Genomic DNA, 132,721 nt, shown 5'->3' on the forward strand with positions numbered 1-132,721 from the left:
GCTCTTATTCCTAATTGCCATAATGAAGAATTAATATCATAACTGAATATTTGTGAGAGTGATTATATGATGTTAACGTTTCATGATTGTACCAAAGGAAATGATAATGGTAGGGGAGCTTGATGTCTGCTACCTGCTGCAACATGAGAAGCTGCAAGCACAATAACCTGTATTAGTATGGAGGTCACACTTTTGGTGATACACAGCTAATTAGCCTAGAGCCCAGTATGGGTACAGTTCCAATTATTAGTTGAAGTACCCTTTTCAGTGCGCAAGAGTCATTCTCTTGGCTGCTGTGTGAGTGTTGGGGGCAATGACAGGCCGGCCAGTAGTGGACCATCAGCTGAGAGGTGATGGATGGTTCTCAAATGCTGGGATGAACAGGAGCAGCTCAAATCTGTCTCTGGCTATGGCTCAGTTTAAGACACAGAGACGTACACTGTCTACAACACACAGACACACACAACTACAAAAATACACATCCGCATATTTTCATCTGCTGTTACCTTTGCGGTTTTTGAAGAGCCTTTTTCCACTTTTCTCAGTAAATGTGTATGCATTTCTTTCTACAAGACGCTAGAGAATTACCAGCAAAATGACAGCATACATTTGAGCCTGAAATGAGTTGTTTTTAGAACGGTGAATGTGACAAGTTGCATGTTTTTTTATTTAGGTGGATAGATAGAGATATGGTATAATAAAACACTAAGGAAAGATTAGAGTTTTGCTTAAATAATTATCAATAAGTTAAAACAAGTCATAAAATCTTGTGCTTCAAGTAAGTGTTTTCAATAGTAAACCAACCACGATTTCTCCCTAACTAACACTCACACACACACTCACACACACACACCTAATTTGAACCTGAAACCTACAAGTATAATATGTAGTCACATTTTTGGTTGCCGTTTGTAAAGACAGCATTTCAATTGTGCCCCTCGTCTCCGGCTCAACGAGCAAGCGAGAGAGAGAGAGAGAGAACGAATAAGAGAGAGGAAACAAGTGAATGAAAAGAGTGAATCAGAAAAATAAAAACATTATGTTCTGATTGTTTCGCAATGTGGCACAAATTAACACATCCCCACCTCTTCACACACCTGCAGGAAGCTGCCATATTTTAAAGGAAATCAGGCAAAGGCACACTTAATTCTGCTGTGGCCTGTCTGCTCTCTCTGTGTCTGGAAATGGTTGCATATTATACCTTTAAAACCAATTCTGAACCCTCAAACAGGCCTTTGAAGAAGGGACGACCAGCCAAAAGGTTCTCTCTTTGAATGTATACAACTCAAATTGGTCTTTGCAAAGATAGATTTTCAAGTACACAAGCACAGGCACACACTCACACACACAAGAACAGAAAGGAAGCTGGCACACGTGTTGATAAGCACACTCAAGCCGCCCATCCTAACAAGACACAAACCTCTGAGATTTACAAGCCAAAGGTTTGTTTTGTCCTCTTTTATCTTCTTTCTCTTCGTAGGTCAGCTCATTCATCTTGAGGCCTGCTGAGACGTCAGAGCAGGGCATGGCTCAATCGATCAGGAAGTCTAACTGCCCTTTTTGTGTGTTTTCTCATGCATGTGTGTACATACAAGAGGTCGGACTGGGGCATTTTATTAGCGGCCTGCAGGGAACGGTAGCTGTGGCCTTTGCCTCTCGCATCTCTTTCTCACCTCTCACGTCTCTTTGTGCATATCTATTCTTCTTCTATCCTCTCGTTTTCTCCTGCATTTTTCTACCTGTCTCATCCTCCTTTCCAATCCCTTCATCGCCCTTTCAGTGCTCTTCACTCTTTTACCGACTTCCACACCTAATCTACCTCATCTCCCTTTCTTCCAATGCTCCAGCTCTCTTACCAAAAGTTGACAGCTTTATGGCTTTACAGTATCTACCGTCCATTTCCGTTTCATTTTCCACTGTGACACCTAATTATCCAGTTGTCATAAGAGGAGGCCTGTTTGTATGGGAAGAGGTGCAGCATGGCAGGGTTATTTCACCGATAACTGGCACCGGTTGTGGGAGATGCAACGAGAAGGCCCGTGCAGTGTGAGGGATTGGCGGATTGAGGCAGGAGAGAGGTGAAGTAAGAATGACTGACGGATTAAGGTAGGGGCGCGGTAAAGATGGAGGCAGGGTGACTTGAAGGAGCTGAAACAGGATTGGATGATTTATGAGAAGGAACAAAGAAGTTCAGGATCCACAATGTCACAGTCAAGTTCTCAGGTGAGATTCTCGCCGTTTCTTGAGCACAAGCTAATAAAAACATACCATCATTACCGTGTTCCTGCACATCGTAACCCCCCCCCCCCCCCCCTCCCCGCTATTGGTAAAAGATCACTTGTTTTTCACTCAGAGCGACATTTGCTGTGCAGTGTGTGAGCGTGCGTGCACATGTATATTTGCATGCATATGAGAACACAGCCACCTGGTAGCAGCTGCTTCCCACCACTTCTCATTGATAAAGGATGAATGACAGTAATTAGGCAAGCGGAGGTAGCTAATAGCTGGTGTGGGCAAAGAACATACTGTACATGAATTGGATTCTCCATCCGAAAGTGATTGAGGACATTCGACTTGAAGTGTCAGCTACATAAATACACTAATTAAATAGTCAGTTTTACTTTCTCCCTCATGTTGGTTTGATGGTTCGGTAGTAATGATGCATTCCGGTTCACTTAGTATGAAGCACCGCTATAGCTGAGGAAAAACTAAAATAGTAAGCAACATGTAAATAATAAGATATGGCTGCTGATAACTTATTTTCTTTTTAAACTGTCAATTGTTTTTTCCCCGGTTATTCAATTTATCATTAAAAGCAGTTTTAAGTTGAAATAACACATTTTGACCATTGCATGTCAAAAATTGTATTTAAATGAACGGTTCTTTTAGAAGAAATGTGTGGGTGTCTGTGTCTGTGAGCACTTACTCCTTTAGAACGACGGACAATTATAGTGCACTACCGGAATTCAACCATGGACGTTGGATCACACGAGTCTGAGTTTGAGCTGTCCAGAGCAGAAGAAGATGTCCAAGCTCCTTGAGCTCAGTAAAGCCCCACAGAGTGGATGGTCTAACAGTCGGGTCTGCTTTAAAACCCTGAAGAAAGTCTACTGTAAAAGGCTTTGAACATGAAAACACATCATACACCCCATCAAGTCGTCCACAGGGAGTCTCTGTGTGTCCGCGTGTGCTAATTGCCTGCTGTATGGCTATGAGTCATATAATTCCCATAACTGTTGAAGTCAAACACGAACGACATGTTCACTCAGCCTAGAATGACAAGGGACATTAGCACATGACCAATCAAGGCCGAACAAAAATAAAACGTGATTCCAAGAGATCAAACTGAGCTAATGACACACTTTCTTTTATGTCAAATCTTCCAAAGAAATACAAAGTTGATTCAGGGTAAAGAGAGAAAAAAAGATGATTGTTCGTGTAGGAAATTAAATAAATGAAAATGGAAATTGATAGAAATAGATTTTGACAAGATCACAAATGTATATGTGTGACATATGTGTGTGAAAAGCATCTGAGTAAAGGAGTTGAGAACTAGGTGAGATGCTCCTCCTTTCACAGTTTCACATGCCACACACGTATCCTTATAGAGTGATGTCTGATCACATCGGAAAGCAAAAGTGTTATTATACTGTACGGAGGGGAAGGGTGTGGTTATCATTTAAATATAGCGATAACTGTGACATTCACACAGTTCACACAACCACACTGTCAAGGCAGCCCTCGCATTCGTTTGGGATCTTTTGTAAAAAGTGAGAAATATCTCAAAACTGAATTTACCCGCATTTAACTTACAGCAGGTAAAAGGGATGCCGATTGTCCGCTATTGTAGGCTTTAGCAATCCTCCATTCCTTTTATATTGACAATCTTACTCCTGAAAACAATTACTTAATTGACTCTTTATTTATTAATGATTTCTGTAAGAGAAAAAAAATGTGATGATTGGATCTTGCTTCATGAATTCCACGCATATATGAGCTTTTACATCCATTAGAATTTAATTGCAATGTTAATGTTTATGAACAGGAAAATGTTTCCTTATCAAATCATCCTGCCTATTGTTGATGAGTCCACAAAGTCAAACTTGTGTGCGCTGCAAATGGTGTGTTTGAAAGATTGATAATAATAGCAGAGGCATTAGTGGTGTTGTTTATGGCGTCTACACTCATATTCATGTTTGCAAACGTAAGACTGTCAATGATCATGGGAACATATGACAAATCTGCGCACGTGTGCACGCACATTCTTATTTCTTTCTTTTTAACTTGTACACACTAAAATCCTGATTCCTGCTACTCCTTTCTTCCCCTCCCCTTCTTTCCTCCCCCATCGCTGTGGGAGGTAATGAATATGGATGGAGATGAATAGGCCATGCTCCACAAACTTACACACACACACACTACACTACTACACATTTTGTTTTTGTGAATGTGCCTCTGCTTCTTAATATCCATTTCCATATTGGCATCATGTGTGCGCATGAATTTGCCCTGATGTGACTATTCAATATGTTGGGTGTATCCTTGGCACATTGATTTTAGTATTGTACACATTTTGCTCTTAACCTATTTCCCCCGTCTATTCCTTTGTGTTCACTGCCCGAGATTTCAGATCAGATTTCACAAGTCATTAATTTTCTGAAAAACAATCAATACATTTTGTGTAAAAGTGAAGCTATTTTGTGACAACAATAGATGGTAAGCGTATATCTGTGGTAAGATCAAAGGCTTGTGTTTCATTAACAGACATTCTGGTGCCTCCATTTGTGGCTACTGCTCAAATCCAGGTAACTGAGAAAAAGAAACCCTAAAATGTCAGACTGTCAGTCTGCAGTATCTGTCGCTTTGACTTCAGGGGTGAAATATGACTCTATTGTCTTTTTGAATCATTATTTTTGTAGGCAGAATGTGTACAACTATATGTAAGCACCTGCCTTCCTGTCTTACTACAACTCCTCAATATGTATTATTGTTTTTTTTATTCATGATAATAGGAGATGATGAATGAATCTCAGAGGAAAGTTAAGCAAAAGGAACCAATGAAGAAGGCGATTAAGCCAGTGAAGAAGAGGTTATGTCTTTGTCCAGTTTGTGTGTTATTTGGTAATACATCTAACAAACAAGTTTACAGATTTCAATGAATTATCATGGAAATTCAATGAATTGTCATTGCCAAGAAACAAACTACTAGCTGTATATCTAAAAATATTTTTAAATGATGTTATAACATCACAACACAGGGCCTACAATCAAAGATAAAGAAACTGGCACCTGTGTATCTATGTGATGATGCAGATCCAGATACATATTAAAACATTTCTTGAAATAACGAATTTAGATGATTGTGCTTTCTGCTTCAGAAAGGGGCCAGGTGATGAGGCGGTAGACAGCTCTGACCCATCAAATCAGTCTGAGTGTTAGTGAAATCAGTGTGGGTCTGTCCCACTGTGCAAATTATACCAGCCCAATAACCCACCCTGTGAATATTTTACAATAACTGGAACAGCAAGGGAGAGAGAGAGACAGAAAAAAATAGAAATTGTTTTTTATCACAGAGCCTGTAAATTAGTGATTCTGTAGACAGCTTGTTAGTTTCACCGCCTCTCCTTCTTTCTTTTTGGAGCAATTAAACCAGACAATTGCTCCCCTGGAATTGCCTGTCTGAAAGAGGCTTGATGCCAGCTACTCAGGAGCCAATATCCCCCTCTTGCTTTTAACTGCCGCAGGCTAGCTGGGCTTCTCAAATGTGATAACATGAGTGGCCAAACAATAGAGCCAAGTTTCTGCCAATCACAGTCACAGTCAATCAAATACAATTGGCTCTCGACTAAGATGGCTGCAATAAGCACAAAGCAGTTATAAACTTTTAGGAGAACATGATTTTGACATCTGTTATTGTTGGGGAGAGACAGGAGCTTTCAGTGTTGAGCACAAAGGCGGCAACATGAGCGAAACTCAAGCCATTATCGAAAAAACTGCTACTCCAGCTCTCAGTGTGCTGTACTGTATACATTTTCCTTGACACACAGCATGTATATCAGATGAAGGAAATAACAATTCAAAAGATCATGTCATAAAGTTTAACCTGAATTCTGCTGACTCTCTTGGGCAGAAGCATTTCCACAGCTTTTGCTTCTTCTGCTCAACCTTCTGTTTATTCACTACTTGTTAGTGTGACTGAGACTGGGAAATGAAAAAAGTTGTTAAAAAAAATTGACAGGAAACCACAACAGCTGTCAGATGGATTCAGCAGTATAAACAAAATGCAGCATTGTTTTCGAATAGGAAGGGAGGAGAAAAAAAATATTTTGTTTCTTAGTACCTGACTGGGGTTAGGGATGAGACACGAAGCAGAAGCTGTGACAGAACTGGGGTGATTGAAGGCTTGGGAAATAACGTTTCCCGGGAAGTCTTCAAAGATTCCACAAACAACTGTTTTTGATTGAACATTAAACACGGTATGGAAAGGACTTTACACTCTGTTGCCAGGTTTGCCAGGTTTGATGTAGCAGGGTTCTCTTGAAAATAGTGATGTCACATATCTCAAGGATAAAATTCTATTGATAGTCGTCAGCCTAATAATCTCCCCACAAAGTCAACTCAGAAGCTGCTCTGGAGCTTTTGGTCTTCCATTTGCAGTTGGAGCAGATTTACAAAGAATTTACATTTAATGACAACTTTGGCGGCATGAGCTGCCAGTGTGAACTGCAGAACGGATAGGCACATTTTAGTGTACATTTATGGCTAATATGGCACACGGTAGCAGAAAATATCCACTGTTTACCACCTACCTACCTATGGACATAGACTTATTATGAGTGGACATTTTGTTGATACGTTTTTGATACATGGTGTCGTACAAGGGAGCTCTTTGTTTCAAGGAATTGGCCAAAACGTTATTGAGGAAAGCCTAGAACAGTTATCGGGTTGGCTTTCTGTCCAGCTGAGCCAATGTCCACCAGGGGGCACTTCTTTGCTATTGTCTCCATCGGAATTTAATGATTTCTAAACCCTGAACCATCACCGACTTAATTGACGTCACTTGATAAATTATTTAAATCAAAACAATGCAAAGTATAAATAGGAATCTTACAATTGTGGGTTTGGCAGTTTTTTAAACTTTTTTACAACCAAGGTAATTAAGGGACCAACTGCTGTATTTTAACGTTTTTCCAGGCCATTTACTCATTTTCGTCAGCGTCATTAAGCAAAATGAAAAAAAAATAGTTTATGAATAAACCAGCTGTGTCATATAAACTAGCATATGTGCTTTTAGGAACCATTTCAAATCCTTGTTAATTGAGCGTTTCTTTGTAAATGTAGGCATACTAATGTACCTAATATACAGTATATGCTAGACTAAACACACGTGTGCAACTCCTCCTCGTTTACCTTTTCTTTAAACGCTTGCCAGGCTTCCATGATAACCTCCTGTTTTCGGGTCACAACACTATGAATTGTCAGTAATTCCCTAGAAATTAAGATTTACAAAAAGTGTGCATAAAGGGCCGTGGAGATTACAATGGGCTTCTGTCTTTTTTAATCCAACAGTACGTGAAATTGTCCACACCCTGCCAAGCCTTTGGTTTGATTTTATATAGGTTTTGTACAGTTATGATAACTCTGTCGCACATGGAGTGAGCTTGGCGTCCATCGCCTTAGCCATGGATGGATAATCGAGCACGTCTACCCGGTCTACCTAATCTTATAACATATAGTCAAAGGGATGAGTCATTCATGTTAATAACAGAGCCCAAAGAGTCCCGTTAAAACATTCACTTTGAAGATATCACAAGAAAGAAAACATCATCACATTTTAATTGAGCGTTTATCCCTTCACTTTATACATGGCATAAGAGGAAATGTATTGTGCCCATGGGCCCATTATTTCATATTCCAACTATCACCCTATTGCTTTCTAGTAATGTCATCTCATTGTTTGACCATTACAAGTTCAAACAAGGCTGAAAATGTATGAAACAATTGAGCATCCCAAGTGATTTTGCTGGTTAGAATTAAAGAGAACAAACAAAGACTTTAAATGTGTTCAGGGGCTTTTATAATCTATCGCAAAGCAAAGATCGAAAGGAATATGCACAGCTGTTATTCTCCACTTCAAACTCTACCATCAACCTTTTCAGCACTCCCAACTCCGCCAAGAGGCGTTTGTACATCCAAACATATTCCACGATGCAAGTGTGTATGTGTTTTTAAATGTGTACATGTTGCAGATTCATTTTGCAACTTTTTGTGAGACCTCCATCAGGCGTGACCAAACCGAGTGACATAATCTCTTGGAGCTACGGGAGGCGGAGAGATTTACCAGGGCTCCCAGCGGGTCGAGCAGGTGACCGACAGATGGAGCCGGGCTGGCCGGCCTGCTGACCAGCTGCTTCTCCACTGCAGGGAGGCCGCTCTCTCCCTCTGCTGGGCCACTAAACCTCGTGATCCCACACTGGTGCCACAGTCACCTGCTCATAACGACGTAGCGCTTCCTTGCAGAGAAATGTCTTCGCTGCATAGGGAGGAGGGAAAGAAATAAGGGCGTGTCAAGGCTGGGTAGCAGAAGGTTGGCGGATCAATCTCAGCTGGGAGTTGGTGATGTGATTTGCGACAGCGTGATATTCCCTGACATGATTTTCCCGCCACCAGCCTCTTGCTGGGACTACACTAAGCTCCCACAGTTTCAATGCCACATCTTGATCTCTTGTGCACCACCTTTGCTGCATGTCCTCCTCCCTGCTCATTTCTTTATCACTTCTTTTCTTCATTCCTTTCACTCCGGTATTTCTGTATCTCAACACACAGCTAATTCACTTTATTCCACTCCTCCGTTTGTACTCTTGAAAATCACCCAACAGAGTTCGCCATCTGTCATAAATGTTTTTCAGAAAACTCCAGCAGAGTTGGATTTGCTTTTTGCTAATAAGGTTGTGAATCAAGTCTTTCTTGTTTTATCTGTGCAATAGCAGCACTAGTTTGTTCCTTTTACTAAAACCACAGGTTCAAATTGATATTTATTCCACAGGGATTGAGCCTTAACTAATAAAAGCAGCAGTGGTAGAATAAGATATATAGTAAGGAAAAAGAGAAATGAAACAAGTGATAGAGTCAGTACGTGATCTATATATTGGCAGAAAAGTCTTTTGGCTCTTACTACGCACTTTGGCAGCTGCACTCAGAGTTTAGGGGGAATGTTAATCTTCCTGGGTCATGACGGACAAATATGTGTCGTGACAAATCGATGCAACTTAGCAGGAGTGTTGCCAAAAAAACATGAAATGCTTGCAAAACAAATGTAGCCAAAACAAATCACATTTAGTGGCAGATCCATGTGTGCTCTGAAATCGTACGGCCACCAGAGATGCTGACACTAGCAAACAACTTTTCCCAAGGATACAACTCACTGAAACACAACTTCCCCACTTCAGCTCTTCCATGAGTACAATTTAAATGCTGCTCATTTTCCCCTCAACTGCTTCGCTGTATAATTGCAGTGAATTATTACTTTCAAATGCCCTCACTGATTATTTCAGGAAGATCACAAAGTCATCTTTGCTGCTTCTCTCATAAAGCAACTGACTCAATTTGACAGAAACTTCACTGATTCTGCAAAGTATTTGATTGACTTCATACTTTTGAAAGTTATTAACTGTAATTAATCATTGCTTCTTGTGTGGCCTGTCAAGCTTTAGATCTATTAACATGCTAAACGGTGACTATGGGGCTGCACCAATTCTTGCTTTGGAGAGTGTCTTTTTTTTAAACCTCTCCAAAGACAAAAAACACAAGAACAACTGTTGACCATCTGACAACCGGATCCCACCAGCCGCGACCAGTAACCCTCTCCCTTTACGCCTGCATCCTGCCGGTTGTTACGCTATTGGATTGACTAAATCTGTCCACAAACAGGCAGACATGTAAGCACCTGGCAAAGTATTCAAACCCGTTTTTGTGGTAGTTCCTGCTACAGGATGTGCCTCAAGGCCCACATTCTGCCATGATGACACACACTCAGACTCTTAAGGGGAAACAACACGCTGTCGCGGCTGATGATGATTATGGCTAAAATTGACCAGCTCAATGTAACAGTGTGACAACCGTGCAAGATGCAATCATTCAACTTTACAGGTGAGCAGTTAAGATAAAACAGGCCAAATTCAAAGATGGTGTGGTCCATGGAAGCGCAGCAGAAGTACGAGGGTAGGAAGTGAGAAGGGGACATTGCCCCCCCCCCCCACCAGTTTACGATTTGGCAACGCGGCTGGTGTTATCAAATCACAAGAAGAGGTCTCTGGTTTAGAAAACCATGACTTATGAGTGGTACATTATAATACCATTATAATTGTAAACTGCAGAGAACTGGAACGTTGGACAGGTGCAGCAACAGCAGAGGGTTACAACTTGTTAGCCATATGCAGATGTAGCTAAAAGCGAGGTTGAATGCAACTAGAAGGCCCACATTGAATGACCAGCCTTGTTTAACCAACTGTGAATAGCAAGCCATCAGCACCGGCCTGAAGAATGACAGATGAATGTACTAATTTAGAATAACGATGCGCATGCGCATCTACGCACACAAAGACAGCCGAGAACACCCATAGGCTCAGTCCAATGCCAGGCCCTCATTAGCTTTTACGTAACTGTCTGTGTCTCTCCTCATGCCAAATGTCTCAGGGACCGCTTCAGGGGGCGGGGGGACTAACAAGCTGTGTGTCAGCTGGGAATAATTTAGGGCAACATAAACAAAATGTCTTTTAGTTTTGATGTAAAAGATTGCCTTGTCTCCAAGGGAATGTTGGGTCTTTCCAAAAAAATCTAAATAAATTCCAGACACAAAATATTTAATTATTTATTCGGGGATGGGTTGTAGATGGTTCTCTGCTTATCTTTTCATGTTGTGGCGAAATGACAGAGGGGATGCATGGTCCACAGATCTCTGAGCTGTCCTCATTAGAGCCTTTAATATCTCAGAAATATAAAGCCCAGAACCACAAGGTCTCGCTGAGAAAATATAAGATTTTTGATCCGTCAGCTGCCATGAGTCACATTTAAGTCATGAAATGTATGAGGGATGTTTGTTTTATTTTGTTTATACCATTACCAGAGCAGTTGCATCAAATTTGCCAGGATTTCATTTGGGTTTTTGTATAATGAATCATATAAATGGCCATGACATTGTCTCTCTTAATAGAGGTAATACTCATCACAGAGAGTCTAATGTCTCTTGAGAGAATATAACCCTCTGAATGAACTGACTTAGCCAGACTGACTGCATCTATAATTCACCTGGTGCAAACGGCTTCTCAAGGGCAAGTCTGGAGCCTTACCTTCAACACCAAAAGCAGAACTCTTACAACTCAATTTATGGAGTTCACATAAGCACTGGACGATTCACCTTCAAGGTACAGAGAGTTTGAATGAAGGGCTGCTCAACCATGGCAGCATGCAGCTCCACCCATAAAGAACTCCATTTTAATTCATAACATAGGCGAACACAAATGCACTTCTATTAAATTGAAAATGACATCGGGGAAAAAAACAAAATCACACTTTGCCACAAGCCAAGAGTTAGATTGTAAGTAAGTTCTCAGAAGGATAATGTAATTTAAATCTCTTAAAGGATTGGCCGTGGATGAGGGTAAAACATAAAAGTAAAAATAATAAAAAAGGCATCAAGTTTTTCAGCAGGAATGTAATGTTGTACTCAGTTCAAAGGAAAAGGTCATGTGGCATCCTGCAGTATTAATGTACCACCATTTATGATTGGTTTTCAATCATTCATTAAAATGTACCATGCTTCAAGGCACAAAGCTATGATTAAGAAACATTTCTTCCCTCTTCAGTCTGGTCACCAGTCTTTTTTTCCTGCTTTAGGCTCACTCGTCCATTCTGTTTCATTATTTACTTTCTAATTAAAGCACCTGAAGTTGTGCCCTGCCTCTGTCTACATATAAACTGTGTGGTGACTGACAACAGATACATTAAACACTCTGCTAAAAGCCAATCTCTGTAAATGCTGTTTACATGGTGTCTACTAGACTGTCTGAAAGTGTCTCACCTCTGCTTCTCCCATTAAGGTGGTTCAATGCCCAGAATACAACTAGCTGCCACACCTTTCAAAGCATTTGATCTTTTCATTAGCATGAGAACAATGTATTTTTGCCATAAATAAACCAAGTCATGTCAGCCACACATTGCTGTGAATCAAACGGCTGACACACATACACTGACACAGAAATGGATGCATCACCAGGGAACTTGATGATAGAAAAGCAAAATTAAATGAACAAAAAATAGACCTACATACTCAAGATCCTTCTGCACAGAGAGATTCGGATGGAATGGGTGTTATCGGCGGTTAGCAGCTTCATCATCTATTCACATGGTTGATCACCGATACAAATTCAAGACAACAACGCTATAATTCATTTTTAGATGAATCAATGTCCCTGGCAAGATGGGTTGAAAGGACACACTAGTCAATAATAACTGACTGACAGTTACACTACTCCTCCTGATCTGTATTCACACTCATGGTTTCCATCTTCTTTACTCATCTAATCTCTTCTGTCAGTCTAACTTTGTTTTAGGTGTTATTAAATGTCAATCACTCTAGCCTATTCAACACTTGCATCACTCGCTCGCATACGATGCCTTTTTTGAGCAACATGGCACCGGCAAGTGTTAAGAGTTGGCATTGACTTGGCCAATGTTAGCTAGCTTCACGGATGAGGTAACGTTCCCGACAAGCTAGCCTAGCTAATGTCAGCTAGATACATGTCCAAAATTGAGACCGTTATGATCTGGTCCAATAAGCAAGCTGGCGCTGTTGTCATCATCGAGATCATCTAATTTAACATGTTAGACGTAGTCACTTGCTTAGAATAGATGAGGAAGGTATCCATGGTGGTAGTTGTAAAGAGGGCACTCTTATAATTTCTAATAACTTCAAATAACGCTTAAGTTAACCAGCTAGCTTGTTAGCTTGTGTTACACACAGCACTAACATTATAAACAATGTTAATATGTTATCTAGATCAGCGGTCCCCAACCTTTTTTGAGCCACGGACCGGTTTCGTGTCAGACAATATTTTCACGGACCGGCCTTCACAGTGTGGGCGACAAATATGACGTAATAAATATGATGTAATAAAATCAGCGTTGAGATGCTCCGCCCGTCACTGTCATGCCGTTGTTGAATCAGAAAAAAATGACACTCTCATCGTAGCGGTTTGCGGACACCCCGAGCTCTGTGGGTCAGTGGTTAGTAGGTCCGTCTTTCAATCAGGGGGTTGGTGGTTCAATCCCTGCCCTAGTCGATGTGTCCTTGAGCAAGACACTTAACCCTGAATTGTTCCCTGTAGCTGTTCTACAGTGTATGAATGTAACATGATTGTAAGTTGCTTTGGATAAAAGCGTCAGCTAAATGACATGTAATGTAATGTAATACAACTACAGGTTAGCCGGAAGTAGCGCTGGAAGCGGCAGTCATCCAGACGCAGTTCCTGGAGAAGACGGTGAAATTCACCGAGCTGTGTGCGGCGACGGGTGATGTTATGAACCCAAATACGAGGGCGTCTGATGTTCCGACGTTTGTGGTATTTCCAGAACAAGTATAGAGTAGAAACAGAGGTTATTTGTTTCAAGGTGGATGGCGGAAGTTATAACTGTTTACGGAGATAAACCACGCCCCCTTTTCGCTTCTAACGCGCATTAACTTTGCATGGGATCCACTCGCGCGTTTGGTGTGAGCGCAGCACGCGAACGAACACAACTTGTCCGTCGACTAAACTCACGCGAGATGCACAGACGGATGTATCCGGTCCTTTTTCAAAATAAAACATTTTTACGACTTTGATAAAAACTTCTTTTTTTTTCATTCACTCTTTCTGTGCGACCAGGTACCAACCGACCCGCGGACCGGTACCGCTGATTGAGATTGATGATTCTGCTGCTGCCCCCAGAGCCAAGATAAGACCCAGAGTCATATAGTAATTAACTAGTACAGAAAAGTATACTTGCATGTACTTAAGTACAACTTCAGTGTGTGCCATTTTAGTACAAAAAAGTAAACTTAGTATATTAAGTACAAAAATAGTGTATTTCAGTTTAGCACATGTATTTAAAATATACTTTCTAATACACTTTGAGTGTAATAACCAATAGTTTTATATACTTAGTACACTTAAATTTAGTGTACTTAAGTGTACTTTTTTTCACCTGGGGTACTAATACTGCGATAGTTTGCTGATAGTGTGTCAATGGTTTAACATACTAACATAATAATCCCTACTTACCACTCATGTAGGCTGAAGATGACAGTGACAGCAGCCAAGATGACACAGAAAGTGAAGGCCAAGATTTTGACTTTTTCACCAGGCCGAAGTCCGACACATTAGACTTCTTCCTCCGTTTTCACCCCCAGCAGAAGGCAGATAGACTGTGGTGCAGAGAGCTTTTCTTTGCAAAGATGGGACAAACATTAAATGGCTATCATACAGTAAAGACAAAGAAGCCCTCTTCTGTTCCATTTGTCTGGCTTTTGCTAATCCCAGAGAAAGCAGCTCTTTCATCACTGGCATGTCCAACCTCACACACGTACACCAGAGAGTTGAAGAGCATGAAAAGAGCCACCTACAGAGGTGCCCTGAGGCATATTTCCTCAGATCCTCAAGAAGCACGATCCAGGACCTTCTCATGGGACCTCAGATGTCGCTTCATAGAGAGCAAGTCCGCAGGAGGTGACAAGTGTTGGAGCGCATTATAGATGTGACGAAGCAAAAGAGGTTTGAGCTACAGAGGCAAGAGTGGAGAGGCAGCATACACACTTAATGACAACACCATTGATCACGGTAACCTTTTGGAAATGATAGTTTTACTGGGAAAGTAAAGCTCACTCTCTGACTATAATGCACCTGGGCCGGCAGAGTTAGTTTAGGTTCCTTTACTTAACTTATTGTTTTGTAATGCACCTTCAACACCCACACACAATCACACACCCAGCATGCAACACTACTGATACCACTGATGTTCACACCCCATCGTATATGTTCTGTTCTGTTCATGTCTACAATATAGTTAATACTAATTCTACCCTCCAATTCCAGTTTCTTTATTGTGTGGTCTTTATCTGCTGACATTCATTCCTTAAGGGTCTGTAGTTATAGTATAACCATCTGATACTAGCTCAGAGTTAAGCATATTCATATACCTACCTTGGAGTGTTACAATAGCCAGTATCATTTTATTCCATGTGTCCATCCATGTAAATTGGTGTATCCAAATGTTCTTAAAAAAAATATGATGCAATTTCTTTGTAATCATCCAAAATAATGTTAAGTGTATGGGTATTTTTCCAAGTAGGCCACTGACTGGTCGATACGTGTGATGCATTGCGTGGGCAACGCACCGTTTATTGAGTGGGCTGGTCTGACAGTAACTCCCGGGCCACTGTTTTCCCCCAGTCCGCCACTGGTAGGTGGCATGGCATCACTTGTCATCAGACATGAGGCTCTGAAGCCTGTGTTTTCTGTTCTAAATGTTTCTTTTAATCAGTGCCTTTGAAAATGTGTATAGATTATAATACTAGGTTTTCTGTTCATAATGAGATTAACGGTATGACATCCGCAGTATTGTTTGTACACATGGTTTATCAGCAGGGTAATAGAAGGAGCCACAGACCAATAATGGATTAATTAAATGTATTCAATGCGTGGCACATGAATGAATTGTGCATATCGTAGTTCAAATCTCTGCAGCTGCATATTCTCTAGGGATATGCAGAGAGCCCAGTATTTATATTTGTAATCATATTTCTTAAGGCAGCAACATTATTTGTATTTGTAGTCAAACAAAAGGAATAAATTCAGTTCTTGTTTTGATTACAAACTATATTCATTGATCCAGCTATCTCTTCAGGGCATGGAGTTTAACATTGGGCAGAGCGCCAGCCCTCTGGAGAGGAGAGCTGATCAGTCCAACTGTAGGAGCACAACACTGCAGCTTTGTTTGTATGACAACCCAGGGCACATAAAGAGAGCCAGCAATGTGACATATGCATAGAGCCAATTAAACAGGGATGAGTTCTATTTAAATGTACTGTAACAAGACTTAGAGTCTACGCTCATGACCAGTCAAGGGATCACCAAAGTGTTTACTTTTTCATCCTTTGTATGAAGGTCTGTACCAAACTGGTGGACTGACCAACCAACCAAACGACTGACTTCGCCATATCTAGATTTGTGTTATTGACAAATTTACTGCTGAAAGAATGAACAGTCATCGGTTGTTTGGGGGAACTTAATTGCTGATAACTTTCTGTTTGCTGATTCTGATTCTGTTTTACAAGTTATCAGCAAACAGACGGAGAAAGTAATTTCCTGTTGAATTCTCTGATGTTTTCAGTTACTTCTGCCGTCTTAGAAAAAGGCAATTGCTGCATTGTCACATAACCTTACTAATGAACTCATAAAATACCACAGGGACTTGGTACCCTGCAGGAAATGATGCAGGGTGTGACGCTGCGAGGTGAAAAGGTCAAACGCTGTCCAAGACTCTCGCTAATGATGTCGCTAACTGCCTAAATATAGGCGGCTGGACAAAGTGATGACGCAGACCAAAGGGAAAAAACAACAACATCTCACACCTTCCTCTACCCTTCAACTCAATCCAATGTCATATTCTCTGAGATTGACCTTGACCTACTTACTCCCACCCATAATTATTAGTGATACACTTCAAATTAAAGCCTAATAAGGAACTTCATATATCTGAGAAATACACACAAAATCACACTCCTTATTTGCACACGGTACAGCAGTTTGTGGATAATGATGATGTGGGATCTAATAACAGATTTCTGCTTCTGTAAAATCAGATACTTATTAGCATGCATGTGCCTGTCCAATCAACTCCTGATTAATGTGCCAATCAATTTAACTTAATGATTAGTGTTACAGGATAATGTTGCACAACATTGTTAAACCTCATTCAAACAAAGGGAGATAGAGTAGATAGAGTAGTCAGACAAGTGCACGACAAACTGTCAGTGAAATGGGAGGAACATTTAATGAGCAGAAATGATCAAAGGAGGCCAGACGTGAGGTCAGAGGTAAGGGGTGCACAACATTACACACATCACGCGAGAAATGCATCAATGGAATAAGTGAAAGGATTCAAAAAGGCGTCTTTAAGGTTACAGATATCATAAAGCATGTACACTTTAGTAAGATTAGACCATGGTACTCCAAACTGAATTGTTAAGTCCAAGTGACATTTAATTTCTCTTCACTTTGTGTCAGAAATACAAAGTATATGATATAGAGCTAATGTTTCAAAAGAATGAATTGTAAAGAATACAAGACGTGTACCCCCTTTTTATCTTCATCTAGCAGTGCTCATGTACCAGAAGCAATTAGAGGCATCTGCCACTTTTAAACATTTTGGAAGACAATCATGCTGATATGTTTGTATTTCACTTGAAAGTCAAAAGCTGCTTAGCCTAGCTTGCCAGTTTCAATTTCCACTCTGTTATTTTTGGTTATAACAATTTTGACCAAGTAAGTACACAAAAAAACCAAGATGTACTTTAAAGAATACAGATTTCTTTTTAATAATGAGTTTTCATTTCAGTTTGATCATAATTTGTCAACAGACTAGACCAGGCCTACATATTTGTAACCTACAGTGTCTGTGTAAATTTAATTTCCTTATTTATTAATCTTGGTGTAAATCCTAATTACATGTATAAACACCAATCTTCATGAATAATAACCAATGTTAAGCTCCCTGGATCACAATGGGCTTTCATCATCGCTCTGAACTCAAACCCTCCTCGCCAAATCGTATGGGCATATTGGTTAATTCAATCTGATGCTCCAAATTGCTGCAGAAAAGCATGCGTTTCAGAGCAATTTACAAACGGGTTCAGAAGGCTGGCATAATGAAGGGAACATGGAAAAGTTTCAACTTATTTTCAGCCACACAGTGAAAACAATAACCTCTCTGGCTAGCTTCTTAATTAAAAATCTGGCCTGAGGGAGCAGTTTTTTCGATGTGGTCTGGTAAACTAACTTGCTTACAAGTTTACAAATTAAGGTACCATGTGGCTGCCATTGTTAATATTTAAATACTTTTCTGTACACTCTCCCTGGCCAGACTACCCACAGTGCACTGTTACGTGTTGCATTGAATATCTAAATAATACCGCTTCAACTCAGGACCCCAGTTTAACACTGTTTCATGCCAGGGATTCTGAGATAAAACTATTTAAAACTGGTGTGCTGTCAATTTGTGGAATAACCTGGCTTTTTGCACCTTTAGACCAACACGTGGTGATGAAACTGAACTGACACACTTTCTCGGATGGATCCAGTGAGGTGGAAAAGATGAGTATACAGACTGACATGGAGACAGCTACAGTCACTAACAACTACACAATAATAACTGTATTTCTGTGACTTTACAAAAGCCTTAACCTTCCTGGAGCTGATTCGATCTGACTCACAGAATAATTGAAAACATGCTTTGTTTTTGATGTACAATGTGCTGTGACTTTCTGTTTACTTTCCAATAAAACTCTGATTCAGAAAGGTCCAATCATCCAAATACTGTAGCAGTGGAGGGTAACAAGCTGTAAGGGATAATCAGTGCTGATTCACAGCAGCTCACCTCCCCATTTGCACAATATTTCCACTTTTTCTTCATCTTTGTAATGTCTTTTATGTGCTTGTGGGGAATTGAGAGATTTTTGTGTCTCACAGGGAAAAATATTTATTGTATTTTAGAAAAGAAAATGTTTGAAAGAAAAGAAAAAAGTCACTTGGTGGTTATTAGCTTATGTTCAAGAATTCCTGAACCAAATCACATGAATGGAGGCCTGGATTGGATTTGATGATAAAAGACCCAGTTTGCATTCTCTTGCGTGCTCATAGGCATGTAACAAAGAGAAAGAAAAGTGTCTTCCTGACCTATATCTCTATCTGAATACTATAAACATACGCCGCTTGTAGAACTTTTGAATTATATCCGCTGCAACGCTATTGAAACACCTTACTGTAAAAATTAGATCATACACATGTATGGAAATGTCGGTATAAGATTGGCCAATTTGCTCTGCCTGAAAACCCTGATGTTTTGTTCTTCCGTGCATCCATTATCCTGATACCATTTCCTCCTTCTACACACCCCTCTGACCTCCTCCCATTCTTCTTCTTGGCTTGGACTCTGATCTGTGGCGTGAAAAGCTCCGACACCCTGGTGTTCGACAGGAAGAGTGTCCCAGGGTGTTGGGACTGAATGTCTTGCCAACACACACTGTGAAGCGGGCGCCTGTGGAGGTCTGTATGGACCCTCAGATGTGGAGAACAGAGAGACAGACCCTCCATTAACAACGGCCCTCTGGATCCAGAGACTTCCTCAGAGAGACTCTGCCAGTAATGGCCACCTGCCCGATTTACACACACACACACACACACACACACACACACACACACACACACACACATGAATGCACGCACATAAAGAATCATGCAAGCTGCGTACACACACAAACAACCATGCCTCACTCGTTTTCAATTTCTCAATTGATGTCCCTCATATGCCCACACACAGGGCCCTGGTCCAGTCATGACACCAGTGTAAGTGATACACGGCACCATTGAAAAGCTTGCTACAGCTAAGGCCCTGCATTTATGTCATTGTGTGGTGCTCATAGAACAGATGTGCACCCTTACAATGCACCAGCATGCTAAATCAAGAAATCGTAAACACACACACACACACACACACACACACACACACACACACACACACACACACACACTTCACTGCCGATAAATCTAATAGTGGAAACTATGAAAACTCACTGGATTGAAACTCCTTTGATTGAAAGCCTCGACTTGACGGAAAATCATCTTCGTTTTAATCTGATGACGAAAAGAAAACATCCATCTTTGATGAGAAGATTCTTGTAATCAGCCTTTGCCAGACCAACGGTTCATAAACAGACCCTGCAAGTCGACAAACCTCACACCACCGCCGTCAACCCAAGAAGGTATAAGTGCCTCTATTTTAGAGCCCTTGCTTTATATTCACCAATGAACAGTAATTCTCATTCCGTGCAAAATGTCAAGTTGTTTGTATGTTTCAGAGCCTTGAAATCATCTGTTAATACATGGCCCGCTCTGGGGGGACAGGGGGTGTTGGGGGGCACTATTGCTGATCAGTTATTATACGATACGTTGCTGAATAGGTGGCAGGAATTATACACCAAATCTTGTTCTCTCTTTATATCCATCTCTGTCACCCTCTTTCTTGTGTGTGTGTGTGTGTGCGTGCGTGTGTGTGTGTGTGTGTGTGTGCGTGCATCCGTCCGTGTGTGTGTGCGCATTAGAGTTTTGTGTCATCGATTTTGTGTGTGTTCAGCGTGCGTCGGGTCTGTTGCGTTTACCAAAAGCATGGACTGAGAAGATTGATAGGGGTGATCGTTTCAGAAACATGTAATTCATCAGCACTTGACAAATCCATATCTGACACAAACACCATCCCCAGCAGCAACACCTTCCTTGTGTTTCACTCTTGATGAAATCTATGATGTGATATGTGTGTTTGTGTGTATCCATGTGTGGAGCAGAGAGGGGGCCTCCATTTGAAAGTAGAGGGGGATTGACAGTGCAGGATTGGACAATATTTATCTACAACAGAGCCGAGGAAAATAGGTTTGTCCCTGATGACATTTTCATCGATTGAAACATGTACTGCCCCCTTTCCCACCGAAAATGACTAATCTCACGACGGAGGTAGCGGTTTTGTTCTTGGGAGGTCAAGGTGCCATGTCAACACAACATGTTGGGCTCTAGATGAATTCTCTGTTTTATCCCGACATGGATTTTTCAATCTTGCCCCCAACTGAACTGAAAAAAAAGAGGGGGGAAATGAATATAGGAAACAAATCTCTTCAAATACCACCTGTTTGCTGGTCAACAAGACGTGAATGAAAAGCAAAAAGGGACGGTATTGATGCACCATCAAGTAGTTTTAAATGTCATAATGATAAGAAATGTATTAGAAAAAGTAGGCACTAAGAGCTGAGCCTCTGTATCTCTCTAATCAAATAATAGCATTTCATACATATTAAAAGTCACCTTAAACAGACTTATTCTCTCCTAACCTTAAATGTGTTTCATGGAAGTGCTTTGATTAAAACACAGGGTCATTACCAACGGAGGAACACCTTTATTTCTTGGATGTGGACATATTCTCCTGCATTGCCACAAAGGTTCACAAATATACAGATTTGGGCTCAATGTGTATTGGTCGACATCGTCCTGGTGTCGTTGAACAGTGTGCATGGAGTCATTATCATCTTGGAATACGGGGAACCTCATGAAGGAACAGTGTTCACATCACAGGGTGCATCTGGTCACATAAAATGCCATCGTAGTGCTTTGTTATGTGACCCAGCAGAGCTATGAATGGACCTAATGGCTGCAAGAACCCAGCAGCCTGTTACCATTCAGATTCTCTATGTTTAGCAGATGGCATTGTGGGTCGGAGCATCAATTGGATTTCTACAAACAATAAACTCATTCTAATGCGGTAAAATGAGACTCAGTAGACCAAAGGGGTCTACGGTTTGTGAATACATTAGGTTATTCATCTTTGTGTATTGGCTTATGAATAGTGTTTGGATAGCACACTGACCCGAGGTGGCCAGACTTGACTGACACCCAAATTACCTGTTTAGAGCCTCAAAGTCCCCAAATTGTTATAGATGGCAACACATTCTCACAGGTTTTGCACGTGCCACAAACAGCGGTTTCCTGGTTGACTCCCACCCGCTCTCCATCATGTGCTCTTACTGTACATTTGAGTTACTTGAAAGCCTGTTGCGTCACATACAGGCGCTAAAGGGGACCCACAGGCGCCGATCTCCGATGTACACATTTTTGGACACAGTTAAAATAAATGTTTACCATCCATTTCTTTGGTCATTTGATTCAAATGTTATGTCAAATGTGTGTGTGCACTTTGTCTTGTGACTGCTGTTCCTCACCGATTATACGAGACGCTCCTCAATAGACAAACAACACTCTTGCAGTCATGTGATTATTGACAATAGAAAAAGTTGTCGAAGTAGTTTGTCACCTAAATGTAGATAACTCTTAAAATGTATAGCTTCTTTTTCTTGACCCATAAATATTTTTCAGCATCAACGCTGAACTGCAACTCACGGAAAACAAATCTCAGTCACACTTAGTCCATTGTTTCAACCTCATTTTCTCATGAGCGCTCCCTCAGACACATCTGCTTGTTCATCGGCCCCCAGAGGGCCATGTTCAACAGTTACACTCCCTCTGGTGAGTTCAGGGTCAATTCCAACCGGATGCGGTCAGGGATCGTTGAGCATGGAGCATTCGTGCTGATAAGCAGTATGTGAGCTATGGCTCCAGGAAGTTTTGGGTGAAAATCAGTAAACTTTTCCAAATCCTTGTGAGTACTGATGAGAAAAGCCTTGACAGTTACCGTGTCAAGGTACTTCTCACAGAGTCGCATGTTTTTCCAGTAGATATGCTGATTTTGTGTGCTGTAATCATTCCAATATTCTGTTCCTCTGAAATGAATTTCCACTGTATTCAAATCGCTCTTTGCCAGAGACCAAATGTTTCTCCCTCAGCAGTATCGGGGGATAGTGACTCATTGAGTCATGTCATTAGGTGGGTTTGGAGGAGTTATTCAAATAAACACAGTTCCTGGATGTAAAATGGAGGCAGAGAGTTCAGTGTTGTTTTTTGTGGGGATACCAGGGGATTTTCAGCGCTGCGCAGGGCCCATCTGTTGTAGATCGAAGCAGAACCTCTGACCCACAGCCCAGCTGTGCTGTCACAATATTGTTTTAAAAAAAGGCACAGCAGCCATATGCACCTTATTGCAAGCAGCTCACGAGGTATTCGGTGTAATGCCAACAGTAAATATACATTAATGCTCAAGTTCAAACCAGCTGGAGTTTATAATTTACTTGTTATTGATCAGCTCAGTTCCCCAATGATCACAGCAGTGTGTTGGCTCCTGTTCATTGTCATTTCATGGGATGTATGATAGCGCCTTTAGCACAGTCACCTTTGATTGCATTTCAGCTGTATTCACTCAGTCAATATGATCATTAACAACAATATTAATAACTCTACACATTTACATATTTCAACGTGCAGTTGATCAAGATATGGAATAAATTATGTTGAAAATTGAATTAATTGTGTTGCTTTTCGTGAGATGGTCATACTTTTGCAACCTCGATCATTCATGTAAATCTGGTGTCAAAAAGGTTTTAAATATCAAAAATTAAAAAACTGTATCCATATCATGTAATATTGTAATAAACTCACAAACTCGCATATTTATATGCACATCAATCCCCAAAAGAAAAGTAAAACTGGAAAATGCTCCAAGCTTTTAAACTCCATGACTGCAGTTTGTGACACAAGACTTGCTGTTACTTACTTTTTTGTACTGTACATATTTTGTGAAATTCAAGTTACAGAGAGGCAGATCTGTGTGTAAATAGACAGCTTGCAACTCACTGAATCTCCAACAAATGTCTTCATGTATAAAAGAATATACAGAACATCTCTTTGAAGCACTATGTTCCATGCTTGGCTATACTGTCCACTACACCTTTTACTTTTCCACGTTCTCACTGCACTAATGCATGTGTCCCTCTACATCCCTGTCATCATTTCATTGTCTCTCTCAGCCCATTTCCCTTCTGTATGTGTGTACTTTTAGAAATAAACTGCCCTCTTAACACTCCTGTATTTTTTCTTTTTCAAACGTTTTTATTATTCAACTGTGTCTGTAATTGAGTAATCAGTGATGGACACTGGCATGCTGTTGGAAATGAGAAAATACAGAAACTGTTTGTCAGACTTATGCTTGGCCTCGGGGTTTTTCTTCTTTTATTCTTCCTTTTTACTCTGAGCCTGTGGCCATACTGTATTGACAGGCTAGCGGTGGCGAGGCCTGGCTGAAAGGCTATCAGGGCTTTTAATCGCGCCCTCGTTTAGACAGCTTGAAAAGAGGAGCTTGGCCTCTGTGGTTATTGCTGGCACGTTAGAGGGAGGGAATATAGATTTTATCCTCCCCACCTCCCACCTCTTTTATTCGCTTTCTGGTCTATTTATCTCTGTCCGTCGCTCGCGTTCTCTCTTTCCCCCTGTCCTTGCAATAATGACAGCAATTCATATTGAATTTCTCTATTCTCTGAAGGTGATGAAGACGAGGCATCTGAGGGCAGGATGCAAAAGTTATGAGGCGGCAGTTCATGAAGAACAAAGCCGCACCGGGTAAAATAGAGGTGGCGCTGGGGTCTGCGGGAGAAAGGAAAAAGGGGAGAAAAGACATAAACTGTGGAATAGGATTGATTCATTTCTTGTGATTGATTCTGAAAGACAAGGTAGAACGAGGGGGGGTATTGGGGGGAAATGGAAAAATGGTGCATTCTGACTGTGAAGGGGAGAGAGAAGTTGAAGGAATGGCGGGGTCAGGAAATCCTGAGGGAGACAAGGGATGAGAGCACATGGAGGAAAAGAATGGGATGAGCTCCACTGCGCTGGGCTTCATACCCCAGAGACCTGCTGTGTGTGTGTTCTGTCAGAGAATCTCTATCCCATTGAGTTGATTTGCGCAGTCTCAATTGTATTTATTTTTTACAATATTTGACTTTGTGTACATTAAGGAACATTAAAGTTTCCTGATAACGAAGTGAAACAAATGAACACATCAGTTCGATTTCAGCAAAGAGGACCGTATAAGACCTGGGAGACGACGTTAGATAAAGATAAAACTGTCACAGGACAAAATTGAGAAGGAATGGGGGAAGTAAAGAGAGCTAGCGTGCTTCACTCTGAGGCTCATCAATAACTCAGACATGATGGGAAATCGTTTCCTCTCCCCCTGCTCTTAGATTTGTTTGGCAAAAGCTTCATATCTGGTCAAATCCCAAACCCCACCATATTTAACTTTTGCCCTGAGTATTCCTTCCTCATTTCTGATAGTGAGACTCCACTTACTTACCTTTTTCCTTATTGATGCCCATGTTTAAAATATTGGGATGTGGGTACAACAGCACAGAAGGTTGAATTAAATGGGGTTAATTATTCTTATAAAAAAAGTTATCAAACTTGCAAAAGGCTCTTTTTCATCAGAATATTTATGACTTGTATTTCATGCAATTTTTGTTGTTTGGATTAGATTATTTGTTTTTTATTCTAAAACCCTTCACATTAATTATGCTGGCTCAGGGAATCTGTTGCCATGTTTTACCCACAATGCAACAGAAAAGATAGCTGTTGAAATATTGACTTACAAGAGATTAAAATAACATCACCAACAACATTTAAATATCAAACAATGACAAAACACTGCAAGTGAAGATGCCACAACTCATCAGCCGATATGTTAAGTCATCCATTTTTTACATTACTCAAGATGTTTGCGCAAAGATTTTTTTTGTATGTTTGATATGTCAGACATTTCAGTATGTTACATCATACGTTTGGTTCTGCTGGAGTTTGGAGAGTGTATTCAAATATCATGTTGAAACCACAGTAAACAATCAATTAAATCAAATATTTGGTGTATGTTGTAGTCATCACTAATACTATTTTTATTCTTTTGAAAAGACTTTAAATGGGAGTTGGACTTGCAAAACAATTTCTCCAAATAGGCAATATCCATTTGCACTGAACTGAAAAGAATGTGATTACAGTTCAAGGTTACCGAGCAACAGCCAATCACAGGGAACACTCATAAGTGGAAGTGAGCAGGACCAATAATGTTGGAGTGGATGTTGGTACTCAGCTGTGCTTCAAAGTAACTTGTCAGTGGGTAATTAGGTCAGCTTGTTACATCAAACCACACAAACACTCTCATGGTCCCACAGCCCGCTGCATGAACACAAATTAAGGCAACAGCCTTGAAAAGCAGAACAGTACATGAGGAGAAGACACCAACTATTTAAAAACTCAAGAGCGCAAGTGATAACAGAGACTGTTGTGTCACTGGTTTGATCTCTGCAAACACAAGACAAAGCTCAGTGTTCAAATCATCCATCCATCCATCCATTTTCAATACCGCTTATCCTCATTAGGGTCGCGGGGGCGCTGGAGCCTATCCCAGCTGACATAGGGCGAAGGCAGGGGACACCCTCAACAGGCCGCCAGTCCATCGAGGGGTGTTCAAATCAATTTATTATAAACGGATTGTTTCCCATTCTTAAATACTTACATACACAGCTATACTAAATACAAAAAATACTAAACACACAGCTGCGACCGCATTACAAAAGTATGACTGCGCCAAATAGTCACCTTTTGTCTCAAAACGTCCAATTTTACTTGTTGGGCGAAGTGTGGATAAGTGGTCGGAAGATATTGACAGGATGGATAATTAAGATTTAAAAAAGAACGGAGACACGCTGAAAATAACGAGAGAGAAATTGACGAGCTGGTAAAGTAATGGCACAAAGCCGCCAGGGCAGTTAAACAGAGCATTTTCAAACCTAATCATCCGCCTGGACGAGGACAGTCAGAAGTATGATAAGCTGCTCACTAAAACACAAAGATGCCGCTAAAGAAACAAAGAGAGCCGATACGGAGATTCATATTGAGCAGCCAGGGAACTCAGGGAAGTTGTCTAATCCCCCATCCAACGGCCAATGGTAACATAACCATGTAACTTTAGCTGGCTTGCATGGTTTTATTTTCATATCACGCTCACTTTTCTCCAGTGTAGCCTGGTTACTAAGCAAATAACTGACATGGCTGACAGGTGCCTGCAGCTAGGAGTAAGTGAGCATTTGCAGAGAGCAGATACATATGTGGTCATGATGTCGCCTAAAGGCAACATGATGATTTTTTTAGCTTTCTCCTACTCGAGAGCCCATAGGGGTGATTCAAATTCACCTGTCCAGAGTCAAACACCCCCTGTGATTGAACTCTACTTCAACAATTGTCAAATTAATGACAATATCCGGGCTGCACGGTGGTGTAGTGGCTAGCACTGTCGCCTCACAGCAAGAGGGCCGCGGATTCAATTCCCGGTCGCAGCGGTCCTTCTGTGTGGAGTTTGCATGTTCTCCCCGTGGCAGCGTGGGTTCTCTCCGGGCTCTCCGGCTTCCTCCCACAGTCCAAAGACATGCTGCAGGTTAATTGATCTCTAAATTGCCCATAGGTGTGAATGTGAGAGTGAATGGTTGTATGTCCCTACATGTGCCCTCGATGGACTGGCGGCCTGTCCAGGGTGTCCCCTGCCTTCGCCCTATGTCAGCTGGGATAGGCTCCAGCGCCCCCGCGACCCTAATGAGGATAAGCGGTATTGAAAATGGATGGATGGATGGATGACAATATCCAGGTAAATGTTATTAATCACCCCAATTTCTGAGCATGCTTTCCACTGTGTCTGTGTGTCGTTCTGCTAAATGTCATTGAAGAAGGGAGAAGGATTGGTAGCGACACCGGTGCAGCACTCAGGAGTTTCCAAATTCTTCTTATTCTTTCAGGGTGCAATGGCTGCTCCCCGAGATAAACATTTTTGGAACGCTGCAGGACGCACAGCATGTCATGTGACGAGAAATAACCAAACACAGCCAGTAAATATATTTACATTCTTCCTTAAATATCAGTCTAAGTTAAATACATAGAGCTTTAAGATCCATCCCATAGACTGTTTTACTTGCTCCACACTTCTTTTTTTTTTTCAAGGACGTCACAACATCCGGCTGAAAGGTCAGCCAAAGTGACAAAGACAACTTGAGAAGTAAAGCAACTGTGAGGATTTACAGTGCAGGAAATACATTTTATTTTATTTAGATTTTGTTTAGTTTAGTCAGTGAGGTTGACTGCTAAATTACCGCAACATCTTCATCCTCGTCGTCGCAACGTGCAGGTTTTGTGGCTTAGTCACAGCCGGCAGAGCGTCATCTCAAGCACTTTGGATAAAAGGATCAAAATGTTGCTGCTGGCTTTCTGCATGTGAACAGCACATTAGATTATAGCCCACAACATACTGTAACGGTGTACAAGGACAGAACACATCAATCAATATAGGTAGGTACTGTGGAACTAAAATAAAAAAGTTACAAAAATACCAGTATAAGCTATTTGTTAGATCCCAAATTGGTACCCGCTATATTGCATGAAATATGTATTGCTAAATGATGTACTGGTTGAACCCTTACAAATGATTACACTGATAATGCAAACTGTAATCTAAAGCGCTACGGAATTTATTTTTGGTTATCAATAATAATATTGCATTTTTTCATTGCTTCGTTGTTTATCTTATGAAACCTTGCCAGGTATATGTAGTAACTGTTTTATTAAAGATATATAAGCCACTTGAGGCTGTGATTTTACAGCTTAGAGATGTTGTCAAACACTTGTGCCTATCCCCTTGTTGTTGTAAAATCACTGTAAATAACTGAAGAGGCATATTGCTTAAATATTCAAATAATGCAATTTATATTTTTTCTACATGTGGATATTTGTCTAAATGTGGTAAAATGACCAATCTAGGTAATTATTATATATTTATTCATAAGAAATATAATATGTGGAAAAGGAAATAATAATAAAAAACAAGGAGAAAAGAGACAACGAACTGCATAAAAGAGAGGCAGAGAATTGAAGAAGAAAGATGGAGGATTTCCATCAGCCAGGTCAACCCCAGGGGGCTGCAGGGCTACTGTGACAACCACACAAACACACACAAGCAACCTTCCACCAGACTTCAAACCCAACCTTCCTCTCCTTACTGTTTTCTTCCGACCAACTGCCTTTAAATGGGGGGGGGGTCTTCTCTATAAAACAAAACAATAAGGCTCTGGTTCTCTCTGCTCTTCCTTAAGGCATTCGGAAAGATAGTACAAACTACAGTCAGGGCACTTAGAGATGAATACATATACACACACACATACATGTATGCATGTGTGCATTTTAGTATATATGTATGTGTGGAAGGCATACTGCTAATATAATAACATAATGCTACAACAGTGCAACGCAGATGATGACTGTATGCACACACACACACACATACAGTACATACTAGGCACAAGCATGTATGTGCGTGCATGTCTGTGTGTATGAAAATGTTTGACAGCAAGCCTGTACATACAAGTGCTTAATATAGTTATATACTGTATGTATGTGCAAGTGAAATACTGAATTTTGGCCATGACAGCTGCTCATACAATATTTTCAGAGAGGGCCATAACTCTCGCCGTTGCCTCCTGCCTTGATGAGACTCATAACTACAATATGAATTTACAGTAGCTCAAGTTTTTCCCCTTGTAGTCACGGCTGCACAGTCACCTCCATTCACCCTCTCTCATTCAGTGTAAGCCATTATAGTGACTTTCACTAAGCGCTTTAGGATAATTAATTCATGGCACAGCACTGTGTCATCCTAAAGTCCACTTTGAGCAATTACAGTGTGTGGTCAACTTGTTATTCTTGTCAGGAGGCGGTGCTTAAATTCCCTTAATTCTTTCAGAAAAGTGGGTTTGCAGGGACATTCAGATAGTGTCAGACAGGCTGTCAGCAGGACCTCCACAGGCCCGTGGGCGTTTAAGGTCAAAGGGCAGCCCACTATGCCAAAACATGTCCACAAACACATAAGATCCATTTAAAAATAATATCACATGGAGCCACAGAAGACATCACAAGACATTCATCAGAGTTTCTCTCTGTTTTTAGTTTTTTTTGGTGTATGGTGTAGAAAAACACAACCTCATCACAACAGGCCAGTGCTGCTCAATGCTTAACAAGAAACACATCCATGTCTCTCAACTGCATTACATATTCAAGATTTAAAAAACATAATAAACAATTGTGTCACACAAACCAACAAATAGTAACTAGGCAGTTACTTCAGGGACTTACCTCAAGCAGCTCATTCTCTTCTGTTTATATATCCTCAAAATCTGGAGCGACAGGTCGAGCTGTCAGGCCCTTCACGTTCATGCCACACCCACACAGGTGTTTTCACTTTGCCTGATTAGACCTCTTTAACAGTCAATATATAGGCTACAAACTGCAGGTTCTGTAATTGTGGATTGCAATGTCCTGCTCAGCACCCATGACACCCCGTTGGTAGATGCAGTCACGGCTGTCAGTTGGAGGAACGTTGAATAAACTCCCTGTGAAATGTTGTCAAATTATCCTGGCACTCTTTTTTTGTCCTATGTGGTCAAAATCCAGACTTCCAGTATGCTGAAACTAATTCAATTTGCCTGCAGAGGGCTACTCAGTTCTGCTGTATATTACAGGAGCTGTAGCGGTTGGAACATGCTGTGCACACAATGTGAGTAGCAGTATTTACATTGCAGAGGTAATGAACAAATCCAGGTCACCCTTACCTTCAGGCGGCATCATTTTTACAACGACTGCGATAATGAATTGTGTCTTATCATCATCATCATCATCATCCTTATCATCATCATCATCATCATCACCATCATATTCAGTGATACAGTTGATTATTATATGATGGTGAATGTCTGTGAGTTGCATATGTTGTTACACTATCATCAGAATTGCCATTGTCCCTACATCACCATCATCTCGCTCTCCTCTTATTCTTCTGTTCAGAATTACAGTCGAGTGGCTTTTGCACTGTTTGTTCTGCAGAGTGGCGGGAGAGAGGAGTGCTGTCCACAGACTTTGTGAGTTTGTGGTAATTAAAGCTGGATAGAGCCCTATCAAGTAAAGCTGCTTATGTTTAATACAGTCAGCCATGCGGACAGGGGCCAGCGGCACACGGCCCGGCACGGCAGGGGGACGGCACGGCGCACAGCCCGTGCGCATAATCCCACCCAATTGCATCATCTTGAGAGCATGAGAGAGAGTGAGGGAGGGGGGGAGGGGGGGCTGTTACGCTTGGGCATTTAGCAAAGTTAAAGAGCATTTCATTGTGTGTGTGTGTGTGTGTGTGTGTGTGTGTGTGTGTGTGTGTGTGTGTGTGTGTGTGTGTGTGTGTGTGTGTGTGTGTGTGTGTGTGTGTGTGTGTGTGTGTGTGTGTGTGTGTGTGTGTGTGTGTGTGTGACAGAGAGAGAGAGAGAGGCAGAAGGTGGACAGGGCAGTTGAGAGGGGATGGAGAGAGTTGCAGAGAGTGAGAGGGATTTAGTTTGTGGCAGATAGACTTCACTGACTAACTCCATTGTGCTGGGCCTCTCTGGTGTGGGGATCAGAGACGGAGAGTGTCCTCTCCGCTTAAATCTGCTGGCATCTCCAGCCGAGCAGTCACTCACTCAGTCACAGTGTAACACGACCGTGCAGTGAAATAATGCTTCGAAAGCCTCACGCTCAGACAAAGACATGAAATACGACCCGACAAGCAGGACTACATGAGCACTTTACACAGCTACACAACTGTACTATTTCAAGTTTTTCAATGAAATGTAATGAATCTAATGGCATGGTGGGGATTGTGTTTGTCTTGGGAGGGCCTGTCTCTAATGCTTTGGTAATGTCACTTATAATGCTTTGCAGTTGCAAGTAGACACAAATAAAAAACTATCCACACACATGCATATCCATGAAATCTTTACTGCTATAAAAAAGAAAAAAATCAACAAAAAGTACTGCAAAAAACAGAAGCATCATAAATAAAACCATTAGTGGTAGCAATGTTGAACCATATGAACAAAGTACCAATTTCAACATTATGGCTGCTTCATTGCTTCCATTTCATACACACACACACACACACACACACACACATATATATATATATATATATATATATATATATATATATATATATATATATCTTGAAGTTGAAGAAGCTTCATTTCTCCATCCCCCCTTTATTTGTTGAACATTCACCTTTTCAGGTAAATAGGATGCAAATTCAGTGCACACTCGGCATGAATCAAAGTAATCTGATATGTGTCAAGGAAAAGGTTTGAATGTATTATTCAGTGTTTCTCTGCTCCTGTTTGTGCTTGTTTGCCTGATGGTAATAACAGACTGTAAGTTAAACTTTACCCACTCTTTTTTCCTCACCTTCATCATGCTACATCTTATGCCTACCTCTAATTTTTTGGAGAGTATGTAAAGCCAATCAGTCATTACTCATCAGCAAAGTGAAACGTTGTATAGGTAAAAAAGAAAGTGGTTGATTGTTTGGTTTGAATTTCTCCGTGGAAAATGAATTGGTAAAGGAATATTAATCAACAGGTGAAGAGCGCAACCCCTGACCATTAGTGTAATCAGGCAGCATTGTAGTTATAACCTTTCCAAACCTATAGTGAACATACTGATTAACACATTGTTTGGGCCTCAGTGTGCAGAGGTACAACATATAATGAATACATGACTTTTGATTTGACCTAATTAACAAAAAAAAGGAATATGCAGCCTGGATAAAGGTGTGGAATGATGTTTTAGATTAACAATTGACAGCTAATAATTGAATTTTTCATCTGCTCCTCCATTTTGGTGCTATAATTGTGGCATGGCCGAGCCTTCATTACTCAGTGTGCATTTACATAACTGATTTCTGAGAAGTGGAGAGGGAGTTGTCCGGCTCATATTCCTAAATGGGAGGCGTACAGTGCTGTAATTTCACAGCTGTAATGTGGCATCAAATTAGCCTTTCAGATCAATGCCTAATCTAACCTCGGCCCAGAAAAAGATCTGAGCGATCCATTCTCGAAGAAGGCTGCCAAATCCCCCAGCATCCTTAGTGGTGGTGCCGTGACAACACTTTAGCTGTAAGCTCCTCTTCTGATTTAAGACAACCTGAAATATAACACTAATTCCCTTGATGAAAGAAGTGTTCTTTCTATAAATGTGACACATGTAACACACGCTGAGGAAAGGGTAGGAGAGAAGGGGAGCAAGTGGGGGATGAAGACGTGGATTTGCTTTCGGCCTAATGCACACATTTGCTGAAGTGGCTTCCATCAGTGTCTTTTTAGCTGACCTCATCTCACTCTGTGAACAAAAACGAGGTTTCAGTATGATATTCCTTCCCACTTTTCTCATGATGTTTGATCTCTAAGCTCAGAGGAGGGTATTAGACTTCACAAAGGAGAGCCGTTGATACCCCAGGGATCAATACGCCCCGGCTGGTCAATTCATTAGCCGCACAGTGATTAATTAAGTTGTCCTAACGGTCGGAAGCAGAAAACATTAAAAGGGGTCGAGAAGAGAGGAAAAGAGTCGGCTTGCGTGTTGAGGAGTCCTGAAATGTGAAGCTCGGTGGTGATGTGGGACTTTGAGCTTTTCATCTGCTTCCCCCCTGTCTGCTCTGTCCTTGGAGCCGGGGCTGTTCATCAGAGGATGAGAAGGAAGCTGGATACCACAGTGTGTAATAGGGAGAGATGCTAATCCTGACAGGTTAGTCATTAAGAAGCCCTTACAGATGAGGAAGAGACAGTGCTGGAGGGGAGGGGGGGGGGGGGCAGACGAAGGACGAGGGAAAGAGCAGAGTCTATGAGAGAAGGTAGTAGCCTTGTTATTAATCCTGGTCAGACACAATGTGAAACACAGCAACCTTTGACCCCAACAGCTTGTTTTTTTCCCAGTCACCAATTTTTCTTTCATGTTTGAAACACATTTTTAAATGCCTCTGACTGGACTATATTGACCTCTGACGACCTCAGCCAATAGTTGGCTTTACACACTCTAATTGACCATATGGACAGAATGGTGAGCGCACAGGGCAGAGGAACAGAGGTTACTTAGGATACGTGTCATCATTTGTATCTCTACCTACCTACACCTCTCTCTGCTTTCACACCTCACATTCTTGTTGTTTCGGGTAAAACTGAATTTCATATGGGCTAAGCTGTCAATCAAACTCTGATGTGTCTACAACTGGACCAAATGAACTCAGCTAAAGGTGTGAGCTGGAATGGCAGCTACTTAACACACATGCTCATTTTATGGTGACCCCAAAAGGTGCGACTCTCAATGCTAAAACATTACCATAAAGCTGAAGGGATTCAAATTATAGTCCCTTTGAAGCCTTGTAACATAAATTGGGTGAAATTACAGCTAGCGCAGGTGGCTGTCGCAGAGGCGGATGCCTACATAATTACAGTGTGCTGTCTTCCTTGGCAGGAAAAGAAGGCTCTGATGAATCTACCCTGATTACCAGTATTTAGTAGCATCATGCTGATTGCACATACAGTACATGTGACAGGTAGCTGTTATTCCTTTCAGTTCTTTCTCTTAGGGTATGCGTCTTTGTCTCTGTCTGAGCTCTAGTTTCATCTATTTGAGACACCTCTCCGTAGTATGTGTCTCTCAACGTGTATTTAAAGTATCTCGTCCTCCTGCAGCACTCCACGCCGGTGTGACGATCAAGCTGCCAAAGGTGAGAGTCAAAGCACCGCATTTCCAACCATGAATGTTCAATTAAGTCTGTTTTTTATGCGATCTGTTTGTAGCAACAATAGGCCCGGGTGTCAAGGTACATGAGATTATATTACCAATCAACCAACAACTGACACTGGCAGGCAATACGCTGTAATCCAAATGAGTCATCTACACAAGTCCACCCACAGAAAGCTAATTACTGGCCTCCTTTCTGCGTTTTCTTTTCTTTTTTACTTTAGCTGTCAACATAGAACATTTTTCTGGAAGGTGACAAATAAGCAAATGTAGCAAAAATAAATTCAATTACACTGATGCATTGCAAGATTATTGTTCCACACAAGAGATATTACCTCCATTTGGCCTTGAAAACTTGTTAGATGAGCATAATTATATATTTTCATGCTGACAAGTGATGCATTACAGTCTGCATTTTGTGACAGTTGGTATCCAAGGATTGGGTAATGATATCAACCAGAGATAGGATGAGGGGTAGAAGAAAAAAACAAAAACATAATCCACCAGTGGGATATGGAAGCGTGTGGAATCCGGTATTCCATTGAGGCCCAGGGGTCCCATTTTAGATAATCAGTATTTCACAAATAGGACTAGTTTTTTGCTTCCGTGAAAATAACCCTTCAGATGATGGCTTCACAATGAGACAGGATGGAGCTCTCTGTGCTGGGAGAATGCTTTAAATAATAAAAGCACATGGGGCTTCATGAATAGAGTATTATGGGGCGGTGAATGGAAGTTTTTTTTCCCCCTCTCTTCCTTTTGCCTTTGCTTCCCATGCCGACTCCAAAAAACACTCTGCTGCTGTCCGGCTTTTCCCTCAAGAAATGCAAAGAGACAGATGGAAGGAGGGAGGCAGAGAGAGTGAGAGCGCGAGAGAGAGATAGAGAGAGATATTGTCTAGATATTAATGCCCAAACAGTTGCATAAATAGTATTTTTATGCTTTGGCAACATTATTCTTGACACTTTCATGCCAATAAACCCTCTTTGAATTTGAGAGAGGGAGAGGGAGGGGGGGGGGAGAGAGAGAGAAAGAGAGAGAGAGAGTTGTGTACACAATATTATATATAGAGCATACAAAACTCATAAAAACGTATATTCTAAATTGTGAGACCCATTACATTATTTGCGGAGTAATTTTTGCATTGATACAAAAATGTGTCACAAAGTGAGGAATCAGGATAAACATTGCACCTAAAGTGTGTTTTTCAATCTAAAACCCCAATGTATTTACGTTTAAATGTACATTTGAATTTGAATTGTGTTAGAAAGTGTATCTTCTTGTTTAGTTAACATGCTGTTTGTAGCTAATTAAAACCACTATATGGAAAACTCAATAATACTATTAAAAACAACAACAAACTTTAATACTGGTACGTGTAAATGCACAAGGACACGTGCTTTCATCTAGCAAACATGTTAGATGAAAGATAATGAATGAAATCTATGTTTCTATTAATATGTATTTGTATGATTAAATCTAAGATCCAGAACTCAAAATCAATTGGGCTGTAGGCATCAGTAATCTTAAAATGCCATCTTGGCAGCGTGGACGGGGGAAATCTGTGCTTTGGCAAAACAATCACGTGAGCCTGCCCTGACACTTATTTCACAAGTCAATAATGCCAATCACAACACAGCCTTACACTTCTTATGACAACACAGTTCATTTAAAGCTTCTCTATTGTCCGGATATGGCGGGCTAATGATCAATGTAATTACATTTTTCGGCTTTTAATTCCTGTATCGGTTGACAAAGTCTGAATATAAACTTTCTTAATGTCAAAATAATAGGTCATGGCTTCCCCTCTTCTTTCTAACCACAGCTGACTGTGACATCTTGCATGCACATAAAGGGGCACTTTCATGTCTTCTATCATGCATGTGAGTGTGTGTGAAGCTGGACCAGTGCTCTGACAGGTGGACGGTGTGTTCAGGGCCCCCTCCCCGCAGCCTCCGGTCCTCTCCAGCAACCAGCAGTGGAATCCACAGTGTCACGTCTCCTTTCCCCCAATTCACGCATCACCACCTGGCGCTCTGACAGCGGCTGCTGCCCGTCGTGGCCCCCTTGTCAAACCCTGTTGCCTTACCCCATGACACCTTCCCCCATATCGCCGCTCAAAATGCCAAAACCACCGGCGCTGAATGTTTGATTTCTATTTATTCATGTGGTGTTTCTGCTCCTCCACCTCCCACACTCACTCTTGAATAACTTTCAAGATATACTGTATATCTAAAACACATAGCAGGCTGCCTGTGTATGCGAGCTGTCAGGAGGCTGTCATGTTAGCCAGCTCTGCTCGGCATACACACCCTCTTATGAATTCATCAGCTTGAAGATGAGAAATCTCTGTAAATGTGTGAGTGTGTGTGTGTGTGTCTCTGTCTGTACACATGTTGCCTTTGATTCTAAATTTGTATGTAGTTGGCACAGCTTTGATGACATGTAACACTGAAACATATTAATATGAGCAATGCTGAGAAATAAATTGTACAAGTTTGTAGGATTTTTAGTTGACTATTCTACAGGGCACTGGCATATAAATATGTGCATGTTATATGACGTTCAACATTTAGAAAGTTGCCAGTTTTGTGGAGTTCTCCTCTAATCAGCCTTCAGTCTGGAGTGATTTAACATTGGAGCCCATCTCTGCCTGTCCTTAATCAAGCTCTCATCATGTTTCCTGCGCTGCATGAATGATTCACTGTCAGTCGGAGCCGAGCACGTGGACGGCCTCTTAAGGACTTGTTTTCTGTCTAGAAGTTCTGTAACATCTTCGAGCCATTTCAGATAAAACAAAATTATTCTGGGGGGCTGGAAGGATGAAGGTGAAGGATATCATAATGTCATAGAAGACGTTTCTCTGATAGACCTCTGCCACCGTGGTGCGCTGCAGGCCATTGGAGCTTGAACATGATGCCAGAGCACTGCAGTTGACTCCTCTAAAACGTTCAGATTATCTCTACATCCACCTCCAATCTTTACTGCATATTCTGTCACTACTTGTGACGCAACAAGAACCACAAAGTCATTTGATTATAAACATCAAACATTCTCTCAACTGTAATCTCATTTTTAGCAACATCTTCGGTGCTAGATGCCCATTGCAATTTTTAATTTCTCACTGCATTTAGATCAGTTCCCGGGTTTTGAGAGTATCACTTTTCTATTTCTTTGTCTTAGCCGTGGCTTTTTTTTTATGTTCGAACCCGAATACTGCTGCTGCTCAGTAATGTATGGCACATCTCTTAAATGTAGTGCAATAAACTGCAATAAAGGGTTGAAAGATAATTGAAAATCTGTAATCTTTACGTAAACAGACATTTTTAGTATTGAAACATTTAAAATTGTACATTTCCTTCAGTACGTTGTGGTTACAAACATGCAACTTTAGAATTACAGTAACTAATATGCACATGACCAGGTGGTCTGTAAATTACATTGATTCATATTTGTAGAAAAGGCAGTATTGTGACATTTGCATAGATGACATCATTTCTCAGACAGAAACAACAGCAGTGTGTCCTCTTGTTTTTCGTCCCACTTGCTTCCTCCTCATTAATCCTCTGTCCTTGCTCTCACCTCCTCTCCTGACCTCCCGGTTCAACATTTGCTCAGCTAATAAGCATAACATTTCAGCTGAAACCATTTTTTCTCTTGATTTACTGCACACCATGGCAGCACACCAAATTAGAGTGTTTATTTATGGCCATCAATATTTAATTGAGTTTACTCTAATCTTGAGTTAGTGGGTTCAGAAGTCTCTGCATGGCTGTTTAAATATTAAAATTAATTGGAGCGGAGATACTGTAAAGAGGCTTGGCTTAATTGTTCTGGGACAACAGGTAGCTTCTGAAGCCTTGGCATGCAGAAGGTACCCCAGGCACACATACACACGCACACACACACGCACACACACACTCACACAAACACATACACCCTTTGAGATTTCCTTCTGCATTCTGCAATTGAGTCGTTGTAGCACACGCTAACGTAATTCACAATAACCAAGTTGATATTTTAAGTTCTTATAAAACATGGCAACACAAGTCGTTTGAGTTAGCTGGTACAATGCGAGGTAAAATATTTTTACTCCATTTATTTTTGTGACAAAGTTGAAAAATGCAAGCGTTAAGAAACTTGTGGTTTCTTTGTTGTAAACTACAGGAATTAAAGGAATAGTTGGACATCCTGGGAAACAAGCTTTTTTGATATTGTTCTCCCAAGAAGAAAGTCAGCATGTGTTTAATCATCCAGCACCCCTAAACATTTACATTTACATCATGTTTAAAAGGGTCTCCATGGAGAGACACACACCTTCTTTCCTGTTTCAGACCGGCTCGGTGTGAGAAGAGATGCATGACCAAAAGAAAAGCACACATTTGTGGATGGAAGGATATAAAAAAACTAAACTTTTAAGCATTATAGAGGACATTGACTTCAAGGCTTTTGGATATGTGCAAATATTGCACGGTCAAACAAATCCGCCACGGAGAGAAAACATATTTTGACACAAAAAAAGCAAAATGGCACAAGCACTTTTCCATATTTTGGCAGGATGAACAACATGTTGGGGGAGCAACCGCTGTCAAATACAGCCGAGATGCCGCAGAAGTGGGATTCACCAGCCCGGGTGATGAGGATGCGGCCTGGTGTCATTTTCCGTTAATCGGAATATGCACGTCTGCGTAAACTGGAATATTAGTGGAACATTCATTTTCAATTAGCCAAGAAAACAACTTACTTGCAATATTGTCTTTTTCGTAATACGGGCAAAAACCTGCAAAAACATGGTGCATGTAAACATTGTCACTGTGGAGCACAATGTTGAACAAAATGAAAAGGCTTGTACACACTCGGGGGGTGACGCATAAACAACACAAAAATGCAAGACCTGCAAATATTTTGCATCAAAACTATTCATACTGGCAGCAATGCAAATGTGTGACAGTTGCAGCCCACATTTGAACAGATTCATGCTGGCAGAAGACCAACTACCAGGATCTTATTGAAGCAGAGCAGTGTCTCACAGTCTGTCTGAGGTGAAATATCCTCTTTGTGAAATGCTCTCAGTAAATATAGAGTTTCCTCTGGTAAACATTTACACAGCAAACTGTTTGTCGAGAGCTTTTTTATTGTGAAAGGTAAGAACGGAAGGAGTGGATCTGGTATGCATCACCTTTGTCAAGGAGCATTAGTCAGTGTTTTTGTACAATTTAGTGTATGCACAACGTGATTGGTTGATGCCTTTATTGGGGAATTCAGAAAAATCAACGATGCTCCGAAAATAAATGAAGCCATGTTTTTAACAGCAGTACTTCACGTTCTGTGTGAAAATACTCGTGACAAAAAGAAATAGTAAAAAAATAAATTGCTGCTAGTGTGTAAAGACCTTAATAGTGGACACACATAACATTACATTATGGATGAATCTATTACCCCAATACATGCACTCAGCCATTACTATGAAGGCTGCAAGGTTTCAACTCTTGCCATTATTTCAAAATAAAAGCATACGGTTTTAACCAAGATAACTTCATCCAGTATCAACAAATCAATAAAACCGCTTTAAAAGAACTAAATCGTCTGGATGAGAATTAACAGGATTAGTTTAGCCTGAAATCTGCTTGTTAACCTGAATTAGTTAAGCTATATTGAATAACAGGGCCCTGGTCTGGAAAGCAGCAGAGAGCTTGTGTTAGGCCTCGGGTTATGCTGTTGAGGTGATTTAAATAACACTGTCTGTCTCTCATTTCATTAATGCACTTTCCCTCTCTCACAGAGCCTCGGGGCATACAGCTCGAGCAGCGACTGAATGAAATTCAGTTTTTTTTTTAAATGAGCAGCGTACTCGAAAGCGATGGTAATCTCAGATGTAGAAATTGGAAAAGTCAGCACAGCAAATGCATCAGCAGCTTTCCTCCAAACAAACATGCAATATTGATTATCTTTCAGAACAGGTCATATTTTATGTATTTGTTTTAAAGATTTTGATATTGTGCTCCAGTGCTCCTCGGGTTTTGGAGAAATGGCCTCAGAAACCTTAATTGTGTGCATTGTGTGTGTACATGTGTGGACTGCTGCCTTTAAGTGCCCGGTGGTTCCCGTGTGACCCAAACCAGTGTGGGCAAATTACTTTGCACCAGCCCTTCTAGTTAAGCCTTCTATTCTCAGCCGTCTCTGTTTGCTCACATCTGCATTTTCCTTCTGTAGTTCAAATATGCAGGAAATCCAAATAGATGCTGAACTGAACTGCACTCAGATACTGGGGAGCAGATATATATTACCATAATGGCATTACAAATAAATAACAAATGAACAAAGGCAAGGGGAGCCAGTAAGCCAGAAGAAAAAAAAATGTCTCTGATAATATTTCTGTTGAAAGCACCATGACTAGCTATCACTCTCACGGCCCAATTCAGCTGACAATGAATTGTCAGACGGCGCTGACATCAAGAAGACAGATACCTTAATAAAAACTGCCTTCATCGCCACATAAACAGCAGCAGGAAAGGAAGTAGAGTTTGAATTGCAAAGGACTGTGATATGATAATGTACCCACTGAGGAGGGGGAGGAGGGGGTGGATGGATGCACGGCGCCTACGTCCCCTCAGAGCCTCCAGACCTGCCTTGAGATGTCCACATGCCTTATGCAAGTATTTTACATCTTCCCGAAACTCATTTTCGCATGTAGACAAACATGAAATTATCTCTGTGCTGCTCAATAGGTTAATCTGTGCTGACTCTCGTGACTTAATCGGGACATCTAAATGCAAACGCTGTGATGCTCTGGGGCTCTGCTTCCAACAGCTTCAAAATAACGGAAGAAAAAAATAGCAGTTTTGTTCTCTACCTCCTGATGAAAAACAGGTAACCTTGAAAGATGGCTGATTGCACATAATGAAATTGCGGCACTTTTTATTATGCCCCCCCCCCGCTGACAAAGAAAAGAAAGTGTTCATAAACAGAATGCTCTACATTTTCAAGAGTTGAACACTCAAGTGTTGAATGATGAAGTTCAGGTGCTGAAGGATCTGATTCCTTTTGGAAGTGCGACTCTTCATTTGAATTCCTCACACTTATACACTCAGGTGCCTCTGTGAATAGAAACTAATAAAAAGGCTCTCCAGCTGCTCCTGAACTATGTAATGACTTGAGAAAAAAATAACTAAAATCTCTACTTTTTTTTGCTTTTCCCCATCCAACATCGACTGTGTGTTGAAACAGAATGTATGTCAGTGTGATAATGAATCTGGCCCTTTACGTGTTGGAACTTCGCCATGTGGATGAAACAAAGATGGAGGCCTGTATGTCATTTTTGAAAGTCTAGATTGTGAGATGTGGTTCAAACACTGGTGCCTCATTGGGCGAGAGCAATGGGAAGTCCCTGTGACACAGCCATGGCATCACCAAGGCTATAGGGACCGCCGTATATCTTTACCCCGCGCCGTCAACGCGACTCACGTTGCCAAAAGGAGGTGAAACAACTTTGGTACCTTTAAAGAAAAAATCCCAAAGTAAAAGTCCTTTGCTGGCTGAACAACAGCCTGCTTTGTGTTCAAGAACACACTTGGATCCTGGAGGGGAACTGGATAACTTGCCCCGTGCTCGGCCACTTTAACCTGCAGAAGGAAGATCACAGAATTCCTGGATTCTTCAAGACGACATTCGTTGTTCTCTTTGCTTTTGTCTGGGCAGAGACGGGTTGTGTGTTTTTAACCTTGTTGGTTTGGTTGCAACAGTATTGTTAACGTGTTATTGTGTATTTTACAGATCACCGAGTCCCATTCAGTGCTGTGTAAAATACATTTGGGCTTCTGTTTGATAAAGTTACAGTTACTGCACATTGCCTTGTTTTCATCACACTCACACAGAAACACACACACACACACACACACGCACACACACACGCTGTTACGCTTCATACACATGTGGCATGTAAGCGAGGCATCCATTGTGTGTCTTATTTAACCATTAAATAATCAGGGCCATTGTTAAGTTGTGTCGTACCCACTTTACGTGTCTACGGCCGCCATAGTTTTCTGTGGGGATTCAACCCTTCACTGTTCACTCTGAATGTGCAATAGTACTTTGATCATTGACATTTTGAGTGAATCTTATGACTTAATCCACAGTTTGGTTATTGGTGATCCCAGTGCCCCGTTGTTATTAATGTATGTTACAAATCGTACTGAATTTTATTAATATCAATAATTCAACTTTCATGCTAATAAAATAACACTCTTCTGCCAGATCCCAACATAATGAGCTTTAGTGACAAAAGACGAGGAAATAGGGATGATCTGAGAAATAAATGGGGATGAGAAGAAGGGGTAATGAGATTTAGGTAAGAAGGGGAAGGTGATGGAGAGGGAAGTGTGTTTGTGTGTTTGTGTGTTTGTGTATTTGTGTGTTTGTGTGTTTGTGTATTTGTGTGTTTGTGTGTTTGTGTATTTGTGTGTGTTGAGGGCTCTGACTGCTTCAAATTAGATGGCACATTGCTGCAACGGCTGAAGAATTGTATTAAGAGTCTTTATATCGTCTGCCTTAAGCCGCCCCGATCAGCATAATCCCTGTCCAAACACGAGATAATGAATCTTCTCTTTTAGCATTGGGTTGGATAGAGGAAAGCAGGATGCCGGTAACTGGAGGGAGAAATGCACAAATTATTGGATTTAGATTAGGAGGGGCCTATTTTAATGGGTTTGAAGTAATACCACAACGTTAATGAAAAGTTGCCCCAGGCCGACATGATTGGGTGGGGAACTGTGTGGGAGTGTGTGTGAGAGAGAGAGAGAGAGAGAGATAGAAAAAGCAGATTGGCCGATAAGCTGTGCTTAACACAGCTCATTGAAAACTCCCAGCTATTGTGAGAGCGGATGCTTTTGTCTTCTGTGGTTTAAAAAAAAAAAAATTGCAATGCAGTCACGTCCATATGTTGTGGTTTATTTTTAGAATGTATTAATGATGATTGCTTATGTGTGGGTTTGTGTCTTAGTGATTTTATAGATTCATACGTGTGTCGACGAACACAGATTGTTGAATTCACAGCATTTCCACTCAACTGCTATCAACATGGAGACGGCGTGCAGCTGACAATTATAACAGTGCAAACAAAGGCTACATATTATAGACACTATATTAAATCTCTGCCTATATATGTATATATTTAATATTCAATTAATATTTGATCTGCCAGTTTGTTCAGATACACTTAAAGTAGGAGTATAGCATAATACAATTAATTAAACTTGTTTATGTTTGTCAGTTTATCTGCACTTGCAGGGCTGCATCTCAAATAGTTTCCAATGACCTTGGAAACACTTTTTATCTCGTTCAGCCCAGTAAATTTAAATATTTCTCAGGATATCCGTTCCGAAACTTGCATTGTTGAGTTGTTTGTGCAGCAGCCCATTTTCCACTTATCAAACTCTTGTTCCTTTATCACAATGCAGCCTTAATGCAAAGTCAGATAAAGCTACAGAGGAAATCCCTGCCGGGTTCAGCTAATTTATGGGATGGAATGGCTAACATTGTGCATAAAAACAAAAAAACACCTGAGTTGTGCTCTATTGTTCTTCTGTATTTTTACGCCAACTCAAAGGGACAGTAAACAATATCGGCTTCAACCAGAGAACTGTGCCTCTAGTGTTAGGGATCAACAGATTGACAACACAGCACTTGTTGAAAACAATCACAGAAAAAAGTCACCCGGTTGACTCCTGCTTTCAATTTCTCAAGCCCGCCCTCGTCTTCATAAAAATAATAATAAAACCAGCCAACCTTGGTCTCTAAAGACCAGTTTACATGCAAATACGTCTTTAAGTGGAGCAATGCCAATTCATCATAACAGAAATACCTCAACCATGGCAATATAAAGAATAACGCCAGGAAGACAAATTTAAAGGCATTCTTGTCTATAGACAAAGTGATGCGAAGAGGTGGAAAACAGGAAAGAAACAGAGAGAGAGAGAGAGCTGCTGTACAAGTGGCACTGGAGCAGATACAAAGAGAGCTGGATGAGCAGACATTGGCAGACAGACAGAGAAAAGGAGATGCAGACTGTGATAAGAGCAGACATGTACAAGGTCCTCTGTGGCCTACAACGCGCTCATGACCCAGACTTACCTTCAACAATCATGACATTATCAGAGGAAAGAGATGTTTGAGTATCCTGGCGTGGAAATCAGTTGCGTGCTCTGCCTTAAAACAAAAGCTCTAATGTATTGATTACCCCCAGATCAGATTCATACAATATCATTTGTACTTGCTGCCTCATGGTGAAGCTTTCATCAGAGCATACTTGACAGAAGTGAGATCTCTCTTCATGACCCATGATGCAGCAGGAGCAACAGGCATTTTGAGCCGTTAAAAAATGAATACAACCATTTTTGTAATAAATATATATAAATAAATAATACAAGGAAATATTATATATTTTATATTATATTATATATATTTAATTATATTTAATAGTTAATACAAAATGAAATTACTGAATGAATCATGAGGAACTTAATCCACAGTTTACACTATTAATAATTATTCAAAGATATGGCCAAAACAGAACATTTTGAAGAACATTACACAAATGGTTGAACAGTGATTTTTAGACCTTCTGGAGTTCAAAACATCCCTCTGAGACAGGATGTTTGCAATCATACCCTATTGACTACAATGCTCTATATTTATTGTACATCATTTTATTTGAGTGTGCGAATACTGAGTGTTTAGTTTATTTATGTATAATTTAAATGTCGTGCCACCAGAAATTCCAACACTGGAACAGAAAAAGTATGTCAGCGCATATTCTTCGCCTCTGCATGATCCCATCATCTCCCACATCTTCTGCTTCCACTGCCAACCAGCAGGTTTCCAAACATACACGACTGCATCTGGATCTGTGTACGTCGCCATGCCTTTACCTCTCTCTTTAAGTCTCTCCCAGATGTCGCAGATATGTAATGCAGTTGCTTACATGCAGGTAATACTTACAAAAAACATCAAAACAAAATCCCACAGTACCTTCTAATACTGAAATTTCTCTAATTACTGCACAATTATGTATCCCTCCTGTGCCAATTACAGCTGTATTGATGAAGACTCCAGATGTGCCATGCTAATAATTAACAGGGTGATGTTACAGCTTACGAGGGTTTCACCTGCAGAGCTGTGTGGAACAGTGACAGCCTGGTGCTACGTTACGCCAGGCCGCAAAATTGATGTGGCTGTCAGCTTCAATTAGAGATACAATGTCTTGGATCAGACGAGAAGGACTGGCCCAGGGAAGAGGTAAAACGAAGAATGGGGCTCATATGGAGGACATACTGTGACACAGGCTGAAGGGCAGCAGCTGAGGGGGAAGGAAAGGCCACAGGGTGAGAGCTGGTGTGAGGAGGTCAGGATAGAAGCTGGGGGAGGAGCAACCGATAAGGGAGAAGCGCTCACAGCAAAACTGAAGCTAATGATGAGAGAAAGGATTGAGAATACAGCCTGTTAGGATGCAGCTACACTGGTCTGTTACAGGATAGACAGCAATTTGAAGAAGAATGCCCATCCATCTTATTGCTTCCAGTTATTAAGGAGCTCAGAAAACATGAACATTGTGACATCCAAGACAACTGGCAAACTCCATCTGCTGATGAGGATCACGCGATATTATCAAACTGCTTCAGAAGAGCGACTAAATGGACAATGACGTGTTTTGCAAGTTGTAAAAGGAAGCTTGGCTTGGGTGAAAAGGTTTACATAGTTGAAAAGAAAAGATGCTGTTTTTTTTATGTCAACAACTTTTAAAAAGATGTCATTCTGCCACTCACTGATAAATAAATGGCCCCACTTCAATAGAAAAGCCCTCAATAAATGAGAAGAGTCAGGGTCGGTGCATGTTTCACACTATAACTGGTGGCTAATAATCGTAGGCTCTGCTAATAATACACCAAAGTACATGTCGATAAGTCAAAAATACTAAAGGTATCTGTAGTGGGAAGCACACAGAAATGCTCTGATGTATTAAAGTGTGTCCTTATTAATTCTGTAATCTTGGCCCATCTTCTTGAATCTATTTGCATGAAGGAAGTTGATAGAAACACATACGGACTCACATTTTACTTTGTAAAACTTCAGAGATCCATTTAAATCTTTTTGCATTTTAATAGAATCATGGTATACTGACAACTTGACAGAGAACATGACAAATACATACACAAATGTGCTACCAATCTCTTCTTTAATTTGTTTGTACGTGTGCTGATGGTACTGCGTTCACAAGTCCTCGATGGTGTGTTGATCTCACAAGACAGATTAATCGGACAAAAAAAAAAAAAAAGGGAATTTTTTTTTTTTCTTCCTTATGTTTACACCCACCACATGCCCAAATTAATTACATACACACACAGGAAGTACACATCCAGGGACAATGATGTCATCTGTCTCTCTGACCACACACACACACACACACACACACACAAAACAAAGATACCACCATGCTAATGTGACATCTCTCCGTGCCTTGCGAATATGGATGAGATTATGTCTTTGTGTATGTGTGGATGTCGGATGGCAGGAAGTTCATTACCGCCTTACCTCACAGTGTGAGGTCACCCGGCACTGAGCCGCTCACCAGGACCTGAATGGCATGCTGGGAGCTCAGCCTGAGGGGAAAACACACCCAGTATGCAGGCACATTCTTAACAGCTGACATATAACACAAACATGAATGTATAAATCTGAAAACAAGTAATACCAAAATTATTTACATTTGTTGATTTCTGCTGTACATTTATTTAAATAAATTACAATAGTAAATGTAGAAAAGTTATACTAATAAAAACTCTTGATGCTGGAGCATTATTATTTTCTGACTTTCAAGTGAAAAAATATAAAAAGCGGTGAAAAAACAGCTCCTCTTTTTGAATTGTCTGTGCTCTGGGATTAAATGGCATTGGAGAGCTGTACTCCACATGAGACGGGTTGAGGCGTGTGTGTGTGTTTGTGTGTGTGTGTGTGTGTGTGTTTGTGTGTGATTGAGTGCTAGGCCAGAGTGCAGTGAGACACAGGTGTATTAAATTGGGTCAGCATTTTCATTTCTCAGGGTGAACACACACACACACACGCACAGACACACACACACACACACACACACACACACACACACACACACACACACACACACTTACACACACTTGCAGAATTGTGCTATTTCAAAGGGAGCCCTGATGCAAATACAGCGGCAAATGCTTAATGCTATGCATAAGAATGCACACATGCACACACACACACACGCATGTGCATGCCTATGGTGCACGCACGCACACATTAACGCTTCCCAGATAAGTAGGATGAGGAGTTATTCTTGAACCCAGACAAAGATTGTCATCCTGTATCAAACACAATGAGACGGAGGGAAGTTGCTTTTATGGCTCCTTTTGTGACCGTTTTTGTTTATGCATGAGTGTGTGGACATAATGTTCACATGGCGAGGGTCCAAACCACAGGGGAGCCCGGTGAGAGGAAGGTCAACTCCCTTCAAAGAGCCATGAGGTCCATGAAAAGACTCAAACTTTGAACTTTGAGTGATTATGTGTGTCTGCTTTGGGGTGACCACCTTTCCTGATGTTCACCTTCACACCCCGGAACTCCTCTTTCAACTCACGAGAGCTGCTACGTTACAGCAGCAGCAACAACAGCAGCATAACACGGTATGAACCGGTACAGTGAGGCCGAACAAAAAGGCACAGAAGTCACGTAGAAAGAATACTTTGAAAGCAGCACACAGCTAGCTTGCATGCTACTTAACGGGAAGGACCCCGCCATGTTTGCTACAATTTCAACTTTTTGCTTGCAGTGGTACATTAGCCTAGAGTGTGATGTCGCACCACAAAATACATTTTAGAACATTTTGAATATGAGGAGCAGCGCATAAATTGGGACAGAACACAGGCAGCTATATGCATGCTAGCATGCGAGCATGAAAACAATACCAGCACCAATGAGGATGTAGTTTTTTAATAACCTCCCTTAAAAAATCCTAATGCTACATGTTTTCAGTCGCTGTTTAATTTGAAACTAATTTCATTCATGGGTCATATGGTATTATATATCATATGAAGTGTAATGAAGCTAGTGAAGCCTAGAACATGTCTAGGTTTAATCTTAACATGCTAAACATTAGTTGACCTCAGTTAAAATCCCTGTAGATTGTTTGCGTCTCTGACATTTCCTCAACCTCAGACTAAATGATGTTGCTAAGTGGCTTACATTTTATGGAAACATTAAAGCAAACGGGGGTTTGGGTTTGATACTCGCTGCCGCATGCTAACTATTTGAAGCAAGGAACAACAAAGTAAGACCAAAGCTTTGCTCACAGCAGACATAGTAAACTGTCAAAGTAGAAAAAACACAGCTAAACAGGTGGATGGCTGACTGGAACTATGTGATTAGTGTTATTAGCTGCACCTGTGCTTTGTCAGCCATGACAGCTGTCGAAATGACTGCTGTGAATACTGACGGAAGCCTGGGTGGGATGAGAGGAAATGTAAGATGCAATGGCTGAGTATTAAATGCTGGAAAACACCTCATTGAAGATTAAGATTAATTTATAATAATTTATAAACAGCAACATCGTATATTTGTTTATTAGATTACTTTGGTCTACAGAGCAGCATCAATTAATTTGTATCTGTAAAACAGCAAATACTGTTGCAATCAACTCTATGGATGGGGATCAATTACTACAATAAAGTGACTTTGCATATCATTTACTAACTAAATAAAAGCTCTTTATCGTCGTGCGGTCTCAAAGCTGCAATAATACAGCTAATGTTCCTACAACGTGAGACCGAGGTGAACATTTTCTTCTCAATTTCAACAGTCACGAGAAGTACTAGTGGTGCTTGCCACTAGTAAACAGCAATATGAGAAAAGGACTAGATGAAAGATGAGATGGATACAAAGAGGTGTGTAAAGGTAAAAGAGATTTAATAAATATCATATTCATGTTTTCTTTTTCTTTGATGGTTAACCTTCTGGGGGTCCAAGGTCTTTTTCTCAATTTTATATAATTTCTTAAATTCACTTTTTAAAAGGCACTTGCATTTGATACATACCGATGTTTTATACATCAAACATTGCAGAACAATCTCAGCTATCTATATAATGAAGCACCATTGTCTTTAGGCGTAGTGTAAAGAGTTGCAAATAATATGGTGGTGGATAATTCATGCACTCTCCTTTTTCAGCAAATATTCCTATCAGGGAAAAATGCTATACTTTGACATTTCTATTTGTCCATAGCCATGTCTGATCAGACAGGTCAGTTGTTATTTCCCCGATCCGCCAAGCCCCCACTGATAAATGTCATATATATATATGTATATATATATATACATATATATATATATATATATATGTATGTATCTCACACTCTCTCTCTCACACACACACACACACACACTTTCTCCATCAGCATTGGGTGAAACACCAGGCCTGCAGTATTCACACAAAAACTGTTGAAAGCAGCTGGACAGACTAGCGAGGAAGATTCATCTTGTTGTCCGAGCTGGAGTGACGGGACCGATGGGTCTACGATTTCCCTTCTTACAGTGACATTTATCAGTGGGGGCTTGGCGGATCGGGGAAATAACAACTGACCTGTCTGATCAGACATGGCTATGGACAAATAGAAATGTCAAAGTATAGCATTTTTCCCTGATAGGAATATTTGCTGAAAAAGGAGAGTGCATGAATTATCCACCACCATATTATTTGCAGCTGCCAACGATGGTGAAAAGTCCTCAAGAGCTTTTCTTGGAAAGAAAGATACTCTTCAGAGGACATAAACTCATATTCTGTACAATCCAAAGTGATTTGTTTCAGAAAGACTCACACAAGGAGAAATACTCTCTCTTGCCACAAATAAATAAAACCACATGCTCTTCTTTCTGACTCCCTCTCCCATTCTTTCTAACGCGCACACACACAACCTCCAGCTGCTAGACGGTGTCATTCGGCACAGGTGCCCAAAGAACTAGTGAGTTTCATTCATCAATTTAAGCTTGAAACCTGCAACAACTGCACACTCTAAAACAAGTCTCAGTCACACACACTCACACAGGCAGACACATAGAGAAACAGCTGCACTCTGATGAATGCCCTATATTCATTTCACAGGAAGCTGGTTCATCTGTCACTACTGATGCAACCCTTCTACTCTGCCCCTTCACACACACACACACACACACACACACACACACACACACACACACACACACACACACACACACACACACACACACACACACACACACACACACACACACACACACACACACACACACACACACACACACACACACACACACACACACACACACACACACTTTCCTTGATTAGACTCCCAGCTGGTCTCTGCGACAAATGCTCCTTTGATGCATCTTCCCAGGGGCCAAAAGCACCATCAGCACCCTCCTCCTTTCACTTCTTTCTCGCTCCCCGCTTCCTGCATGACATTAAAGTCACTTCCAGCAGCCCCCTCACGAACCGTTTACTCCCCACTGTCCTATTCAGCAGAAGCAGCTCAGTCCTCCAGCAAGAGGATGAGAGCAGCAGAGAGAGAGGAAGATGTGTCCCTGTCGTTTTGGATTCTTTCCTGCCGAGTTGCCAGCTTGAGCTGTAATGAGACGTCCACTTCAAAGTCTTTTGTTTTTATTACTGCATCAAATTGGGGAGTGTGAATCAGACTGAGAATAGCTGGAACTGTAAATTTGCACCGCTTTACTTTTACAGTGTGACAACAGCTGGCTCACTTCCCCTCACCTCCTCACAGGTCATAAGACATCAGGAAGCCCATAGGAGTTGCATACTGGTGCAAATGGGGAAAATACTGCAGCACTGACTCATTCATTTGATGTGAGAAAGTGATAATTAACCACCGAAGGGGCAGGTTGCCATTACTTTCAATGCAGGTTTAAGGATTCTGTTGCTTCTGTGGCTACATTCACATGCACAGACTCCCCCAGTAATCCAGAGATGACATGATGCGTTTGATAATTAGGGTAAATGTCTCGGAGGATGTGCGGTAGCCTGCAGCCAACATATTACACTGACACTGCAAAATGAGACAAGAAACATGGAGGGAGTCCTGTGTTTGTTGTGATGAATTACATTTACCACCTGCGCTGATTGAGTAAAGAACCCCAGTTTGCATCCATGTGGCGCATGTAAAGAGAAACCAGCTTATGGTATAAATACAGTCAGTCCTCCTACTTATGAGATTATGCCTCCGTTTTCAACCTTAGTGTATCGAAGATGGTGTTTAGATGACAGCAGCATGGTTAAGATTCTCAGGTATAGACATTAGGTGTGGAGTTATTGAGGACTAATCTACTTTGACAACTAAGTTGTTTTTTTTCCCCTCATTGTTTGGCATTAAAAGGATAGTTGCAATCAGTATTTAAGTACAAATATAAATGTACTTAAATACTAAAAGAAAGTTTGAAATTATAAAACACATCATGGAAAATAAGTCTGCAGATAAAATTAGTTCCTTTGCCACAAGTTTAGCTTATGATGAAGGTGGCAAAACGTGAAAATAAAGCAAATACACCATAAAGCATTGTTAAGGAAATGTTTCTGGTTTCATGTTAAATTGACCCACACAAATATATAATTATTTTGTTCACCAAAAAGTAATTCAGACAAAGAATAGACTCCAGAGAGGTCAAACTCCCTGTTATGAAACAACTGATTATATTTCATTATATTTATTATCCATTTGATTTATGGAATCTGAAACAAAACTAAGGTTTCATTATGTTGAAAATAATTTGAAGTGGAAATAGTAAGGTCAAATATATCAGAGATCGATTAGTTTTATTATTATTATTACATGTCATTTAGCTGACGCTTTTATCCAAAGCGACTTACAATACGTTTATTATAACGGTGAAGGCATTAAACATTGGATTTGAAATACCTTTTATGAGAATCTCTGATTTTGTCTGATTGAATAAATGTAATATTAGCATTTCTAGAAGCTGCAGCTCATTCAGTGTGACGTGCCGCTTGGTGAGTGGCTGACCTCTGGGGTGAGTTCACCGTGTGCAGCAGTGACACGCCGACACTTCGCTGTGTATCGTCAGCCTGTGTAAAAATACATCCGTCTCCAATTCAGCATTCAGTTTTCTCCGGGTGCCACACCACTTCATGTCACCTGTCGTGCATGGACCAGACCCGAGTGACACACAGACCCGGTTGTCCTCAGCTCAGACGTGAGAAGTCCATTTAGACATCAGCCAGAAATGAGTTTCATCTCCAGACACAAAGCTTTTGCTGTGACCCTCGCAGAAGGTCAACATTTTACCACAATGGCAGTAAAAAGAGAGCTGGATCTCACTTTGAGAACCGCTCCACCAGTGTTGAACTTTCACATTTCATTTCCTGCAAATGCGGCGCACCTACCTTTAAAACGTCCCAAATCACAGCAAAGCCAAAGAAATGATGTCACCGATAAAGAAGAATGAGCAGAAGTAAAAAAGGACCAGTCGAGGTAAAGCAGTCAGAGGAAAGCTTGTAAATATGCTTCTTTATTGCACACATGACATTTGTTTTCCTTCTTCCTTTTTTTTTTTTTTTTGGTGTGAGCAACAAAAACTGGCATTACATGTTTTACACCCTATTCAAAGTTCTGAGTCTAACCCTCTATAAAAACAAGGTAACACAAAGACAAAATAAAAGCGACTTCACATAAAAACTTGAAAATGAAAAAAAATATTTTCAGATTTTAGTGCATCACTATATGGATGAGGAACTTACAGAATAGGAAAATTTTAGGAAAAAATGATGATACTTTCGATGCATACTTTTCACAGTCAAAGAATTAACACAAAAATCCAGTGGGGCTATAAAAAAAAAGTAGTCTCATTCTGTATTTTAGTAGCGTTTGCCCTTGAACCACCTGAGTGCTACCGATTGGTTAACCTGCCGTTTAACTCATTGGAGGAATGTTTGTTAAACAGAACAGAAGAAAAATAAAAGATTGACAGGTGAGAAGGTGGTTAGTAGATAAATGCACTAAATGCCCTGCGACGGAGCTGAAAGGCACTGAGAACTCAGCCAGAGATGCATCCTGCACACTGGGGTCCAATCTAGGAAAATATTATATTGATCAAATTCAAATCATGATCCATTAAGCCGAAGTTTAATGGCGGGGAAACATCCGAGACAAAACAAATTCCCCATATGTGGTCAAACTTTTCCAGTTTATGTTTTAGTGCGTTTTTTTTGTGCTGAAAAAAAAGGAAGTGTGGACATTTACTTTTTGTGTTCAACAAAAAACCTTCTTGGCGAGATGAAGGAAGACAGAACATTGGCACTTGAATGATAAAGTACAAAAATAAATTAATTTCCCAATCGCAGGAAAAAAAGGCACTTTTAACTCACAGATGCAATATTTCAGGCAGTGTTTTCAATACATTGTGCTCTGGAAAAAAAACTTGCATTTTTCATCAGCTTGGTGGCTGAAAACCTCTCCGGCATAAATAAAGCGAAGCTCGTGACGGCATTAATATATCGACTGCTAATGTACGGATTGTAGCTCTAGCTGCATATGGCAAATAAGAGCCAAACATGAACGGCCAATCCGACATTAATAAATTGAAAAAAATCCTATGGCTGACAAGAAAAAAAGTAAAGGGGAATAAACTATTAAGGATGGCTGCCATTAATCCAATCGCCATCTCTACTTGCTGGTGTTTAAGCAGGCGTTAGAGGCGAAAACACCCGTTTTCAGATCAAAGACAAAAAAATGTTAATATCAGAGAGAGGAAAATGTTAAGTTTGCTGTTAGGACACCTTTAATCCTTCCTTGTTCTTTGCTTGCTGAGACATGAAGAGAATTGCAACAGTTAAGGCCAAGATGTTTTGTGTTGTGCAGATTTAAAAAGGAGGAGAAAAAAAGGGAAAATAAATCTGGAGGCATCACTCAGTGGGTTAAAGTAATAAGGATTAATGAATTAATCTTTTTGCTCCTGTGTCAGTGTCAATACCTTGAATTAGTGGGGGAAGAAAAAAAAAAAGATGAATAGAGAGAAGAGAGCCGACTGAACCCAGGGACAAGTGCACTGTAGTCGAGTGAACGACACACACTGGCAGTGTTTGACAGAAAACAATAAATACTAGCTCGCTGAAAGCCATATCAGCATTTTACACCGGAAGGAATAGTACGGTTGTTTTGATCCCAAAGTACTTCATATTGGCAGTCTACTGGTGTGTGTCTAAGCATTATGGATGCTCCCAAACGGCCCAGTATTAGCCATTATATCAATAAGCTGAATTGGGAGAAGTGTTCACCAAACAGACAACAGCTGGCGATAACTATAATGCTGCTATCCAGGCATAACACGCCTTAGAGGCAACGAGGCAAAGAGACTGGGGACAGATTTAGACGATCACACAACCGCCATCTATGCGTCTGTTGTAAATTATTTATTTATAAAACGCGTGATCGTGAACTCTACATAATTCACAGTAAAATAAATTCTTTTGAGATGACGATTATTTGCAGTATCTTTGCACAGATTATAACTAGCCCTGCACTAACCACTATTTAGAGAAAGAGGACACTGGTGGACGTTTGAGTTTTTGACTTTTGTGTGCACACAAATCACCCCGTTAGTGAGAGTGCGCTTTTGTTCAGCTGACCCAGAAGTTAACCAGTGACCTCTAATAATGTACACTTTCCAATCCCACCCACAGACACTGCGACGTTTCCTCCCGTCTCGTGGGGTCAGTGACACAGAAGGACGGGACAACCAACAGGAGAGTCGACGAGACACAGCAGCAGTGTTGGAACTGAGCGGGGAGGCAAGTGTGAAGAGTGTCAGCAGAGTTCTGCAGCACAGGGGTGAGAGTGCGTGAGCGGGAGTGAGGGACGTTTATCAACTCGTGCAGTTTCCAGTTAGGCTGTGTGTGTGTGTGTGTGTGTGTTTAGTAATTGTATGCGGAGCATATGTGCAAAATGGACGAGTGTGTGCTTGTGTGCGTATGTAGTGTGTAAGTGGTGGCCAGACACCAGTTTTAATGTGTTAGTCCGTGAACCAGACCAAGGTAATACATTCATGAAACTGGTTAAAAACACAAGACAAAATATCAGCAAGTTAGTAAAATTCTTACTAAGAATGTTTTATTAAAATAAATGCCAAGAGGTTAATAAGAAAAATAACAGCATACACCATGAAAACTAAATGCAAGCATGTAAAAATACTTATGACAAGAAAACTAATAAAGAAGCTAATGAGTTAAACAAGCTGGGAATAGGCAAGAAAACAAAACCAAATATAACAGGGAAAAGGCAACACTCCCCACAAGAGACAGCTTTCAAGATGTAAAAGAGGATGGGGAGGGGAGGAAGAGAGGGGACGTTTTGGGGGAGGGAGTTGCATGTGGAGTTCATAAAAAAAAAAAGCACTCAGAAACATGATTAATATACATATAAAATGAGATTAGAAAAATACATTATAAACCTGTAACAATGGCTGTTAATTACATTATCATACATGTAGTAGGCAGGCCAGAGAGAATACGGTAGGTATATAGTTAACCTTTCACCTGATGGACTTATCCAGCCTTTCACAATGACACAGCAAGTTGTAACATTGCAGAAGGAATTTTCTTAATACTGTCAAATGCTGAATAGCCATCACTTGCTCCACTTTAATATTGCATTTCAATTTAAAATAATAACACTGAGAAAGAAAAATTAATTGACCTTTCGGTGTAACAGCATGATGAAAGAGCTATGAATAGAAAAACAAACTGTCATGGGTAATATTGGGATCTAAGAATTCTTCAATTTAATATTACGAGAATACTTTACCTTCCAGCAAAAAACTGTCAGTTGTTTCAATAACTGAAAACCATTTGGCTGTGAAATAGAGTTGCTCGTTTCATTATCCAGCATTTCGTTGGCCCATTATAAATCTCGTGATTGTATTGATAGTTTGTTGTCAAAATGACATCGAGAAACACGGACTGGAGGCTTTCAGTTGACAGCTATTGAAACAAATGGGCTTAATGCCAACGGGGACGACGCCCCCGTTTTCCCTATCCATTACCTTGAACGTTATGCTTTTTCCTCAGCTCATGATCATAACATGTTCCGGCAGACTACTGCATTGCTATCGGCAGTTCAATTTGTTCTAGGAAGTTAGTCACAGTCACCAAAAATCAGGACAATATTTCATGTGATCATTAAAATCTAAATAAAAAAAGAGGACAAATCCTGCACATACATAAGAGTAAAGGGCCATCAAGTAAAAGGAAAAACAAAAACAAAATAATTTCAGGAAGACAAAACCATGGCACATATTTTAGCTGGTCAAAACGACTGCTATTCTTTTTGCATAGAATAACTTCGGTAACGCCACGATATGGTGGGAGCTACCCTGCTCGACTACTCGGAGCATGTAACACTAGCCATTCCTCTCTGCGCCATCTTGGTGGGTGCTGGATATTATTGAACACAACTGGAATACTCAGAAAACAGAAACCACTGTTGATAAGGCACTTTGATTTGATCCTTTTGAAACTCTCGAGGCGTTCGTCTCGCTGTGATCCTCGCTAACTTTTCAAAGGTTAGGACTGTTTTGGTCTTCGTCTTCCTTTCCAATCATATCCAAGTAACAGCACTTTTTCTTCACCCACTCAGTTTTTTCTGTTTTCCCACTTTAAAACTTTTTTTTTTTATTTGATTTTTTTTTCCGATTTTGTAACTGCAAGTAAAGTATCAAAAGCTAGAATTGCCAAAAATAGATTTTTTAATTTTTTTTATCTTCTCCAGCACCCTGTAAAATTATCTATTTTTTGTTCACTTATGTATTTGTATATGCAATGACAGATATCTACATTTGTATATATTTATATATATATTTTATATATATATATATATATAAGACGTATGTATAAAGCAATTTGAACAGGCAGGCATGGCTTTCACATCCTATTTTTTTCTTGAGAGAGTTGAACAAAGATTGTAGCTCAGGAGCTAGACTGCGATCGAAGGGAGATGTGACACATTGTGGATGCGCTTTTGGAGGGTTTGTCATGTGTGGAAAACAAATGTTTCATACTGAAAATAAATCAGACTAAAAATAAAAAAAAATTCGAATTTGCAGGAAGGCTCATATTATATCCACTTATGACTTAGGTTAAAAATAAAAGACAATTGGCCAAATGTTGAGATGCAAAAAATAAAATAGACATAAAACATATTTTGGCAATGTGGCTGATGAAACAAACTAATATAGAAAGCTCATGACAAAAGCCTCTATGTGCAGAACTTCAAAGGGCCCTTCCCCTAGCTGTAATTGAGTAGCGTGTTGATTTAGTGTTAACTGCCTGCTTTCACCTCCTCAGAAAAAGACAGAGCATTAATGGGTCAAAGGTATTCTAACTGATTGGCTGTCTGTTCCAGTGGAAAGCAGGCGCACATCTTTCCAAACTATAAAATCACAAAGAGAGCCCTCTGTGAGACAGATGCATAATTGCAGATATATAATTCATTTGAAAACCCTTTGGCTAAATATGCACACTTAATACTTTTTTTTTTGTCTTTTCGATCACAGCTCAGCTAACTCATTGAGATCATTTTCTAAATACACCAGGCACTGTATAATGGATGTAGTGTGGATGGGGACGTAGCAATGGTCAGTAGCTAATAAGCACTGCCCCAATGTCCCCGAAGCCTCAGCACACCCTACTTTCATTGTAGTATTAATTAAAAAACACACACACAGACCCATCAGCCCAAACGGAGACTTTCCCATCTTGCCCTTCATCATTTCTTAGTTTCTGCAGCCCGTTTCAAACACGAGATTGCTTTTGTTTTCCAGAGGTAACCACCTGCCTTATTTTGGCTCGTCAATCTAAGCAAAGCTAATTAGTCAAATATGAACAACAAGGAAACCAAAATCAAGTGGAGAAAATGAGTAAAATGTAAAGCCAAAAAAGGGGAGGAAAATAAAACAACACATAAATCAAAAAAAGCTCTTTTTGCAATTGTTTCAGCCATGCTTGTTTTAAAACGGACAGAAAGCTGTTTGGAGGGCACACCCAGAATGTGTCAGCTCATAATTACATTTTAGAGCTCAACAACTGCACTACATGTGAAAAATGACAGAAATTAAACAAGTTAATGTGAGTGTATGTTCTCTTTCCTTCTATTTCTTTTTCTCTCCCAATAGATAGAAACAGGGTGGGGTGGGGGGCTCCGGAGGTTGTTGTTTATATTTCAGGGGGATCATGTTTATTACTCTGAAACCAAATGGTTTGCGTCAAATAGATATTTAACTTTTATTCATCCAAGTGAGGTCACCAATTTAGAGCGATTAAAGGAGTGGGCAGGTTGGGGGTCTTTATTGCTATATAATTCAGTGCAGATTTATGAGTAATACCACAAACACATCCACCCAATATATGATTCATGAAGAAAAAGAAAGAGAAAGAATGGGAACTGAACTCAATGAACAGAGGGAAAAATATGGATATTGCACAACTTGGTTGGGTTTTGTTGTGTTTCTGTGAAGATTCTCCATTGGTTTCTACTTTTTTCAGAACGTGTTAGGGTAACTGTACTCTCTCTCTCTCTCTCTCTCTCTTTCTCTCTCACTTGCGTCCGAGAGGCTAGCAAAAGGCAATTACCAGTTAACTGATCAGCAGGCAGGCTTGGGGCGGCTCGTCATTGGGTGAAGAGTTCAGAGGTCAGAAGGTCATGTGTTAGTTGCCGGTGGCGGCTAGGTGGTTAGAAACAAAAACAAAACAAACAGAAAAAAAAGATAGAAAGGATATTAGTCAGCAAGAAGAGACTGGAATGACATCATTTTAACAATAAAATGAATGCAATCTCTTATGTCACCCCCTGCTCCTAATTCCCGTGCCAATGTGAGATGAACCCAGCTAATCTCAACATAATCATGACGTTGTCACGTCATGATCCTGACTACTAAGCCCCCACCCTAAATCAGGTAGCATGGCGGTTTAATTTAAGTGCACATTGCCCCTCAAAATCAAAACAGAAGCAAAGAGAGGTCGAACAGACAAAGAGAATAAGAACAACAACAATCTAGTGTTTTAGTGTCTGTCAAGTTGGAGTGCAAGTTACAGACAGTGTGATTAGTGGTAAGGAGTCTCACTAATGTTATGTGAGGGATAACTGGCTAGTGTTACATGTGCAATGAATAGATGAATCTATGTTTTCCGATTCTTTCTTTATTTAGCAGTATATTATTTATATAATATAAATATACACCATAACCATAAATACATTTGATATAAAATGCTCAAATATAAAATGACAGTACCTCATGTACAACTGAAATATTTAAAATGTGTTAATCTATAATCAATATACTGGAGAGATTGCAAGCTTATGTCTGTGCGTGTCTTTCTTCAATAGAAAAATAAAATGCAAAATAAATTTAAATTTCAAGGTGAAATGGTGAGTGGTAGCAGCATGACAACTTGTCTTCTGCCCACCAGGTCTCTCAGATGCAGTATATAAATGCTATTCCTTTTTTCTTTGCTCCTTATGAGCCAAGGAGATAAATCATGTATGGGAACAAGCCTGTCCCATTTTAGGCTCTAATCTCACATCAGAGGAATGTCATTATACACCTTTAACACTGCCTGCAAAGTACTACCTGTCTTGGCTTCACAGCTGCATACACCAAAAGCTGTTCGGATAACTTTTGCCTGAGCTTTGACATATACATTATCTACAGAACACTGTATATGTTAAGTACTAAATGTAAACAAAATGTGCATACCACAATCAACCATTTAGCTGGTGTGTGGATGTATGGGGTAGGAAAGGTAGTGGGGGAAAAGAAAACAAAATACAATACAGATGATTCCTAACTAAGGCATCGAGGCATAATAGGCATAATAATCATTGAAAGTCATCAATCAATAGCAGAGTGTAGCTAAGAGACTAAACTGACCTCTGTCAGCGGTCACAATCCTTTGGTAAGGATGGACCCGCGTGTCATGCCGTCTCACTTTAGAAGCCATTGCACCTAGATTGTAACAGGTCCACAAGGTTAGAAACCATTCACTTTGAGCAGGGGAAAAACAGTCATCTTTAACAGTAATAACATTCACATTTTAACCATTATCATTATAATGCTTAGATAATACAATACACAGAAAAGCAACATAATACAGATTATAGTACATATACACACACACACACACCACACAGAGCTTCTTTTTATGTGTAGAAAAATGCAGTAGAAAAAAATACGCCTTTTTGGAGTTTTACTTTAAAATGCATAACTTAAGTAATAAAATTCCACAGTGCTCAGAGTTATAGAGGACTCTTTGAAAAGGGGGCAGGCAAAGGGTAAAGGCTTCTGGGCTGTCTGAAAAAATAATGTGATTCTTCCTTTGGGATACAGAGGGGGGGATTGAGAGAAATGTGTCTCTTTATTTTGAAAGGTGGGGAAATCCAATACAGCTCTGATGGTAATTGAATAGTGCCAGACACCACCTGCCTCTTCCTCTCTTTCATTTTCTCTTTCCCTCTTTTACCATTTCTCTCCAGGTCAATCTGTTCACTGGCGGCAGAGGCTGTCATTTTCCTCTTATATTTGTCATAACTGACGTCGTCCTACTGCAGTGGTCGAGTCTGTCTTGTGTATGCAACACAAACAAGCTGTTTGTTTAAGTACTACATAAATGTGATGCGCAGGAATTACGAAAAACAAATCAAGTCGTCCGAGAGGAAGAGGGGACATGGGAAATAAGTTAGAAAATTCAACAAGGATTTTGTTCTGGCATTGTTAGACGTTAAGAGCGCGTTTTGGCTGATGACTAAGCAACCACCTACACTACTCTGAGGAAGCAGAAGGCCGGACATTCCTTTATTGTCAGAGAAGCCAATAGTGGCTGGAGACAGTAGCGCAGGCAGCCCAACCAAGTGCACGAGTGTGTGCGAGTATGAGAACGAGTGTTTCCACACAGGGCCCTGTGTTGCTGAAGGCACCAATCGATAATGTGAGTAAATAATATGCACTAAGCTGGTGTTACCCTGCAAGTTAAGAGAAAAGCCAGTCAGCTGGCCCTGTCTGTTATAGACATGACTCCCAGAGGCACGTCAAATGCACAGGTTGGCTAAGATCAGGCTAGTGTCTGTTGTTGTGAACAACATCAGAGTACTGTGTCATATTAAAGCAAGTGACAAACGACTCTTCCGTCTTAACTTGGGAAATAGCTTTGCTTTTGTTAACCACAGCTTCAATGATACATATGGTGTTCATATAAGACTATTTCATCAATAGATGTGCAGTTATCTCTTTGGTAGCAGAGCTTAAAGCACCATTGAGAATATATAGAGCATCACATTGAACGGTCTACTCCTGATGCAGAAACTATGGGGAGCGTCAGGTGTGAGCACATAGCTCAAGTTCAAGGGGGGTGAAGCTAAGACAATGGAGAGAGGGGAGGGAGAAGAAAAAAGGGAAGAATTGAGGAATTTAATGAACATTCCCAGTGGGAGTGAGAAAGGGACTATCTACAGGCATCAAGGCCTGCCTGCAGAGAACCGCACAGTAAAATGATTTCAAAAGCTGCAGAAATCCGAGGGGATCTGCCGCCAGACTGAATATGCCTTCAGGCCAGTGCATGAAAGGGTTAGAGAGCAGGCTGCGTGTATGAGAGTGTGTTTCTGTCGGCACGCCTCAATTCACACTGAGCCAAGCGCTCCTATATGAACCTTGCAGAAAGAGACTAATCTAAACCTGAGAGCATAATTGTTTGGCGAGAACACAACTAAAACAGTGAAGTAACCGTAGTCTGAATTATAAACTTTCCAAGAGCCTAGCCTCCCCTTTGCCTTTTTAATACAGTGTCCATATGAGCCACATAGCTGGTTATTCCATTACCAAGAGCTTCACCAGCACATCCACTCTGTGAGTTTGTCTGTTTTTTTATCCTCAGGTGGACACGACATATTTACCTTTCAACAATTCTTGACTGTGGCTCATGGCAGCCATGTCCAGCACCCCAGCTCCAGGGTAAAACAAGCTTCCCTCCTGTCCAAGCTGGCCAAAGTTGGCCAATGTACCTGCTGGACCCATGCTTCCCCAGGCTCTCTTACCTAGAACCCCACTGTGCTCGATGGGGTACTCCAGCAGGGAGGTGGGTGCCAGGGCGTAAGGGTAGTCGTAAGGGGTAGTGTAGATAAGCCCGCCATCCGGTGAGGGAGGCACCAGGGTGGGGGTGCCATTGGGCATCATGGCAGCCATCTGAGGGGACCGGATGAGGTTCATGATTTGACCCCCACCCGGTGTTGGGGGCCGGAGTGCCTGGGGAGGCATCACCTGACCTGTGGGGGTCGCTATGAGACGTTGGCCCTGAGCGGCTGCTGCCGCCGCTGCAAGAGAGAATGCAAGGGTGGCTGCCATAAGCAAGAGAGCAAAGGACAGGAGTAGAAAGAAAGAAGAAGGACAAGAGATAAAAGTGTAGTGTGGTTGATCATAATCACAGATGAACAGTGAAAGGTGAAAATACAAAAGGAGGAAAAAGAAGCGGTAACGGGAAGTGGCAAGTAGAGAGGGGAGAGGAAGGGGGCAAAAGGGAAAATTAGTCCATGCAATGATCATGGTGGTGAACCACAAAAGCCACAATCTGTTGCAAAGGAAAAGTCAACATCACCAAACAAAATAAGAACAATGCCCCTCACACCAAAACGCAAGAAGCACAAAATGCTGCAGTTATCCCAATGCATTCAAAGCATACAAATCACCACGGCAGCTATACATTCATCTACTGGAAATGGCACAGGTGAGGTAATCAAAACACATGCCAACAGAAACAGACCTGTTGACTAGCTGTAGAGGAGAAACACTCAATGAAGAGAATGTTTCACAAAAGACGGTTTAGGAATTTTGGCCTGAATATGATCACTGAAGACAACATTTAAGTAGTTAGTAACTTAAACAATGTTGATCCCCCACATAGTCAGCAGTCCATTTAAGTTGGATAAAGTACAGGCAAACACACAAATATATTTTGGGGGGGTTCTGCATCAGCGCGTGCCATGAGCTGTGCCACACAAGCTTCCCAAAAGGCAGGTCAATAAAGCACTTTGGCAACTAGAGTTAGATGGTGGGCCAGTTCAGCGTGGCTATCATTTTAGCAGATACATATTAAATAAGGAAAATTAAACTGAAATTAAGCACCTATAGTTTCATTTCATAAATCTGAGTCCAAGTATATGGAAACACCCAGTTTCTGATGTTACGATAACAAATTAAATTTTTAATGATAATTAAGACCATAACCAAGGGTCCAGAGAGTAAGTGTACAAGTTCTGGACGTACACAATATTTGTGCTTTACATGATTTGTTAACACAAAAAAAGCTTTTTTGTGTTTAATTCATAAATGAATAACTAAATTGTTTTCTTTTCATAATTCCAATTTTGGATCACTATTGAAGAACGAATGATACAGGGATCGATTAAAGAGCAAACAATGTAGACATGTGAGCTAGTGACTAACATGCAGATAAGAGCAGGTGGAATACAGCAATGTGCTAAAGGAGTTCGCCAAGAGCAAGTGATACAGAGTGATGGCATCTGGATTGCAGGATGGGGGAGGAAGAAGTAACAGTAGAACAGAATGGAAAATTTCCTACTCATGGTTGGGTAGGAGGAAGTAAACATGGATTGTTTGGAGCTTGAGAGAAAGACGTCTGCTAGTGGTCACAGATAATATGATGTGTGTACACAGAAAGTCTGACTACACATACATTTAAATAAAAAGTAAACAGTATGAGTTAATGAGAAATACATAACATATATCATTAAGTATGGTCAATAAAGTTAGATGAGATGTTTATAGTGCAAAACAGATGGATTGTGTAAATTGTCTATACTGTATATGTGTGTGTGGAAGCTCACTTACGTGTTTTGATGTTGTTGTCTCTGTAGGTCCCATTGAGAATCGCCAGCTCCATCAGCTGCATCTTCTTCAAATTGTCTTCTCCCTCGGCCTGTGAAAAAAAGGAACTTTAATGTCCATTCACAATAACACACCACACACTAATTCCAATTAATTCCACAAGCTGAGGCCCCTTTATAGGCCAATTGAAACAATCCACATGGCGAACATTTCACCAAATTGCATGCCCGGGTGTTATTAAAAAGCTACAGTGGGGAAGCTAAATCATTTCGACAATACATGTCGTCTGTTGTCTACAAGCACCGGTTGGATTGGGTTTAGGGAAACAGAGATGGAGATAAGCTAAAATGCTGTTTCCATGGCAGAGTGCCCTGTTACTAAAATGCTGACAGGCACGTTAAGTGCGGGAATGCATATTCATAATCCATATCAGAATGATAATTACTGTAATTTTCTTTGCTCCCTTGTGCGCAATCAAATGTGCAATAACCACCCTGGCTAATGTCAGTCCTGTCAATTAATGTTTGTATAAATAAATACAAAAGCCGCAGCCACTGTCATTATCACCAAATTAGGGGACTGAAATTATTCACGGAAAGCAATTAAGACAGCACCCCTCCTCCCACTCACACCCATCCATTCTTCTCTGCACCTCCTCACCTCCACCCCCAAACTCCATTTCCCCTGAAGCTACAGAACACTCAATAACCATGACAACACAAAAGCCCCTGTGATTTTCCAGGTTGTACGTCATAATTTCAGCAGGGCCTTACGTGAGTTACTCTAGTGAGTTATGGAAGGGTGCAAGAGAAGCCTCGAAGACCTCAGTTTCACCTGAAGTGGACTATTGATTTCATGCCTTAACTTATGCAGTACAAGTACAAATAATACAGTACAAGAATGGTGGCTCATGCATATACACATAAACGCATCATGCACACCCGGAGTAAGACCGACCAGTAATAAAAGCAGGAGGGCAGTCACTGAACATCCTTGGTTTCTCTATTCTATCTCTGCACAGAGGGTGTCTCCTGGACCAAGTTTAACAACAGTATGCTGTTCTATTCAGACGATGATAAGGAAAGAAAGACGTAGAAGGAGGAAGTAAAGAAAAGGGATGAGGGCTCAGAGTTAAGCCCTCCCTTGAGACTCCTCTTCAACACGGCCACAGAGAGAAGAAGAGAAAGAGTGAGGTTAAGCAAGAGAAAAAGTGACAGAGCCTGGTCTCCCTTGACTAAATATAAAAGCAGTGGCTTCAGAACAGTCACAGCTCACACATTCATTCAGCAGTGTGTGTGTGTGTGTGTGTGCAATGTTTAGTGTACCGCAGAGCTGCCAATTAATGAAGCAAGGAAATTCTCTCTACTGCTTTCTCTCTCGTAGTTCTCTGGTTCTTTTAATGGGGAAGACTTGAAGCACAAAAATTACGACAAAAAATTCCAAGCTACAATACTTTTCCCTGCAAAGACAGAGAAACGATTATCCGTGCAAACATTCGTGAAACTTAAATGATTCAAATATTTCTCATATCTAATGTTTTGATGATGTGCAGCCGAGCACAGCCTTATAATGCAGCCTAATATAAAAAAATGATATACTCCAAATAAGTTACAATCCAATTGTCAATTAATTCTGTTCAAAATAACATGGTCTTATACAACTGTGAACAGAACTTTATATCAAACCAGCATGCAGCTATGAAAAGTAAAAATGTTACCAAAAAAAAACACCCAACCACACCCAAGTATCTAGTAAAATAGTTGCCAAGCCCTTGGAGGTGACGAGAGGGCTACTATTTAGATGCTGCAATGTCCATGTAAACAAGCCCTGAAATAACTGCCTTTCACACATTAACACTATTGAATCCAATATCCAATTGTCTCCAATTTCTTTGTAACATCCTTTTCTCAGAGTTCTTTCTTTTATCTACATCCCAAATTAAAATAAGATCTTGACCTCTACACCTTTGTACAGTAAAAAAGCAAAATAAAAGTCTGTACTTTGCTTTTATGAATTAAAACAGCTGCCTTTTCCTTCAGTGTGTGTGTGTGTGTGTGTGTGTACATGTCTTGAAAGAAACTGTGGCTCTTTGAAAGTGGGCCAAGCTGACAAAACTGAGAAATGAGGAAGGAAAGAGAAAAAGACTAGACAAAATAAGGATATAACTTCACCAGATGCTAATCATGAGGGGGCTCCATGATGTGCTTTCAAAGCTTAACACGTTTGTGGCAACAATAAATCAAACATTTGTGTTTGCTCTTTTATTGTCACTGTATGGATAGCTGTACAAACACTATATACTCTCCTGAAACCACGCTCTGCTCGCTAGCTTTCCATACCACAAAGGCCTGCTGTATACCAACAATAATTAAAATGGTTCCTTAGATGTTCCTCTCGAATCTAACACAGGAAGCCCTCACAAGCACAGTGCATCCCTGCAGTATGAGTGCAAAATGGACAACCACAGATCAATGGTGTTTTGTGGCCCCACTTAAATACTTTGTGACTAGAGTAATCTTTTGAAAGTTCAGACAAAATAATGAGCACATTCAGGCGTTGTTAGAAGTGGGTTGATCTCTCATATGGATGAGAGGGAGTACAGCGAGGGTAGTTTGGCAGCAGGCTGCAGCTCAAGACAATTGCATGTTGAGTGTAAGGGCTGTTTGTGTGTGTTGTATGATGATGGATCGGCAGGGCCGTGAGGGTTAAATGAGCACGGGGCAAGAGGGTGCCATCATCCATCCAAGTCTGCATAGGTGGTGGCAAACTGTCGGTTGAGAGGAGAGAGACACGAAATAGAGGGCAGTGAGAAAGGAAGAGCATAGATGCGGCTGCTAGGATGAGTTGAGTGCTGCTGTGTGTGCAACGTGTGTATCCCCAGTGGACAGGCAGACAGACAGATAGTTTCTGTTTTACATGTGAAACAAGTACATTTCCCTCAAATAAAATTCAAAGCAACATTTCCCCATTTTTCTCCATTTTTGTTCTCCGACAGACTTTGCGAAGTGTTAGCAGCCTGGTTTGAGCTACACAACTAGTAAGATAGCAGAATTAAGACAGCTGCAGACAGGAGACACAAGACCAGGATAAACCAAAAGATAATGCAGGTGATACAGCTGGAGTGGGCTTGGACCGACTTATGTCGTATTGCCAGCTTCCTACTGCAGAAGCGCAGCTCGGATGAATGTTTGATGAACAGCGCCAGAGTGAGCAGTTAGGTGTTGCCACAATTAACAGATTTCTCAGTCAGAATGCACCAACCATAATAAAATGGTTCAATCAGACGTAGCCATCACTGGGCTGTGTGTGTACGCACGCTGCATGTGTGCGTCTAATGATCTGGCTGCTTGAATTCCCGAGAGGGGAATAGCTGCTGAATTATAAAATGACAGGGATGAGGGAAGGAAGTTTTCCTTTATCATCCCTAACACGCACACATGCATGTGCGTAACAAGCACACATACCGACACGCTCCTGTCCATCAGCGGAAAAGCCACTCAATAAAGCTGCTCTATCCACAAGAATCAGATTCAATCAATGAGTCCTATTTGTGAAATCAGCAGAGCGGTAAAAGCTATCAAGGAGGAGCAAGTCAGAGGGATGAGGGAAGGAGGGAAGAGGAGCAGGAGGGAGAAAAAGGGAGACTGTAGTGCGATGAGCTAAAGTAGGTGAGCCGTGTCCCACTGTCACTAACCGACAACTCTGCGATGAGGTCACTAGATGCATGCTAAATCACTGTCATACTGAACTCTCTTTTGCCTCTCTCCTGATCAAAGCTTGCGGTTAAGAGTTGATGACAAACAAACTGTAGCTAAAGACAATTGTTACAGACAATAGAGCTCATGTTCAATGCTACATGTGCATGTGGACAACAATAAGCAACAGATGAGCGGCTGTCTGAGTGTCTCACCCTCAGATAAACGCAAAAGGCGCCTGGTTTTGGTTGGATGAATTTGCTCATGTCTATGGCTGCAACTGAGGGGGAGTCTTTGCTCATATCTGGCAAGAGTCACTGTCTATGCAGCTCAGCTCAACTAACAGCTCAGCTTGGCATGATGAAATGATGAGTGGAGAGACAGATAGAACGAAAAGGTGGAACAAAATAGCACCAGGAGGAGAAAAAGTGCTGCAGACCAAGTACAAGAGAAAGTGTGAATACATCTTTGAGTTGTTGGAGGGATGGAAAGATATGCAAAAAGAAGAAATGGATAGCGGGAGAATATGAGAGAAGATAAGACGGACAGCGTAGTGAAAACCAATTTGTCTGCTCTAGAGAGGGCTGACACTAGCTAAGGCCTGCTTTCCTTCCCTGGCCTCACTGCCAGTAATCACAAACAGGCGTATGTGCACATGTGTGAAGACAAACACACTACCGCACACATTTCTTGGGCCTTAGCAGGGGCCCGGGTCAGGCTCCCACCCAACTACTCCAATTACCTCAGCAGTAAACACAGCCTGCCCTGGCTGCCTCCTGGGATACAGAGGCAGAATGTGTAGAACTGTAAACGGGGAGAAAATCCTGCAGAGTGGAGGAGGTGGTATTGGGAGTCTTGGGGAGGGAGGAGTAGATGACTTCATGTAGAGGGGTGGAACTGGTAGTGGCAGCAGCTGTTTTTTCTCCCGTAACGCTCCCTCTCTCACTTCCTTTTTGGTTCCTTCCCAAACTCTAACATCTGGAGGAAAATGATTACTCTCGCCCTGCTGCCAAAACGACTTATCAACAATTCCACACTCTGAAGAGGAAGGAATGAGTACTTGTAGCAAGGTTCAAAACTTCTCCACATTAACGCAAACCTGGAAGTTGGATTGGCTAAGAAATGAAAACACATGTGCAGCAAACCTGATTCCCATGTTTTCAACGACAAGACTATCAATCAAAAAACTACTGCAGCAAAAAAGGTTTAAAAAAAAATACATATATATGCCAAAGACATCTTTTTTTTTTTTATTATGGAAAACATGCATCAATCAAATAATATAGGAATGTAAACACTACATATTTACAATACATAAAAACGAACCATTTATAACTATATCACATCAACTACAGGAGACTAAACAATCAGATAACCTTTTACCGTTTCTCTTTCATAAAGAGCACTGGAGGAAGTGCAGCATGTCCTTTGTCAAATTCACTCCTGCACAAAAGCAATTGTCTTTCCTCTGACTTGCTCTTCGGCTTCTGTGAACATATCTGCCAAGGGAATCAGGCCTCAACTGTATTTTCCTTTTCCCCAAAGACTAACAACGCAATCTCCCGCAACTCTCCTCTCTGACTGTCTTATACCTTCACAACACCCCAGCAAAGCCGCTTTATTTCTCCGTTCCTCCTTTGCTCCCTTCCTCACTCTCAGACAGCTCTGTTAGCGATGTGCGCCATTAGTCATGCTAAACCACCAACACACTAGCTCATTAGCATAGAAGTGAACCTGACTCCAGTCAGATTATTACAAACTCATCATGGCTGCTCCGCCCCATTAATGTCAATCATACAGCTTACTGAGGTACAGTTGAAAGTGGCACATTACAAAGCCAGGAACCAACTCTTCTGTTAATACTTCATTTTCTGCATCATAACAAAGCTCATAAGTGCCAAGGCCTCAAAGTAAAAGTGCTTTGTCTGCTGTCGTGTTGGCTGGTACTCGGGGTGTTACTATATGTTGCAGAGAAGTATACTTTAATTGGCAGAGCCTAGTTTACTTCCACAGCTTCTCTGGGGTTATCCATTACATGCAAAGTAAGTATGGTTGGCGGACGCAGTCTGGGCCCTGGCACTGGCTCTTGGATCTATGGGGCTTATAATAGCTTTATATTATGATGAAAGGGGTGAAGTGGGCAGCCATGGTTCTCTGTGCTACTCCCACCAATATCAACTGACACACATACATACATAGACTCAGTGCCACTGACAGGAGAAAGGAGAGTAAAAAGAGAAGAACTGAAAATCAGTTTTTCCTACCAGCTCAGTGCACTCTTGAACTGAAAGGGGGGGAGGAGGACAAGAAAAAAAAGATAGTTTTCCCTCTCCCATCAAAAGCATTTCTAGTAGTACAAGGGAAAAGCTGTGCAGAAATTCTGAGTGATCTTGTTTATCCTCAGAAACTGGGCTGTTATTCCATGTAACATAACAGCATTAACAACGGATTAATCTTCATATAAATAACCTAGAAAAATACATACAGATTTACCAACAAGATTTAAATGTATCATTAAAGCTTGTTGGTTTGCACCGGATTTGAAAAACAGATGAGACCTTACAGACGAAGAGCAGGAGGGATCATTCAGTCCCTCCATGTTGTACAGCCCAATAAACAGCTGTCTGTTTCTCCCGTCCCCTTTCTCTCATCATGTGTTCCCTGCCTACCAATAGCATTCCCTCTCCTTCCTCTCCTCCCAGCACTTATTCCCAATTTGTAATCTGAGTTTCTACCTTATTCAGCCACCCCTATTCTTTTTCTCCTTTCGCTTTCCCTCGCCTCCGTGTATACCTCATTCCACCAGGCTGCCAGACGGTGTATTGTTCTGTCGCTGCAATCCTTTAATGCCATCCAATCGAGCAGGGAATATCTTGAAGGGATTTGGCCAGGGATGATTTCAGAGCTTTAAATACTGCTAGGGGATTTGCATCATTCAAAGATCCTGACTCCTAAAACAGGGATCTAAGCACCTCCTGCTAGACGTGGATTCAAACCTGGAACCCTTTGAATGGATCTATGGACATATGCAGTCATATTATTACTTTTTATATTTTAGACTCTTTCCTTGGGTGTCCTCTGCCTATCTGGCTACATGCAACCTGACACACACACATAATTAATACTTCCTTCAATCATTTACATGCAAGACGGATTATGGGAGAAATGTTGATGTCCAGTTAATTCACAAAGAAATGCATCTTCTCTACAATGCAAAAATGTGTCACCAAAAACACAACTTTCACTAGGATTTGTATGATAGTGGTATAGATGTTGCATGCCTTAGCTGCCAAGAAAAAGAAAAAAAACATTGGGATTTAAACATAGCTTTTTGAACAGAAAAGAAGAGGGTTGGTTTTAGTTTTGTTGTGCCGCAGTGAACACAACCCAAGTTCCACTATGGGAAAACCAGTCAGCGCCGTAGACAGCAAGTGAAGTATTGTAAACATCAATGCTACAATAACAGCGAGAAAGAGAAGGACTGTGATGAACAAACCAAATGAACCCGAGTAAAACCAAAAAAGAAAGCTCCTACACTCGGGACACCATGGAGGAGGCAAAGAAAGCCATCAGTCCAGAGTCGGCTGGTGGGACTGAGAGTGTGAGAGTTTGAAATGACTTCAGCAACGGCTGGCAAAGCAAAGCATCACAGACTGTAGGGGCTGAATTTGACGTGCGGCCTTTGGGCTCTCTAAACGCTGAGCTCTACACAATCCTATTTTCTTGCCTAAACACTGGGACACACAGTCGCATGAGAGACAGAGATGAAAGCACTGTGTGTGTGTGTGTGTGTGTGTGTGTTGCCACTTTGCAGATGAAGCTTGGCCCTAGTAGTGCCTCTAGGGAAGTTCAGAAACTACATTGAGTGGACAATGTATAAAGCGGAGTGTGAGAGACAAAGGCGCAGAGCGTCAGAAAGACAATGTGCACAAGTCCCAATCAGCATAGGACCTTTGGAGATGCAGGTTCCTAACCACAGCTCCCCTACGAATCGACCCACAAGCATATGCACACATGAACATTTCCACACAGAAACACACACATCTGCATTGCCTTGCCACTCTGTAAAGGGATTAAGGAGACCTTCAAAGAGAGGCAGAGAGATTGGCCAGGGGCCTGTAGGGTCCCACTCCGTGCCACTGGGGGACCAGGGCAGATTAAAACTGCCTGGGCTTCTCAGCATGCCTTGTATATAACCGTCTACTTTCCCTACACAGTGTATTAAGACACTTGAAAACCCCCTGGAGCAGCCACAACCAGGTGGATTAAGAAGCAGGCTATTTTACAGGGACCTAGGTGGTTAGAGACCAAAGTGCACGTGTAAGTGCGTGAACTTACATTTAATAAAACAGGACAGTATAAGTGGGTATAGCAATCTGGTAAGTGGTGCAGAGGGCCTGTGTACATAGAATGCACCTTCTCTGGGGATCTTGGTTGAGTTAAAATGAACAAAAACAAGAGAAGAAACAGGACTTATTCCCAGAAGAGGGAAGAAATGAAAGCGATGGATTAGAAACAGGATGATGTTTCAAGGAGGAATAAGGGAAGAACCCAAGAGACAGAAAGTGCTAATTGCAGTGTGATGAAGCTGAGGTGTGGTTCAGGACAATAATGGAGGACAATTTTTCAGAATTTAAGACACAGAGCTACCACCAACAAGTGACGTGGCACCAGTTTTCATTATTCTAGCCTAACATTTAGGCTTGTTCAACTAGTCAGACTTAACTCATGCGTGTTTGTTTTAGTGATTAATAGTTGAATTATCCATCACTATTAAGAATTATATGGGATTCAAAATATATCCCTCTATGATACATTGGTTCCATATGTGCAGATATTTTCAGCAACTGAACTTGTTTTTGGCATAACTGCAGCATGTGTGCCTCATGCAGATACCGCAACATAAAAGTTGAAGCTTACAGTGACAAATTACATAATTTAGGACAATGCAAGGTGCATGTTACCGTGCTTCTCCATTTCTTGCCTGATTTTTCACACCAGTGAGTTGGTGAATGACGGATATAAAACAAGCAAGGAAAGGTGATAAAAGGTGCCATTCAGCACAAATGTTATTGCAATCTGAATCTTTTCCCCGCTTTAGACTTTTTACCATTTCTTGTGGCTGGCTGCGTGAGCAGACTCCTGATGATGAGGGGAACAGCGAGCAGGGTGGAATTCAAAGTCACACTGCCTCTTTCTTTGTTCTTGTTTTCATTGCTGCATTGCTCTGTCACCATGTGAAAGCACACATTTCTGAGACAGGAACCCCACAACTAATGAGCATACTATAGGTCTGCCCCCAGGGAAACACACATATACAATAAATTCAATCTAAATTAAACACAATTACTTGCATGATGACAAAGTCATTGAAGCTGTTTCTTTGTGCAAACTCTTTAAATAGTATTTATTTAAATGGCATGCGACTATATAGCTACATATAGGAGGCAGAGGGGCCAAGTTTCTGAGACCGGTTGCAGAAGTCTGCCCAGATTTCAGTTGGGGGCCAGGAAATTTAACCGGAGGGGGAAAAGACGAGGGAAGGTGGCCAGGCATAGGCAGGTTGAGCCCTGCAGGGGTTCTGTTTCTTTAGGGTTAGAACCATTAGACAGGTGACAGGTGTCTGCCATCCAGGAGAGCCATAGAGCTGGAGATGAGGAGAGATGGGCAGATGGAGATGCCCTTGGGCCAAGACAGGACCAAGTCCCTCCTGTTGGGTTTGAGCTGAAAGGGACTTGGCACACATGGAAAGAAGCTCAATGGTTACTCCATGTAGTGCAGCAATTGGACGCATATACTCTAGGAATGTGTGCGACTTGGGAATCATTAAAAAGAGGTGCAAACTTGGAACAACAAGGTCTTTCTCCTCTCCGCACAATATATGGTAAACATATTGTTATAGTTTTATAATGCATTGTTTGTCATCATGTTTTGTGTGACTGGCTCCAGCCTGCTCTGTGGTTTGTAACCTGTGCTGTTAACAGGATGTCGTGGACTTCCGGCCACTGGAGATACAGTACTTTAAGAGAGTGGTGAATGGCTTGTCCCCCTCAATCACATAGAGAGAGAATAAGAGCAGCAGACAGCAGGCGAAAGGGTGAAAACACATCAAAAACAAAACACACACACCTTTACTTGGCCTGATACTGTAGGTGAAAGAAAGGTGGTAGATAAACAAAGTGAAAAAGACAATATATGTTGGTCCTCGTCTTTAATGTGATTGACAGATGAGGTTTCGCTTCCTGCACATTTGAGCTGGTAAATACAAAATATTCTCTTTCATACTCTCATAGGTAAGGCCGATGTAAAAATAGCTCCCAGATTCTACTGCAAATTTAAAAAAATGTTATGACTAATTGAATGTGTGTTCATGTTGAGCACATTCTGTACTGGGAAGCAAGTGAGGGTGATGTTGAGTTTGCTTTCAGGTGTTTTGAGTTAATGCCAAAATACAGGCCCGAGAAATTAAGCTTTGTATTATTGTCTGAAGTGTAGTTTAAGAGTGGTTGATGAACTTGAGCTCTCTTGTTGTTATTTATGTTACCAATAAGTTCATTAGAAATAAAAGGCTGTGAGCAGGGCATGTACAAATGTAGACATACATGCTCGAGTGGATATGGTTTCACCCAACAGGGTTTCAATCATGGTCACTTCTCTAACACTAACCAATCAAATGACATGCAGCCAAAATCATTATTGACATAAGTGTTGGAAAAGCCGCATCTGTTTCCTGTGGTAAAACGGTTTGAGTGGTCAAATCCAATTATCCAATGGATCATTAATTAAAAGGCAATTTATACACCACAGTTTTAGCGTTTGCTCTCCTGGTTACACGGTTTCAATAGGTGTCTGTGAAGTACCCGCCTCAAATGTGTTAGCAGGGTATATAAGGACCAAAAGGCTGAGTACAAAGACTGAGGATTTGAAGAGAGGCCAGCTCCTTTCTCTACTGCTTGGGAGTGAATGGAAGCTAAATTACTACACACATTAAAGACAAAGTAAGAAAACAGCATTGGAGGAGGAGCAGGGATGTAGGCTTGCAGTCTCAAGTAGAGGTCACCAAGTCAAGGAAGCCAATTAAAAAGATGATTAACATTCACGTGGAAGATGCAGTGTCTACGTGCAGGTGGGAAATGGGAAATAACACACATATACACACACGGTGAGATCAGGAGGTTAATATGATTCAATCCAACTCCTCCATTAAGCCTGATGAAGGTAATAACAGCCTACAGGGATGGCGAGGCTGCAAGGTTGGCATAAAACTACCCACCTACTGCCTACCCGAAAGGCCCCAAAGCCTATTTAAAATGGCTGGCATAGTGACATAATGGCTATGTTTGTCATTATCACATTTGCATGTAAACACATGTACAGTGCATGGGATAAGAACAGATCACATTGTGTTGATCGTGTCGATGTCACAGCCTTAGATCTGCAGCTCTACTGCAGGCCTTGGAGCTCGGTTACAGGCAATACACAATATGGTGTGGTGGTGAGATTTCACGGGATGATAAAAACACACCAGCTTATTTCATGACACCTCAACTTTGTTTTACCTTTCAGAAACCAAACGATACCTAATCTCAGAAACACCTGTTTTTGACTATTGCCTTTAGAAGCGCTAACATAGTATGCATCAAGCATCAATGGCATGCACCAATTGATGAGGTTCAATTAAAATGTGAGCTTCTGTTCTTATGGACATGGCTGGATATTATGCATGACAGAGGACGTGGGGTGGAAGGGGGTGTAAATAGGAGTAAATAAAAAAAGGAGAATGGTAGTGATAGGTAGGCCTACCAGAGAATAAACATCATTAATTGGGGAGGTACACAAGGATGGATGCAGCCAGATGGTGTTTTGTACTCATTTGTCATACACTGCTGACAGAGAGAGAGGGGAGGACAGAATGCGAGCTAAAAAGCAAAGGAAACCAAAAAAAAGGTGGTTATTGATTGCAAAGTCGGCACACTGCTACCTAGAAAAGACTTCCACTGTTTAAATCCAGCTCTGCTTGTTCTGAATCATCTTCTCTCTGTGCCTTTCCTGCCTGAGTGGTTCTGATACCATTGTAGCACTCTGCCAAGCCGGATGCATACTGGCAAGTACAGACGCAACACCCCGCAGATCGCCAAACTTGGCGACCATTAAGGTCCATCTGTCTTGCTTTTACAAAAACACCATCTAGTGTATGTTTGTCCATAGCAAAGTGAAAGAGAAAAAAGAAAGAAATGGAGTAGGCACAGAAGGCTCAGGGGAGCAAGGGACAGGAATAAGAACAAAGGGGCCGGCGTACAGGTTTCCCTAAAAGAAACTTCATGGTGGCCTAGAAGTACTACAATGCCCCTGGTTAGCCAAACATGGAAAAGGATGGAGGGCTCTCACTTTGTTATCCCCTGCCAAGGCATTTATAAAAATTAAAACAAAAGTGGAGTGATGAAACCTTCTCATAATTATCATAATGTGCACTAGAACTACATAAGTGAAAAGAAATACCAAAAAGAGAACTTAAAAAAAGGGGGCAATAGAAGGACTTCGGGGAACATGGGGAGATGGAGCACAACAGGGAGCAGTCGGCATGAGCAAGATTGCAGGACTGGGCTCCCAACGTGTTGCAAACAGAGTGGTGCTCCAGGCCGCTGGTCTGCTACCGTGCTCACTTTGTTCTCAGCAATGACAGTTTCATTCAGCGAGCCTTGGCTCTCCAGGGCCAAAGTGCCCCTGCACCAACTAGCTCTTTCTTTCACTGTGTGCGGTTCTCCTTTCAAAACTAACAATTTTCTGCTTCTCATGTGCTCTATTCTGTGTGTGTGCACCTCGATTCGTGTATTGTAGATACATTGCGGCAAGTGCCTACTGTCACTGCACTGAATCAAATGTAGAGCAACGTAGACAACATAGTCTGAAGCTTCCTTTATCAGGCCTATCTCCCATAACTTAAATAGCATAGCGTGACTTCAGTTCTCGCTACAACGCGAGGAACATCTACATCCCCATCAGATAAAAATAATAATATTCACGAAAGACCAGGATCTCCAGAAAAAGACTCACGCATCACCGCAAAGCATAATAAAAATGCAATTCTTCAGAATTCATGAGGATCAGTACTGGGTGGTCGTTTCCAGGGTAATGCGGTTACATTCATATTTTAGTATTTAGCCTGATTGGGATTTTTTTTACATCTGGCAATGCAACAGAATTAAGTGCATCTTTTTCTAGAGCAGCAACATTTGAACTGAAAATAATGCAAAAATCAAAGCCATGGTTCACTGACAATTCAATTAGATACAAATCTAAGGACTTAATTTTTAACAAAAAGAATCACTACATCCAACTATACTTGGGTGACATTTAGATGTACCTAAAAGCAAAATACAAAAACACACACAATATCTAAGAGGAAAAGGTGCCTCTGGGAAAAAGCATGCAGATGGCCTTGTCCAATTGCCTGCCTGTCACTTTCCCGTAAGCCCTTCATACTGTGCAGTGACCTGAGGGAAGCAATGAGAATCATATCCATAACAATGTCCAGTGTGTACATGCATCAATCAAACCCACACACAAAATGAGCTTGAATACACAAAAAGGCACACAAAAACTGAAACACACCCAAATAGATCCAAGTGTGCGAGGACCCAAACACAAGCTCACTGTCATCTATCCAGTCACACATGTCAATACCTCCTGCAGTGAGAGAGGATCACATTTTTATTGACTTATGCCTGTTAACCAGTATGAAGCCAGCTTGTCATGTTCCTAAAAGAAAATCGAAAGGCTACCAATTTTCTTTCACCACTATGCGTAACATTCTGTGCATTTAAATGTCTTTTGATATAGTTTCGTGGCATCTCTCGGCTGACAAATTTACTCAAAAAACAACTTGTGGTGAAACATGAATGAATGTTTTATTTTTAGTCACATTCCAATAAATAATGTCAATACAGGAAAAAAAAATACCTGTGTTGACAATTTAATGACTTAAGCTGCAACATGATCACATGTTTAAAACTTGTATAGAAGTACAGCAGCGGTTGTCCAAATGATTCTGGCTGGATTTTACCCAATTAAGGAGTTTACCGTCTGTGAATGTGCAGAATTTCATCTCATGTTTGGCCTTGATTGATGATTAATTACACTAAAACTACTCGACAGTTGTAGAGCCCTGTGATACCCTTTGTGCATGCAGTTGTCAGGCCAAGTCTTATTGCACAACTCAGCAGAAGATCATTAATAACATATGGAAGTCATTTGGATAGATTGGATTTAAGCGGGTTCCTGTTTAATAAGTCAGCAATGAGCCGCTTCTTATTTGTGATGTTGACATCATTGTACATCATCATGAAATATACACAGGTCAGGTTTTCTGTCTCACTCACAATTGGCCAGGGGCTGTTGTTGATCAAAGGACAATATCTGACGACAGGTCAATCATTCTTGCTCTCTCGCCCTTCTAGGGACCGGGAGGGGAAGTAGTGCGCCCCATTCAGGGTTTATGCATGCAGCTCTGCAAATATGTGAGCGGAGGTTAGCTAAAGTGCAGTAGGGCTCTGCTGCCGGCTCCGTTTGAGGGCCTTAACCACAGACTCAAGGGATGAGCAGAGCATCTTAGTGAGTGTGTATGCGAGTGTACGTGCATGCATGTAGAAGTATTTTTCTAGGCATGCGTATCCATGTGTGCTATTCAGTGTGTGCATGTACAAGGGCAGGATCAGTGGAGTAAATCCACACTTGAAAGAGTAGCTCAATCTGGCTCTCATCCCCATCTCTCTCTCCCTCCTTCCGTCTCTCTCATCTCGCCGATGCTCCCCTGACCCCAGTTCATGGTGAGTTGAAGAGTTCACAGGAATAGGGAGCACAAGAGCGCTGTAGACGGCAAAGGGGAACCGTTACACTTCCCATCAGCACCTCTTCCAACTGTAAATCAATCTCTGAGTAAGGAGCAACCATATAATTGACGTGTTGTACAATAGTCAATATTTCCTCAACCTACACACTATCACTTATTTACAGTGTGCATTTAAGTCACACTTGGTTGGTCCCATATCTGGTTGAAACATCGTTTGTTTAGGTATAATAAGTGCATTGTTAACACACACACACACACTTTTTTTTCATGTCAGACAACCTGGCTCCTAATCCCAAGAGAGTGAATTATAAGATTATTTAAAAGCAAAATTATTATAAAGCCTTTAACTTCAATTTACCACAAGCTTTGTAGACAAAACCTATTGGTTATTGTTGTATTTACCCTCTTTGTTTAATTGCTGCAGCTGATTCCTCCTCAACAAGTAAAGCCTGTTGCTTGAAAGGGAATAAAAGCATAACCTCACTTTGTGTTTCCTGTGCAATTTAATAAAGGCGATTTTACAGTGCTAAATGTGGAGAAGATGCCCTTCATTATAACAGTGCGTTCCCAGCGTGTACATAGTTTAATCCCATCTAGTTTAGCATGATAAAGGGCATTACTGCCAGCCAGCTCTACTGCCCACCCACTCATGTGTGCATGCACATGCACGCAACATGAAGAAAATAGTGCCTCAAGGGATTCAAGGTTGGATAACGCACCAGAATTCAGGGACGGGATTACAGTTATTCTTTACACACTATGTCACTTCTAGTGATACTTATTTGTCATACCCTAAACCCGTGACAGGCCATTGAGGTAATAGATTAAGAGTGAGGCCTCTATTGTAAGCAGAATGAAAGGTCAGATCTAGAAAACTAAACATGGTTTATTTTTATGATCAATACTAAATTATGGAGTAAAATGTTTTAATGTTTGGAATATATATAAAACCAGAGACACGTGCACTTGTTGCTCGTAATGCCTCAATAATTGAAGCATTTACAGGTGAATTTGATATTCTCAGAAAACACACATTGTCCATCTAATGGAAGGATCTTTTCATTAAATTAAAATGAACAAAGAATGCTTGAAGGAAAATGGCCTTTGGTGGATTGCAATGGGTCATTAATTACCTCCATAAAACCTCCTGTTTGAATTAAGGGCAGAGTGAAACAGAGAGAAAGATTTTATTCGTGTCTCAAAAGAGCTTGAAGCTGCTTTCTTGCTTTCTTGTGTGTGCGAAATAAAAGAGGAGAGCTCCGCCTGAACCCAATAAATGGTTCAGGTATTGAATCACCAGACCATCTTTGAAGCACTTGTCAGGCTGCAAAATGAACAGAGATTTCAAGAAAAGTGAGGACGCTATTTTTATGGCACTCCATTTTAACGAGTGTTCGCCAAGAGCTGTCATTGACTTAAAAGCATGCCGAAAAGGGTTGTGTGTGAATCATTCTGCATCACACTGTTGCTTCCAGGTGGCTTCATCCTCAAGTTTGTGTGTGCATGCACATAATTGTGTGTGCATTTGTGTGTCAACATATTCTGTGTGTACATCTGAAACACTCCTTCTCTCAGAAACAAAACAAGTGCCCAAATGTGTGAGGCAGAATTATTAGACAAGCAATCCGTAAAAACTGACGACATGAATTGACTATCTCTACACAGTCAGTCTGGGCTACGGCCTCGCTAGGACAGACAGGGATATCCCAGCCCGATGGCACCTCTTGTGTCAGATCTTACATCCATAACCAGTGCAGTTCCAATGAAAAGTTCATGGCTCTAGATAAAGCTAAAATAAAGTTGAAACAATGTGCTATCATTTCGCAATTTTGCTGTTCAGCCTTCCTGGCCTCCTCTGTGCATTTGTTTATAATTTAAAAGAGGCCATTTCTTTGAGGTGTCACTTACCCAGTGTTTGCATCATAATTCTAATAGAGTACAAACATTGTCCTTGCTGCCATTTTTTTTAATGTAAATTAAGTACATGTGGAACATAATGTTGTATTAACAGGATAAGGGTCATGAAGGAAAGCAGCTTAACAACATTGCGGTTCAAGTGATCTCTTGTTTAACTGGGCATTGGCTGGCCCCATTTCCGCAGACCACCAAGCCCTGTGCATTGCCACCTGATGGCATATCTGGGCCTTCAGCTGCCCTGTCCACCTGGTCACCACAGTTAACAGGGAAAATACAAATTGCATGCCAAAAAACTATCAGCAGCTATCACTAGTGGCACAGTGCAAGAGGAAGTTGAGGCAGGGGGGAAGGCGGAGATGAAATGTGGCAGTCACCGGATGCACGTAGGGGTAGCTATGTTTTTCCACTCCACTGGGGGTACGGCCAACCTGTTCTCCTGGTCTATATATGGAAGTAAACAGGATGCTGACAGTGGGATGGCGGTGGTGTTCCATATGTAGCCAAACTATTTTGTTGTTTGGACTAAGATCATGGAGCATAGAAAGGCCTATCAGCAACAATAAATCGGTCTACATCCTTTGTGTCAACTTCCTTGGAAACTCAGACGGCTTTTCTTGTTGAGCATTAAATAACTTACAAGGCCATAAGCAGCTACCATTCTGCATGATTGTGTGTGGGGTATGTACTTACAGCAGGTACGAGAAGCTTCTTGACCTCCTCCACCGCTCTCCTCATCTTGATCTCAGCTCTGCCCTGTGTGTCTTCCACTGTGATCAGGACATGAAGGTCTTCGTTTAAGTGTTCCCAGTTTGGCTTCCCTCTGTTCTGCTCCTCCTGGACCGAGAGAGAAAGAGAGAGAGATGGTGAGTGAATGTGACAGTGTGGGTGTGTAGGAGCACCAGTGCCGTAACACAACATATCAGAGGAAGGCATACACAAAGGACGATGGAGCCCTGTGAAGAGAAGCAGAATGACAGGAGTGGTCCTTTAGTCAGCTATTTAGCTTTAACTTTGAAAGGACACCCTTCCTTAATAGATCCCTGGCGTCACAGAGACAAAGACGACAGCTAGCCCTGCAGCAATTAATATCAGTGAAAAGATTGATGGGTGTAGGGATCAGAAGGAGATGGATGGGGATTTTTTTTTTTATCCACACCAACTTAATAGTATGTATGCAATTATGATACAGTTCAAAGTGCCACAGGAGTGTGTATGTGAAGGTGCACACACGTGTTTGCGTGGACAATACTGTTCAGGTAACAGAAGCTCCCCGGGGGAGTCGTTTTCCCACCTGAAAAGGCTGCGCTAAAGCACTCAGAGGGTGCCAAATTGTAGTGCTAGCAGTCCCTGAAAGGCAAAATGGTCTATATTCAAAAATGACATCAAAGCTCGATAGCCTTTCAATCCTTTTCTAGATTTGAATTGGGAAGGCTGAGGTTGAAAAATAGTGCCCGTTTTACATCTTTCAGGTGCATTCATGTAAAGCCCAGTCAAAATCTGACTCTTTTGTGGAAATGGGATATGTAGAGAAATATGGTTTGCTTTGCATTTATTTTATTTTTTTAAACATGCTCCTCCATTTAGCAGATATGGTCCTACCTCTTCAGGTTTCCCCACTGACAGTAAATGCAGTGAGCAGACACCAAGAGCGGTCTAAAAAGCCTTTGAGGTTGTATCGCATGTCACTGAACAACCATGAAAGTCAGCGGTTTGAAAGCTGACTACTTCCCCCTGAGGTGAGGAGTTAAGGTCTAGGTCACCTAAACAGACACAACCTAAAGATTCTCGGATGTGTGACACTACATTAAAATATCAAGATAATGTTAGCGTGATAATATTTGACAGATTTGGTAAAGACACAAAAAAAAGAATGTAAAAATGAAGCAACTGAAACAGTTCAAAATAAGAATTGCGATTATTTTTTTCTCCAAAAGGAGGTCAGAGTTTCAAGCAGTCAACCGCATCCCAGTGTTCTTCACTCCCGCAGGTTTGTTCAGACTGTTGATGAACACTGTAAACCCCCACCCAGTCAAACCACCCCAACTTCAGATCACTGCTCATTTGTGAGTAGTGAGCCAGTGTGAGTGTTTAATTAACAATGCATTGTGGTGCTCTGCAGGGGGTCCACCTGACATGATTTCAATTATGATTTCGCAACCAGCCCCACAGAGTGAGAGGCGAGCACACTCACACACACACAGCTTAGGGCTCGAGCTGAGTGCCACCCTCCCGCTTTCTACTCCACAGAGACCTGTTGCCATGGCACTGCTCTTTACAATACACACACGCACATACACCGACAGGAAAGTTCAATATTCCACTCTCGTTTTCCCCTTTTCCACACAGGGGGGAGAGCCTAGTTTCAGCTGTCAGGCCATTATTTCACAATGGCTGTTTGCTTATGGCCTATTAGGGGACAAGAAGGTGACTCAGCATTTTCTAGAGGGGACTCAGACAGACAGGCCACAAAGGGCTTCCTCTGAAAGCAGGGCACAGTATGAAATCACATCGTAGATACATAAATGCACTATATTGACAGATTGTTGCCAAGTTGGACCCACAACAAGATCACATGTTCAGATTCTGATTTAGTTAGAATAATGGGCAAAAAGATCCACACACACACACACACACACACACACACACACACACACACACACACACACACACACACACACACACACACACACACACACACACACACACACACACACACACACACACACACACACACACACACACACACACACACACACACACACACACACACACACACACACACACACACACACACACACACACACACACACACACACACACACACACACACACACACACACACACACACACACACACACACACACACACACACACACACACACACACACACACACACACACGACTGCCTGTGAACAAGGTCACGCTGTGCCCTCTGAGAGAAAGTGACAGCATGACAAACAGGAGGAAGGGTGGAGAGCACTGAAGGGAATTCTGGGAAGGCCTTTGAAGAGAATGTCCATGCTGGCCCACATCAAATGCCATGGCTATAACCACATCCTGGAGGGTAATCAGTTTTGTTAAAATATGTAGCATGAATAAATAGCTCGCACATGGCATCTAGAGACAACATCCAAGAATAGGATCAGAGGGCAAGACTGCTGGTTATATATGTTGCCCGACGTCCATCATCCGTCACACCCTCGAAACTGGAAGAGATCCATTCTGATTACCCTTACAGACGCATAACAACACAAAGCGTTTAATTATTGTTGTTGTGAATGAAGGTCAGAGTTCTACGTAATATACCACCCTGCTGTCTAAATAGAATTGTGGACTATGTGACGATACCATTTTATCCTGGCAATATTACATTATAACACTGGCAAATGAAACAGTTTGGACTATTTCAGCACGGTCCTGCTCTGAATAGTCCCTTCTACTTTGATCCTCAAGGACATTCCTAGTTGGGGTCAATGTAACTGAGGCTAAATGCCAGCACAGCAAACAGGTGCAGGGGCATGCAAGGACAAGAGAGGGTGGCTGTAGGAGAATGATAACGACAAAGGAATATGAAATAATATATTAAATGACAACTTTCTAAAATTCTTTCTACTTGACTTTAAGTGAGACCTTTAAATACTTTCACTAAATTGAAATAAAGCACGTATTATTGATGCACGATGACCGTGGTCTACTTTAGTGATTGCTTTGGGCCGGATCTCTTTTTATAAAATATATCTCCAGGTGGAAAGTCTAAATCAAAGTACAAAGGGGACAGGTGGAGATCTACAGAGGGCAATCCTGAACCAGTCACCTAAATGCTAGACCCTTGCTCTGTGTAAAAGTGTGTGCTATTTGCCATCTGTGTCCTCAACCATTGCCTTCTATCAAAGAAATGTCCAGCCAACAAACCCTGAGGTATCAAAAGTAACAACTGGAACTTTCTCTTTTATTTTCACATCAATATAATAGCTTTCTATAAACTCTGTTATGACCCAGGGTAAAAAGCATGTTTTGCTTTGCTTTGTGCCTCGACTTGTGCCTTCTTCTAATTGCAGGTGATTGGACAGCAGTTCTTTATGGGGTCAGACTTACAAATGCAAACAAAGATTTACAAATGCGCACAGAACAATTTACAAATATGTTCGATTTACAAATGCACACAGAAGGATTTACAAATAAATTAAGACTCACAAATGCACGCAGAACGACGTGTCTGTTTATTTATTTGCCAATCGCACTGCATTTGTTTGTGGATTGCTTCACGTGTGTGTGGATTTATGAGACTCCCCTGCCATGGCTAGATTCGCAAATGCACTTTTTTAAAAACATGCTCACCCTGAAGAAATTATGACACAATAAACAACTATTGTTCCTTACAAACTGCAGCATTGGTCCTAATTTGGGAGGTGGGGAGACCCGTCCGTATGCTACGCTCCGGCTCTCCTAGGCCGGGCGTAACAACTCTTAAGACAAAATTAGCTTTCATTTGCACTGGGTCAAGTAATCAGAGCCCAGGAGAAAAGAAAAGAAAACAGTCAAGTCATCTTAAACTTCAAACAAAACAAGTGGGCGTGCTACAGTGCCAGCTGGCCAATCAAGGTCAACATATCGATTGGCAATGTCACATTTTAGTCTATTTTCTGGCAGGGGTTTAAGATCCAAACCTGAGGCTTATTCTGTTCTGCCAGTGACTGTGCTGATACCACATTTAATATGTGGCAGGATAATAAGCAAAAGAAAAGAGTATTATTTCATTTGATATAAAGCATTCCTCAAAGTGCAGTTCTGAAAGGACATTTAGTTTGGCTTAATGTAAAACGGAGGTCTTTGGCGCTAACTGTAAAATAGAATTAGGGAATTGTTTTTGCAAAAGGGAGGGAAATCCCTATTCCACGAGTGCATTGGTCGATATAACATACCTGTAATTTAATTGCTGTTGTTCTTGATGTTGTTTTGTATTAAGCGTGACTGTAGGAGTGAAAACCATGGGGACTCGAGCTGCCATATTATATAAAGGTTTGATTGAAATAAGTCGCCAGGAGGAGTCCTTTTCCCTTCCAAGTGTTAAGACAATAATCATCAAAAAGGTCCATCCCTTTGGGCAGTAACTAAAGCCTTTACAAGATTTAACAACAAACAAAGAATAAGGGCCCAACGCAAGAGACTGGAGGAGGTTTGAGTGTAGTGGTGTCATAAACACCTTCAAAGAAGTACTATCCATGAAAATAGAACGTGATTCATCCTGTCAACAAATGGGTCAAAAAAGGGGGTCTAAAAGTCTCAATCTAGAGACATTACAGGGATGTACCTGCACTTATGGAGTCACTCTCACAGGCAGCTTATTATTAGTCTAGTTTGAACAGCGTGTAGAGTGCAGTCTTGAGACAGGTTGTTATCCTGCGTTCGTCTCTCCTGTCTCCTATTATTTGAGCTGAACGTCAAGTCCCATTCACACACCAGTCAGTTCAGTAATTTCATGATGTTCATACTGGGAATGTTGTATCAATATATAAATCATTAAATAAATGTATAGTTGTCTCCATATACTAAACTAAAATGCACATATTAGTGAAATTTAGAATACAGTGTTATTTCAATACAGAGTTTGTTGGCATCTAAAAAACTTAAAACTCAAAGTTCCTATGACTGAGGCTCAAGACGAAAGTGGTAACAAAAATGGTAACTTTAAATTTAGTTAATCTTTGTTAACCTGCTCAACTTATGCAAGCAACCACAGGTAACATTTCTTTTTCCGATAAACAGAAAATAGTTAAAAGCATTATATTGGTTAAGTACCACATTTTTCTATGAGCTTTTCTTCTCTCGCCATTGTTCTTTATTTTACTCGGCTTCTCTCCCTCAGTCTTTGCTCGTCTCTCTCCCACCGCATAGCTCCAGTGAGCCGACTCCCCGCCAGGCAGTGCGGCCCAGGAGGGAGCAACCAGCTGAATTATTGAGAACATAAAAACGCTGCCGCTAATGGATCCTGAATAAACACACTGGCTAAGCTGCTCCTGCGGCTTCCTCTGCTGCCACGGGGCATCAAGCTGGAAATACTGAGGACGAGGCTGCAGCGATCGGAGGCTACGTCGGAGGCTTTGTCTGGGGCTGAGACAGCCTGGCCATCCAAAAGCTTTTGGAGTACAGGGAGCTAACCTGACAGAGATCCTTGTCGGGAAACCAACAAAAGGATGTAAAAAATGGCCGACCATTGGATGTTTTTTTCATCCACTTTTGTTCAGCTTAACCCATCGTTGCTGTAAATATCTAAACCAGACACCACAGTAGTCTAAGGTAAGGGACAGGAAGGAACATTAGGAATATAAAGCCTTGTGTAGAAAGCTGACAATCATGTAATTATATAGATGTACTAAACTGCTGCCTTAAAAAAAAATAATATCGAATTTACTCCATACATTCTACAAACAACCAGCCAGGACTATTTATTAAACATTTTAAATACAGAGTTATTCCCTGCCCTCACCTCAATCGAAACAGATTAAATACATGACCCTGCTCTGCGGTATTTTTGCATCAATGTTTAACTGCGCTGGGCCTTTGTTAGCATAATAATTGCGCAGAGCCTTTGACATGTCATGTCATGTCATGTCATGTCATGTCATGTCCAAACAAACTGGCACACGTCATTACGTTGAAAATGGTTATTCATAGATTCATGAAATGAGCTAAATATAACTGTGTGAAATGTGTGTGAGAATGTGTACATGTTTGAGCATTTAACTATTTCTGGATCTAATTCCAAAGAAAGAACCACCGCAGAAGCTGATAATGAACACACTCCGAGGGAAACGATCAGAGGAGATCAAAATTAAAAGACGAATGGAGACGACAAAAAAAGGGAAGAAAACGCTGCCCCTGCAGCAAACTGGGGCTTCCAAGATTATGACTCAGCTGAAAATCTGTGTACATCTGTGTATGAATCCTGTTTGTTGGTTTGCACTGCGGACTATGTGTGCGAGTGTGTGTAGAGAAGGTGATTCCCATATGAAGAGGGACGAAATACACTTCACTCTGACTTATGGAAATGCACTTTAATACAGCACCACTGCCTGGCAAATCAGAGCAACTAGGGGGAAAGGGAGATTTGAAAACAGAGATGCAACTTCAAAAAAGGTGTCATAGAAAACTAAAAACAAAACAAAAACACCCGAAAGCAGCAATTATAACGCGACTGAAGCCCATGGGCATTATATACACATGCTTGAAATACCACATTTCTCGTAACTGACAATTTGTCCTCACAGTAACTTCTAAGTACATCAGCACGCTTTGGAATCCCATGAGGAAATGCATTTAAGTTTGTGTTGCTGTCATATGCCAAGAGTCCACTGTATAGGCAACAAAGATTACTGCAAGGTTGACCTGCTAGTGGGGCAATACAGGACAACAGAACATAGTGTGGCCGACTTTCATCAGCATTGTTTTACGACAGTCAGCCTCAGTTTCTTTAAGTGTTGTGACGTGGCTGTTTAAAAAGGCCCAAATACTTTGCAATTATTCCTCAAATGCAGGTAAAAAAAAAAAAAAAAAGTAAAACGGCTTTTGCCTAAGTTCACCCCTTGGGTCTAAGAATATGTCCACACATAACATTAACGTTTTAAGTGTCCAACCTCAGCAGGTCCAGAAATAGAGGCTGCCTCTGGCCTTAGCTGTCTGCCTTACTACTGCCATCTGTACTTTCCACTGCACAGCGTTTCGCAAACAGCCATATCAGATGTCAGAGTGCAGCCACCAGGCATGAACTGAGCGAGTGTCTGTCTCAAGTCTCTACAGTGCAAGCTGGATGTTTGTGTGACAGCAGTCCCAGTAAGTTTCATGTTATTGTTTCATATCTCAAGACAGAGGATGAATCCTTGTGAAGAAAAATGCAAGCTTTATTTTTGTTTTGCTGTAGGAATGTACTTGTGTAAGTGGATTCTACTGAGTCAGATTCATATCAAGAGATAAAACGTCACACATTAAGCACACTGCCATACTGATGAGCTTACCTTCTTCTTGTCTCTCATGGAGCTCTTGCCTCGCACCATGATTTTGCATCCTGTCTCGGCCTCCAACTGCTTGGCTGTGAGTCCACGAGGGCCAAGGATTCTCCCCACAAAGTTATACTGCAGATACAGAGAGAGAAACAAACCAGTGAGTCTAGGGTTGAATGTGGAGTAGGATTTAACAGGATGTCAGTGTATGAAATCAGACCACAAAAGAGAAAGACGATCAACAACAAGGGCTGAATACAAATGGTCAAGTCCATTTTGCATTTGCTCAATACGGGATAATAGACAAATTGCGTGTACACGTATACAAAGATTTCACTTTCCAGAGCTTCCAGCTTCCAATTATTATAAGAGCTACCTAATAGATTCATTTAAAGAATTTATTTTTTGTTTTTGTTTATCTGCCTGGACTTGATTTCCAACCACAGGCTATACTGGGGTTGGCTTGTGCTCACTTTACTGTCCCCACGAGCCATCGAAATACTCTTGAACAAAAAATTTAAAATAAACTACTGGGAATTAGTTTGTGTGGGAAAGGGAGGACGAAAGCAAGTGGAAAATTGGAGTTGGATGAGTGATGAGGGGGAGGTGCGTTCTGAGGTGAGGTAGTGTACTTGACAACATTTTCTTATCAAGGCCCCCTTTCACTGGTGAGTGGATTTGGAGCTTTGTACCAAAAGGAAACGTATTTACTGTCTTAATCCTCTCCACTTGAAACTGGCTTCCAACGGGATAAAGGGAAAATGTGTTAGCCAAACTAAAAACAGAAGGAAAGGAGGAGAGCTGGTGAGCAGTGACAAAGTAAACAACCCCCAACACTTTTTTAAAACATTTTATTTGTATAGTATGCACAGCAGCGTCTGGTGGAGAGCACTATGGGTAAGATTGTCTGACACTGTTAAAATGGTATATTTTTACTTAAGCATATTTTCAAAACTATTACTCAAATGCTCACTGAAATAGCTTTCCTGAACAACAATAATTCATAAACAGTCACATCTGCTTTTGCACACCACCTCTACACAAATCCAAAAGGCCATCAGAGCAGTCATATTTGATTACAGAGGGATCACAAAGTTGATGAGTATTTCCCCTAAACTACGTGAATCAACAATTGTGAAGTCAAAAACTGCGGGCTGTTGTTTTTCCTCGCCCCGTCACTGGGCTTGCCTGCAATCACAGCCCGTCTCATGCAGGAAAGACACACCCTGTGGCTGGAGAGATGCTGGAGTATCCCTGTAGCATGCAGCTACACAGGCGTATGCATGTGTGTCTCTGTCACAAGGCAACTGTCTGGTTGGTTAACTCGATTCAAGGAAACTGGTGAAGAGGCTATTTGTGAACGTGTGCGCCTACTGAGGGATGTAGGGGCACCTGTCCTCTGAGGTCAGTCACCAAGATGCAGGTGGCCTGCTTCTGAATTGTGTGCACGCACATGCACGCACACACACAGCCTCAAGGGGAGCAGGAGAGCGCTGTCTGTCTGCATCACAGCACCCATAGCAGACAAGAGGTGAACCCCAAGCTGTGGGCATTATGGTGGTGCTGTGGTACTCATACACAACCACACACAGCATCTAACCTATTACACAAAGGCTACAGTGGTAATGTCCTGGGTGTAGTTATACAGCTTACCCCGCTAGCAAATAAAAAACTACATATATATATATATATATATATATATATATATATATATATATATATATATATATATATATATATATATATATATATATATATATATATATATATATATATATATATATATGGTTTTAAAAGTGTCTATATTTATGTCGGCTTCTGGCGCATGTATGACATGTGACAGTTCCCAGCAATATCTTCCATCAGTACAAATATTATCAAACGTACCCAATATTAATATATGAAATACATACAGTAGCTGAATTACAGAATGAGTCAAATAAACAAGACTATGGGAAGAAGTATATCGGATCAAAGATATGGAGGCGCTCGCTTGTTAGAATATGCCAAAATGGCATAGACCATCTCACATTGTTTTATTCTCTGCCCTTCTCTCACTTTGTTGCTAATATCACCCCGTCTCCGACAGTTGAATGCATTTCTGTGTAGACATGAATATGTTGACGACAATTGCACTAGACAGTAAACAGGGGGCGTGATGGAGGAAAGCTGAGCCATTATGAGCGAGGAGGGCCAACACTGCCACGACACTCATAGTTTTCCCTCTCTAGATGTAGAACTGAACTTTATCTGAGAGGTTGCTCGGGGATAAAGGATTAGAGCAGGCGTGCCTGTGGCTCAGGTTTTATGGCCACATGGGTGTGTATTAATGACAGAGGCATGCATGCACAACTTCACAAAACACATGCTAGAGGGGGGCACGACCCAGAGCAGGTGTTGTCTTGCCAAGCAGTTACCACAACTTATACTCACAAACATCACTAATGAAAGTGATGCCAAAATAATCTCAGCGATGAAATAAAGCTCAATGTTTTTAAATGTTTCTAGATGGCTCTCTCTGCTCTGCACTGACACCCTCATACATTGTTCTCAAGGATGTTGATGGGCTGTTAGAAAAGGTGACCTCCATTTAAAGCCACTGGAATGTAGTGACAATAGAGAGCCAAGAGGGTGAGTTATCAGAAGGGTGCAGGGCCATTGAGCCTGCCAGAAACTCCACTCAGTACAGCTCGAGGATACAGTGCCCTCTATGCCAACTACACTAGTCGCTCTCCACCTCTTCTTGCTAAACTATCTAGCCCCCTACGTACTTGCTAAGAAAAGCTAGTTTTTCTTCTTTATTTCTGCTGCTACATCAACTCCACTGGCTCCCAGGACTGATGTCTTTAAAAAAAAAAAAAAAAATTATATATATATATATATATATATATATATATATATATATATATATATATATATATATATATATATATATATATATTCTGGGAGCCACCATGTTTTATTTCCTTTTTTTGCACTTTTAAAAAATAAAAAAGTAAAAGTGTGATGATTATAATCAATGATTATGTTTTTTCCCCCACTGCTGCCTGATTTTTCCATATGACTAGACAGAGGAATGAGCGCCATTCTGGGGTTCAACAACGCAGTAGCAAAAAAATGATGTATGTCAACCAGCTATGTTTGATCAGGCGCTACCGTCAGACCTCATCTGGTGAACAGAATAAATGCTAAAACGTTGTGCTTTACTGATTAGCAAACTCAGCAGTCTCGTTTTATTTCTGTATATTGGCTGCACTCTAATCTTCAAATTCTTTAAATGAGAAAAATAAATAATTAATAATAAAACACACAATTTTCCTTTCTCAAGTACTTTTTTCATTACAAATTCCCAAATACAGAGAATCACAGTATATACAAACATAGTTTGTGTGCAAACACCGATGCACACACTTGCACACAAAGCCCCCTTCAGGACAAGGGCTTACACTGACATTAAAGGGCCTTTGTTTAGCCCCAGTTATCGCTACTCCACAGGCGGGTTTTGCTGTGAGCATATCTACAGTGTGTGTGTGTGTGTGTGTGTGTGTGTGTGTGTGTGTGTGTGTGTGAGTGTGTGTGTGCACAATGTATGGAGTGAACTATTGCAGACACCCTCAACACCTAGAACTGATTGTTGCATGGGTTTGTGTGCGCATTGAATGTGTGTTTGTTTTTGTGAAAACTACTGAGAAACAACAACAGTTTCTCCAACAATGCTCAGGAAAGCAGAACAATTATGCCGTTGACAACATTTGTTTGTGGTGGTGGGGAGACAGGAAATGAGATCATGCTGAGGGCTCTGACTGAGTGCGCGCAGAGCTTATCGAAGAGCGGGGCCAGGCCAGGAGAAGAATACCAATCACTTATTAGCCGGCCTCGCTGGGCTTATGGAAATCAGGAACAGTTCATTCAGTGCAATGTATCAAAGCAAGTTGGAATGTGTGGTTGTACCAGGCACTGCCATCTTTCTCCTGTTCATCCCACGCACTTGATTCTAACCCTCCCATAATGTTATTATTAAGTATTATTGTGAAACAGCTCATACAAAAGTAATGGCTCACCATTTATCACAGCAAGACTCCCTTTTTCCTCATACCTAAGATGTGTTCTGTGTCATTTTACTTCAGGTTACAGTATTTGGAGGGTTCAAAGAGGGCACAGAGTTGAACATTGCTCCTTTCAATTCAGTTTATTTTATATAGCCCAATATCACAAATTAGCCTCAGAGGGCTTTACAATCTGTACACATACGACATCCCTGTCCCAGGACCTCACATCGGATCAGGAAAAACTCCCCAAAAATAACCTTTCACAGGGAAAAAAGGGAAGAAACCTTTTCACACCTCTTTACTGTATCCATTCATAATGTCTGGAAACTGAGCAGGCTTCCTTTTCCTCTTTATCTTAGTATACAGGATCATGCCTTTCGTCTTGTATGTATAGGCCGTCCTCCTATGTGAATGGGTCTCCCATAGCACAAATCAATGTTTCTCTCGGTTTACACACAACCTCCTCAGCCACCAGCCAGCTGCCTGCATTTCATCACTCATTCATCTTTGGGTGGATATATTTCATCGTTCAATTACTCCATCTTGCTTACTTTCGATTTGCAGCCTGACCTGATCCCCACAACCCATGCATACACACACACACACACACACACACACACACACACACACACAGAGAGCAGCTCTACATACTTTTTCCACACAGTAAACGGACAGGGAGTGGGAAGGAACAGACAGGTGGCTAACCTACAGCACTTAGCATGCTTTAACTACAGGAAGGAAAGAGGAGGTGAAGGTGAGGGGGGATGGAGTCAAAATTAGACTTAGATTCCAATGGTGACATTTTCGGCCTCAAAGCCCTATAGACTTCAAAGCGCTCTATTCAGCACATCCAGCATTTAGCACCTAATCCATGGCTCCTTTGATAATTCTGTTTGGGTTTATTTTGGGGTTGGAGGCAGGGTGAAAATACAGAGGAGGAAAGACGGAGAGATGGAAAGCGTAATGATTGATGTCGGCTGGAAGTTTGGAAGACATGAGTGGAGGAAGCACGGAGCAAAGTTTGTGAACTTTTGGATAAGCCAGCTGCAGAAAGAAAAAAAAATTACTAGGGAGACGCGTAACAAAATTCAGTCTCTCCCTCGGTGTTCGTTTTAGTGTGAGATAATTCAATAGAATTAAGTAAGTCATCAGAAGACTGCCCTTTCACAGAGCTGAGAAAGCGGTGAACCAATGATCTAAAAAATCCTGTATCAGTGGAATCTTGTCTGTGCACACAGACGCTGTATGTGCCAACACTACGTCCCTGGTGCAGCCTTTGATTCCTGTGTGGTAAACCTGCTTCCTTTGTCCTTCATCCTCTGTTTTCACCTTTCAACCGAGAGACCGACAGAACAAGGAAACACTAAACACAGCTTACTTAAAGTTTTGTAATACGCAAGCAATCACTGGCATTAGAGCGGTCTAACACATCTAACAGTTTACCCTGTTGCCCTTCATCATGTTAACTGACTACAACAAATAGAGTCATCTGTTTAAATTATCACTGTAATTGCCCTCCTCATCAAATATCTAACTAGAAGACCATCCGTTCATCAAATTATCATCATCATGCATGGATGGATAGCAAGAGATATACAAATCCTCCACTCTGCCACTCTATCACTGAGTTGAGATGAGGTGTGGGACGGTACATTTCCAGAACTCTGGTAATGACTTAAGGGGGTCAGAAGGATATCAGGAGCTGGCATGATAAGTGATGACACCCTCATGGGAACAAGCTTAATGACTTTCCCTGTGCAGGGAACTGGCTGGTTTTGTCCGGGCAATTCCTGCCTGCTCAAATCAGAGTATCTTCTTGGGATTTTCTCAAATCTGTGCATTGCAGTCAAAGTGAAGCATTACCGGGTAATAAAGCGCTGCTATCCATTTTGCAAGGGCACCGTCGCTGCATCCTGTGCTTTGCGCATGCCAAGATGGGTTTAAAGAAATACAAATAAGCCAGAACGTTTTTCCCCTACACCAGAATGATAATGTGTGGAGCCAGACCTTTCTTTGCTGCTGATATAGCAAACTGAATTGGATGTCATAGTAAGTGCACACACACAAGTACACAAATATACTCTTGAACCATTTTAATTTTCTACTGCAAGAGTGTTTGTGATTTATGAATTCTGCTAAAAAATCTGAGCAAATATTTAATATTAGTTTATAATATCTATAACAACAAAAGAAACCGATCTTCAAAAAGTCTAGACTTGCATGGAGCATCAAACAAATGTTCTGTTAAGGACCTTAAGAACAACTTATTGGACTTATCCATATACGTGATCATTCTTTTCTGTCAGGCCTTTTTAAGCTGGGGAGAGGTCAGACAGTCCTGTTTAGCAGTTGCTCAAGAGCGTACATCTAAATGAATGAAGTCTCATTTCACAGCAAAGTGGGTCTGTTAGTGTCTGTGTATTTTCACTCCTAAGCATTTTGTACTAACCAGTGAACTGCCCACAACCCACACGAGCATTTAACAGTGGGTAAATATAAATACACAAGGGATAAAGTAGAGACAGAGACGCACGTAAAAGACATGTCACACATCCTATCTGATGCCTGAAGGTCAACAGAAATGGCATGCTGAGGTGTCAGTCAGCTGGCTATCTGTGTGTGTGTGTGTGTGCATGTCCGTTAGAGAGAGCACGTGAGCGAGGGTGTGAGCTTGGGAAAGACGCAAAGCCACAGATAGCATTTAATTGAAGGTTGAAGTCATCAGATAGCCTGCAACTCAGCTGTCAGTCAAGATGCAGTCACCACGGTGACGCTTTACAGCGCTCTGCACCACTGAGGACATCAGGAAATGACTGACTTTGAAGAACGGTGAGAGAGAGGGGAGACAGAATGAAAGGGACAGACAAACACATTTTCAGCCAATGTGGGGCAACCAGGCAAGTACACACAGGCCAGAAGAGGGACACACTTAAAGGAATTAGAGTAGAGGCGTGCTGGCAAGGCTAGTTATTTTGGTTTAAGTGACATGCTGCACTGCATCCAGGCACCAGGAAAATCAAATTATCTACTGGTGAAACCAGAGCAGGGGACGCGTAGGTGAGACAGAAAGCCTAATCCAGCAAGTGTGACCTCTGTATAAGGATATAGCGGGTAAAAGTAAGTAGGAGTTGTGTTTTTAAATGAAATAATTCGTTTAGCTAAGAGGGGCTAAAGGGATATGTGGAAAGATGGAAACATAGTTTGTATGGTGACAAATCTTCCATGGTAGCGGAGATGTTGCCAAGAAAACTAAACCATCATTTCCTGCTTTCTTGGAAGAACCTAGATTTGTATCACCAAGACACCCACAAGCGCACACACATATGCATAAGCCTTTTTTTTTTAATGCGTGGAATCTAGGAAATCAGATGGAAATGGGTGAGGGGGGAAATATTCCCCGGTCTAATAATGATCATTACAGTTTCCTATCCCTATAGCAGTGGGCAGATGGGGATAGGAAGTTACATGTCTTCTCTTCCTTTATCAGTTCTTTCCTCTCTTCCTTTTCACACTGATCCTACATCATCTCCTCTCTTACCCCACCACAAAATGATTGTCAGTATCCTCTTTTAAAACTGGATATAGAGATACTGTTGACCGGGCCGTGTTTGTTTTTGATTCTATTTGTGGAAGTCTGCTAAACACACTAACACTTTATCTGCCATCGAGTGCTGCTCAAATTCTAAAATGAATTTTCACTTTTAAGTCTGACTACCCCAATAGCCCAAAGGGCAGTGAAAACAGAAAAGAGTAGGCCAAAGGTATGCCTGCACTTATTACAAGTTAAACTAATATAATTGGAGTTGTAATAAGGTCAATTTAGTTATAACATGAACATGATGTGCATTTAATTGTGTATGCAACAACAGTTTCACAGTTAATGTTAATCTTGCCCCAAACAGCAGATGTAGGGATGTAAAAAATAAATTAAAAAAATTCAATTTAGACCTGCTTTTGATTTCCCCTGGTTCCAATCAGCACATCCATATATAATCAAAGCTATTTGGCATTTCCCTCTTTTCTAGCAGAGTTAACGACCACACTTGGTGGAAGGGGCGAGCATGTGTGTACCTAAAGAGTGGAAAAATGTCTAAGTGAAATATGTGCCATTTTACATCACCATGAGTGTGTATTGTAGTGCGTGTATAAATTAGTGTCTAAGGTCATCAGTGAGTCATCTCGGCAACCAGGACGATGCCTAATTAATTTAGCTTTCACGGCAGCTCGTAAACACAATACAGAGTTGTAGCTCTGCACATAGCAGCATAGCACATAGAGCAAAGGGAACAAGGGTCACCTGAGGATGCCACATTTTTAATAGTCTGTGGAAGAGAGAGTGCGAGTGTCTTCACAGCCACAGATCTCCCTCACTCTCCTTTAAAACTGTATATGGACATTTACAGGCTCATCACAAAACTCGAATATAAGTAAATGTAATGCATGCATTTATAAAACCACACAGGCATGGTCGTACCAGTAATCACATTTTGCTATGAAATACAATACCAATATTTTGTAGAAATATCATAGACAATTGAAAAAATTAAACAAATATGAATAAGGCAATTGGCACAGAAAGGTAGCACCAAGTTCAAATATATGATTCTCACAACTAATTAGAGGACAGCCCAATGACCTCAAGTCCTGGAACTAGAGATGAAAGGTGACAAACTGTGTTGTGGTTGGTTGATTTAGCTTAAATTCAGAGGCCGGGTCTGGTCTGAGGGACAGCTGGAGCTAAGCTGATCCCAGCCAGTCCCTGGTGCCCTTTATCAATTCTGTCAGGGGGAAAATGCAATCCACGCCTGGCTGAGCCTTGTCCTGCTCTACACTGTCTCTTATCCATCGTCACCTCCCTTCATTCATTTCCTCACTGCAAGCTGCTGGGATTACGAAGAGAAACGTTGCTCCTCAAGACGTGACACAACCATTCATGTGGGCGCCAAAGATTAGCATGAGGACAGAAAGGTGGCGGACAGGTCAGACCCTTGCAAACACACTACATGGCTCTACATATAGAGGCAGACACACAAACACATCAATCATTCCTGAGACAAAGCTTTACTGACTTGCCTTTTGGTTATGCTGCCACCATCCTCCTCATCTCTACAACCAGCATGATAGCTCCATCATGTACTTTTCTTTGCCAGCTTTATGTGTGCATGTAAATGTCTTTCCATTCTAGAAAAAGATGTCTACGCCACAGCTCTAACCAATGTGAGTGGTAAGATTTCCATCTCATTCCAACTGATTATTTATGGAATTGCACTTTACTTTTCATGACACCACTCCTCTCAATCCCCTCCTTATCTCCCTCTCAGCACTAATCTTAAACTGAGTCGGCCCATAAACACCCCAGCATGCCATGTTTTCCTGAGTCCAGGACCAATTTAGACTACCACCTGATACAGCTTTCACAGTAGTCATTAACAACGTAGTCATTATTAGCAACCGTTTAAAAAAACAGCATGAATATTAGTTGTAAAACAATTAAGGCAAAAGCACCAATAGTATTGGCACTGTGATACATTTGCAATAGCGGCTACTTACATCGGGGTACTCTTTGACAGGCACAAACAGTTTTTCCTGCAGGTGGACGATGGGTCCAAGAGGCTCAGGCAGCTCCAGAGGGTGTCTGTCCACAAGGCCATTCACTGAGTCGCTGTACATGTCTTTACGCACTCTGTTGATCTCTGAAACACACAAACATGCACAATTGGGTAAGCAACTGAAGAGAAATCCACCATCAAACATTATTTTTTATTTGGCATTTGATATATCACTGTCATATTGATTTTTACTTCTAGGCAAAAGCTTAATGTAGCATATAAATCGGTTGTAAATAAAGAAAAACTGAAAATTGTCAATTGCCTTGAGTATTGTTTGCCTTTTATAGACAAACAACTGAATACTGTTGTTTCTGGAGAGTACTATAACAAACAATGATCATAGCCTGCAAATAAATGACAGCTGAGCATGGATGCTTCTTAATAGCTGCAGTTTACAGCAATTTTTTTGCTATGACTAAAATCTGCAAATGTGAATTGTGTGCGTGTTTTCCTATATGCCGGAGACAAAAGTTAAGCGCTGCATTATTTAGCGGTCAAGGCCAATGTCTTTCCTTTCTGCCTCGTAGTCCCTTGTGGCTGATCCCTAATAGAGCAGCATGTGTGAGAGGCTGGGCAGGTGCAGAGAAGAGACGCCTTCAGATCTGATCCCTCTGTCAGATAAAACTAATGGACCTCTCTCTCGTAGCTCATACAAATTCACACAGTAGACAAATGCTGTGCTATGCAGGCTTAAAAAAAAATGAAGCATCCATTCATCCTGCCCGTCCCGTTTGTATTTGTGCGAGTGTTTCACAGTTGAATGCAGATCGACATTTGCAGTTGTAACACCCGTTATTAGAGGACATTCACTGGTCACACATTGTAACTTCCCACGTATGCCATCACTATACAATGCCGTTGCTGAACGAAAAAGTTAATCAGCAATAAAGGGAAGGAGAAACGTGATTCAAATAGAGGCATCTACAAAAGGCAGGTTTTCTTTTATGAAACAGATGAAACGAAGTGGTAGGGGTGAGGCCTCAAGGAATGACGTGTGTCTGGTGGAGTCGGGGAGGGTGTTAAGCACTATTTCCATCTCTCATGAGACTTTTGAGCAGTTGGGAGCACTATATTAAACTCGAGCTGGGGGAACCTGACACTCGAGGCTTTGAGGTCAGGCAGGCTTTTCTGAGGGCATCTATAGTTAAACCGTGTGCAAAATTGTAAGGTGGTCAGGCTTGCATAACTAGGTTTTAGTCCTTGTCAACTATACACTTTTACAACAAATAAAAAAAAAAGAAGGAATTTTGCAGGAATAACCTGTTTTCTCTTGGATACAGTCAATGACAAATGTGATAGATGGGCTCACGGACACTGACCAGCATACACACAAACATCTGGCCTGCAGGATAACACCTGTGGGACACATCGGTCCTGTACAAACATGCCAGGAGACTCGGCCCAGAGCGACTCATTCCCAAATAACATGACCTCAGCACTCTGCGGTCCGCAGATACTCCCAGTAGTCCCTAAAGATGAATTCATCCTCATGGTATCTAGCCCAGAAGACAGATTACATCAGTCCTAACCAACAACAGTGGCTTTAGTCCACATCCAGAATTTGCGTATTACCGGGGGGTTTGGCAGTGACACATCATACAGGGAGGAAACAGGACAGCATAACAAAGGGAGTAATGGAAATATGAAAAACAGGAACCGTAAACTACGAATGATTATGTATCGTTTGTCCAAAAGAAAAGAAAATCAAGTAAAAAGAGCATAAACATAATGGACAGTATTTTAACTACACGGTCATACATTTGATCTATTTAACCCCTTGATGGATAAGCAAATCTATTTCACAGCCTGATCACTCTTAGTTAGCATTTCTAGAAAAGGTGATCACATGCTATGACGATGAAATGCCCCTTGGTGCTATACTTGCTGTGCCCGTCTCACCAAGCAAACATTAATAAACGACATTCTGTAGTTTAGAAAATCAGTTCTGTCCATAGCTCACGCCAAAAGAAAATATAATGTGTGCTATCGGCAACCTCCAATTCATCCAAGAGATGCCATCCTTCTGATAGCGAGAGAAAAACAAAGTGTGCCCACGTGACAACCACCAGCAGCACCCCTCCTCCTAATTCTATTTCCTCTTGCTGAAATGCCACATTAACATAATGGGGCCGTGCTGGGCCATCAGTGGGGACGTGCAGCATTTGACAACCACTAATTTCAGTACGGCAAGTCTTTTCTGAAGCGCTGCGCTCATCTACAAATCCCCGCCTGCTTTGCAGTCAACAAAAGCAGTTGTCTAGCTGTCCACCCACGCAGAAAAGGCGTTTGTAAGAAAGACACAAGTGAAGCGAGGTAGACTAAGGATATTTGAGAGGCAGTGAGCTGAGGAACATGATGCGAGAGGAAGAGGCTGTGACTTGAGAGCTTCTTGACCGTGACAAAACTTTGGGGGAAACAAACACCCACTTGTCCCTCAAAAGATGAGAAGCTTAGTTGTCATTATGTGACGTTGTTGGACGATCTAGTAGGATAAACTTTTTTGGGGGGTCGAATTTAAGAAGATGCTTGAATTTCGGCCATGATATTTTAAATTATGACCAAGTGAAATAGCTAGTATTATGATATTCCTAACATTTAAACCAATCATTGGTTATAATAATAATAATAATAATAATAATAATATGATTCAAATCAACATGCTGATTTAGTAAACATAGCTAATTTCATAGAATTACAAAAGTTAATGTTGCAGCCTCTCTGTTTGAACATGATCTAATGAATGGAAACGGCATGAGGCAAACTTGGAGAATGGAGTGGAGAGAAAGAGATTAAAAACGGAGCTAAGAAGAAAATAAATAAATAAATAAAGAGAGCGAGAGAGCAGAGTAAAACTATAAAATAGGGAGTAGTCAAGAGGAGATACTGTAATCAGGTTTAAGACTGGTGAAGATCATTCAGCTAGACCTGCTCCAGAGAACGGGAACAAGTCCATTAAGAGCCCAAAAATAGACCTGTTCCATGACTGCTTTGTCCTCACCATGTAGCTCACAGTAAAACATCCTCTGACCAGGCAGAGCACATCTGTCCATATAAAAGTGGTGAGTGAGAGAGAGAGAAAAGAAGAAATGCAATGGGTGAGTAATCAGTGTGATAAGCTTTGCCTGAGAAAAGCAACTTTAGATGCCTTGCGATGCCTGGTAAAAAAAAAAAAAAAAAAAGGCCGATAGATGAACTCTAACACCAATTCATCTTGAAGCCGAAAGGATCAATGTTTAACTCTGCAGTGTGAATGAGTCCTTCCTGTTTAGGGGGGTTAAAAAACTGCAGCCTTCGGAATCAGTCCATCTTTTTCTGGTTGCACAAGTAAAGTCAATTCATGATTTAAACAGGGGAAGAGAAAAATAAACATCTTGGAAGCCCAGGCAAATATAGAGACTTAAAACATAGTGGTTGTGTCACAAAAAAGAAAATTGTAAAAAAAAAAAAAAAAAAAAAAACGCAATCACAGATACACCCAAATGTGCCGGTGCTGAGTGAAACAAGACTAAGGCGAGGAACAAGCCTTTTCACTTTAAAGCTGTGCACTTTAGCAATCACAAAGCCTGGGTACCCGTTGCAAACGAAAGGATTTGGGCGTTTAATGCATTCCTGCCCTTTATTCACGGCACAGACGACTTTATCCAAGACGACACTCCACTTCAACAGTTTAGGGGTTTGGCAGGCCAAGCATATGAACGACGGAGGTTTCTTTTAAAGCAGGGAGCAGAAATATAGTGCGCATTGGTGAGGGTGACTGAGCCATGAAAACGTATGCATTTCTAGGTCTTATCGTCAACTCACAGCTGCCTCCTCTCTCTCTCCCCCTCCCTCTTTGAGAGGGAAGAAAAGTTTTTACTTCCTAATCTTTGATTTAACAGTAGGCCTACACGGCACACTCCTTTGATGTTCTTGCACACACACAATTCCTGTGCGGTTAATGAGTATACTGTACTATCAGCATAGTTAAGAACAGCATAGTTATTTCAGTTCTTACAAGGAAAATACTAGGTTTGATTTGCTTGAGGGAACATTTGCATTAATAAACTTGAATGTCAACATCGGGTAGCCAGTGGGCACCCGATGTTGACATTCACTTGCCTTTGTTTACAATTTACCAGATTGTAAACGTAATGTAAAGATTGTAGGAGTGTGACAGTAAGCATGTGAATCACAATATGTTCAGTACAGGAGGCTTCCATTTGGTACGCGACTGGCTTTGGTTTTGAAGACCCTATGAACCAAGACATTACAGTATATAATAGTAACACTGGACAAGCAGGAGTAGATCAGACTGTGGATCAACATTTTCCAACCCAATTAAGGCACTGTTATGTCTCTGGGAATAAATACATCAAACAAACTAACTCATTTGCGAGAGCATAACCCACGTGTGTCTGTTACTTGTGGTAGTCTATAACACACTTGGGTGCAAGGCACTCTCCCCATGGCACCCTTAAAGTGTTTCCTCGCAGAGCTGTAGCAGAGGAATGGTAATAGGAGGTAAAAAAGATAAAAACACAAATGTTGGGGGATAAATAGTTGATTCGACTGTCCCTGACTGTTGAGCCATCATATCAGTTTTAGATTAGATATACTTTATTTATCCCCAGGAGGAAATTTCTTTGTTGCAGCAGCAAGCATGTTTACAACATACAGCTTTGGCTACATGTTGGCACAGAATGAGGACATGTGGCACCAATCACTTACATTAGTTACACTAACAAAATGATCACCACCAGTATGGACATAAGGAATCTGTAATCACAGTGATCAACGCGTTTTTCAATGTACATATGGCATGTGGGTATTGTGAGACAATATGATGTGGATATAAGCACTGGGTCCCACAGGCTGAGGGGTCTAAATTTCTCGACAGAAATGATGGTGTGGATTGCTGGCAGCCAGTGGGAGAGATTTATGTTGTGTGTCAGGGATTCTCCCAAGGCACGCTGGGTAAAAAGCTCCAGCGTCAGGTCTTTAAGTAGATGGGCCAATAAATAAACGACTAGCATAACAAGGTTTCGGGATTCTCTCCTCCCTGAGCCAGGTCAAAATGTATTGAATTACAGGAAATATATCCCATACAACAATGCTTACTCATCTCATAGGTAAAAAGCAAGCCATTGAGGAACTGTGCTTTCATCCAAATTGGGACCGAACGGTTGATGCATCCTACATCAGTAAAATGCTTACATAATAACCAATAAAGCTAAACACTGCGATGTGTGCACGTTATATCCCAGCCAACTACCTACCCAATAGCAGCACGTTCCACTCTTTGATCATCAACAATGATCTGAAGCTACCACACAAGACAACATGAAGCCTTAACAATACACAGGAGCGTGTGTGCCCCGACACAAACTTAAGTACATGCAATACATATAGAAACAGACAGCGAACTGAACTATTAAAAAACGTCCACAAACACATGAGCTAATGAGCTTTGGTGTTTGTAGGCAAGGCTCTCTTGAGACAGGGAATCCACATAAATAACTCCACGCAGAAGGAGAGAATCTGCCCAACAAATATAGACGGAAACAAGCAGGAAACTGTGCTATATCTCGTCTCTCCCTTACCATCCGCAGACACATAATTACTGACCAAGAGACAGGCGAACATGTTACACATTAACCTCACATTCTCCCTCGACTCTTACTGGTTGATCATTTTCTTGTGAAAACCAGTGCTACGAAGTTTGTAAAACGCAAATTAGGATTATTAGAACTATATAATACATTTACAATATGTTTTTTGAAGGATGTCATTGAATGTAATGTATAAATGATAATGTATTCAGATCTACAGCTGAACACAGACATGTTTTAGCAACTTGGTGATTTTAAGATTTTTTTTGTTTTCGCAATTTAAAAATCGGTCTGTCAATCAAACCATGGGTTAAAAACATTCTTGCATTCCTACCTTCTCCTTTATTCTGGCTGAACCCCTGAGAATATGTAAATTTCAGAATGTGTAGGTATGGCTAAGAACAGCAATCAGCAAAGCCATTAATCATAACTGGTGACAAATGCAATGTTTTCTGGGGCTGTCACTGTGACTGCATGCAGGAAAGGGGGAAAGTGCCAAGCTGAATGTGGCTTTCTGTGTCCGCTGGCAGCAACAGTGACGGCGGGCTATAGGAGCGTGTCATAGCGCGTTAGTCTGGTGATTAAACAAAGCAAACAGACAACGAGAGAGGGACCAAAGGATAGGCAGAGCTGAGGGGAGGCAAGAAAGAAGCAGAGACAGTGATAAAGGGGGACAAAGGAGACTGAATACACTAGTTTATTAGCTTGTATTGGAAATTCTATTTGGAAAAAGTTGGGTTGTTTTACATCTGAGAAAACAGCAAAAAGTGCTTGCAAAACAAATAGTTTGACTAGAGTAACTGCTGTAACCTAACTCCAGCATCATAAAGTGAATAGCTGAACGGGTGAGGCTTGAGAAGGAGTAATGATGAGATCATGATAATGGTTAAGGGAAAGTCATTAAACAACTGCCAAGTGGCCCACAAACAGAGACGTCAAAAGGCAGCTTTAAAAAAACAGATGCTAACAGTCAGAGAAAATCTTGTTGTGGTCGCCAAAACTGGCAGCTTCTAAGAGTGTTTGCAAGTGTTTGAAAAATGAAATGACAGAATGGTGATTACTAGAGCTATTCCTCAAAAGTTGACAAAACACTTCAGCCACTGGTTTAAGGCCAACTGTCTTTAGAATGGTAAAATGGAAGCGATTGCTACGTTGACTATTTTAAAATGTTTATTAAAAAATAGTAATGTAATTTTATTTTTCTTTGCAGTAGTTTACATGCGACACTGCAATGTAAACCATTAAGAATATCTTGTCACAGGCTGGATCTGGGATATTTTTTAAAAAAAGATACCAGTTTCATCACTTACAAATAAAATAAAAAGGCGTTTTATAGTCAGTCACATTTGGCTCAACATTATTCTTAAAGTTGGAGCAGAAGCCTATCTTACCCTTCTCGCTTACACCCCCATGCTAACCCATCCCAAACTTAACTTTGAATTGAGTGGTTCAGACAGTATCTGCAGAGCTATTAAGACCTCAGACTAAAATTAGAATAAGGGATCATCACATTTGATGATGTGGAACTGCTTTATGAGGCTATGTGCTGGTGGGGGCACGCTAGCAGCTCAATGAGCCATAGGAGTGCCAGTTTTGTGCACTTAGTGGGGTCTACCATAGAGTGAGGTGAAACTGGCAGGGAGGGCTGGCTCGATACAGAACCATAATGGCTTACTCTTAATGGTTGCCGCAAGGGGCCAACGTTCATTACTCTCTGCGTGGGGGGACTTTAACAGTATCCTGGGGTGAGACTTGCGAGTGCATGCACGCTCACACGCACTTAAACTTGGGGGAGGCACCGCAAGGCACATGAGCAAGATGGAAAGCTACAGAAACAGTTTTCTTTCCTTCACACACACACTGGCAAAAAAAAAATCCTTAAAAGAGGCACTGGCAAGTGTTAGTGTGGTAGTTAACAGAAAGCTTAAAAGGTCCTGAAGGTACTTTTTAATATTGCTAATTTGTCAACGATTGCAGAAATATTCTAATCTAGTGCAGCACAAGCTAGAGTTCTGTGCTAGTACTTCCTCTCTCCTCAGTTCACCTGTTAAAGTAGCCTAATACCCTAGCTCAGCTGAAACGGACAACATAATGCACACAAATGCAAAATCAGGCTCCCTCTAAAATGCCAAGCAAAGATAGGCTATTTTACTGCTGCTTTTGCCATCTAAAAAGGGCGAGCGATATGTAGCGTTAAATTGGAAGTCACAGCAATAGTCATTTAACAGGCTGGCTTTAAGAGAGAAGCCTCGTGAGCTGAAAATGGTTTCACAAATTTGAGGGGATATACTTTGCAGAAAAGGAAATAGCCTCCCTCAACTAAGCTACGAGACAAGAAGAAATCCCATCCCACCTTCTACTTCCATGATATATAACCTGTATATGTTTGATTCCATCATACTAAAAAGCAATCTCTACGGGAGCAGTCAAAACCAGTGGATTAATTAGTATGCACACGCACACACCGCGCATACATACACCATTAAAAAAGCATGTGCACAAACAGCCAAGCAGATTGTTGGTTTTTCTGCATCTCGTGAGATCTCATTTCACAGACTTTACCTGCCAGTAAAATCAGGCAGACAAACAAAATCAAGATATGAGCCGTGCTGCACAACGCTGCTCAAGAAGCCCCCTCTCACTTAGCTTTAACCCATTTACCTCTACTTTTAGTGTTTCAGGGATGTACACGCGCAACTTAGGCATCTAGAAACCTCCACAAACACGCACACTAAAATGAAGCACAGGATGCATGCTGTGAGCTCAACAAGATGGGAGAAAACAAGATAAGGAATGGGAAGAATAACAGGATGAGGAGTCAGGATGCAAGCTGATGGGATGTATGTCTGTGGATGAGAAGAGCAGTCCGTGGCCCCATTTTGCATTGACCAGAAATCCTCTGGACCTTGAAAAGGGGTGCCCCTTTCCTTTGCCCAATGCCTGGAGTGGCCCAAAAAGATTGGCGTTCCCTGTCAGTTAGAATTTGAGGAAATTGTACTTGCTTGATTCTTGTTGTTCTGAGTTTGGACTCATGGTTTAATGCACTTATTGTAAGTCGCTTTGGATAAAAGCATCAGCTAAATGACATGTAATGTAATGTTAAAAAAAGGCTATGCCTCACAGGATGACTGATGAGTTAGCCAAGACTGTCGACTAACATTCAGATGATCTAAAAATGCAGAGCATTATTCATCTATTAAAACACATCTTAAGCTGCACACAGCTGACCCATTCTTCATGCAACAATGGCAGGAAAGGTCCAGCTGTCAGAAGAGGAAACAAGACAGGAAGAGGTGGAAGGAAAGGCTCCAACTGTCAATGTGACTCGAGAAGATAACATTCTCATTGCTTCATGTCCCCACCCCTGTAACTGAGGAGTCCACAGTGCTCACAACATATGAGAGGATCATTTGTTATATTGCCCACCATTCAATCAAAATAAGATGTTCTACTTTATCCAATGGGATAATATACCATGATCTGAAAAGATCAAGGCCTAAATCCTTTTGGTGAGATTATAAAGTCTACTGAAAGAGCAACAAATAGTTAATGTGAAGGAAACGAAATAGGACACGGTGACATTCAGTTAGTCATTACCATCACAGGTAGGGTTGCAAAGGGGCGGAAAGTTTCCACGGGAATTTTGAAAAAAAAAAAATAGTTTATTTGCAAAAGCATATAACAGGGAACTTAAATGTAGTGGAGAACAAGACTATGCACGCCTAGCTCAGCTGGACCCTGAATGCAGCTTGTTGGGAACATTTTCTGCCAGAAACATAAAACGTTCTGTTGTTTTTGAACGTCTTTGTCATCAGTGTTGCGTCTGAAGTGTGAGAGCGCAGAGTTGCGTAGAGGCCAAGAGCGGTATTGCAGACAGATAGAGATTTCAATTATAGCTCGCAACATAGTGAAAAAAATAACTGAACTAGTTCATTTTTTGGAGCTGTGAACTTAGTTCAAAATGTTGAACTATGAACTGAACTAGTTCATGTAGAAAGTGAACTTTCCCAACACTGTTTGTCATATAGCATATTGATTACTTGGTAAACTGAAGCCATGTTCATTTTAATACCAAGTTTATTTATATACAGTAGACTAACTTTACAGCAGTGAGGAGGATGTTGATAAGGTCCAGGAAGAAAGCATTTAGACCTGAAAGGATTCAGGGAAAAACACACAAAAAAAATTGGGTTTGGGGGTGGTGATCATAGGGAATACACCTTTTTTATTCAACGTTCATGTTTTTGTTTTAAGGAAAATGTCAACACAGATAAAAAAAGGTAGGTGGGGGAGTGACATGAGGAAAGAAACACATTCCTTTCCATCTCTCATTATCAGGAATGATGTCACTTGATGTCAACAAGAAAACAATGCCACAAAAGCAGACACTAAAAATAACAGTTACAACTGCAAGTATTTTTGTGAGCAAATATTCTTCAACCCTGTTTTCTGTGACAGTCTCATCTGTTCAAAGAGCAACATTAAAACTGAACACTGACCTGGACCAAAAGGGTTTTTCCTGGATCAAAATTAGACAAAGTTGGTACCTCCAACACCTCATAACCCATTTGGAGATTACCTCACTACATTGTATGTGGGGTGGTGCTTCCCCTGACCTTATGTTTGTTTGGTATTGGTATTATAGTGTTCATTATTATAATTTTGATAGTTACATAATTCTCTATTTACTATGCTTTCCCATAGTTCCGACATGCATGCTATAAAATGTAAAAAATAATTTTGTCATGCAATACGAATAAAACAAGGTGGTACAATACACATTTGCCAGGCGGCACAGCTGTGAGTCAATAATGCTCTGCACTATAATTTAAATATAGTGATTTAGAGTTACTAAACTACTTGAATTTAAACAAAATGAGCTATAATTAAAATGCGTATTACTAAAAGAAATATTATAATCTGATGCAATCAAATACAAAAGCCCTGCAATAACTCCACCATTATGCATTTAATCGTATTCAGCTGGTTGCAAGAGAGGCATTGATTAAACTCTATGGTTGTCCATGTAGTTAATTTTAATGAAAAAAAGAAAAGACAAAACACTAATGAAGACAACTCAAGGTAATCTTTTCATTTTTAATACATAATTGGTCATTGCCAGATTATTGGGAACACCAGGGTAAAACTAATGCAGTCTAAAACTAAAACAATTCAACAGTACCACAAGCTACATAAATACACAAAGAGCCACAACGTCCTCTCTCTAAAGCAGTTTCCACAAAGACTGGTACACTCAGAGTTGAAGGTTTTATGACTTGTCCTGTAATAATACATTTAGATTGGGTGGGTTTTAGTTGCCAGTGCAAATTAGATAGTGTATTTCCGGTTGTGATTACAGTTGACAGTGATGCACAATGCAGAATTTGAGCACTGCTTGAATTCTCCATACAGAAAAGCCCCAGAAACAACATGAATTATAAACACAGGAAGACAAACAGGTTACATCACAAAGTGTGTGTATGTGTGTGTATGCGTGTGTATGCGTGTGTATGCGTGTGTATGCGTGTGTATGCGTGTGTATGCGTGTGTATGCGTGTGTATGCGTGTGTATGCGTGTGTATGCGTGTGTATGCGTGTGTAAGCTGTTGTTCTATCCCCAGTCACCGGGCCTGCCGGGACTTGTATCTTAAGTTTAACTCCAACAGCCAGTCTCTGTTTCTGGGCGTGACGATGCACAGACTCACACCACAGCTGTTGTGTCTTTGCCGGCTCTTCATAGTCTTCACAACCTGACATAACATTGTTCAGGATCTGAATCGAATCAATTCAAACACTTACTCTTGTACAATACAAATTAGACTCACAAGTAATGTGTTAAATATCTTGATGGATGTACATGGTCCTTTGCCTGAACTTCAATTGTTCTGAGCCAAGTATAAATGGATGGATTGTATGCAAAGTGCTGGTAGCTGTAAGTTAAACTGGTACAGACTGCTTCTCTATGAACAAAACAGCCCTGGCACTGGTTAGAGACTGAACAACTCTCAAAGGCTGATGCACTTTGAGATAAGTGTTTTTGTCTTTAAGGAAAGGGAAAAAAAGAATAAAAGGCTTCCCCTGACCTTCTGTCTGCAGATCAGAGGAGCTGCTCTTTGGCTGTGTGTTTTGGTCTGGTTGTTTGATCCAGGAGATCTTTCAGTCGATTTGTTTCATCTGCCAAGTCATGTTGAATGTACCATTTATAGCAATTAAACACCACAGACATTGGAGGGTCTTTAACAACTGTGTCAGAGTGTAATACAAGGGAGGAGAAACAGAGACTAAACTGTCGTTAACCAAGCTTCCAGTACGCTCAAGCCATTAAACATCGATCTGCCTCAGTGCACTTGTGTGTGAGGACTTAACAAATCTGCAAGGGCAAACAAGTTCGCAAAATTACAGCCAGTGGGTGCAGGCATGTTGTTCTCTGCCAACCAGGGTTTGAGCCTAGGTGTGATTGAGTGGAGAGTCAAGCAAATACTAGGGTCCTGAGCGCAGACAGTGAGAGCTACGCTGATGTAAACCGACAGACCACGTAGCAGGCCTTTAATGTCACCACTGGTCCTCACATGAAAGAGGCAATGTAGCCCCAAGGCTGGATTTTTGCCTCACATACAAGTATAGAGGAAAGCTACAATAGAGAAAACAAATCGAAGAATTGAGCGGGAGAAGAAAAATCTGGAAAAGCAAGAGATGATAAAAGAGAACAGCAGTCGAGTCACTCATAAAATAAATAGCTAAGACAAAGCCAGGAAAAATGAGTCACTCCCTTGGGAAAATGGATACCGATGTTCTCCTGTGGAAAACACGATGACAATGAAAGAAGCCAATTTAAAATAAACAGATGAGGGGGGTGCATGTACATGGTTAAGACATAAATGCAAACTCTGTGTGTGTGTGTGTGTGTGTGTGTGTGTGTGTGTGTGTGTGTGTGAGAGAGAGAAACTGAAGTACAGACAGAGAATAGTATCGTATATATGGTGATGAGGGAGGAGGAGCAGAGATAGAACCAAGGTCTGGTTCATCAAGTGCCAGATGCTCAATAATAATAATAATAATAATAATAATAATAATAATAAGGTTGGAAGGAAGAGCTCCCCTCAAACAGCCTAAACTCATGTCAGACAAATACTCTCAATAAAAGTAAAGAAGGGAAGAAGAGAGGAAGGGTGGAACAGGGAAGGGGAGTGAGGGATTAGAGGGGACAGAGAGAGACAAGTCCATCTCTGTGCAGACTATTCTTCACCTTAAGGTGTCAACAGCAGCTGGTGCCTTGGCACCTTCCTCATCTCCACACCTGTCTACCCCGCCGTGTGAATCTACACATCGTCCAGCCTTCGCTGCCTTTAACCACTAAAGGACCACTAACTGGACACCGTGTATGCTGGCCACCTCCGGAAGAAAGCCAGAAACATCTACACAGACATTACACACCCGGGGCACTCTCTGTTTGTTCCACTGCCTTCAGGAAGAAGACTCAGGACTATTAAAACCCGGACTAACAGGCTGAGGAACAGCTATTTCCCCAGAGCGGTTTCCTCCATCACCCCACCACCCCACACCGGACAGTGCTGCGGGGGGACAAAAATAGACAATAACAACACTTTTTCACTTTTAAGCCATTGCTGCCTGTGTTTTACATTTTATTTATTGTTCAATGTCTTGTTTTAAATTAGAATGTCCTGTCTTAAATGTTTTTACCTGTTGCTTGTACTGGCTGAGTTGCCAACTTAATTTCGTTGTATGTTTTTTACAATGACAATAAACATCCTTACCTTACCTAAGGCTTACAATAAATTATTTTACCGACACACTGCAGGAAATCACAAACAGATATCCAATCCAAAACCCCTATAGCAATCTGAGTGAAATCACTCCATTTCTTAATTCCAGGTTGTGTCACTGAGTCCTGCGAGAAAATACACACCAGACAGACAGGAGCAGCTGTAATCTTATCCAATATGATAACAAAGCAACACCTCGTAAGTTGTTTATGGGCAACATTCATATGTAATGACACAACGCCAAGAAGGCTTTATGACTTAAAGTTAAGTCATAAGTGTGCTTGAGTAGCAGCTACAAGGTAATAGTTAGTAGTTGTGTGACCTGTCAAAGGTGGCAGCAGGAATGTCTATGCACACACAAGTAACTTTAGTAGACAATTTACTATCTGTGAGCTATGTAACTGTAAGCTAGATACGACAATATATTAAAAGCTTCTCCGGTTGGAGGTGCATTCCGAATTCAATCACCAGTAATTAGGTGGTCGGGTTCAGAGGGAAAATGTCAAGTAATGGGTAATTAGGATAGTTAGCATATATGGCAGGATATATGGAATTGTGAGAAAATGGCCTGGTGCTTAAATCAAAAGGATCCACTCCGACACTATACGTCTACAACATGTATGACACCGGAAATGGCTTATGTTCTAAGTAAAGATCAACATGCTTCAAAGTGTCTCTACTATCACAATTCAACTGTAAGAGTAACAACATAGAACAGCACATTCAGCACTGTGCATGCAGCTAAGATAATAAACAAGTGATACATACAATACGTAATAATGCATTGCAATGCATCAGGCTTGTTTTACAAACAGCACTTGTGTACACACTTCTCTGTGAACTGGTAGGATTGACCTAGTGTGTGCGTCTGGCCCATTAAAGCACAAAAAGCCATTGTGCATCATTAGGTGAGGGGGAGGAATGGAGCGACAGAGGGGTGGAGTGTGGAGCTGAGGGAGGGGTCAGTGACCTTCCTCATAACCAACCAAATGACCTCATTCACAGCACATAGGAATCCTCTGTCTCCCCCCACTGTTCTTTATCACATTCACCATCCTCCCCTCTCGGCAGCCTTGCACGCCTTTTTCCTTTCAGCGAACACAATCAATCAACTGAGCAGGGACGAGGCTCATGCTCACTAACCCTTTCATATACACAGCACATTCTTTCCTGCCAGTTATCTGTGGGGTTGTATGCCAGTCTTTCCTATGCCACACAGGGTGATAGAGAGGGACTTGGTTTCATCAATTAAAGTCTAATCATACAAAAACAACCATTGTTTCTGTTCTGTAATCTCCTCCAAACCACTGAACTGATAAGGACAGACAGACTTAAGCCTCAGCACAAACAGAAAAAACAGCGACATACACTAAGCAAACATAACGGTCACAAAACTTTCACTTGCAACTCTGACAGAATTTGTGTGCTTCTACAATCAGTTTGGATTGAATGCGTACCTGGGCATTTATTATGCGAGGCAAATTATGTTTTACAGCACAAGACCACGGGGCAGATAGCCACTGTAAAATACAACTGTGCAACACATGTAGTTATTGTAAGGCCAGACTACATGCAACTGTGTCAGAGAGACAGTGGATTAAAAATCAGACGTGAAGCTTCATTCATGACGTTGAAAGGAAACATTTGAATGCAGCACAGTTTTTTTTGCATGTGAATGAATTCTCTTTAAACCCAGTATTTCTGCACAAAAATATGTAAAAAGGGTAATGGTGGTGAACATATGCATTAGCTTTTGATAAATGGTTGCACTGAAAATGGTATTGTGAAACAGTCAGACATGGACTTTAACAAGTAAGCACTAAAACATGTGTTGAAGCTGCTGAGAGTCAGGGAAGGAGCAAGTCTGGTTTAGACTGGAGTTCCCAGTGCTTCATATTTGATGGCAAAAAGCTACAAAGATCTCTCTACCTCTTGCCACCTCACTTTCTTCGGCCCTAAGGGAAGGTTATGGCAGCGCCGCCTGCTCTTGCCAAGCCTCACAGAAACAACACGGGCCACTGAGGCACAGGTAAATTATTCATCTTTGATTTATTGGCCAGCTGGCAACTAAACCCAGGTAAAGACTGCAAACCACAGGCAGACTGAGCCACTAGGGTGTTTTAAAAAAGGAGGATGAGGCTAGCAAACCTCTTGGACTAAAGAGTTTGGACATGGATGAGGAGAAAATTAACAAAGAAGTGACTGTCACAAAATAGGAAGGTTTAGGAAAACATATGGGGACTTTGATAAGTGGAATGGGGATTGCTAGTGCCAGCTGGGAAAGAAAAAAATATCAAATTACAGACTTATTATGGATTCAACATTTGTAGATATTTAAAGCAAGTAGACGTTCCTGTGCCTCACTCTGGATGGTATTCACATTTAGCTGAGCAAAAACACACTATGAGTGTGAGTGGGGAAAACAAACACCAGGCTGGAGGTTAAGTGCTCTGACTATGCTCCTGGTAACATTCCTGAGCTGGCTGCCAATGCTCGCTTGCCATTCCTCCTCTGAAAGGAGAGAGAAAATGAATGCAGAAGGGTGGGTGACTCAAAGAGAGGAACAAAGTGAGCATTCAGCTCATTTTTCTATGATAAAAACGGGGAAGGAAACGGGAAGTATGACAAATGTTGATGGTATGATTCCGGGAAGAATTGTTAAGACTTTACAACTGTTGTGACTGTACAGGCGCTTAAAAAAGAAAGTAAAAATAAGGGGGGCCACTGTGAGTAAGAGCGGTGGGAGAGCTATTCAAAGCACTCAAAGAATGCAACAGGGTGGGGCTCATACTTCTGAGAAATATTTTGCATGCTGCATATCCACACAAATGTGGGGGGGGACAGAAGTTTTGGATCAAGATTTAATCTAAATTAATCAAAAGAAAGATGACAGACAGACCCATGTCTATGGGAGAGGGCACAAGAAGAGCAGGCTTCTTTTTCACCACAGCCAGAAAACAGCTCCCCACCCCTCCTTCTCCCCATCTGTCTGAAGGAAAAAACAAACCACTGATTCGCCTCCTCCATAGCCTATTCCTATCTGAAATGGGTGTTACTTCCTGTCAGATGTTTTGCATGACACACAAATGGTAGAAGCTGACATAACCTGGGTCAAGGGCAATGGGAGGCGCCATGGTTTCAGAAAAAGGAATAAACAACCACATTTAATGAACCCGTCTGTGTTAGGAAGCTGTTGTGACATAATTATTACAACATCCCCTAATTCACCTTCCTCTTTAACACTGCTCGTTGTCATGTAGAACACACACACACACAGAACTATGACTCTTGCGTTAACAGAAACAACACAATTAAATACCGTCAGTGAAATTCACTGTGCATCTAGTTGCCCTGTTCGCCATTAATTTGAATACGATTGCTCAGCTTTAAGGCTACAGAAGTAAAAAAAAAAAAAAAAGAAGAGATAAACTGCCTCTAGAAATGTGTTGTCTAGCAGCCAACAGTAATAGAAGGGAAGACACATAGTTTTGGCGACAGCGAGCCAGATAGTCAGCCAGGCAGTCAGGGTAGGGCACGGAGACGGGAGGCCAGGCAGAGGCAGCGGTGATAAGGAGGCCCAGCACTCACGGGATTGAGGCCTGAGATAAGAGCCCGGAGCTGTCGCTGGATGACTTTATCTTACAGCACCCGCTGGGGGGTGGCATTGCTGGGGCTGGAGTGGGGCCAAGGGAGCAGGATTGGTCCGGGGTTGGAGCTAGAACATGAACTGAAAAGCTCACACAGGCACTGTGGTGGGGGCTTCTGGATAGGAGGGCTGCTCAGCAAAGGCACGTCAGAAGGACGACAGGAAAGGCAACACTGGGTCCTGCCACAACCCCGACATGGCACCCTGTCAGACTTATACCACCTAATTTATTACCAGAGAGGAGAGACTGAGAAAGAAGGATCACATGAGTGCAGGCGAGAGCCAGACACAGAAAGACAACACAAAGGCTACAATTCTGCTTTCTCACTGGTGGCGACAGCTCAGTAAACCAGCTCACAGAATGGCTCTCGGTTAATTAAATTCCAGCTTTTAAGTGGTGCTTTGGAAGAGAATGTGGGGAGAAGGGGGTTGGGGTTATAACACGTTTCAGCATGCGACAACAGTCCTGGCCTAACACCCTCATTTCTCTCTTCCTGTGCTCTCTTAACGGCTCTAAGCTGTTTCTTATTTTGCAAGCGGAATTCAGTCTTGTTAGCTGATCAATTTATTGCATGTCAGAGGTTAGTCGAGGTCTAGCCCTGAGCCAAGAAATGCCACGGGTTAACCTACAGTGGGCAAGAACAGTCCTACAACAGCTAGTTACAGAATGAAAGAAACCAGATTGACTGAAATATGGGACATCAGGTGGAAAACCAATCAGACGTCTAGCATTCTCTCAGTTATCAAAATATGTTCTCTAAATAGGTGTTCCCAAAGGACCAATTCCCTACACAGGCAGGCACCATCGTGGACAGTGGACAGCAGACAGTTTGTCCTCCAAACGCTGACAACTCTCCCGGGAAGGTCCTGTTAATCAAGGCACACAGAGCAAAACAAGCAGATACAAAACTGTATATGCAAAAGGGGGTGGTGCAGCCAGGAACAAATGGTACAATGCACCATGTGGCTTGGCAACACAGCGTGCAACGGAACAACGGCCCATTTAAACTATTATACAAACAAAGCCCAACAATGAGCTCATAAGGAAAGCTAAGGAGAGCTTATAATAAATACGTTCAATCAATCCAACAATTCTTTTCTCCATAGAAAGACTGCATGACAACAAAACTTCACTTTCTCCTATGCTCTGCTAACTTACAAAAGCTCCCGCACTACTAGGATGCATCTCTAGATGTTATATGGGCTGTCTCCTTCTGCCAAGAGAAAATATAGCAATTTGAAGCAGCTTGTTGGCTGGCAGATCGTAAAGAGAAGTAAAAAAAAAAAACCTCCATAGCAGGTGTCACCTCGGGGAGATGAACAACTGCAACGCAAGGGGATTTCAAAAGGGCCCTGTCAATCAGCCAGAGTGACCTTGAGGGACTACACATATTGGGAACTTAACAAGGGTGTCCATGCACTCACGACACTAAGGCAGGGTGGAAGCAGTCATCTCACACAAGGGTGGTGTCAGCTTTCTTCTGCCAGGGAAACAGCTGTGCAGACATGCACATAACGAAGGGGGGCGAGGGCGACATGCGCAGCTGTCGAAAGGGTATACTCTTGAGAGATGGACAATTTGGGAAAACGTTTGAGGCTTCGCTAGATCTGTTTGCTCTTATTAGGCCCAATAATGTCTGACAAAAGGAGGGCCTTTAAGATGTTCAATCACATTTAAGCCCATGAAACAGATGTCATTGTAATTTTATAAACACATTAAAACTTTCGTCCCAGAGGAAACGCCTTGTTGATAGGTTAGGAGGGCCCTTAATTTCTTTGGGATTTTCTCCTCATTTGATAGCTCTACGCGGACTGGTTATGTTTCTCTCTCTGCTTGAGAATAAATAGCTTTTTCATATTTGTCGCCTTGAAATGACACACGCTTTTAATAAGACAGAACTCACCGAAAAGTCTTTTGTAACACTAACACAAACCAAATAAATTGACTTTTCAGATCAAACGTAATTCACAACACACTATCACAAGTTAAAGAAACCCTTCTGGAGTTGATCCTGTATGACTGGAAGTTGAAGTCGAGTGTGATGTTCATCACAATAACAAATCAGAAACCCTAACCCTAACCTGCCTCACTGATAATCATAAAAATGTGTCACACAAATATCAAGCTCAACTACCATTAACAAAAATTTTAAGATGTAATAACTTTCCTGAGCTTCTTTTAGTAGCTTTCTACTAAAAGTAAAAGGCCGTTGGGATGGAATATTAGTTTGAGCACTCTTTACCGTATTACAAATTGCATAGACTTGGTTCTGGTTTTTGGTTTTTACCCTGGGCGGGGTCCGTTTTTACCAGTCCGGAACAGGAGTGGGAGATAGCTGGCCCTGAATGTTGCATCATAGTTTCAGCTCTGTTCAAAGGGGACGCAAACCAAACCGCCCCTAACGGGAACCAGCCAGGCACTCGGGTGGCTTTCATCACACACACGCAATTTTTGGCGGCAGGATAAAGTTTAGGCTGGTGCTGTGGAAACACTTGTAAACCTCAGACTTGTGTGGTTTTTGAGGATTGAGAATGGTGTTGGGAAGTTGTGAGTGTCCCAGTCATGATTTCATAGGCACAAGAAGGGGGACCGTTTATCTGTCGAGTGAGAGACGTGTCGGACCAGTCCAAGAAAACCCCTAAGAAAAACCTGTTTCTCCAAAGTTACATCATATCATATTATGAAATACATCAAATTACAAAAGCTTTTTCTTTTAAGAAAGAATGACAAGTGAATCAGTTCTGCGATATCATTTCCACCATAAAAGTTGCTGTTAATTTGTTTTTGCAAATGAAGCAAATTATAAATCTGTAAATGTAAATCCCCACTGGTCAAAATGAGTTGGCCTAGAGCAGTTTTTACATTCTACCTACATGTTAAATGTCTTTCAAGCACTCACACATCTCAACAGAGTAAAATGTATTTCGTTCCCTACTTTTTAGTCCGACGGTTGGCGCACAGCTTTGGTAGTTTATATGAGCCGGGAACAAAGACAAAATACAAAAAAAGGTGACCTTTGACCTGGTACAAAATGATTTAGAAACTGTCTGCGCCTTCTGAACATCAGAATATTAAGGAAGTCACAGAGAAACAATTTTAACGTGATGGAACTAAGTTTAGTGATTTAAGTTAACAGTCCGTTTAAAAAAATAGCTCCACAAATATAAAAGCCAGGAAGTGTAAATGTATTACACACACAAATGATTTGTTAAATCACTGCTGACCACACAGAAGACGGAAACGCGGTTTCTTGCTTTCAGCTCACACAATGTGCCCACGGCTGAGTAAACGATAGGTACACAGTCTGTGATCCCTTTTCTTTACTGTTCGGAGATTTTTAGGGTCTGTGACTGTGGGGGCTTGGAAATGCCAAAGGGGATCCGGGATGAAAAAGAAAATAAGCCTACTTCCCGACTCCCCCCGAAAATCAAAACTCCAACACACCCACCAATAAAATAAAGCAAGTGTCTCGTTAGGACTCAAAATCCAGTATTCCTCTTTAGTAAGGTGTTAATAGGGTATACACGGCTATCAAATGTTGTACTATTAATGACTCGTTTTTTAAAACATAATTATTTATTGCCTAACTGGAGGCTTAAAACAGGAGTGACACTCTTTTTCAGTTGAAGGGGACTATATTATCTCTACAATAAAGTGTCTTTAGGCAGATTATTGGGACTTTATTCGCTGGAGCGAAAATAACACTTTAAACTTGATTTGAGTATATGCATTGAGTGTTTAAACGTGTATTTTTGCAACGCTGTGAATGGTGCGGATACAGCCAACTTAACGTCTTTAAATCTTGTTTATCACCCCCATCAAGGAAACAAGAACATCTTTGCCAACCGGTTTAGCAACTACATAGTATGGAGCGTACTCATCCAGGCATGCAACCGAAACTGGCGGGTGAACTGCTCTTCACGTGAACACTCCCCTTGTTTATCCAGTGTTCTGCATGCCTTATATCTTTATGTATCAAAGTGTCATGTGTCCAGTCCGACACTCCACACGGCACGGGGACAGTCTGCTAGGGGGCTGTGGCGCTCTCTAGTGTCCCCAACTCAGTTACATAAAGCAGAGGTCCAACCATCCGCTTACACCAGATTATGTTATTGATACTATCCACATAAACGGCGAATAAGCCTCGTTTAGCAGCGTCGCTGCTTGTGCCAAAAGAAAATGTGACAACGCGTAAAAAACACGGGAGACAGAAAAATCCTGTCTGGACGGCGTCGCCAACAAAAAGGCGACGGAATTTTTGGTAGAGCACGTTTTGACTGGAAAACACGACGGCTGCTGCAGCAGAAAGGAAATAAAAACCGAAAAGAGGTTCACCCTCCTCCTCGTTTGGTAACAAAATAGTGTAGTGAGACGAACAAAACGGTGCTTTTAATTAAAAAAAACAAAAAAAGTTAGACGGTTGAAATACTCGGCATGCTCTCGCCCTCTCAACAGCAACTAACTGGCCATTGTTTGGGCAACAAGCAGACACACATTCCTCCGTGCTTTTAAGCTCGGCCGCTGGGCAACAACCAACAGAAGCCCCTCTGAGCAACAAAAAAAAAAAAAAAAAAAGCTTGGAAACTCAACATTTGTTAACGCGTCTTCGCGTTATCTCGACCCGCAGGTATTGACTGGTTGGGTCTGTATTTGAAGACGTAAGCTAAGTTTAACGTGACGGTTTCTGGTTCCCGGAGAGTTCAACGGAATGCAGACACCCGTGCTCGCTAGCTTAAAATGTGGCTAACACGAGCTAAATCGCAGTTGGAACATGTGGAATCAGGCCCCCGTCTAAATTAAATGAGACACAGGTTCAATGAACCTAACGGGTGGATTCAAAATCGCTCCGTGGTCGGTTTGTGTCAACACGTTGGCGGCGATAAGGCCGGTTCTTATTTTTATTTTTTTTCTAACTGCGTGAAAGAAAGTTTTTGTCTCGTCGACGCAAAAGTCGAGAGTGGGGAAACAAACTCCGTGGAAGCCCGACGTTAGCAGCACAACTCTCACATCCACCTCTCGTTGCGGTCCACGGACACTCGAGGGGCTGCTGGGTTCACTGTGTAGGACTCTGGGAAGTTTTAACCGTTATTGAGTAATATCGTTGTCGCCGTTGAAACTGCGAGTACGGGTCTCCCACTGTTGTGTAGCAAGGGCACGGGACTGCGCCGTGGTCACGCTTCCTTCCCTCCCCGGCGTCTCTTCCCCCATCGCTCAAGACGAAGACTTACCTTCATCGAGAAGCCTCTCCAGGTGTGTGAAGATGCCGCAGAGATTTGGCAAACTGGTCATGAGCTTCTTCTCGTTTAATAATTGCATCAAATAGTCGGGACTCGGCCTCGGTCGCTCCTTCACTTCGACCTCTCCGACCATCATCTTTGCGGCGAGAGCGGAGAACAAACCACCGAGAAACACAGAATCCTCTTTTGGGAAAAGGAGAAAAAAACGGAAAAAGAAAAAAAAAACTTGCGGCTCCAATCCCTCGCTTCCCTCCTCCTTGAGACGAGAAGACTCTGAAAACCCCCCTAAAAATTCAGGTTTGGTTTGTTCTTGTTGTTTGTGTGGCGAGGGGGGCAAAAAAAGAAACCGTTATCTTCCTTCCAGAGACTCGTGCGCCGTACTCTCCTTCTACGCCGTGTGCGCTCGGGGACGTTCGATTCCACCACTGTGGGCGCGAGAGACTGATCCACCGGAAAGGTTCCATCCTCCTCAACGGCTATTGGCCAGTGGGGCCTTCAGTGGACTAATGGGAGAACCAATGAGAGCTCAGATCGGAGCCAGCAGGCCGGAGTGGGGTGGTTGGTGGAATGATGAACAGATATTTGGGCCAATGGAGTGCGGTGCGCAGGAATGCACATAATGCCCCTGAAGTATTGTCAACACAAAACAGCACACATTTCTTTCTTTCTCATTGTCCTCACGTATATCAACATTAAATCCGTTTCAAATGTCTCTAACGATAATTCTTCAGTGGTCTTATAACTTAAAAACCAAAGGCCGTGCCCATGACCATACTGAGAGTGAAGAGTGGACACCAAAGTAATTCCTTTAAAGACACAGAGTTAAGCCTGGTCTTTTTCTCATATGTATTTCTTTGGAATTATTGGCAACACTCTGAGGCCTCTTTCCCTGTGTTACACAACATCTTCAGCACGGTCCTTCTTGCTGCACATTCAGTGTGAAAACAACATTCCAGTGAGTGAAGATTGGAAGGCACAGCAGCCCAATTTGTCACATTGATTTACCAAGGTCTAGTGTAATTCTATCGTTTAGCAATGGCGTGTATGGGTCTACTAATCTGGTATGGACTAGTGATCCTGTTTGAATAGTCGCACATAAGTGTGTGCGTGTGTGTGTGTGTGTGTGTGTGTGTGTGTGTGTAGAGAGAGGTGTACTTGCCAAGATAAACCAAATCAGACTTTGGAATGTATGTGCAAAAAAAGAAAAAAAATCCTGCGCAATCCGTATTTTACCAGATACCTTTTGGTACTCAAGACTTGTACATCTTGTTATCTGTCTTGGGACTGATTGATCAACGTTCCAGCAATCAATAAGGCCTTTTCATTGTCCTGTCCTTGGGAGGACCTCTCTACATATCCTCTCAAGATTAACATCCCTGATCAATGGTGCACACGCAAACAAGCTACCTTCTCTCACATCCTGCTTAGTGTGAAAATAAACCACAACTGGTCAGTTTTTATTTTAACAGCTGTTGGCTGAGAGGGGCCCGGCTAAATCTGAGCCCTGACCTTGGCCACCATTCAATTTGTCCACTTACTGCTCACCCACTCATGTCTTTGTAAAAGTCGTCCCCATGCTGGGTTCATGAATGCTCAAACAGCTGCACTATGACCTTCTGGCTGCAGTTTGTCGCCACTGTGTTAGCATAGATAATAGTAAATTAAATCCAAGATCTCAGTATTAGTGTATGTCCAATAAATTGATCAAAGAAAACTAGAAATGGTGATGTCTTGGGACAAGTTTAATTAGCCTGAAATCATGTCTCTGTATAATTAACGTAAGTGACATACGCCACCCACTTACAACATATATACAGATTGTAAACTTGTTTACACAAAAAAAAACATATCCCCCAAAAATATTTTCATTCAGTCTTCTGGTCCCAGATAATAGTATTTGGCAGAGCAGCAGGCGGCAGGAGCCACCACATCAAAGCAGGATGACAGATACAGTTGCCTGAACAACCTGGATCCTGCTTCTCTGCCCTCCAGCCAGCGTATACGTATAAATACACTATGCTATTGCTCTAATTATGGTCGAACTTCAGTTGAGTCTCGGACAATCACCTGGGACTTTTGTCTTTAACTGCCCACAGTGAAACATGATCAACATAAAAATGATGTTATTTGATTGGATTTAACACCGTAAGTGCACCACTACCAAATCTACCATGTCTTCTGGGGAGTCTGGTATTTACTATTGTCACAATCTCAACCAAGGGGCTGCACGGTGGTGTAGTGGCCAGCACTGTCGCCTCACAGCAAGAGGGCCGCGGGTTCAATTCCCGGTCGGAGCGGTCCTTCTGTGTGGAGTTTGCATGTTCTCCCCGTGGCAGCGTGGGTTCTCTCCGGGCTCTCCGGCTTCCTCCCACAGTCCAAAGACATGCTGCAGGTTAATTGTCCCTACATGTGCCCTCGATGGACTGGCGGCCTGTCCAGGGTGTCCCCTGCCTTCGCCCTATGTCAGCTGGGATAGGCTCCAGCGCCCCCGTGACCCTAATGAGGATAAGCGGTATTGAAAATGGATGGATGGACAATCTCAACCAGGGACCGTGGTAAGACAAAGTGTTTTGCATATTGGCTTGTCAGTTGCACCTCCACCAGTTAATCAGGACATGTAATATTAGTCCCGTCATCCAAATGGTCGGTAAAATCAGGGCGCCATCTTAAAGCAAGCATGATAAAACATCCCTTGAAGTCAAACACTGATAAGTGATTTTGGTGGATAAGAGTGTGTAGATAGGCAGAGGGAATAAGAAACCCCATTTTTCATGTGACTTTGAGATAGCTGAATTGTTCGTGGTGTTGATTTTATGTTTCTATATCATTTTTCCCCATCCCTTATTCTTTTAATATAACCGCTGGAAAAAGTCACAGACTTCTTGCATCAAAAATAATCTGGCATTTATTCTGAGCTTTGAAAATGGGTTTAGTTTTTATCTCAACGGTGTGCATGGTAATTTGCACCTTGCCTCGCGTTCATTCTTCTGAGTTGGGTCACATGCTGAGTGTGTTGATGTGTGTGTGAAGTAGAAAAGCAGAGTTAGAGTGTGTGTGCGCATGTGCATGCTCGTCTTCTGACAGCCCGAGAGTAAACAGTGACGATATTAATCCCCCTGCCCTTGTCTTTTCGTCATTTTTAATAACACGGTTTCTATTGAACAATTAATCCAATTAACGTGGATCCAGATAATTAATGAACATGCGTTTAGCCCCTTTTGAAAAGTGGCAGTTCGCTCACTCACAATGAGCTTGGAGAGCGCCCTGGGTCTTCAATTGAAAGTATGCTGAATGAGACAATGGGCCCTCGGTAGGGGCCCTGTGGCCGGTTGCAGCCTGCCTCGGGGGCCACAGCCACAGGATAACGAGTGGGAGCTGGTGACTGTCGAGGCAAGGCTGCCTGCGATAACAGCTGTAGAGGAGGCGAACAGAGGCCCACGGGCTCTGATAACACGCATACATACAAACAACATATTTTCTTTTTTCTTTTGGCTTACTACTTTGGGGACTGTGGTAGGGGGGGGGACGCTGACAGAATCTGGGTCAGTTCCATTTCGAGGAAGGTGTGAGCACAACACAACAGAAATAAATGTCCTTCTAGCAACCACAGCATATACAGAGCATATCCGGAGAAATACATAATGTACCTATAATTCATTTGAACTCGTATCATAAGCATGACGTGACAAATGCCCCGTTCGTGCATGTGTTCATGCGCTGTTGCGCTCACACTCATTTGTGTGCATTTGTTATTGTCAGTGACTGAACATTATTTATTTGTCTTGAAATTCCCTAAAGCAAGAACTGTAGACAATAAGGATGAAGAGGAAGGTAGTTGGTGAAAGTGATGGCGGGACATGCTGGGACGACATGAAATCAACCACTTTCCCTCGGTTTTACTTTGGTGGTGTTGGAGATCTCATCTGTGAACAATCTGTACATTTTAAGGCCTCTGTACCTCTTTGCGAGCTCTCATCTTACAGTATGTAAATATAACGTATATATATATATATATATATATATATATATATATATATATAATGATCACACGTTAGAATTGTTGCCATTAAACTGTATCTATGTTTATTGTGACGACTCTTGTGAAGTCCCAGTGCAGCAGCACAGGAAACAGGTAGCATTTATGTTATCAAATCACACAAAACAGAAAAGTATGTAAACAAGAACTTCATTGTGACTTCATGTTGTACTCAAACACATCGGTGATCACGGAGAGGAGGGAAAGACAGAAGTGAGAAAAAAGAACAAAAAGAGAAGAAATCCAGCCGTTTTTCTATCGTTCTGGATTTTTTAGTGAAGCTGGAGAACTACCAGAAAATGATTCAGATTTAGATGTTGTTAGAACTGGTTCTACAGGACCTGAAACATGCAGTTGAGATTGAGGAGGCGGGCGGGGGTCAGGGAGACAGCTTTCCATCATCCCACCTACCTGCCGATTGGATTACAGGGTTAAGGAGGGCCAACACAGTTACAACAACAGGCATTTTCAAAGTAAGCTGGCAGAGTGTAGACCTAGTCTGAGCTATGTGGGTATTTTCCCGCAGATTTTTGTCAAATTCGTGGTTGTAGAGTTATTTGGAGATGGGAAAGAGTGACTTGGTTGACCAGAAACGATGTGTGCATGCCATACAGGCAGTCCGTTTATCAAAAATGTGTTCTTCTTTTTAATAACTCGCAAATTAGACCATGCATGAGGTGTGTATATTATTCACACAATACAGGTAGAAGTGTCATCTGAAGGAGTGCTAAAATATGGAGCGGCGTGAGGAGAAATCCATCACAATTCAATCTGAAGCTGCAATGCTCCTGTGTTTCCCATAACCCACTCTTCTCTTGCTGCCACAGATTTTCACCATTCTCTATTTTGTTAAAGGTCACCTTGGGTGTTGTAGTCTAGATGCTCCAGTGGTTTGACAATCTGGTGATGGAAATGCCTGTTGGTGCCCAGAGCGGGGGGAGAGGGACAGGGGAGAGGGACAGGGGAGAAGGACAAGGGAGAAGGACAAGGGGAGAAGGACGGGGAGAAGGACAGGGGAGAAGGACAAGGGGAGAAGGACAAGGGAGAGGGACAAGGGAGAGGGACAAGGGAGAGGGACAAGGGAGAAGGACAAGGTAGAGGGACAGGGGAGAGGGACAAGGGAGAGGGACAAGGGAGAAGGACAAGGGAGAGGGACAGGGGAGAAGGACAAGGGGAGAAGGACAGGGGAGAAGGACAAGGGGAGAAGGACAGGGGAGAAGGACAAGGGGAGAAGGACAAGGGAGAGGGACAAGGGAGAAGGACAAGGGAGAGGGACAGGGGAGAAGGACAAGGGGAGAAGGACAGGGGAGAAGGACAAGGGGAGAAGGACAGGGGAGAAGGACAAGGGGAGAAGGACAAGGGAGAGGGACAAGGGAGAAGGACAAGGGAGAGGGACAGGGGAGAAGGACAAGGGGAGAAGGACAGGGGAGAAGGACAAGGGGAGAAGGACAAGGGAGAGGGACAAGGGAGAAGGACAAGGGAGAGGGACAGGGGAGAAGGACAAGGGGAGAAGGACAGGGGAGAAGGACAAGGGGAGAAGGACAGGGGAGAAGGACAAGGGGAGAAGGACAAGGGAGAGGGACAAGGGAGAGGGACAGGGGAGAAGGACAAGGGGAGAGGGACAGGGGAGAGGGACAAGGGGAGAAGGACAAGGGGAGAAGGACAGGGGAGAGGGACAAGGGGAGAAGGACAGGGGAGAGGGACAGGGGAGAAGGACAAGGGGAGAAGGACAGGGGAGAAGGACAATGGAGAGGGACAAGGGGAGAGGGACAAGGGGAGAAGGACAAGGGGAGAAGGACAGGGGAGAGGGACAGGGGAGAAGGACAGGGGAGAAGGACATGGGAGAGGGACAAGGGGAGAGGGACAGGGGAGAAGGACAAGGGGAGAAGGACAAGGGAGAAGGACAAGGGGAGAGGGACAGGGGAGAAGGACAAGGGAGAGGGACAAGGGGAGAAGGACAAGGGAGAGGGACAGGGGAGAAGGACAAGGGGAGAAGGACAAGGGGAGAAGGACAGGGGAGAGGGACAGGGGAGAAGGACATGGGAGAGGGACAGGGGAGAAGGACATGGGAGAGGGAGAAGGGAAGGGGAGAAGGACAAGGGGAGAAGGACAAGGGAGAAGGACAAGGGGAGAGGAACAGGGGAGAAGGACAAGGGGAGAGGGACAGGGGAGAAGGACAAGGGGAGAAGGACAAGGGAGAAGGACAAGGGGAGAGGGACAGGGGAGAAGGACAAGGGGAGAAGGACATGGGAGAGGGACAGGGGAGAAGGACATGGGAGAGGGACAGGGGAGAAGGACAAGGGGAGAAGGACAAGGGAGAAGGACAAGGGGAGAGGAACAGGGGAGAGGGACAAGGGGAGAGGGACAGGGGAGAAGGACAAGGGGAGAAGGACAAGGGAGAAGGACAAGGGGAGAGGGACAGGGGAGAAGGACAAGGGGAGAGGGACAGGGGAGAAGGACATGGGAGAAGGACAAGGGGAGAGGGACAGGGGAGAAGGACAAGGGGAGAAGGACATGGGAGAGGGACAGGGGAGAAGGACATGGGAGAGGGACAGGGGAGAAGGACAAGGGGAGAAGGACAAGGGAGAAGGACAAGGGGAGAGGAACAGGGGAGAGGGACAAGGGGAGAGGGACAGGGGAGAAGGACAAGGGGAGAAGGACAAGGGAGAAGGACAAGGGGAGAGGGACAGGGGAGAAGGACAAGGGGAGAGGGACAGGGGAGAAGGACAAAGGAGAAGGACAAGGGGAGAAGGACAAGGGGAGAGGGACAGGGGAGAAGGACAAGGGGAGAGGGACAGGGGAGAAGGACAAAGGAGAAGGACAAGGGGAGAAGGACAAGGGGAGAAGGACGGGGAGAAGAACAAGGGGAGAAGGATGGGGAGAAGGACAAGGGGAGAAGGACAAGGGAGAAGGACAGGGGAGAAGGACAGGGGAGAAGGACAAGGGGAGAAGGACAGGGGAGAAGGACAGGGGAGAAGGACAAGGGGAGAAGGACAGGGGAGAAGGACAAGGGGAGAAGGACAAGGGGAGAAGGACAGAGGAGAAGGACAAGGGGAGAAGGACAAGGGGAGAAGGACAAGGGGAGAAGGACAAGGGAGAAGGACAAGGGGAGAAGGACAGGGGAGAAGGATGGGGAGAAGGACAAGGGGAGACGGACAAGGGGAGAAGGACAGAGGAGAAGGACAAGGGGAGAAGGACAAGGGGAGAAGGACAAGGGGAGAAGGACAAGGGAGAAGGACAAGGGGAGAAGGACAGGGGAGAAGGACAAGGGGAGAAGGACAAGGGGAGAAGGACAGGGGAGAAGGACAAGGGGAGAAGGACAAGGGAGAAGGACAGGGGAGAAGGACAGGGGAGAAGGACAAGGGGAGAAGGACAGGGGAGAAGGACAGGGGAGAAGGACAAGGGGAGAAGGACAGGGGAGAAGGACAAGGGGAGAAGGACAAGGGGAGAAGGACAGAGGAGAAGGACAAGGGGAGAAGGACAAGGGAGAAGGACAGGGGAGAAGGACAGGGGAGAAGGACAAGGGGAGAAGGACAGGGGAGAAGGACAAGGGAGAAGGACAGGGGAGAAGGACAAGGGGAGAAGGACAAGGGAGAAGGACAAGGGGAGAAGGACAGGGGAGAAGGACAAGGGGAGAAGGACAGGGGAGAAGGACAAGGGGAGAAGGACAAGGGAGAAGGACAAGGGGAGAAGGACAGAGGAGAAGGACAAGGGGAGAAGGACAAGGGAGAAGGACAAGGGGAGAAGGACAAGGGAGAAGGACAAGGGGAGAAGGACAGGGGAGAAGGACAAGGGGAGAAGGACAAGGGGAGAAGGACAAGGGAGAAGGACAAGGGGAGAAGGACAAGGGGAGAAGGACAAGGGGAGAAGGACAAGGGAGAAGGACAAGGGGAGAAGGACAGGGGAGAAGGACAAGGGGAGAAGGACAAGGGAGAAGGACAAGGGGAGAAGGACAGGGGAGAAGGACAAGGGGAGAAGGACAGGGGAGAAGGACAGGGGAGAAGGACAAGGGGAGAAGGACAAGGGGAGAAGGACAGAGGAGAAGGACAAGGGGAGAAGGACAAGGGAGAAGGACAGTGGAGAAGGACAGGGGAGAAGGACAAGGGGAGAAGGACAGGGGAGAAGGACAGGGGAGAAGGACAAGGGGAGAAGGACAGGGGAGAAGGACAAGGGGAGAAGGACAGAGGAGAAGGACAAGGGGAGAAGGACAAGGGGAGAAGGACAAGGGAGAAGGACAAGGGGAGAAGGACAGGGGAGAAGGACAAGGGGAGAAGGACAAGGGGAGAAGGACAGGGGAGAAGGACAAGGGGAGAAGGACAAGGGAGAAGGACAAGGGGAGAAGGACAAGGGGAGAAGGACAAGGGGAGAAGGACAGGAGAAGGACAGAGGGGACAAGGGGGTGACAGCTGGAGCTACTTGTGTTAGAAGGCTCTGATGGGAAAACATCACCTCCAAAGTTCCACCTCGGAGCTGCTAATCATCAATCAAACAGACGGAAATTACCCACAAATCACACTTCACCATTTTACAGTAAGGGACACTTAAACTGAGGGTAAACAAGCTTTACCCACTCCTTCTTCATTCCGTCCCTTGTGGAGAACACACTGCTGTCAATACAGCTTAAAGACGTCCAGCCGATGCTACATTTGTCCCCACCAATTGTTAACAGTGTAGATCCATTCCTGCTCCTACTGGAGATGCCCGTGTTTGTTTACCTGCTCGTTCGGCTGTTTGTGCACGCCTGCCAGCCCATAGCAGGGAAAGAAAGGAGTGTTTCTGAGCGATAAGACCTGTCGGAGAGGAAGAAGAGAAAGAGGAGGAAGGAGAGTGACAGAGAGAGCGGGAGAATCCTCATTGATCACATCTGTTCAGAGAAGGGTTGATCCTGTGGTGTGGTCTGGGATCTAAACACACACACACACACACACACACACACACACATAGATAAGAGAACAGCTCAGAAACCTTTACAGGAAATCAGGATTTGATATTTTAGCAGACTTTATTAACACTTAAGGGGAACTTTAAAGCGGACTTCAGAAGTAAAAAAAAAAAGGAAGAATAGGAGATCCTCTTTCAAACGTGTTTACATTATTCCTCCATTCTTGAATTAAGCCTGCAAACCAGGCACCTGGCATATGGAGAGGCAGATAGATAAATCTCCATTGTGCTTGTCCTTTCTAGCACATGCTCAGTGGCTCTCTGGACGAGCGTTGACGAGAACAAGACAAATCATTCCCAGGGGGGCATTTATTTCTTTTCCACGGCACAATCCCTCTCATTGCTGGTCCTAACAATCTGCCTTTTGAGACTCTAACAACACACTAAGAAAGACAGCTCAGCAGTAGAAGGGACAGAAGGGAAATAGGGAAGAAAGTGATTAAGAGGAAGACAGATGAAGACTTTATGAATGCTTAATAAATCCTCCACTGTACGCGTGTTACATTGAAACATGCGACACGCAATGCAAATTTGATCACATTAAGTGTGACCCACATGGATGAATTATTTGATTTTCAACAAGGGGAGACGTTGTACATTCAGCTTGTTTGTTCAGATAAGGGAGTCTGATGATATCATTAAGTGCCAGTTATCACTTGTGAGGGAACAACAGATTACCCACCACCACCACCTCTTCTTTGTTCTCTTATTCCCCTTTCTGCAGCTGACTGCTCCTAAATCTCAGGTCTGGCCGGAGCTCGACAGCTCTCTCTAGCAGGTGACACAGCACCCCACTTCCCTCCATCCATCCATCTCACCGCAGCCCACATTGTCTCTCCGTCCCTTCATTTCTCTCTGCACTGGATTCATCTTGGACTTGCAGGTCTGTGTCAGGCCAAATGTATCTCCCTGACTTCCCCTTTATTCAACATGTTTACTCTGTCAAACACACGCACACACACACACACACACACTCACTCACACCGCAAACATTGTCACGCTGGTTTTCCTCTACCATAATTGCCTTTTTCTTCCTTCCTCTGTCTTAGCCTTCTCTGTACTTTTCTCAATCTCTTTTTTCCCTTCCGTCAACAGAACGCTATCGGTGTGTTTGTGTAGCTTTTGTTGTGCAGCTCACTGCAACACAAAAGCCTTTGTTGGCCTGCCACCACTGTGATGTGGTGAGACGAAGATGCACAAGGACAAACTCCACGGTGCCAGCTTTCAGAAAGTCAATGTTCCTTTGCAGATCGCGGCTCAACCTGATGGCTGGTGTAGCTGGTGGGAGGGGGCGAGCCAGACACACGTGTAAACACTTGTCTGCGGAGTCGACTGCGTTGATCTGTGAGGCAGTATGAATTGTGTATGAATCGTCCCGTGTCGGTGCTATGCGTGTTTCCATCAGGGGAATGGCTTGCATGTGTTCCTCAGTGGGAGTTATTGCTGGCAGTGCAGTGGCAGCTGTTGTGGGGGGCTGAGCTAGCTCGGCTAATAATAACCCCGGAGCTGAGTGAGTGTCCACGGGCCCCGCATCGTCTAGGGTTGACCCTCGGAGTCAAGTTGCAGCGGAGAGTGAGGATTAGGCCAGGTTGTGGATTAGAGAGCGCTATTTCACTCACGTAAGGACGAAGGCAGGTGTGCAGGAACGCGAGACGCTCAGTGGTTATTGCCGGGGTCGTAGGACCCTGAGTGCACCGCTTTGGAATCTCGGACACCTTGACCGCTTGGTACATGATATGTTTTTACACAATCCAGTTAGCAGTGAGTGTGCTATTACAAACAAATTGGAATACGCATACATAGACAACAAGTTATTTACATTGAATTATGACCTGAAGCATGTTTAGCAAAGCCGGGATTTATTTAAAGGAGACACATTATGTTCATTTTCAGGTTTATATTGCTTAAATGTTTTAAAAAACTACCGTCTGTCTCTATCACCCTTTCTGAATTGCTACTTTTTAGCTTGTTACTAAACAGCTTGGGTCCATGTCATTCACATACACTGTCAATTAAACTGAACAATGTGAAATGGTTTATATATTTTATAGTTAGTGATGTTACAACCCTAAGGCACGTTTTTTAAATACACGCTGTATGTATTTCTCCCTGGATTGAGCATGTCAATACATAATAAAAAAGACACACATGATCCACATGAAAATTAAACTTTTACACAACGGGACCTTCGATCTCATCAGCACTTATCTGAGGAGAAATTACCAAGAGGCAAATAGACTAAGATGTTGTGAAATGGCTGAATAACATGAAAGATCAATACCACCGCCTGCTCATCCCATCAGGAATAAAAAAAACAACTCCTCTCAACTGAAAATAATAATATGGCGTTATCTACGACAGATACTATCTGCCGATGGCAAGTAGAGCATGATGTTATAACCTGTGCCACATGACTGGAGGAAATACTCTGAATGGGAAGCAATTGATTTCCTTGTGTATGTTAGGGCACTCGCAGTCACACAATGATCAATTGCTCATTATGAGTATGGGGAAAGGGTTAGAATATGATGATCCGGACAATTTCTGCTCTCTGCCACATTTTAAAAAAAAGTATAGTTTTCTTGTCGGAGAACAGAGCGAGATAAGGGAGATATTGGAGCAATGTCATGCTTGGTCTTTCAGGCCTGTACGTCTGGACCAGTCATCCGTTGATGCCTTTGATTGACCAAATAACCTCATTGGCTGCATCCATTCCTGTTCATTTCACAGTTCACTCTATTACTCCCATGAGCACAGTGTTGTCGTTTTGGTATCGTTTGCCATTATTGTGTGTGTGTCTGTGTGCTTCGGCCATGTGCATGTGTGTGTGCAGCTCTTGATTGGAGACCATATTCTTCAATGTTCCTTTCCAGACTGTCTTAATGAGCTTCAGTGGGTTTCAGAGGAGGTCGAAACGGACACCATTTAGCATTTAATGCCCATTAGCGCCTGTGATGTGACCTAATTGAGCCGAAGCAATCAGACTGCCTGGCC

At 42.0% G+C, this 132,721-nt stretch overlaps 1 protein-coding gene across 6 annotated transcripts; it reads right to left on the bottom strand.

The window, feature by feature from the left end:
- Nucleotides 1–52,984: 52,984 nt before the first annotated feature.
- qkia (QKI, KH domain containing, RNA binding a) lies at nt 52,985–121,196 on the bottom strand. Of its 6 annotated transcripts, none has more exons than XM_034525327.1 (8): nt 120,742–121,177; nt 98,436–98,578; nt 88,852–88,968; nt 81,530–81,673; nt 64,382–64,469; nt 62,431–62,871; nt 60,416–60,490; nt 52,985–59,209 (listed from the first exon to the last, which is right to left on the bottom strand). In XM_034525327.1, exons 1-8 carry the CDS (start codon nt 120,884–120,886, stop codon nt 59,193–59,195), a joined length of 1,170 nt encoding a protein of 389 aa, XP_034381218.1. In that variant the 5' UTR covers nt 120,887–121,177; the 3' UTR covers nt 52,985–59,192. The 6 variants fall into 6 exon arrangements, with proteins under 6 accessions (XP_034381218.1, XP_034381220.1, XP_034381222.1 ...); XM_034525329.1 differs by having other exon boundaries at nt 57,431–59,209; nt 62,431–62,847; nt 120,742–121,179; XM_034525331.1 differs by having other exon boundaries at nt 57,431–59,209; nt 62,572–62,871.
- Nucleotides 121,197–132,721: the final 11,525 nt, after the last annotated feature.

Source organism: Cyclopterus lumpus, chromosome 22 (assembly GCF_009769545.1).
Source record: "Cyclopterus lumpus isolate fCycLum1 chromosome 22, fCycLum1.pri, whole genome shotgun sequence".
NCBI classification, from domain to species: Eukaryota; Metazoa; Chordata; class Actinopteri; order Perciformes; family Cyclopteridae; genus Cyclopterus; species Cyclopterus lumpus.

Coding starts and splice junctions, on each gene's coding strand:
- qkia (XM_034525326.1), bottom strand. CDS start 120,886: ATGATGGTCGGAGAGGTCGAAGTGAAGGAGCGACCGAGGCCGAGTCCC. Junction 88,969..98,435: donor CTGTCAAAGAGTACCCCGAT/GTAAGTAGCCGC, acceptor CTGTATCTGCAG/TATAACTTTGTGGGGAGAAT. Junction 62,872..64,381: donor AGACAACAACATCAAAACAC/GTAAGTGAGCTT, acceptor TGCTTATGGCAG/CCACCCTTGCATTCTCTCTT.